At 45.7% G+C, this 144,179-nt stretch overlaps 2 protein-coding genes across 2 annotated transcripts; one reads left to right on the top strand and one right to left on the bottom strand.

Moving 5' to 3' along the window:
* Positions 1-59,603: 59,603 nt before the first annotated feature.
* Positions 59,604-109,930, bottom strand: LOC144100041 (alpha-L-fucosidase-like). Its single transcript, XM_077633090.1, has 9 exons — positions 109,864-109,930; positions 107,580-107,826; positions 105,858-106,075; positions 102,385-102,491; positions 99,401-99,531; positions 74,787-74,920; positions 72,620-72,717; positions 62,479-62,782; positions 59,604-60,072 (listed from the first exon to the last, which is right to left on the bottom strand). Exons 2-9 carry the CDS (start codon positions 107,748-107,750, stop codon positions 59,682-59,684), a joined length of 1,554 nt encoding a protein of 517 aa, XP_077489216.1. The 5' UTR covers positions 107,751-107,826; positions 109,864-109,930; the 3' UTR covers positions 59,604-59,681.
* Positions 109,931-113,565: 3,635 nt separating this feature from the next.
* On the top strand, positions 113,566-121,561 carry LOC144100040 (chitinase-3-like protein 1). Its single transcript, XM_077633089.1, has 3 exons — positions 113,566-113,709; positions 117,909-118,159; positions 120,441-121,561. Exons 1-3 carry the CDS (start codon positions 113,617-113,619, stop codon positions 121,423-121,425), a joined length of 1,329 nt encoding a protein of 442 aa, XP_077489215.1. The 5' UTR covers positions 113,566-113,616; the 3' UTR covers positions 121,426-121,561.
* The last annotated feature ends 22,618 nt before the right edge of the window (positions 121,562-144,179 follow it).

Here is a 144,179-nt window from a genome sequence, read left to right as displayed (position 1 = left end):
CATGTGCCCTAGGCTCAGAGATCCGCACAAAAAAAAATTCTTGACGTCATTGCAGTTTGCTTGTGAAAACCGCCAGCGGCGGTGATACATGTATTTCATATTTGTTGCTTTTCTGGTTTATAACACCTCAGTTTTCAGTGTAAGTAGACTCTTTTTGATTATAACGTGGTCATCGATCTGTGTAAGCCATCATCATTGGTCCTTGATGCCTCCAGTTCCAGTGCTGCGCATCCACAATACTTCGATTTCCTGCCTTAAGGTTTTTATGGAACGGATCTCCGAGAGTGGGGCAGAAGCTTTGCTTCGCCTAACGCGCCATCTGACAAACTGTTCCACTTGCCGAGAGGCAAGGTTTCTAGAAAAATGATCCGTGTTGTGGAAACGCAGTTGCGACCCCTGACAAATTTAAGCGTACAATTCTAAGCCCAATTGCTCAAATTCCTGACAACATAGCTAAACACACGTTCAAGTAACAACATAAAATTAATTGGAGATCAACTGCACCTTTATGCCATGTCATTATTCTACGTCATCCTTCTCGCCATCTTTTTCATTCTTTGAACACCGTAGCAATTGCCACGTAATTACATGCATCTTCCTCTTCTTTCACCGCCTCTCCCTCCTTCCCCCTTTCCTCAAGAGTTTTCTCTCAAAGTAACCCGTCGCGGTGGCTCAGTCTTTAGGGCGCTCGGCTGCTGAGCCGGATTACCCGGGTTCGAACCCGACTGCGGCTGCCGCGTCTCGATGGAGGCGAAGCGCGAGAACTGGTAGGGTTTTAACGTAGTTAAATCGAGGAGACATGCGAAAGGAGGCATTCCTTCTTCATTGCAGGGGACACCTGAGGTCCGCCTTAAAGGTGCCACGCAATATCTTTAGTGGGTCAATGACCATTTATGCAAAATCGGTAATTCTGAATTTAATATTCACAGACGGCGGTGGCTCCTCATTCCAGCAGCAGCGCAGTGGCGCAGCAGTTAAGCGATGTGTCACTGTACTGGCAGGTGGATGTTACTATCACAGCCACTTGTAGAGATTGTGAGACCGTGTTGCTATTCCCGAGAAACCTCTCGCGCAGCTGCCGCGACGCTCCTCCGAATTTACCTAAGTTTGCCCGATTAACTCAGGTTGCTAGGCAACAGCCCATGATCGAAAGAACATACGTAGATACGGTGACAATATTCTTGGTCGGTGTTGGTGAACGTAGAGGTGCACCAAAAAACGCCCGTGTGCTGTGCGATATCAGTGCATGTTAAAATTCCCTTGTGATAGAAAATATTAAACAGCCCTCCCCTATGCAGCACCTCTTCCTATCTTTCTTCTTTAACTCCCACCTTCCTCCCATCCCATACGGTGCGGTTTAGGTGTCCACCGAGTAGAGAAATAGTTACTGTGCCATTTCTTTTCCTCAAGAAACTAATCTTTATTGTGTGAGCAGCTGGCGTTGCGCCGCACCGCACATGTCCTTGCTACGATAACCGCCGTACTAGCGTTCGCGGAGGCTTTATACGGCTCCAAACACCAGCCTGTGTTCGCGAGGGACAGACAGACAGACAAACAAACAGATTAACAGACAGACAATCAGACAATCAGACGGACAAAAAGACAGGCAGACAAACAGACATACAGGCAAACAGCCAAACAGTCAACAGCGTAATGCGGGGAATGGGTACTGTAAGTGCAAGCACAGTAAATGTCGTGTCTGCTGCAACTTCTTTCTCCAAAGCCGAGCCACTATGCCCTTTTAGTTATTGGGGCCTCATATCGAGTGAAGCGCCTTGCGCGAGAGGGCTGGTGGTGCTTCGGACATCAACAAAAAAAAAATCTGAAGCTGATTTAGATTTCGCCAGTGCTGCTATGCTGTGCCAGCTAACATTGTAGCGTGAATAGTGATTGTAAAGGAAAAACAAAATGGAACAGAACGGCAGATACTTCGCGGGCGCGCTCGAATCACAGTGAATCAGGTGTTTCGTCGGCACGTCTATGAGTCTGCAGGCGTACAGAGCTTGAATGAATGAAGGCGTAAGGTACGATTAGCGGACCATATGGCCGTTGTGCTGAAAATAGTAAGAGGCATTTCGCGATCACGTTGCAGGGTGTGTATGGGTTTCTTGGGACTGCTAACCAGCATGCTTCCAGCATGTTGGTTAGCGTTAGCAACCATCTGGAAGCAAAATAAGAACGGCGCGGATTGTCTGTTGCTATTTGTGGAGCTGTGGACACGTGACCAGTGGCAGTCATGCCTAACCATTGTTACGAACCTCCCCGGGAGCCCGTAAGAGGACGTTACGCAAGCAGCGAGACGCGTTAAAGAGACGACTTCCTGTACACCATTTAAGGATAGAAGCGCACACGGGCAGACATCCCGTTGTCCACGTCACTAATTTTGAAGTGAAGCAGTGTAATGCCCAATTAAAATATTCTTCTTTATGAAATGAAATTTTTTGGCTTTTTGTAGCTCCTTTCGTGTTCGTTTCCCAGCAAAATACGTATTCATTCCTGAGACATCTACAGTACCAAATGAAGTGGCTTTATTGCGATTCGTTCAATCTTTTTACGTTGATACTGACGTCAATAAAATTACGGATTCCGTGATTGCTGACAGGAGGCAGGTGACAGCTGCAGCCTAGCCTGTGAGATCACCGCCAGAAAAAGATTGTCGTTATCGCAGTTTGCATCAGTAACAGCGGCAATACTTGCATTCTTTTTTCCTTTTGTGCTTTCTAGCTTGCAAAAGCTCATTTTTTAGTGCAAGTATCCTCTTTCTCATTGTATGGCGGAAACCAATAGATATTCGCCAACTTCAATTTTTTCTCAATGTCCCCCTGATCATAATGAGGCCACAAGTAGTGGCTCAAAATAGGTATAGTTTAAAGAATGGAAGCATCAGACGAAAGTAACATAAAACAGTGAGAATTAGTACTAGTTACCGTTTCCCTTTCCCACGTGCAACCTTGAAGTAGCGATGCGCTTCGTAATGTAATGTTTGTTCCATTCTCCTCGTTATTTTAGTAATAATATTAATTTGTTTTTTGGGGAAAAGAAATGGCGCAGTATCTGTCTCATATATCGTTGGACACCTGAACCGCACCGTAAGGGAAGGGATAAAGGAGGGAGTGAAAGAAGAGAGGAAGAATGAGGCCCCGTAGTGGAGGGCTCCGGAATAATTTCGACCACCTGGGGATCTTTAACGTGCACTGACATCGCACAGCACACGGGCGCCTTAGCGTTTTTCCTCCATAAAAACGCAGCCGCCGCGGTCGGGTTCGAACCCGGAAACTCCGGATCAGTAGTCGAGCGCCCTAACCACTGAGCCACCGCGGCGGGGCTCGTTATTTTAGGAGAAAGGGCTTTAGCGAAAGGGCCCAGAATAATGTCTCTAGAATTCATGTACTTAATTTTTCCAGCGTACGACGGCTTTTATTTTTTGGTAGTGGTGTGCACCGGGCCCTGGTTCACGTTTCCATAGGCAGACACGTGGCTACCAGCAAAGAGATTTCAACACAGAAGCAAGGGGTAATAATGGTGACCAAGCATCTACTCCATTTGGCGCACTTATTGCTCGATGGTGAGCGAGACTGTAGGCGAGGCTTAAGCCGTGATCGGGGCAGTCGCTGGCCTGGGATGCAGGAAAAAGTCACTGCTATGCATGTCGCGAGAAGGCAATATCTTTTATATACAGGTTAAAGTATATTCCAACAAAAGGCAAGTGTAGCAGGGGGCGGCAGAAGGTTAGGTGGGCGGATGAGGTTAAGAAGTTTGCAGGCGTAGGGTGGGCACAGCTGGCAAAGGACAGGGTTAATTGGAGAAAAAGGAACGCCGACCGAAAGGTTGTTGTTTAAAACGAGACGTTTCGGGATTAGATGGTGATCAAGGCTTCCGTATGGAAGCCGAAACGTCTCGTTTTAAACAACAACCTTTTGGTCGGCGTTCCTTTTTCTTCATACATGAATCTTCTACCCGACCAGTCGAGTTTTCGCCAGACTTTAGATTTCAGGGTTAATTGGAGAGACATGGGAGAGGAATTTGCCCTGCAGTTGGCGTAGTCTCACTGATGATGATGACGATAGACGAGTATATACACCTAATTTTTCCTTGCGTGTTTTCTTCTTAGTTATAATTCGTAAGTCAATAGTATACATGGATCATCACGTGTTATTCGCATACGACCAACTAATAACTTATAATCAAATTTCTTCTCGCGCCTATCCTATAGATGGCTGTGATGTGGAAGGGTCCGTAAAGGTGACTTGGAGTATGCGAAAAATGCAATATAATCGCTGCCTGCTTATTCCTTCCTTGTGTCTTGCACAAGGCATGCACATCCTGTCCAAGCAAATTTTCTCATCTTATATATTATATTGCAACGTGTCTTTCTGCCGCTTCTCGGTACGTTTTTCCTTTCTTCTAATCTAGTGTGTGATATTAAGGGAGGATCAGTTATCTGTAATCTGTTTTACAGTTGAATTAGGCGTGACATGTTTCTCCCATCTAATCCCATATTCTCCCGCACATTTTCCTTGCAATATTACAAGCTCGAATTTAGCTGCCCTGCTCTCGTGCCGTGCCTTTACGTCAGCCTATCCTTCTGCTTTCGGCAGCTCACTCCGCTATCTGTACTTTATCATCCTCGCCCAAGCCGATGTAATCCTATTCATGAACTCAAAAACTTATTTTAATATGAAATCACGACTTCAGTAAATCTAACTTGATCACCGAGCTCGTGTGAAGCTTGGCCTGAAAGGTCACCCTGGTAAAACAGCGTAGCAACAGCCCATGCAGAAATAAAGTGTATATTGCAGCGACTAGATTTCGAACCCGTGGCGGTGCGAACAGATCAGCTTCGCTGGCCACTGCAAGAGGGCACTATGCTGTCGCCGCCGCCGTCGATCACAGCTTGTGTTAAACTGCCGCACTCTGACGCTGTGCATTCCACACTATCGTCGTCATCAACTTCCATCTGCAGAGCGAACAGATCAGATCAGCTTAACCTCAATCAGAGCTTAACATGACTCTAATAACGTTGCCAGACGTGCCGACGACCCATAAAAGCAAAACAATGCACCAACCAAGTCAAACAAATGATTTCGAACGTCTACTCAGTTTAGGTGCGTTAAAACGTTACCACTTCTTTATTCAAGATTTTCGGTAATACTTCTTGTAGTGCTACACAGGAGCTGCGCCGCTCACATTGTGAAGTTTCGCAATCAACAGGCGTAGGCGGCAGAAAGCACGAACGCGACCGATTGATTAAACGGATCGTAACTCGATACCAGCAACGCGCACGCGAATTGCGCCCACAAGTTTTATACAACGTCTCTGGCTAACCGCATGCGTTGCTCGCCCACACGAGATCTCGCTATACGCCTCTGGCGCGTACTCGGTTATATGATCCCCTGGCAGCCTATATGACTACGCGCTCTCCGCGGATAGTGCCCATAGACCGAGGCGCAAGCTTCTGATTACACGCATAACTCGGCTGCATAGTTCACGCCTCTCGTAAACAGCGGCACGATCAGTCCAGCCAAGTTCAGTGTGGTGCTAAGCCTCCGAACTGTTTTCCAGTTAACCATATTCTTTGACAGGTGAGGCCACCGTAACCGCTATGCGATCAGTAAACAAGAAAGGGAACTCCGTTCGATATGACAAAAAAAAAACAGATTGTGCTGCTTTCTTCGGATCTGTTGACTTCCGCTGAGCAGCAAAAGTCGTATCTATTGCTTAAAAATTCGAACATTAAAATCGAGCAATTTTCTCGCTACTCTATTCAAACTTGTTACGCTGATGATGAGGTAGAATAAATTAGAACTCTATGATGGTCGACAGTGAAGTGTATTGCCATGCAGTCTGGGCTCAGAGGCCCGCACACAATAAAGGGCTTCACGTCATTGCGGTTGCTTCTAAAAAGATTCGGCGGCGGCAATGGTAGTATTTAATTTTTACTACGTCAGTGACCATTTCCGCCTTTAACCTTGGCGCGTTTGTCTGAAGGCGGCTGCTGGCAGGTTGCCTTGCCTACCGGGTTGTGGGCAACCTGCCCAGGTGTATGTACACACACCTGGCGGGTTATGATGGCGATCCGAAAGCCGAACAAAATGCTTAGAAGAGTGCCGAATAAACGTGTGTGACTATGAAATATGCTTGTTTAGCCTCTGCGTGAAAGAAGGCACACCATGACAAAAACCGCAGCGTAATAATGTTTAACGATACAAACATTGCTAAACACACTGTGTTAGAGCACATATTGGCATTCTTCCTAACCTCGCAAATTGTCTGTGCATTTTTTGCTCCTTTTCTGGATTATAAGAGCTCCATTTTCAGTGTAAGCTGCTTTTCTTTGATTAGAACATGGTAATTAAGCTACATAGGCATTTCTGATTGGTCCTTCCAATTCCTGTGCTGCGCATCCAATAGACTTCAATTTCCTGCCTGAAAGTTTTTTTGTGGAATGGATCTCTGAGAGAGACAGAGGCTTTACTTCGCCTAATGCGCCATTTAACAACAGGTTCCATTTAACGTGAGCCAAGCCTTGAAGACAAATGATCCGTGTTGTGGATATTGAATTTGGGAGGGATTCTGGCAAGTTTAGGCAACAAGTTCGAAACCCCGTAGCTCAAATTCATGACAAAATTGGTTAAGCGCACGTTTAAGTTGCAGCATAACAGTGAATTGCACAGTCGTCTCACGTTTTAGATTAAGTGTATTTTTAATACAATAGCGAGAAAACCTTGGCATATTAGCCATAAGCGAGAAATTAAGATCGGAGGCAGGCTTCATTTTTGCGATCTTACATGCTTCCAAGTCAAATGGGGAACCAAATCCCGGTAGAGTCAGATAGGACAATTTGTCCAATCGAACAAACATACCTAAAAAAATCGAGTGAACACTCTTTGAAAGTAATGAGAACACAGGGAATAATGAGGGTGTTTCGTACTGTTGTTTGCTCCGACCGCCCCTGTGGTGCGTTCTGTATGTTGATTCCAATATTTCGGCATGTCTCCTCCATCGGTGACAAAGTTTCTGTTGGACTCCGTATTACTCATACGGAGCACTAACAATCTATACAGAAAATGAGCACATAGCACGAACCTAAAGGCCGGAAGACATTGATGTATGACGTAGGACGTTATAAACGTCTTGATAATAGTCATGCGAAAAAGGAATGAAAATGATGTGGATAAGTCTTGGAAAGCTGCAGATTTTGTACAGTTTTCATGCCTTGCGGATGCCATATTTTACTTATCCTTTATGCGCAGATGGTATAGAAACACTTTAGTAAGGAAGGCCCTCATTTTTGCGTTTTCAGTAATTTCCTACATGATTTAGGTTGTTTCCGAAGGTCCGCATCAACGGTATTTTTGTAGACACAAAGCAGAAACAAAACCAGAAGTAAATATTACAAAGTCTGTGTTTTTGTAGATTATAGTGAATTTTGTATCCTTCGTATATTATTTGCCAGTGATCATGTTACACTTTTCGTGCTCCGTCTCAACACTGAAATGCCCCTACGGTCAGCAGTATTTGTAAATAAAATAAATACCAATTACCTCCGTAAGCTTTTTAATAGCCAAAACCATCAGCAACAACCTTCTACAACTCGTACAAAATTCTGTGTCATCTGGCTTTCGGGGGACCCCTGTGTGCACTCAAAAATTTTTTGGGTTCAGAAATCGATGTTAGAGCTCCTTCTTGAGCTTTGCTTAAATTCACTCTGCGTACGATCTGTAATGCTTTTCGCTCACTGTAAGGCCTGCGTAGATATCAGTCTCAATGGTCAGTAAGTGCACATGAAATCTTTCTATTATGTTTAACTGTGGCGGCGGCGGCGTTATTAATATGGGGCCACGTTACATAAGCTCTATGTCCTGTGGCTGCGTCATTTACAAAAATTCTTGTCTTCCACCCAATCTAATCTACCGCCTTTTCTAAACCTAATGCCGTCTAGGTCGTCGTGCTCTTCATCATCTCTAGAAGCTGGGTCAATATATGCATCATTACAGTAGAAAGAGTTTTAGCAGTATCATTAGGAGTAGTAATAGCAACATGAGCAGAATGAGTCATATAAGCAAAGGTAGCCGCAGCAGCGGTGGTATAAAGGTGCACATAGCTGTCCTACTGAGCAAGCACACTATTTGTTGTTTCATCCAAAATTTTAAAGTCGTCGTTCTTCATTTTTATTTTCGACTCTCTCTACGTCCGCGACGTCATCCTTGTTATTCGATCTTTTTGAAAACTGTATTATTATACGCACCTGTTGTCTAAACCACACTAGTATCCTTAATAGGAACCTGGCGGAATAATGCAGTACTTTTCGGCAGTTCATGTTCTACCGCAGTTAACTGCAAAATGTTCATGCCCTACTACTATTATTTTTTTCCGAAGGTGGCCATTATTGTCTTTTTTTTAATAAATTGTCATGAACCGTTCAGCGCTCTGCACAAGAGGCTAGTGGTGGTCGTTTCAGTATCAACAACAAAAAAAATCTGAGGCGGATGTTGATTCCACCAGTCATGCGAAACTACGCCGACTTGCGCTGTAACTAGAGTCGTGATCGCAAAGAAAAAAAATAAGAAAAGAATGACAGTTAGGTTGCGGACATGCTCGAATCACAGCGAATCACGTGTTTCGTCGAGATGTCTATGAGTCTTCAGGCTTACAGGGCCTGAATAAGAGAAGACGTAAGGTACGATTGACCGACCCAATGGCAGTAGCGCTGGAAATAGTAAGGGCCAATTGGGGATCGCGTTACAGAGCCCCCGTGCGGGGTTCCTTGCGATTGCTAATTAGCCTGCTACGTTGGAAAGAAACGTAGAACGGAGCGGACTGTCTGTTGCTATTTCCGGAGCTGTGAACACGTGACCGGTGGTAGCGATGCCTAACGCTTGTTACGAGCCTCCCAGGAGCCCGTAACAAGACCTTGCGCAAGCAGCGAAGCGTGTAAAAGAGACGACGAAGCGAAAAAACATGCTGCTCAATGTCCTGAATCATAACAGCTCACAAAAGTTGACTATCAATTGGAGAAGAGGTGACGGCTCAAAGTCGGCAATGGTTGAATCTGAAACATCGTACCGAAGTCGAAATACAAACTCATTTCTCTTAAAAAGCATCTCTGCGATGTTTATTCCCGACAAAGTCATAATGTAAAAGCTTCGGAGAAATTACTCCCTGTATGATATTTAAGGGTTGGAGGACACACTGGTAGCCATTATGTTGTCAACGCCACTAATACTAATAATTAAGAGACTCTGAGGCAACCTTCATTCACATGTTGTTGTTTATGAAATCCAATCGTCAGGCTTTTTTTGTGATTCCGTTGGCGTTTTTTCGCCAGCTAAAGCCGCATTTATTCATGAGACGTTTACATTCGCAAATGAAATATATTTTCTCACGCTTTGTTCCCACTATTGACGTTTATAAGGAGGTCAAAAGAATTACGCCCTCCGTGATCACTGACATGAGATGACAGTGTGGCTTAACCTCAGAGATCAGCATGTGAAACTATTGTGATCGCAGTTTGTCTGTGAAAATTTTGCGGTGATATCTGTGTTCTTTTTTTTTGCGCTTTTAAAGCTTAGAACAGCTGTTTCGAGTGCAAGTAGCCTCTCTCATTGAATGGTTGTAACAAATATATAACGGTCACCTATAGTTTGTCCTGAATGCCCCCGTGAGTGTTATGAGGCCACTCGTTGCAGCTGAAAGAACGGATGTTTAAAAGAACAGAAACTTGAGGCGAGTAAAGTAACAGAAAACCAGAACTACTTTCTTCTTTCACTTCCTCCTTTACCCTTCCCTTACGGCGCGGTTCAGGTGTCCAACGATATGAGACAGATACTGCGCCATTTCCTTTCCTCCCAAAAAACCAATTATTATTATTACCGATTGCCACTCGCGTTTCTTCCCAGCAATATTGAAGCAATTTGTAATGTAATATGTTCATTCTATTCTTCTGGATTTGTTAGGATCAGTGCTTAAAGTCTGGCTGCATTCACGGTAGGGGTCTCTAGTTATTCAAGCACAGGTGGAGAGCATAATAAAGAGAGGGAGAAAGCGGCTGGCAGCCTTCTTTACGCGTAGTTTTTATACGAAGGGAAGAAATAAATTTAAGGGTGGTTTTTTTTTTGCTCAGTTTATAACACAGTTTTACATAAAGTGCATGGAGAAAGAAAAAGGCTCCGTTCTAAGGCGGTGAAGCTATCTGAACAGTGTACAGTGGACTGAGATTCGTGCGTGCACGGATTTGCAGGGCGGGTCTGTGTAGCTCGCTTGGAGAAAAAAAAAGAGACCGCTGTGTGTAGATTCCGATTCGCCAATACCCAAAGGCAATGAAGGTGAAGGGGGTGTCAGACCCATCGTCAATACTGGAGGGGGGTCTGAGACCCCCCCCCCCCCCCCCTAGACCCCCTGACTATAAACCCTAGATAGGACACAGCGCTTTACGACGGGACCCAGATTACTGTGCCTACTATTGACCTATTTAATTTCTTCTGTGCCGACGGCGTTCACTTCCTGACTGTGGTGCGCATTGGGCAGTGGTTCACATTTCGCAAGGAAGACACGTGGTGGCTCCAACAAAGATGTTGCAACACAGAAGCAAATGCGAAAAATGACCTTGTATTGACATTAATCGAGAATCTATTCCATTTGGCAAACCAGTTATTGTTCGGTGCCGAGCAATGCGGTAGGCGAGGCTGTAGCCGTGATCGGCGCAGGCGCTGACAAATTGACCACACGACTTATAGCTATACCTGCCAAATAAGCTTGTTTACAGTGCACTTCTTTTTCTCTCATACAGTATATATTCTCGAACACTCATTACTCTTTAACCTTATTGTTTCAACGCTGTGATTTTTTATTCGGTTCCATGCACCAGCAGCGGAGTTAAAATATCTGCGTTGTTTATCCGTCTCAACAGGCATAACGAAAGCATGCGCTCTAGATCCCCCCTCCCACACAAACACGCTATAATCGCGTATTAAAACACCTTCCGGGACACCCCCGCTCATAAGCACGTTTATTTTTAAAACTCCTAAACAAGAAACTGGGTCTGAGTTTAGAGTGCATTCCCAAAATCATCATCGTTGTACAGAAGTGCAAGAAACATCGTAAACAGCACAGCCCACGTCGGAGGGGTTAAAAATGACCCGCACGCGCGTTGCATTTTTTTCTTTCGGCCTGTTTTAATGTTTTCAAATCCGGCAGACAGCACGTGGAGATTTAGGCTTAGTGGGGCGGAGGATAGGGAGGAACCGAAATAGCGAGTCTCCCCTTTTCCCACAGAGGCACTAGCACGCGTTCCCACGCTTGTGGCCTTCGTCTCTCGTTGAAATACTCTCTTCCTTCTTCCTTCTTTCCCGTCCTCCTTTCCCTTACATCTTTCCCTTCCTTGTTTCCCGCCAGCACGAGGCACTCACTCCCGGGGATTGCGCGCTCGTGACATTACGTAAAGCCACTTCGGCTGCCCTTCGCTTTGGATGCTAAAGGGCGCTTGGCCCTTAAGGGGCTCTGTATTTTGTAAGCCCGCTAAGCCAAAGTTCCTAACCGTGCGAGTTGTTTTCTGTCGGTCACGTTCCTCTTATCCTGTTTCCTCATCGTCTCGCCTCTTGAACTACTTCTGCCGTCTCGTTTTTCCACGAACAGCAAAGTACCACCTGCATCTAGTAATTCGTCCGCACCACCTCTCACACAGCTGAAAATAAAGCTCATTATGTGGGCCGTTTGTGTCGGTCCACGGCCTGTTTTCAAATCACAGTGAACTTTCCCAGTTCTTTCGCATGATCGTGTTCATTTTTCCCGTTCTCTTTCGCTTTCCTTAATAACCTTAAATTTCGTGCAACAACTGATCAAAGCCTGTCTCTAAAAGTACGTGCTTCGCTGAAAGCATTTCTACTGAGCGCGCTCAATGTTAAAATGCTAGTACAGAACAAACATCCTTGTCTTATGTTACGAAGAGCAACGCGTGTGATGGAGAACCAATACTTCGCAACACTTCCATGCGATCTTTTGAATTATACGCCCTTTGAACGCGTTCTCTCCTAGTGCGGGAAAGGTCGACCAGTGGGGGTATATCATTTTCGTAAGCACGCAGGAGCGACAAATGAACACCACAAAGGACGGCAAGAGTTTCACAAAAGCTTAGGCAACCACCATAAAAAAAAGATCCCCCAGAGCTGTCTTCAAGGATTCGTGTTAAACTCGCTATCTCGGATGTGTAACCGAGCGCTGCTGTCGTTGTAGCAACATTCGGCCCTTCCAAGATCCACGTTCCAACGACGCTCGTGCTGCGTGCAAGGACGCAGTAACACTGGTTGCGGCGATGTTTGACAGAAAGATCACGGTGCCCGAGCGCGCGTGACTTTAGCACGCGGCGCATACCACGTGTCTCCCAGCTTCCCTCCGAAGTCCGCCCGCATCGATCGGCGTACGTGAGGGAGCTCGCGTGTTGTTGTTACTGTTAGTGAACACTTCTTTTTTTAGGGAGCGGGAGGGGGCAGTGCGGGGATGAAGCCTTCACTCTTCCCAGAGACTCGTCTAGGAGCCTTATAGGACACCTCAAAGACTGTTTTAAACGTTTTTCGAAAGAACTCCCCATGGATTCCCGCTTAATTTGAGAGAGTTCCCTAAACTAGGCAAAAGTCCTTGGGGAGTAGTATTGTAAGTGGGACCGAGATAGTGGAAACTTTGGTTGAAGATGTGCTGTTTTAGTAGAGGGTGGGTCATTAGTCAAGGGATCCGGAGGTTGCGCACCTCTCTAAGCTTGCCGAGTCAGTTCAGATCGGGCTGCGAGCACTCAGTCGGTCAGGAGCACATCCAACAGGGCAAGTGTAGAGTACGGGCTCAGGACAATGCCTAATGCGGATCATCAGAACGTTATTCTTTTCAGGGAGGTGTCCTCCAAGCTTGGGGAGTTTTGAGTCCTGCAAAGGAGTTTTTGGGGAGTCCGTAGGCGCTCCGTTCTCCCAGGCACAGAGAGTCCTTGGTGCTTACTTTGAGGCAGTTCTTGCGCGCATCACACCGGTTTCTAAGCGTCCGTTTTCTCTCTTCACAGGGTGCACGCTGGCGTCCGGAAGCTGAAAACTGGAATTTCTGACGGTTATTCGCGTATTTGTGTCCCGTCAGCAGCAAAATATCATTACGCCATGCGCTTTTGAACTTACCGCCGCCTCAACCTCCCGGACAGCGTCACTATACCGAGCTACCACTGACCACCAGCACTTTGATACTGGGCAGGTGGCATTTCACATTCAAGCAGTAGGGCGGAGCTCGTAGTGTAGCTGTTTCTAAACGTTGATCTTCTGTTTTCACAAGTTTCCTATTTCATTTTTCTTTTTAAATAATGTCTTCAGCTCTGGCACTGCGGCAATGTATTGCCTTGTATCTACGCGTTGCATACGCCTCATTGCAAACTGCGCATAGCGATTTTAATTCGCATTTTGACTTGTATACAAACATGTTTCAAAATGACACGTTGTTTCGTTTGCAGAAATGCTCTACGAGATGAAGATAGTTCATTTACCATGAGCGATAATTTCTATTTCATGTCGCTGAATCTTCCAGAATCAATGCGACTGCTGTTAAAACCAAACGGGGATGAATCCGGAAGTCTTGACAATATGAGCTATGTAAATCCTCAAGCGATAAATATACAGCTCGTCCTCAGGAGAAGAGAATGGTTTATCGAGGAGTTGGCGAATATGGGCGGGAAACTCACATCGTTCCTTGGCTTGCCATCTTAGGTTGGTGACATCGAACAAACTATTTAACTGCTTCTGGATCAGTCCGGGAGCTTTAAAAACCGCCTAAATAGCCAAAGGAAAGACATCAAGGAGGTCAAGCGAAGTATGGCACTCACTGAGAGTAATAACGTTACACAGAGAATGTCAAAGCTACAGCGCGATGTTGTTGCTCGTGAATGGTTAGAATGAAAACCTAATCAGTAAAGTCAACGAGCATGAAAGCAGGAAGTAGACGCTCTAGATAAGAAGGTTGTGACTTTTCACAGACTATCAGCCGAGCCCGGAACTCGGTGTACGTGGTTGTCTGTGAAAACATGACCACACACTCCAGATAGCTAATTTCAGGGCACTGCTTTGTTGCTTTTTTTTTTCTGGCACCTCGGTGCAATTCGATTGCAGTGGACAGCGGCGTATATGTGAGCGGCGCAAGTAGGACTTTCACCCCGTATGCTGCGATCGCTGCAACAGTTTTGTAGACACGTGGACAGACAGAAAAACTTTATTGAGCAAGTGAGTTTTAGACCCAGCTGGGCCCCTGGGCCACTGCGCGGTCCCGCACTGCATCAAGTAGGTCATGTCGGGACATGACGTCGGCAGCCCGAGTCACCGCAGCAAGCTGCGATGTCGGGTCTGCAGACATAAGCAGGACCATGTGGACGTCTTACGTGCGAGTGGTTCGGCTCTGAAAGCATCAAACCAATTGAAGTCTCCAACCACGTTATTCACGCTACTCGTTAGCCGCAAGCTGTCGCGTTCGACAAAGCATGGATTACGGGATCGTCGCCGCTGCGCTGGTGGAGGAAACAATGTAGTCCGGGCATGGGAAACAAGAGCAGGAATTAAGAGGCAACCTGCACATACTTGCACTTCGTACGACAGTGTAAATGGTTTGGAGACGAGGGGGTCGCGGAACGACCTGAGTAGCGGACTCTCTCGCCGAGGCTCCTTCGGCTGGTAATTTATGACAGTTGATAGTCAGCCGTGTCACATACTCCTTGCCCTACAAAGTGACAACGAAGACAGACAGGGAGCAGATAGATGTAATCCTGAGGAAGGCATACAAGATCGCTCTCAATCTACCCAGGAATACATTAAACGAAAAATTGCTCCCACTAGGAATCAGCAACACCTTTTACGAACTGGGAGAAGCCCTGCTCAGAGCGCAAACTATGAGACTTCGAGGCACGCCAACAGGCCGGGCGCTACTGAAAAGGATAAGGGTGGATACACAAGGTCGCATGGACAGGTACCAAGACGTCCCAGACGGAATCAGGGGAATACTTAGGGTAGCCCTCCTGCCTAGGAATATGGATCCGAACCTGCACGAGGGCAGACGGAAAGCGAGAGCCGAGTATGTGGAACGGGGACTGGCCAAACTGGAAAGCACAGTCTATACGGATGCGTCACTGTACCTAACCGGGAGGAAACGCACGGCCGCAGTGGTGGTGGTCAATCACAAGGGAGACCTGGTTACATGCGCAGATGCCGGGGTTGCGGACGCAACAGAGGCTGAGGAGATCGCCATAGCCTTGGCGGTAGCTAATGGGTCCAGGGAAAACAAATCCCTAAATATACTCACTGACTCGAAGGAGGCATGCAGAAACTACATTAGAGGGAGAATAGGTAGCGTGGCCCTAAACATACTCAGAAAATTAAGGTAAAATGCTCGGATAGAAAACACATACACAACCTGATAAAAGGGTACCCGGGCACGCAGGCATTAAGGGGAATGAGAAGGCGGACGGCCTCGCTCGCGAGTTGAGTTTCCGAGCGGGGCAACCGGACGACTTCTACACCCAGGCCTGCAACGGGGGGTACGCGGAGCACCTGGGCCTATACAGGGGCATGAGATATAGGTACCCACCGCCACACAGGGCGCTAACAAAGAAGGAGGCGACCGGGTGGCGCAGGCTGCAGACGGGTGTTTTTCCCAACCTACACTTACTGAACAAGATGTTTCCAACACAGTACAGAGCCACATGCCCTTGGTGCGGGGCGGTGCTTACACTCTACCACATCACGTGGGAGTGTGAGCGAAACAGAACATTCCACCAACACGAACACCCGAGTGCGGAGCAATGGGAGAGCCGGCTCGTCAGCAGCGAGCTCACAGTCCGAAGGACCCTGGTGCAGCACGCTTGTGAGGCAGCGCGGCTCAGCGGAGCCCTGGAATACGGGCCCGACCTTGCGACGACAGGACCCGGGACCGCCTGAGACGAGGACGACGCGGGTCCTGCAGCCGCGAATTCCTTAAAAGATCCAATAAAGTTTGCTTACCTTACCTTCCTGCTTTCCGCGTGCTCTCGGATGTCGGGTGCGCTTTGCTTACGGGACGAGTGGAATGCAGCTATAACAAAACCCACCACCCTTCCAACCTTACGACCTTCACTGCCCGCACTGCGCTTAGCAGAGCTGGACAGCGTAACGCTAATTGCCAATCGAAGTCCGCACGACCGATAGAGGAAGCAAAAACCCGGAACTAAGCTAGTGACGTCAACGCGTGAACACCTTTGAAATGTCAAGACTGAAGACCCGTCTACTAATAGATATCCTGTTCCGTAGCTTCTACCGGCGTCAGTAGAATTGGGCTTTCATGACGGCTGAGTAGTTATTTTAGTCTGCAGGTACCTTTTTCTTCTTCTCCTTGCAAAGCAAGATACACACCCGGACAAAAATAGAACCGAGAATATCCCTAACCGTTCTCTAACTGTGAACGTGAGTCGACGAAGTGCTCAAAGCGCAGGTTTTCTTTTTGGGACCAAGAGGGCCGTAAAAAATATTATTCGGAAAAAAATGGCGCCGGCCGACGATGTGCTATGTTCTAACAAAAAAGTTGCACGTGAAACGCTAGACGCACCTGCCGCATGGGTGCATTTCCATCTATTCAATCAAATCAGAATTTATTTTGCAACCTGGTACGTTACAAATGAACGGGAGCTGCAAGGAAAAGCTGCCCAGAACTTGATGCACTCGATGCACCCGATTTAGAACATGGGCAGGATTAGTTACGGGGAATAAAGAAGAAATAACTAATTGCATTGCACCTGAAAATTAGGATAAAATGGGGCTATTAAGTTAGAATAATTGCTGCTCGACGCTTACGAAAACTTTAAAGATAAAAAGAAAGTCAATATTGATTTAAATATTTTGTGATAGCTCGAAACGCACATCTCATGTTCGTAATCAGTCAACCTCTTTGAGGCACAACTCCTCAAACGACAATTTAGGCACGATAATCAAGTCAACACAGTTCATTACGTTCGAAGCCAAACAAAATAAAAAAGCTATCCGAGCGAGTTGAAAATATTATTGTTGTACGTTAAACGGAACACTCCACTGCGAGAGCCTGGTAACAAATTTTCGACGACGTCGCACAGCAGTGTAGAAGCAGTGACAATTCCCAGGGATGAACGCACCGCGTGCGTAGTTGCGTCTCACAGATTTGTACCTCGCGTGAAGTCCCTAACCCATGCATGAAAATCAATCAAAGCCATTGCATTCATAGGTCCTTAATAAAGGCGGAAGTGAGAGTCCGTCTTTCTTCTGAACTGTTTCTAGGAGTAGACTTAGCCAGATCTAAGGTCTTGTATAAGCGAATTCTACTTCTTTATTTGGGCAAGTCTACGTAAGTTGGTACTACTTTTTCGTTTTCTGTTTTAAATGTCATTCCAGTCTTCCTTTCTTAAGAAGTACTTTGATTTGGGCTAGTTGGTTCATATCTTGAAAGAAGTTAGGACGGCGCTAAAACGACAAAGACAAAGAGGCACGAACACAACAGGACGGGCGCCAACTTGCAACTGAAGTTTATTGCACCAAACCCCTACATTTTATGCATCAACTGAGCCGTATCACAACAAGCTTATCACACAACAAAACGCAATTTCTTCAATAGTCAGAACATCGGAAGTAGGCGCTACTTTTACAGACCAGAGACGCCTTCTGCACTATCCTCTTGATAACAGCATTATTCTTACTTTATAAGTCCCCAGATTAAATGAGTGCGCAACCCACATGAAAGCAATTGATCATCCAAATGATACACACACGCTTGGGCAAGGCAACCAGCGCGCAAACTCAACAATCGTGATTTAACACAAAGAGTGAACGATGAAAGAATGACCAACAACAAACGCGGAAAATTTGGTGGACATGAAAACTTAAACCTTCGGGGGAACCTCCCAGCGTCAATGTACTATAATTACCGTCAAAAATTTTAAAACCTTTGAGAAAACCTCCCAGCGTCAAAGTGCTACAATATTGGTTTCTACACAATCGTCTTTTCCGCCGATAAAACACATCGATGAAAAACAATGTAGGCAGAAAACTTGCAAACGTTGAAACCTAAAGACAGCCTTCGAGAAGCGCCACCTCAGCGTCACTAATTGAAATGGACGGCCTACTAACGCATGCGCTTCCCGCTTTCTTAATAAAAAATGCCTCCACTACTTCTCGCTCAAATCTGTCTTTACCGCTCTTCAAAAAAATTGTTTTGCTCAGATCCGGACTACACCCCTGGCACGTCTTGCAGTGATCTGCAAGGAAACTTCCATGATGTTGGCGCACATTCCGCAAGTGTTCACTGGCACGTTTATTAAAACATCGACCGGTTTGCCCTATGTAAACTAAACCGCAGCTTAGAGGAATCTGATATACAACTTGTGATCTGCATTTCGTGAACAGTTTTTGATGTTTAATAGGGCAAACCGGTCGTTTCTTTTCCGGTTTTGACATTGTGCAAATCTTTGACAACTTTGATGGGGCCGAGAACACAACCTGCACCTGATGTTTGCTTGCGACTTTTTTTATACCATGGGACACCTTATGCATGTACGGAATCACAGGGACCAATTTTTTTGCTTCCGGAAGTTTCTCATCACAAGGCCGCTTGAATTTCTGGATTAACATTTCAGAAACAGCCAAAATCAAATGGGGCGGGTAACCCGCTTCGTGCAACCTCTGAATTTGGGCGCTAAAGCTCATAGACATCGTGTGATGGCACGACTTTCTTAAGGCACTCTGAAGGCAATTAGCGATTATTGCTCTTTTTACGAGTTTAGAGTGAGCACTATCAAACGGTAACATCCCTTTCTTAGATCTGGGATTGTACGCCCAGCATAGGTGATCCTCCATAAAAACCAATCTAACGTCTAAAAACTGCAGTACTCGATTCACTGGTAACTCCCACGTGAACTTGAGGCCCTGGCTGTTACTGGTGAAGACTGATAACACAGTTCCTGCCGCCGAAGCTACATCGGACTCATGAACATTCTTCATGATAACCAAAAAATCGTCCACGTATCTAAAAATAGATACTACACGTGGATCTCTAAGTTGACTTTTGATTTGATTCCCAACAGCTGACGAGAAAATATCACAGAGTACCGGTGCCACTGAAGACCCTATGCATACGCCTTTTTTCTGGACAAAGAAGCTACCTTCAAATGAAATGGCTGTCGAGCCTAAGTAGAATTCTAACAAGGCTACAAAACTATCACTGCTAATGCCAGCTGCATTTTGAAACTGAACTTCACCTGTTGTGATGATCTTTTCTCTGACCGCGCTTAGAAGTCCATGATGAGGAACAGAGTAATATAAATCTTCAATATCGATGGAGAAACCCATGTACTCGAGGGAGGGCAAAACGTCCAGTTGCTGCACGACATACGAGGAACTACGAACCACGAAAGGATCATCTTCCACCAAAGAACCGAGGTGCTTCTGAAGGTAACTACTGACAACGCACTGCCATGTCCTTTTTCCGACACGATGGATCTTAGTGGCATTCCAGGCTTGTGGGTTTTGACCGTGAAGAATATTTCAAGGAAGCCCCTCTCTTCACCTTTTGCTCGCTTCTTGATGGCATCCAGGTGCAAGTCATCCAAGATTTTTAGTACTTGTCGTTTTCTGGTTCGTGCGTTGAACTTGACCGATTTGAAGTTTTTGTTGATGGCTGCAATCGCCTTTTCTTGAAACAAACCCACGGGTAGGACAGCAAAACCACAATCCTTATCTGCTTGGAGCGCCAGGAGACCTTTTTCTTTGAGGGCATTGGACACCTTTTCAAGAGGCGGGTTTTTCGGGGGGTTAGCCCCGACGCACCTCATCAGGCAGGCGACACCGTCATCTATAATCCTCTCTTTTCCACGCTCCGTCGCATGGCCGGCCACCCTTCTAACCATGGCAAGCATCTCCTGCCGCTTGGCATGCACCGGGAAGCAGAACTTTGGGCCTTTCTCCAGCACTTCTTTCACTTTTTCTGGAAGAACCGCATCTCCAAGGACGACAAGCTTGCTGGGGCGAACACAAGAAGGTTCCTTAGGTCGGTGAAGCAGGCTCGTCACCGCACGTTGCCAGAGAAACTCTGTAGTCCTTGCTGACAGCCTTTTCACTTCTTCTAACAGCCTGCGCTCTTTCGTCGGGTCTCTTCCAAGCAATACAAGGACACGTGCCCAATCATGGAACATGCGGACCTGCCTCCAGTACTCAGACTTGAGTATCTTGCAAATGCGCCTGATGTGGCCCCAAGATGGCTGCACAACACCGATGAGAGCTTGAACCTCCAATGGAACGATCTTTCGCTTCAAGCAGAAGGAAAGCACCCGAGACTGGCAAGTAGATACGGCAATCAGGTTGGTACAAGTAATGACGGGGTCGGTACAGAAACTTGAATATAGGAAAGGGCCCAGTGCAGAAGAAATATGCTCAAGAAGTACTTTGATTTGGGCTAGTTGGTTCATATTTTGAAAGAAGTTAGGACGGCGCTAAAACGACAAAGACAAAGAGGCACGAACACAACAGGACGGGCGCCAACTTGCAACTGAAGTTTATTGCACCAAACCCCTACATTTATGCATCAACTGAGCCGTATCACAACAAGCTTATCACACAACAAAACGCAATTTCTTCAATAGTCAGAACATCGGAAGTAGGCGCTACTTTTACAGACCAGAGACGCCTTCTGCACTATCCTCTTGATAAAAGCATTATTCTTACTTTATAAGTCCCCAGATTAAATGAGTGCGCAACCCACATGAAAGCAATTGATCATCCAAATGATACACACACGCTTGGGCAAGGCAACCAGCGCGCAAACTCGAGTGAGCACAAACTTCAGGAAAGCTTCACAAACCAGATAAGCAGGCTCACGCACTCTGGGTACCCTCCACAACTGCTTAGTTCTGTTGCAGAAAAAGTTCTGAAAATTATCAAGCGCGAGAATAGGAGGGCTCTGGCTGAAGCGCGCAAGCAATATAAAAAGGTTGCTGTTATCCCCTACATGCACCAAATTTCACACAACCTTAAAAAAATTGGAAGCAAAGCAGGAGTGGACGTCCTTTTTTTCCGCCCCTCAGCGCCTTTCGCAGCTCTGTAGGATTGTAAATGAAAAAGAGAAAAGAAAAAAGGTTGCACCATTCGGCACAGAGATCCCTCTACGGCATGCGCGGAAGGCGTCGTTTACTCAATTCCTTTGTCCTGTCGCAAGGTATACATCGGTCAAACATGTATCAATGATAGGCTGAGGGAACACAAGAACGATTTATCTGGTACTTCACTCAGGAATCTGCCCGTCCACTGCCGAAACTGTGACCCACAGAATCCATGCCATCCTTTGTTCGAAGAAGCCACTGTGATAAAAAAGCACAGGAACAAGTTGACACGTGAAATAGTGGAAGCAACCGAGATTGCTGGGCACGAGGGTGAATGTGTAAGTGCACCCTCGGTTTCGTTGTCGAAAAAAGAGTTATTCTTTCTATCGGGGCCTGTTTGAAGTAGTAATGCTTTTACAAAGGAGTTAAACAAAAATTTTTTCCCACTATTCTCTCCTTTTCGCTTTTATTGTTTTTATACACCTCATCTTTTAGCTTTAGCCGTGTTTTTTGTTGGCTTCATCTTTCATGCTCCCCCAGTTTTTTATCGTTTTATCTTTCCAGTGCATTTTATTTTCTCTGTTTAGCCGCGTTAATTGTAGGCTTCACCTGTATCGTTAAATTTTCGTTTGCCTATCCAATCACCACTGTGCTTTTTCATTGTTCGTTTTTGCTTGCCACTATGCTTTTCTTTTTTCGCCACGTTTGATTTTTGTTTTACGCGTATATTTTGGTTCAATGTTTTCGGGAACCGTCTTCAAAATTCTGTCTGTCATCTGCGCCACTATCTTCACGTGTCGGAGTGTTTCTTTCAACTGACTTGGTTATGTTTTTTGCATCTTCTTGCTCTGCTTTTTCCTGCTCTGTTCAAAATCTTTCGGTTTTTTTAGCCGTTGTCATTTTGCCCCACCTGCCTTATCTTCTCTGTTTCCACGAGCGCATAAAACTTTCGCCGCTTGGTGGCGTCTCTGTCATGGGTATATATGCAGTGTTTCGATGATTCTTGAATAAAGTTGAAGTTCAGCGCCTGTGACGTCGTCCTCTGTGTTTATTCTGTCCCTGTGCTCTTTAGCGTGCTGTCAACAAGAATAAAGAGTGCAACAAGAATAAAGAGTGCGTATTCGAATTATTTTTGTAGTGCAGAGCAAGCTCGCACTTGGAGCTGCATTGGGTGCGTCGTAATCATGTCGGGTCCGTTTCTTTTGCTCCACTCCGTCTCCTTCGGTTTGCTTCCCCGCGATGCTCCTCTCCAGTTACCTTAGCAAACAAGAGAGGGCGGCGGCGTCGCAGCGACACCAGTGCCGCCAACTGTGGGGCGCACTCTCCTCGTCGGCTCGCGAACTCGACACGCGCTGACGTTCGGCGCGGCGCTCCGCTCTCCGCCAGCGGGGTGAAGCCTAGGAGGGGGAGGGGAGGGACATATTTTCGTCGAACTCGTCCCGTGTCTAAAACTTGGTGCTCGGCTAGTTGGCTAGACACTCTTTGAACTATGTTAGCGCCAAAAAAAAAAAAAAAACGAACACAAGGCGAGAGAATGACGACACGACACAGAACAGCGCTACCAACAACTCGTTTTATTTTTTGCTCCAGGGCGCATATTTAGAGGCTTGTCACATCACATGCGCACAACCACGGGGCGTCAAGATTTTTTCATGTCAAAAGTTTCGATGTATCACTCGCTAATCTTGAGTTTATGGCATAGCGAGCAAAAATTAAGGTATGAAAAAACGCCAATAATGAACCCGATGTATTAGTGAAAAGGATAAGGAAGTGGAAACAAACAGGGCGAATAAAAACGTGCTCAGTGCATTCTTAAACGCATCTCTGGAAATGCCCCCTGCGCAGAGCACCACGTTATCGAAGCATCGCTTACACACTGTTCTCGTTTTTTATTTATATGGAAGGCCTCCAGCAAAATTCTCGATTTTCTACTCGCATTTCGGCATAGAATCTTAGCTTCTTTAAACCGTGGCACCAATTTTCACTCTAAAACATGTGAAAATCGTCCCGTCTGGCCTCGGAGCTTCTCTCCTGCTCCAGTGTCGGAGAACATCCGCTCGTAACCTTGCTGGTGAGTCGGAAGACCTCGATTCCTTAGCGTATTTTGTTCCCAGCTGGCGTTATTCTTGTTGTAGCAATCAATGTATTTTTGTGACCGCAAAAGTGTCGTTCCTTTGTTCCTCCTAAGAGCAAGGCCCGCCGTGGTCGGCGTGCGCTCGGTAGCGCGCGCGATCACAGGTTGAGGTCTGCAGTTTTGAACTGTGTCAGCCGTGGTTAAGACGGGAAAGCGTTTTTATCCCCTCATTACAACCCCACCAACTAAATGACATTACCTCAAAATAAAGCAAAGCAGTGTGTTGTAATATAAGAGCTTGACCTGTACAGGAGGACTAGATCCCATGCGACCAATAACTTCTCTAACTCTGACGCCTGTATCGTCGTCCTGTCTCGTCTCGTGTGTTTTGTAGCGTCCAATTTCTTCAAGAATAACATGCATATCCAACTAGTCTAGCAAAAAACGTTACTGAAGGATAATCTGAGTGAGGCATTTTCAATTTCAGTGTATAAGTAGCAACATAATTTGTTATCGTGTGCAGATTGGCTGTTGCCTTGCGTATAGGAGCTGCCTGTAAATGGCACTCACGATCATGAGTATGTATGGTAGGGTCCAAACCGCCTGTGCTCAGAACCATGCTCTCTCAACTTATTTTTTATATTTGTCTGTTTAGAGAATGTCCACCGTGCCAACTTAGCATTAGAGTGGAGGTTAATACCGGGGAGATTACATGCGATCCTCCATAGCTTATTCCCACGGTCCAATTTACGAGCATTTATCCGGATGATGCCTGCTGTTGAAACGAATCCTTTGCGGCGTCTTTGAAAGCGCTAGAAACGCTACAGTGCGCCCCACAAAACTCACTGCCACAAGTTCCTCGTCTGTGCCCTGCGAACATCACCTGACACTGTGTGTTAGCTGCAGTGGACATTGTATTTCGATTCCTTAGTCTTCAAAGTCAAAGCATTATTTATTTTGCAAGTGCAAGGCATTACATAAAAAATATTTGGACCGATAGCCGTGCGGCTAGTGAAACGGTCCAGTACAAAAATAAAATAAAATACACCAGACAGCCGTAATGAGCAAATATTTTAAAAAATAATACTAAAATAAAATAAAAGGAACACAAACCGTAATAAAGAAAGGCTTGGAACAAAATGCGCACTTGCACATTTAAAAAAAAAACACACAGAGCGATAAGGAACAGGAAAGAAAAGTTCATCAAGGTGAACAAACCATTACAGAAAACCAGGTGGAGGTCATTGCCCTTCCTGGTTCTTAATCAAGAAAAACCAACAAATTTCCTTGCTTTGACAACAGCAAGCATCAAACAAGGAACTCTTTTGAGTGCCAGACACTAGTCTCGGCATTGCTTTCGTAGACAGTCTCCTCTATCGCGTGGCCTTCCTTTCCTTTACCCCTCCTCAGAAAAGTGTGGTAGAGTGGAAGCCAAGAGCTGCGCGAGGCGAGTGCTTCCAGGCCCGTGCGGCTGACTCGGGGAAGACGACACGGTCGTGTACCTTTCATATACACAACATTTCTTGACAAAAGCACTTTTGAGCGGGTAAATGTTTATAAGCACCGTTTTTCATATAATGTAATATTTCACTATATCGATCAATATATCCGTAGATCAAACCGATGGCAGCTTTGTATTTTTTTTTCTATTCACGTTTTTGCTATCGTCAAAAGCGTTCCTCATTGGTTTGCTATGGTAGTCTTAACTGTTCGATGTGATCGATGGAAACAGTTTAAAAGAAAGATTTTGCTACATGTCAGAGGAATGAACCATTACGTTCAATATTTCCCTGAAGATATATTACAATCTTGAAATTTAAAAAGAAATTTCGTTCGGAATAGCTAGACATTAGCCGCTGCGAACAAGCTGTGCGCTGAAGCAAGGCATACTCCCCGCGGGAATGACCCGAAGATGAGGGGAGGGGGTGCGAAGACCTGGACGGTATTGGCGAGAAGACAGGTCAAGTTTCGCAACGTCCATAGAGGGGGGCCTCTTCACGCGGCGTTGGATGAAGGGCGCGTTGTCGGAGGCACGCGCATTCGCACCGAGACCCACGAGAGGCGGGGGTAGAAAAACAACGCTCTCCTGCCGCCAAGATCACGTAAGCACCACGTGCTTCGGCACGCCTTCCGTTTTCATAGAGGCCCAGCCATGTTTTTGTTCCGGACTCTATTGCGTAAGGAGTTGATTTGCTGCCGCCACTCTCTTGTGGGTGGAGAAAACAGTGAGAGGACAAACAGAATAAACTGATTCTTCGTGCGAATCAAATTGATTTCTTGTTTTGTACAAATGAGTACTGTTCCCTGGAATGTTTTCGCTCTTGCCAAGGGCCGCAAACGATGGAACGCAGAAGACAGGCGGGAAAATCACCGTTAGACCTGCTGTGTTTTAATCAGTCATGTCCTCTATCTGGCTAATTGTTTCTTTAATCCCAAACCGTATATGTTTAGGGACGTATACCTTTGCACAGCGTACTTTCTACTTTCTTTCGTCTCACGTCCTTCAGATAGCAGACACGAGAAGGGGCTCAAACTTTGTGCCTGTAGTTGCCTTGCAGATAAACAGTACATCACCACCATTGTATATATTGTTGTGACTTTAACAGCGGTTTCATAAGGAACATATCAATGCGCCGCCACATAAAAACCTGCGTATGTCCTTAGCGCGAGGGTACAAGGCAAGATACCTGCTAGCAGTACCATCAGTGCAAACTTGCTGGTGACCCTTGTAAACGCTGTTTAGATGTTCAATAACTAAGGAGCTTCCGCTATAGGCAGCGATCGTTTTGTGTGTAAGCCTGGATGTCGAGGCGGCAATGAATGTCCACATATAACCATGGCGGGTTCTGCTTACACCTGAGGCCCTAAGTTTGTGTCATAATAAAAAGCGTCATGATCTGCCGCAGCTGCCACACCTGGTTAGTCAAAAAACCTGAAGCGGATGTCGGTTCGGTTGCGACTGTGAGCGGCGGCATTGATGTCACTGCGTTGCGGTTTCCGTAGCAAAACGTCCAGTGGCGCGTTTGTTCTTTGCTGTTGTGATCGCGCTTCCTTCGTGCTGTGGAATTCGGCGAAGAGACGTGACTGCAGGACTGCCAGAGGGAACGACAACAATAGCGTCCCCACGTGTTCGAACAGGAATGCCGGAAGCAGCGACGATAGCGTCCCCATAGCAACGATAGTGTTCAACAGGAATGCCAGCGACGACCATAAGCGTATTCGTTCTGGTCACCAGTGCAGGATCTTTCGACACCTGCGGGGAGACAGCCTGCATTCCTGTGTCATGCCGCTGCCCTCCGGACGCACGTGCGCGGCCACCTGGAAGCCGCGGGGACGACAACGTGACCGGGTCCCGTTCTCTTTCCCTCGACCGAGCGTCGAAGAAGCATCAGGACAGCCCTGCCGTGGGTGGTACCATCAGGCCGTCGTGTGATTGGACATCATTCTTCGAACTGTATTCCCCAGCTAGGGATCTGGGGAATACGAAGAGTATTTAAGGAGCTGCTGGTTTGATGCCAAGGGAGCCCCCTTCTTGAGAGGTATCAGAGACTCCCGACTCCTAAGAATCTCTCTTTACTGAGAAGCCCTCTCAGTTGCCCGTACTTGTACATACTGTAAGTAGTCCTTGTTTAATGTTTTCCCAGTTTTCTTCCTCCGATCGTCCTCGGCTCTTCTCCTGCCCAGTCACGCTACCTGAATCCCAACAACTGGTGGCAGCGGTGGGATGCTGCTACCTGGATTCCAACATTGCCGAGAAAAAGAACGCGACAAATGCGACAGAAGAAACATTCAGCCACAAGTTTGGTTGCGCATCAGATTCCACTGTAAAGGAGTAATATCAAAGCTGCTTTATTTACTCAATTGACTTCAGAAAATACAAACAATATAGTTCAGGCACTCTTGTCTGCACCGTAAAGGCCGGAGATGTACTTCAAGAAGAAAATATTGCACGTAACCATGCTTGGCTTTTCAGTGACAGAAAGCGGCCTCTACAGCCGTCGATCGACGATGGTAAATAAAGGTCAGCTAGCTTGTTCGCACAACTTGGCGTTTTGCATTTATCTTGAGGAAAAGGTAACTGGGAATAAAATTTGTAGCATGCACTCACTCGCTGCACAATCCGCGCTTCGTGCCGGTCTGGACCTAGACGCCGTAACGACTTGCCGTCTGCAACATCGCTGAACGTAAGTTGGCACTGTTATCGGTCGGTTGTGCAGACGGTAATTTACGTTTTTATTCATTTTATGCAGGCACTGCATATAAATAAAAGGAATGAGCTAAAAAATCTTCTTACTGTGTTTCTCTTGACATATGCGTTGGGAGACTTCGCAGACGAAGTTTTCATAGGATCGCCATGGTACGATGCGCACGCATGCCCACTGACGCCTTAAAACTAGCTTGCAAGCTAACTAGCGAGCTCAATGATGCAGAGCTACACCACCGCGGCTATCGAGAACCGTAGGGGTTTTCCTGCGAAGGCATTACACACGATCATGATGCAGGACTCTTAAACAGCTAATACAGAGCTCTAGAATAAGAAATGCACGTTTGCGCGCAGTAAGCACAATTATTTTGAGGGGCATTCTGTTTATGTTACATCATTCAACATACGCAAACGAGATAACTCGGTGATGGTGGCGCCATCAAGTTTGAATGAAGAGAACAATTTCTGCAACAAATCGGTGCTCGTTAGGCCTAGGAGCTACCGAATCGTCCAACGAAATAAAAACAGGGCGAATTTATCGTCCATCCAATTTGTTATAAGCAAGGCAAAACGAAGCGAAAGTCTCGTACCAAGTTTATAGCCAGTTCACGGGCCGAAAAACGCAGTAACATCGACGAGTTCACTTCGAAGCGAGCGGCTCCACTTCAGAGCGCGCCGCCATGTTGGCTGTCGAGCATCTGCTAGGCATTTGCTGCGTACGCTATGTGTTTGACGTCACCGTCTGGATTCTTCGGCCCTTTTCGCTGCATCCGAACCACCACATCCTCTTCCGGCGTTTCGACCAATCAGGTGGGCCCATTGCGACAGATTATGACGTTTTTTATTATGACACAAACTCGGAACACGGACCCTGTGTCCCTTGCGGGACCAACCCATTGTGCTTAGGGTGTGAAGGGCTGCAAAGAAGTGACTTTGCGCCCTAGTTCATGATCAGTGAAGAAGGACTTGACGTGGCAGGGTCTCTTCAAGGCAAACTAATAATAGAAGAAGCAGTATTTTGGAAGGCCTTCAGACGTAATGGAAGGCAACGAGTTTTTTCTAAGATCTTGCTAGATGGAGCCTGGGCTGAAACACAAAGCGCAGTCTTCAGGCATTTCCTGTTGGTTACCTCAAGCCACTTATGCTGGCTGTCTAGTGGTGAATGAAAAGCCACTGGTTAAAAAAATTTTGCTGGTCATAACAGCTGGGGGGCAGCTTTAACATGGCTGAACGTCCACTGACCCAATTCGCACCAGCCAAACGTTTCCACACGTTTAGCCTTTGCAGCGAGGAGGAAACAATGTTGCCCACCGCTCGTCAAGGATGACGCTCAGAGACCTCGCGTGGCACGCCTGACGAATCTAGGTTCCTTGCATTAGCAGGTCTAAGCGCGTGCAGCGAGTTCTCTCTCCCGATAACAGCACAAAGCAGGTCTTCTCTGCTCACATCGATAGACTTAACGTCACCAACTGGGTCCCTATTGCACAAAGAGCCCGCTCTGCTGTCACCATGCTATCGCTGCATGGTAACCGCATATTCACACGCAGATGTCATCAACGCAAATCGACATTAGCAGCGGTTTACGGCCATGTGGTAGGGGGCCCGGTAGAGCTTCCAGCATTTGACCACAATAAAAACTCAGTTCAATTTAACTAATTGTCTAACTGCAATTCATCATCCAGACTTTCCTCATTTAAAAAGCTACTCACGCACAACCTAACATAATCAAACTTTTGGACATTTATCTCTACAGAACGACCTAATGGTGCGAACAAAATTATATAATTAGTTTTTTGGGAAGAGGAAATGGCACAGCATCCGTCTCACATTTCGGCGGACACTTGAACCGCGCCGTAAGGGAAGGGATAAAGGAGGGAGTCAGAAAATAAAGGAACAAAGTGGTACCGTTGTAGAGTAATCCGGAATAATTTCTGACAACCCGGAGATCTTTAACGTGCACTGACATCACACAGCACACGGGCGCCTTAGCGTTTCGCCTCAATTCACGGACAATTTCTGCTGACGCGACGTAACCATATAATGCTCTCACACTAATAGCGCAACTCTTTGATTTTGAGCGCAAATTGCCTGTTCCTTTCAACTTCACATCGGTACAGTTGGTCCATTCAAGCTTCGCCTCACAGAAATGTGACGCGAAAAAAAAATCTGAAAGCACCGGAACGTCGGCAGTCTCCTTATGCCGTGCGGCCGGATTACGCATCACTCAGTATACGACGAAATGTTTGCGCTCTGCTCGTTGGCGCAACAGCTAGGTTACAAAAGGAGAGCGCCTTCCGCTGTTTTTCGCAGTGGGGTGCTTCCTCAAGCACTTTTCAATGCAAATTGGATAAGAAGCGCTGAACCCGACGACTCGTGTGCTCCCCGTTGGGTACGGCGCTAACACAGGACAGAGCGAGAACACAACACAGCGCCTGTGTTGTGTTGTGTTCTCGCTCCGTCCTGTGTCAGCGCTGTTCCCAACATGATCGTAAACCAACAAGCCCAACTCTCCACTCTTCTCGTTTGCTCCCGCCGAGAACTACCAGCGTGTTTTTGACACTGTCTTATAAAACACGTTCAAAACATGCTTGCCGTAATGCTGTTGTCACGAATTGGTAACGCCTACCCGACTTTCCGAAGGGGAACGCTGTCGCGAGCAGGTTCGAAGAAGAGAACAAACAGATCAAACAAAACAAAGCCGCATTTATAATTTAAAGGAAAAGGGCCAATAAGAAGCGGTAACGAAAAAAACACTTAACACGCGTACACTACAGAAAAATAATAATAATAATAATAATAATAATTATTATTATTATTACTATTATTATCATTATTATTATTATTATTATTATTATTATTATTATTATTATTATTATTATTATTATTATTATATTAATAATAAACCAATTTTTATTATTACACTACAGAATAAAAGGTAAGAGTTCACTAGGTACCGAGCGTCCCAGGTGAGGCGGAGATGTCTTGCAGACAGGGCGGACCCGGGTGGTTGTAGTGCGACGCGTCGCTGTCGCTGCGTCGAAGGAAGCGACTGAAGGCAGCCAGGTGGTATTAGGAGTGGACACGAACACAGGGAGACGCCGCTCGTCTCCCGTCATGAGCACGAAGAACTTGGCAGCAGCAGAAAGAACAAGCGTAGCCAGGACTTGTCGACGGCGCCCCGAAATGCCGGAGGCTTAACGCAGGCTATCCAAGAGTGCCTTTCGGCAGCACGGACCCTCAGTCCGACGGCTGCCACCTCCACGCTTGAAAAGAACGCAGTAGGCTTGCGTCGGTGATCCAAGGGAGGTCCACGGCAGCACGGACCCAACGTCTGACGTCTGCCCTCTCCACGCTTGAATGATACGGCCTCCGCTGCGCTGTCTCACTTCACACCTCGGTTTTCTCATACGTCAGTACTCCGCTTCTCGTGCTGGCCCCGCTCTTTGTCGTGGTCGCCTCGCATACACCATTCTCACGCGCACACGCGCAGCGCTCCGCTGTCGACGCACCGCGTTCGAAAATCCCCCAACGATTTCGTGTGCACATCACCGCTGTACTTTATGCAAGTGTACGAGAACTGCTCAAATGTTGCTTATAGAGCACTGCAAAATCCAAGAAATACATCACCTTGCGGACAGAAAGTAGTCTCTTGTTACAGAGACGAACCTGGCAAATTGGATTTAGGTAATTCCTTATGCAATGCGGGGCACTGAGAAACGCGGATATTACAATAAATGATGGCAGTTATAAGAGAAATCTTTTTCCCAACTGAATAACAAGGCTCGATGACTTTGCCTACAGTTGTGAAAGATGCATATGATCACAAAATAAAACTATATATCACAGCGTGTTTGCATCGCAACTCGCGAACAGTCCGGAACCGGCAAAGACTAAGTCGCCTCATGTCGGCTGAGCTTGTCCGTGAAAATGACGCCGTCTGAATACGGCCCTGTTGGTACCGGTTCCCTTCAATGGTCCGGACTGACATCGTGGCAACTGACGCAGTCTCGTGACCCGTTGACAATATTTTTCAAAATGGTTCAGAAGACCTCTGTGATGATTTGTGTTTGTGAGCGCGCAATTGTTGCCCTGATCAGCCTATCAGCGCTTTGTTTAAACGACGCACTGACCAACCTAAATACACTTCCCGCACGTGCATCTGCAGTTGCACTTGCAGAAAGCTACTGAATTTATTTCCTGAAAAAGAACGACGGCAGGTCGCTCATATATATTTCGTGCCGTTGTACTTCGTACTTTTTGTTACGAAAGAACAAACCAGCCAGAGTGTGATATCATACCTTCCGTTCCACCCCGTCAGCCCAGTAACTCAAAAAGCTGCGAAGCCATGAGATCCACAGCTCGTTTTAGCGATTTATCATTCGTTGGATCGTAGAAAGCGGTTTTACAATTGAAATAAGGTTTATCTATCGTCATCCATAAATCTTCCTATGCATCCTATACCGTCCATTCTAATGATATTGAAAATCTTATCAGCCAATCACCTGAATTCACGAATAGCTGCTACATGCTATCAACGTTGTGAATTCTGCTAGTGGGACCCAAGTTTCGTCCTGTTGTTTGCGCCGTTCTTTGTGTCAAGTTGCTGTTTGGAGAGACAGCAGGTTTAGTCTAAGCCTCTTCGACTGTCGTCAAGAAACGAAGCGAGAGTCTCTCTGTTACAAGGTTTAGGGTTTGTAGATGGGGACACAGGGGTCCGCGTCGTTTGCAAATAAAGTCCCCTAGTTCCTCTATACGCGCATCGATATGACACGTTGCTATAAGCTGTCCATTTGCACACGTCCTTTGAACCTGCTACATGAATACGAACCGGTGCCTTGGTCACAAAGCAGTAACCTTCGCCTCACGTTTTGTAGTGCATTAATTTGTTCCTAGGATAGCAGGCTCGTTCGTTTTTCGGCAACCCTTCTGTGCGCCGCTGCACGCCTAGTCTAATGCCCCCTCCTTTAACCCCCTAGCAGATTTGGACGAGGCAGGCTCATCATAAGCCAACTGTCATTTCTGACTCATGACGAGTGCAGCTCGTCGTGTGCTTTCTGGCATTCCGAGTATGGTTTAAGACGAGTGGGCCTCGTCCAAAGGATTTTTTTTGTTGCCGAGAGATGGAAGCACGGGTACTGAAGGGCTGATTGCTTTTTTCTTGGCCTGAACGGAGAAACTTGGCAGTGCGGAAATAAACATTGCGGAGCGCGAGAGCAACGATGTGACCGACTCGAGTAATACTGAAGATAACAATTTTTTTTGTGCCTCAAGTGAGGACGACGATAACGAGGACCTTCTTTGCACTGAAACAGAAGATGAAGAGTACAGAGTTGCGAGCAGCCGTGGGTGGACCAAAATTGATTTGAAAAACTCTCCTACCGCACCTCCTCTTGCGGGAGAGATCTTTCTGGAGCTCGTGCAAGAAAACACTGTGTGCGATTCCGTGCTTTGAGCGTTAACACACTTGTGAAAGATTGGAATAGGAATATCTGAGTGGATTTGTGAGTGTGACGAGCATTTCGTGACTTTTATAGTTATTGTTTTGGAAGCTTTTCCTGCATGCTTTGTTTCCCTTAGAAGGCCGGTTTACACAGCCCATATATGCGTAATAAAGATTGATACATGGAATAAAAACAGTTTTTGCGCTGTTTTTCGCGCTTTACACCAACGAACCAACTAATTCCCTGAATAAAGAACATATGACCATTTTGGTATCGTTTACTGAAAAATGTGTCCGCAACGGATTTAAAAAAATTATCTCACGCTGAACGGTGGTCGGCTGGCCAATAAACACTCGCAGCACAGTAGCATCTGGTTTCTATGGCAACGGAATAGTTCAAGCAGGTTTTTGTTTCTGCCAACGAAGATTCAAAGCCTGACCGATACAAGACGCTGCGATCACAGGCACAGAAAGAAAGAGCACTAAATGACAGGTTAAAAACGCGGAAAGTAAAAATCAGATAAATTCAATGAAAAAGAAGCATAGTGTAGAACTATATCGATGCTGGAAAAGGCAGATCAGAAAGAAAGCGTTTTATGGTAGCTCAAGAGGCAGTGCCCTTCTCTTTGAAGCTAGGTTAGGGTGTCTTAGAACGCGCAGCTACAAAAAGAAATTTAACGAAGAAGATGACACGTGTGCTGTGTGTGATAAATCTGTGGAAACAATAGAACACCTCATACTAAAATGTGATGGTATCCATCCCGATGTCGATGCAGGCATAGTCACTCTTCCTGAGGCCCTAGGGTTTAGAGGTAACAATGGTCATGGAAATAAATCTTCAGTGCAAATTTACAGAAAGCGATTGTAAGATTGGTGGCTCAAAAGTGGTGACGTTACATAATGTTAGAAGTGTAGCAAGACTTATTTAAAGAAAATGGCTACTTTTAATAACTAGCAACCGAGGTAAACAAAAATAAAGGGAAAAAAGCTGAGCGTGGAGGCAACTGCCATCCTCCCGTTTCAAAGGAGATGCTCCTTACTTCCACCCATCCTGCTTGGAGGGGCGTTTGGTGTACTTTACCTGAACGCTTGCGTCAAGTGGGTACCGCAGGTTGTGTTCCCGCCTACATATCTTGCACCGAGCTTTGGACCAATCACCAGTGAAATCTTATAGGCTCGAAAAGGCGTTTGTTTGCGAATCTGGACGCGGAGGCGATAACGCCTACGCTACACCTTTCATAACTCTGCATTTTTTCCTCTCTGACTACGAATCTGACACACAAGCCTGGAGCAACAACAGCGAAATATTACCTGTGTATTAGTAACGGCTTTCAAAACTTGCATGGGCGTGGGGCTGACAGGGGAATCTTCTTCAAACCATTCAGAATGCTCACATGCATCTTACAAAAGCCTCCGCGTGCACGGGTCAGCTGACTTGCGCAACGGCAGACAATGTAGGCCTGTCATAACACGGAGCATCCTAGGCCCCGTCTAGAAAAAGTGGTGCATTTTTTTTAGGTACTCTTGATAAAACCGTTTTATAACTATGTTCCGCAGACATACATGCGGGTGGATCTCTTCCTCAAGTTTTCGATGAAAGCTGTAGGTCTCGCTTTTTGTATCTTCCTGACTTCAGATTTTAAAATCTATTTTCCTGCCCGCAAATGTGTCGGCACCACTTGTACTCCGCACGTTCCATAAGCTTCTTCCAAGACACCTCTTTGCTTTACAAAGCAGTAAAGTAAAGGAAGTAAAAGAAAATTATATTTGTTATTCCATGTCTTCGGGAATGCGGGGTGGAAGGCTTACGCAAGGCACACGCTCCCGCATCGTGTTTGTCGAGCATCCAATTCTGACACGTTTTTCTGTCAGTTGCCTGCGTCCGCTATCCCTGTCTCGCCTGTGGACTATACACTATAGCACGGAGCCTACGTGTTGCAGGAGGCCCGCTATTCCTTAGTGCGTAACGCTTGCAAATCAACAGCCAAGTATTCACATTAGTGTAGTTCATTATTTGTCAACGATGGTATGCGAGATTGCATGCATTCCGAGTGTGCGGTCAGAGAAGACAAGAATCATAAAATGATTGACGCCTTCATCGTCACCGTCATCAGCCCAGATCCGTTTACTTTAGGACAAATGCATCTCGAATTTACCTCCGATGACCAATTTGTTGCGTCTGCTGCAGCTGCCTTATCACCGCAATCTTCGTAATCTCATCAGCCCACCTGGCTCGCTCTGCCTCCCCTTGATCATAGCGCAGTAAAACAGCTCTACGACAAGGGACCAGGACATAGAGAGAGCCGGCACTATTCCTGGACCCTTGTAGCAGGGCTGCTTTCTATCTTCCGAATACTGTGCCAACTATTTCAACTCCCTGTTTTACTGCGACACATTAACGTCTTCGTCGACGCTTCCAACCCGACATATATGTGTTCAAAACGGCGCGCTTAGTCGAAAGACTAAAGTACACTATTACGTGATGACAGACACCTGTGCCTCACAGGTCTTTATGTCGTTTCCCCAAGCTTGACCTCATGGCTGTGAAACTGTGGACACTCCAATATTAGCACATATTCGCTTACTCGCGCTAAACAAGCTTTTTTTGCAGAAATTCTGATAGGTTTCTAAGAGCTTATACCGATCTGGAATCAACATGGTGACGGCTAACAAGACAGGTACTGGTCTCAGACCGATGTAGTTCGTTACAAGCATGCGATGGCTTTATGAAGTGCTGACAGTGGTAAGCAAGTGCAACTACAAGTAATGTTTACTGTATCTGGCTCCAGAACAAAGCTTTGTTCTGTATGCGCTCGTCCCGAAAACGATCTGTCGAGGCAAAGGACAATGCGCCCTACTTGGCAAGTAGTTTTTGTCGAAATAACCACTTTACTATATATATATTAAAAAATTGACATCTTATCTGCTACGTCACCACCTTTTTGTTAATCTGCAATTAAGTGCCAGCTCTTGCATATCATATTTTAAATCCGTTTAGTCTACGCATTTCGTAGCACAGCTAACCTGGGAAAGTCTCCTCCTAACCTGGCCAGTAGATCAATGAAGACTATTCTTGTCGTTAAAAGAGTACAGTGTATAATGTCCCGGGTATTTTACTCGTCATACATGCGGCGTAGGCAGGATGGCCGACTCTTCATTATCCTGGTGAAGAACTTATAATATGAAAATGATGAAGTAGTAAAAGAAGAACGTAGCCTCTAATAAAAGCAGGACGAACGTTAGGTATGCATTTTTCCAGTAGTTGCGCCCGTTGTTTCGCGCGTCTGTCTAAATTTGTTGTGTTACTAAATGTTACCCCGTAAGTAATGCCGTTTACACTAGAAAAATTAGCAGAGAGAACTGCTGCTGTAATAAGAGAGCCTGTGCTTCGAACTTTTTAGCAGATACCGTTTCCGTTCACAGAACACAGACAGGCTTTTCTCAGCTGACTTCTTTTATTTTGTTTCTCGAACTTTGCGAAGCAGAAAATGAAGAGTGCAGCTGTAGCTCGACTTATGCACCCGAGCTTCCTGATTAGGCCGCTTCGTTGGCACGTGTCGAAGCCATGGTGCCGGATACCTAATTGTAGACGTGCTATGACGCACCGAAGGTGTACTCGCGCTGACGTCAAGCACCCAGTTCCGCGTCGTCCGAAACAAGCAGGAGCAAAATGCGATGTCAATTTTATTTTATTTTCCTACAGCGTGGAATTTGAGAACCAATTAGCTTTACGCTGTAGGGCTCCCTTAGCGTGGGTTGTGTCTTGGAAAGGTCTCAAGGAATGAAGTTTCCAGAGCTTCCTGCCAAGCAGGTAACAAAGAGCAAGACGCCTGAAGGGAATTCAATTGAAATTTCATTCAGCAAAAAGAGAATCTTGCGAGAAAGCCAGGTAAAAAGTTGTGAAAACAAATTGAGAGGCATTGCGCACCCCCCCCCCCCCCCTCACACAGGTATCTTAAGAGCGTGCGGTTAAGGACGCACAAAAACTTGTACACACGCCTACATCAGTCAGTTTGTATTGCACGAGAAGGCAAGCTACGTAAACAAATAAAGCGTAACGTAAAATTACGACGCTTAGAAAATTAATATAGAAACCAAACACGCAGCCCTTTTGATGAAACCGTGGATATATAAGTGCTTGGTGTACCTTAAACGTCTTACTTAACAGCCTATACAGTTAAAATTCTAATATTTTGGCACCGCACTTCGTTCTGCCTTTGGCGATATTAAAGGGTGCTAGACAGTGAACGCGATAAACGAGGAAGTTTTTCTGTAAACATGCTGGAATAGTTATGACGTCATATTTCTTCATAAATTCATGTTTATATTAGAATCATTGCCTGCAATTATAGATGGCTATAATCTGACTAATGTGCCTTTTTAAATATTTATGTAGTGTGGGAACGGTAGGGTACTTTACAGGCCAGGCATTTAAGTCTCTTTTTGCAAGACAATATGTTTGCTTCCCCTTACAGCTGCTTTTTTGAACTATACTAGAAACTCATGGGACATTTAAAAAAATAGAAAATTGTACGAGAGTATGTTATTGGAGGGGGGGAATAGCAGTAGAGAGGCGCAAGATGCCGAGTGTCCTAAATGGTATATTAATAATTTAGTTCACGGGATCATTCCATGTCATATTTTGTGAGAAGTGTACACCTAGTGATTTAATGGTCATTACTATTTCAGTTTCGGTATTACTTAACACAAATCGGGTAGCTGCACATATTTGTCACAGGGTGAAGTAGGGCAGCCTTGGTCTTATCTTCGTAAAGTTTTAGGCACTTAAATATTTGAGCGCATGCATTCACTTTGACAATGTGATTGACTCGACTAGCAAAATTGACATATGCGCTGCTTGAAAACAATGATCTGGTATCATCTGCACAGGTCATGTAATAGGCCGTTTGATCAATGCGGACAATATCTTTCATATAAAGTCTAAAAAGAAAGGGGCTTAGGATGCTTTCCTTCGTGACTCTTGTTTTCGAGGCTTTTACTCAGGAATTTTGTCTTTCAACCACTACAAACCGACTAATACGTTGCAAATAGATTGGAAGCTAAATATTTTGACAGATTTGCCGGTCTGGTTGGGTTTGAAGACTTAAAACAAACTGCACAACTCCAACCAAAAACTTTGATTGTAATTTTAATTTTAACCCAATTAAAGACGCTAGCTACTGCCCTCAGTCACCCCTGATGAAGGAGCCGAGTCGGCTTCGAAACGTTGGGTTAAAATTAAAATAAAAGTTTTTGGTTGCAGATGTGCAGTTTATTATACGTTGCAAATAGGACCTAATTCATGTGGCTTGCCTCTAACGCCTTTCAAGAATAATTTTAGGATTAATAAAATAAAAAGCTTTTGAAAATATAAAAAAAATCTAAGTATCATCTTTGTGCATTCAGGCGTTTTCTAAAACGAATTCCTTTTGAGCTCGAAGCTCGAGCTCTGTCGATTTGTTCTGGCGGAAGCCATCCTGACCTGAACTTATCAGGTTGAGATTATCGGTAAATCAAGACAGGCATTTTATAGTTATTGTCTTCTTACCTTCGGAAATAACGAGTAAAGCCGGTATATTACTGTAATTCTAAACACATTTCTATTCTATTTCTTTAATATAACTCTCATTTTTGCCATCTGCATACCGCGAGGACAAATTTCAATCGACATGCCCATATTGAAAATGTATGTAATGCAAAGCTCTACTATGTCAATAATAAGTTTAACAAACTTTATCTCTACTTCCTTCGTATCTTCCACTTCAGTGGTTTTAGTTCGAAGTTTTTCCGGGGCTTTCAACAAGCACGTTTATATTAAGTCGCGGCAAAGAATTAAATCATATTTCATTTCATCGACAAATTCTAAAAGAGATCAAAAAGCGAAAAAACAATCGGACATTGTTGAAAGAAGGGCGGCAATGTACAATGTAGGCTGTAGTTCCAGATCTATCCACAAGCTTTTGATAAAATGAAGCTGTGCCGCAAGCTTCAAAGAACAGTTCTTAATCCTTTAAATTTGAGACTGACATTGCCGCACTACGACTCCTTTTGTCACTGTGGCTCATGTAATAGTTTTTATGTTGGAAGTGCACACACATTCTCTTTCAAGGCAAACCACGTTTTAGAAAACGTCACATCATCAAAGCATTTTTGCGCTTCGCTCAGCAAAATAGGGAAATAGCGTCCTATTTATTTCATGCGGACCTAAGTTAAAATGAACACAACCAATGCACCGCCATTAGTATTAAGAAAGATCTTGAGGTTTTATCAACTCTTTCTGGGCAGTATAAATGGGAAGCATGCTAAAACTAATACCAGCGAAATATCGGGAGGCACCTCTAACCGATGCGTATCACAATAAATGTTTCAAGGTCTGCTGCTGAACGCATGACAATAGAGCTTTCGACTTCTATTTTTTTTACAACGACCTTGCCGTTGGCATGCCATTAAAAACCGACAGACATTATTGGCTGTCCAGTCTTTAGCACGGAGTAGTAGTTCTCTGTTCTGGGGGTTCGGCTCTCTGTGACTTCAGCAGCGCATGAAGTGTGAATGTATTTCCTCGTGTATTTCCTACTCGGCGAATTGAATAACAACGCCAGGCGTCCAGTTTTGCTCTGACTTTTATATTAAGAGTCTTAGCCACCTTATTCTGTTTACCCAACGAATCCTCACTAGGCGTTACTGAAATGCCACTCAAGATCGTTTACAGTGCTTTTCAGCTCTTCAATGCGCTGAAATCCGGATCGGGTGTGTGACGTATTAACCGAAAGGAAATTCGAACTCCGTTTTTCAGTTAAACTAGGCAACATTTATTTTTTTTTAAATCCAGATAACTCAATGATCGGCCTTCCTCGCGTCGTAGTCGAATCCCTAGTGTTTCTTCCCTCTCCGCTGGAAGCCGCGTCCCGGTCCGCTACTCTTCTACAGGGGCGCTTTCCTTTTGTTCCCCTATTGGGGCTCCTCCTGTCGCGTTGTTCGTCGTTTCCTCCTCTCCCTCTGTTCGTTCTCAGTTTTTCTTTCGAGTGGCGCCTCGCTTTCGGGAGAGGGACATCCTCTCTTGCAGCAGAGGAGGCGAGGGCTGCATACTTCTTAGTAGGGCCGGGGGATAGAGGTGGGTTTTACAAATGCCACCTGCACTTGAGTTCGCCTCAAGTTTGTTCATACGCTTGCTCACGCTATCCGTAACATTTTACTGTTGACCTCGCTAGTTGAGGATGCCAACATACTTGTGTGAAATAACCTCCTTTGAGGCCTTAATTTCTGCAACTCGAGCAGAAAACTCAGAGTTATGTCTGCCACGCAGGTAGCATGTTCAGGGTCCATAGCCACTCAGGTGCCACTTCTGGCTTTTGACGAGCGAGAGGCTTTACATCACCAAGTCTGGTAGTGGCTCCCACCTGTGTCTTTGAACTTAAACTCCGATGAGACAGAATTACCAACATCATATATTGTTGATGTAGAGAGGTTTATAGCGCAAACAAAGACAAGGACAAGAGATACGATACAAAGACACAAGCGTTAGTTTGTGTGTATCATCTCGCTTGTCTTTGTCTTTGTCTGCGCTATAAACCTGTCTAAATAAAGATTAACTACCAACTCGCCCAATAGGAATTTTTAATGAACATGATATAAGTACTCACATTCACTTCACTCTAAGACGCGTCATTCACCCGTCAGAGGCGCACTGCAGACTAACACGTAGTTGCCATCCCCAGTGGGTCAACGAAGCAAAAAGAGACGTCCACAACCCCACGGTCGCACGCTGAGCTAGATACCAAATCAAAGCACAGAGCACGGTAGCCAAGTTGGCAACACGCGGGCAACGGCGGCAACAGAAATGCGCCGCACTATAGGAACGGTGCATGGAAAAGTTCTGCCCAGTGCCTCTAATAATGGACAGTGTTTTAGGTCTTTTAACCTGCCGTAGGCAACAGAGACATGCAATGAACTTTTTGCTTATGTATTTAAAGGACATTGAACATCTTCACAAGCTCTAATTTCACTTTTCATGTTGCCCTCATCCAATCCCGCAGTGAACTTTATTATCCCATTTATCAGACTATGCACTTCATCATTTCATTTGCTACATCATTTTAAATGCCAGTAGGCATTTATTGGCAGCATTTGATGTTCTCCCCCTTTTTTTCCTTTATTTAATTTAACCTTTCCCGCACTGCTCTCCTGCCGTATTTACCTCCCAAATTGCCTTCCCCACGCAGAGCAACATGCCAGCGATTTTTAAACGCTGCCTAAATTCTGTGCTTTTCCATTAAAGGGTATCTCTCTCTCGCCGTCTAACAGGGAAAACTAAACGAGCTTAACCATCTAGGAAGACGGAAACCTGGACAGGGCTTGATTTAGAAACAAACTTCGAACGCCTAGACCCTCGTGTTATGCACACACCTGTACGCAAAAAATAGGCAATGGCTTAGCTCTGGTTAAGCCTGTATATCAAGCGAAAAGCTTGTAATGGCGAGTCTTGGGATTTTCCTCTTCTGACTCTCTTGTTTCCTCTTCCTCACTCGCTTGGCTGCTGCTGGCTGCAGATGCGGCCAAGACACGCTTTTCGGCTTCTTTCCGACGTCGTTTAGCAAGGCGTATTTCCCGTTGTTCAGGCGTTTCGGCTCCACGTTTAGCTTTGGCTTTATCTTTTTTTTTTTCGCTGTTGTGCAGCCAACTCCCAAGCGAGTACTTCTGGATCGGACGAATTTAGTTCCTCAGCTTTTCTGCGTAGTCTAGCAGCAGCCGCACTCTCCTTCCCTTTCATGCCGAGTGCGCACGCCTATTCCCTGGCAAGCGCATTATATAGCCTCCTTGCGCATGCACATGACGCACATGTGCAGTAGCGCGCGGCTGCGCCGAAAGGTCAGGCGACGGAGACGGCGGCGGCGACGGCTGCGGCGAGGAGCGACCACCTGCGCGGCGCGTGACGTCACTCGTTTTCGCGCATGCGCATAACTCACCAGTTCGGCTCACGCGAAGCTCGGCTCTGACCCGCGTAGTGAAGCTTTTCTCTTCAAAACTCTTGCAGCGATCAAAGCTTATAACTCGTTGGATTCTGTCTTGGTAAACAAGGCATTACTATCGTCGAGTATCATAACCAAGGAGTGCACAGGCTCTTCAGAAGTGAAACGGAGCACGCGATCGCAGAAAAACTTTCATCACGGCGCGCTGTCGCAACCCATGCTCATGCATGCAACCGGGGCTGCCGGGGTAAATCCGGCTGACCAGCGCACTTGAAGTACACTTTATCAGCAGCCCAAGCGAAGCAGAACGGTTTCTGCGCAGACGAGTGCTTTTTTTTTACTTTTGGGCCACGTGTACGTTCCCTGGCGGGGTAAAGAGCCTGTTATTTGTGGCAATACTTGTTGCTGGGCTAGTTGGTTTGATTCCATACTAACAGAACCCGGCGCACTAAGGACGAGGCACAAGAGACAATAAATACGACGGGACGAAGCGCTTCGTACCGTCGTACTTCTTAATTGTCTCTTGTGCCTCGTCCTTAGGGCGCTGAGTTCTGCTAGCATGTTATTTTGGGAACGAGCGCAAAAACGGAGAGACAATTAAGCAGAATAAAACCGTCCAGATAAAAAATTTCTCGGAGGATTCCTCAAGATATTCATTTTTTTTTTTCATTTTCAAGCATCCTACTGGATTAAATTCGTGCTGATGTTTTCAAAGCGCAGCCTTGGCATAGCAACTTCATTCCTTCATTTACCAATACTTAAATACGTAGCGCATAAATGTCGCATTTCCCACTTAATGTACTTTGTTCTTAAGTTTGCTGTATGAAAATTGTTTTTGCATTCTCGGCTGCAACCTTTTTCCTGCTTGGACCAATATATAGTATGCGTGAATAACTCTTAAAAATGGGCCGGTACAACTTCACACTGTTACTTTAGTGAGATGTCATATGATTGCTGCACTAGCGCTATAGCATGCCGATAGCATTTTTAAAAAAAGGTGTAAAGACAAACCTGGTATGCCGGACTGGACCTAGGAAATTAATTCCTCTATTTCTCTCTTTCTCTCTAACGTGCGCCGTTTATGGCCACGCGGTCTCAGGCAGGCTTGACGTACCAATGCTAACGGGGCCAATGTGCCTTGTTGCACAACTATTGTCTCCTCTTCTTCAACATGACTAAAAAAAGAGGCTAGCGCTTTCTACGCGATAGCAGTTAACAGTAAGTTAGACGAGAATCTTGTGGTCCCGAGTATGCAAAAGATGCACTCTGGCACAGCGGAATTATTAAAAACTGTCTTTTTTTATTGCGAAAACAGTACTAGGCGCATTTTCTGATTACGGACATACGTCCCGGAAGCCTGCTTTGTGGAAGGCGGCCCACCTGCCCACCGGGTTGTGGGCAGCCTGCCATGTGTATACACCTGGCAAGCCTTCACGTGGGTAAAGGCTTGTGTGTACACACCTGGGTGAAGGCCTTCGAATTATTATTGGTATTTATTCAATACCGCAGGCCTCGGCCCAAGCAGGAGGGCCATAAAGGTTATGCAAATAGAATTGACAAATACAAATGGCAAAAATAAATAGCAAATACAAATGGCAAATACAATTGTTCCGGGGACAGAATATAAAGAGAAAACAGTAACATTATTCTGGTCGTATCTGAGCAAAGGACGCGAAAAATCTTTAAAAAATGAATTGCAAACATACGCAACAGCTACACAAAGAGTATTACCACCAGAAAAAAAAAAGCATAGAAAATGAGAAGTAATGTAAAATGCAAAGGTTGTGTGATGTTATGTGTTTAAACCTTCAATGTCATAAATGCTGCTTAGTAATGATTGTGGTAGCTTGCTCGATTCGGTTATTGTGCACGGGAAAAAAGATTATTGAAAAACGTTTGTTCTGGTGCTATATGGAATGAGAGAGCCATGGTGGCGATGGCACGCTTTGCGTGCAGTAAGTGGTGTTATATATACAGCTGCGGAGTTAGAGCTAGAAGGTTAGTTTTAACAAGGAGGATAATTTTTTATCTTATCGAGGTAAATGCGTTCAGGATAAAGGCCTTAAGGTTAAAGACCTCTAGGGTAAAGGCTTTTGTGTTAAAGTCCTTTAGGATGAAGGACTTCATCGTAAATGCCTTCCGGGTAAAGGCTTTTCTGTAGAAGACCTTTATGACCAAAGACCTTTAGGTCAAATTTTGTTAGCACGTAAGTACCCTAAGTGCCCACCGTAATTACTGCTACTGCACGATATTTCGCGCATATCCATGCGTAGCCGTCAGCTATTTTTAATTTATTTATTGAAGCTGTGCACTATTCAAGGTAACCAATAATTTTGTGCATCGTCTTGAATAAGGCGTTGGTCGGTCATTTGGTCTGTCATCGACCGGCCGACATATCTGTCTATTTTGATCATAGCAAAGCGGTCAATTAATTGGTTGGTTTATCAATCCATTCTATTGTTAGTAGACCTCTTGATCGCTAAGGGAAAACTTCATTTCTTTCAGCAAATTTTCTGTCGATGCTATTTATTACGCAACCACCTTAGCAGCAATCATCTGTTCAAGAAAAAAAATAACCTCCCGCATACGCTTGCAGACACTCTATCTTTTCCAAAGCCGCTAAGGCGCCTTTCATAACTGCTCCCGTCAGTACAGTTTAAAACGATCAGTGTCGAACCACAACCCAAAAAAATTTATAAGCAAAGACGAGACAGTGTGCGTCCTGAAAAGATTGGAGGTACCGTCGGAGATCGTTAAGTCAGAGGACCAATTAGTTTTCCTTTTCGTTCGCGCATCACAGCGCTTCAACGCAAGCGTAAAGGCAAACCCCAACGCTTTCGTAAGGTGCGCTGCCGTTATTGATGACGTTTTGTAACGGCGAGACTTTTCTTCTACTAAGATAACTACAGAGGAGAAAGATAAGTAGATGTGGCAAGGCGCATTTGGACAGTGAGCTGAACAGCTTGCGTGATGAAGTTCGATGGCCGAAATATTGAGCGGCGTCTCCAGTTTCGGAACTCGCTCAGCTGTTACGGCTGCATGTGCTAACGACCTTGCCTTCAACGCGTGATCAAGAAAAGTAGGCACAGACCGTCTTTACCGGGGATCGCCGGATTTCAGGCGGTTTGAGGAAAGAAACTGGAGAGGCGCATAGCAACCCATGCAACAGGCGGCGACGCCTTGGCAACAAAGCAGCAAACCGACACACCACAGAGACGCAGCTACAGCGAATAAATGTTGCTGCGGGCCAGTTCCTGTGCAGCCTGTCGGGCAGAGGCAGCGTAACATACACAGCTAACTCCAGAAAACATAGTTCAGCGCTCATCTTGGACGTCTTGTAGTAGCTTAAAAAGCGAAGAGAAAAGAAGTAGGCTGATAATTTTCTCACTTCAGTACGCATCAGTCTTTGCGTACTGAGTATTTTGCGTCTTTGCCGAGTGATATCGCAAACTCTTTTTCTAAACCTGCTGTTTGCAATTCGTGGAGACTTACTTGGACAGTTTCTTTTTTTCTTTTGTGCTTTCATTCATCGATATGCGAGGTCGACATTTTTTTTTCAAGAAAATTTCGCACTACTAGTTTTCAAGAAGGCTGCGCACAAAGAGTTTAAGTTTCGAATAGTAGTAATTCTGAGACAGTTATTTAAAGAAATCTGAACGTTAATGCAGTACGTGAAGCCCTCAAATACAGCGGTACTCAAAACACAAAACGAAGCCCCTTGTTCCAATACAAAATCATCTACTGGAGAAGTATTGCCTTTTAAAATGCTGTAGCATATATGTTGACCACATATTCGAGTAAAACGCACTATTTTTACGTTTCGAAGGGACTATAATGCCACCACGAGTCATGTCCCAAAATATCCTGAAATAAATATGTCCTCGTGTTCATAATGGGCTCTCAGTGAAGCGACTAAGGACACGATGCCAATCTGGTACCGCCAAAGTTATTTTTAGACAGCTAGCGTTTACACTGCTTTAGGAAGTAACAGCAGTTATGGAAACTGCGGAATATACGACCTACAGTAACCCTTCGAGGCGCTGAGTGAGCAGTTTCGTACATAACGAACACAACTTTTTCTCATTTTGCAATACATACCAGCGCACCGGTAAATGCAGCATATTACATATCGAAAACAGGGTGCTTTTTAGGCCAAATATCGAATGCAGTAAATGCTGATTATGTATAATTTTGTTTGTAAATTTGATTTCAAGCACACTGTGCTCTGCATGTACTCAATGAAATATACGTCACATGATGATGTTGCATGCTTCTGCACGCCTGGAGGCCTATAGCAGAAAGCATGAAGAAAACTCTAAATGAATAGCCTACGATTGCATAATTTTTAGCGCACACTTAAGGGAACACTCAGGCTTCAGAAATGTTTTTGTATTTATTGCTGACAAGCAGAACAATTTCCTGGGTCTCTGGCTCAAATAAATGCCCTGGCGCAAATAAATGAAACTTTCGGAGTTAATAACATGCAGATGATGTGATGTCATATCTGGAATTGTGTCCTTGTACTGTCTTCGAGAGAAATAATGAAGTAAATTGGTCTTTGTTATCATTAGCGAGAGTGATTCTATGTACGTACATGTTTTCCTAACAACATTCACTTCGAAGATAGCGCCTGTACCTGTCTCCTCCCTTAGACCATTGTTTTTGTTGTACGGCCCTTAATTGACTTCGTTGTACTTATTGACTTACTGATATGTCGGTCGACAGCGCCGTCGGTTGAGTGATTAATTGATTGATTGATTGATTGATTGATTGATTGATTGAACAATATTGCAATTGGTGACGCCCAATTTATTTACCTATTTATTTTTAACGATTGACTGAACAATTATGCGACTGGTGAACACATTCCATGGTTAATGTTACGGCTAAACACAAACCGCTAACATTAAGCCGGAGCAACCTTACTTCTCTCAGTGCTTGTGGCCGGGATCAAGAAAATACCGGCCACTGACCCTTCCGTTTCACGAATGTTGCGCGGCCATACCTGTTAAAAATGCCTCTTTCACGAAATCTTGCGCAAGCACCTCAGCCTTGTGAACACTTTAATTTTTATTACCTTCAGGTGAAGCGAACGACAGCGAGAAGAAAGCAAAGCTCAAGTGGCGTTCCGATTAGCAGCCGAAGGTGTCTCACATGACTGTGTTCAATTACCGCTGTCACCATTCACTCTAGCGCTTGCTGCAGTGTCTGAAAGAATATGACGCAATTATAACTCGTTTTTCGCGGATGAAGTATGGCAATATTAAAGTCCCAGTAAAACTGCAATCGTAAGCACTCTGAAAAAAATATAATAAATGACAAACGAACACCTGCGGCAGGCAGCACGGTTCGACGGCGCCGCCGGACTGGGGCATTCACCTGCTGCAAGTCCACTGACCGACATGAGCGTCAGGTTGCATCCGCCAAGAGGTGTTACGGTAACTGGGTGCTAACGCCCGCTCGTGTCAACATGCCAGCATGCTCCGAGGCCAAAGCACCCGCGTAAAGGTGTGGCTGTGACAGCCATTGACGGTGCTTGCTTGTCGGGGGCATTGGTCGTTCCAAGGAAGTGATCGGCACGGAGGATAGTTCACTAAGGTCGAGGCGGAGATGCGTTCAACGCCGGAGTGGAGCTGGGTTTTGATTTCAAACGGGTGGGGATGCCTAGGCCGGCGTGTCGCTGTGCAGAAGACGTGTCAGCTGTCGTGGTAACACAGCTGTGGAAAGTACACAAGACAAAATGAAAATTGCATAGCAATATAACATATCACCACATTAACAAGAATTTATTGCAAAATAAATGTGAGAAAAATACTGAAAATAGTAAAAACATAAGGCAAAGCAGTAGAATACGTTCTGGGGCATGTTGGTGCATAGCTTGAGCAGAGGAAGCGCCTGTCTCCTGTTATTCTTTTTTCTCTGTGCTGTCTTTTGTGCGCTTCCTCTACTCATACATGTGGCAATATGTTCACTTTTTCTAAACAAAATTAATTGTTGGAGCAAATGCTGCAAACAATGATTTATTGTACCCCTCTCTAGGTAAGCAAACAAACTTATTATTTCATTTCGCTTTCGCAATTTTTGCAGTATGACGTAACCAAAACCGCACAATGACGTAAACACCTGGTAGCTAATGGGAATGTCATCCAACAGGGGCAAGGAGGGGAGGGGGGGCATTTTTTTCGCGGCGTTAGCAGAGTGACCGACATTGCTCCGAAACGGTGGCGGGTGAAGGATTGGCGAGTGAAGGCTCCACCCTACAGAAGCGGCACCCACAGCCCACCTTCTAATTCTACCCCACAGGCTAAGAGGCTGCCCATCCACCCACCTCGAATCTTCTGAAGACCCCGGAAGAGCGGAACGAAGAAATGACGGCGAAATCAAATTCCAGGTCACGGTAGGGGACTGATCAACGAAAGAGAGGTATGCACTGCTACTGGAAACACAGATTTGTCGCTTCACATAATAAGATCTCCCGCCAGTTTTCTTTAATGCAAAAGCGCTGTATGGCTAATTCGCAACGAAACCCGGTGCTGTAGTTGACCAGCCGCAGTGGTCTGAAAACCCCAGAGTGACGTCACCACGCTCTCGCATGACTTCAGCAGTATCCCATATGATAGTGGAATCTACAGTAAAGTAAAACAAAATTTCTTTCCACAGATTTATCCGCCAGCGGACAGAACGCTCAATACGGAAGAGGAGGTTATGTGGAGAAAATTACAGACGGGGGCTTTTCCCAACTCTACAGCAAGTGGAATCCTGAAGTGTTCAGGTCACAGTGAAAATTTTGCGACGAGGCAGCAGCTTTCGCCCACGTGGTGTGGACATGTAAGTACGATAAGTACGATAGCTCGCGCACTCTAGAATCCTAAGAGGCTTTGTTCTGCAGCCCAGACCCTAACGTAGTCCAGCAGGACATCATCAGTCAAGCCACTGCTGATGCTCTGTCCCAAGAGATTCCGGCCGACGCCTAAGGGCGATGGGGGAGATGGACTTCTCTCCTGGCGTTCTTTGACGCACGTTTCATTAAAGTCGTTTCTCTCTTTTCGAAGGTGCGAGGAACTGGACCCTTCAGATTATGAGGCGAGCATGCAACTCTTGGACCACATAACCGCGTTACTTCTTGACTGATAAAGGTGAACCTAGTGCGTGCATTTCCTTACGACTCTATGCTAATGAATAGGTGTGTCATTTGAAAGGAAGAAATCTTTAATGAACGTCTCAATTGAGCTCACGATGAGACAACGCTTTCGCATTCAAAGCAAGTAAGTAATATTAAGTGCCCTTCGTAATTTTACTGCAGGAGTATAGGCGCCAGAACCAGCGAAATACTGTAACATGGGGACTGGAATCCCGAATCATTGCTTTCTGGACACACTGCCCTAAATAAACTCAAAGAACAAATTGATGTTAGTCTCATTCGTTTGATTACTGAGTTATGATGACAAAGATATTACTTTCATCAAAAATTAGAGCTCTGATAAGTTAGCAAACAAAAATAAATGAAACCCACATAACGTCACCAACGGCTAATTTCGCAAGCTAAATGTGATGACGCAGAGAAAAAATTTTGCGCGCGAATCCCAGAGACTACGGACTACATCCCTGTTCATGCGAGGCGGTGGTTAAGATGTCCCTCCTAGCCGTTACGTTAAGCGTTCATATAGAATGAAAAAAAATTTCAAATCCGATTTCCGCACATGCCACCGAACATGAGCATAGCCAGAAAGCGGCATATTATTGATTTTATTCCGAGAAAAATTTGTGCGAAGTTCTGTTCAGTGACCCTTTGAGATAAAACTCGAGAAAAATTTTGGTTAGAACAGAAAGCAGTTGCTGTGTGTTTCGCTCCTCGGTTGGGTGCGGAGTAGATACTCGGAACCGAAGCCACTTTAAACATTTTAAATTGTACTTTATTCCGTAACGAACGGCCGGAATGCCATGCTTGCAACCATTCATTTTGCTTCAATGGCTGACATCATAATTAGCACGTCTTACATGTTGCAGTGACGTCCTCCGGTATTAATAATACCGTTCGCATGCAATGCCTTTACTTTCAATGCTTTGTCGTCTCAAAACCTTAGTCAGCCGTTCATAAAAAAAAATTCATTTAATTATAACACCACCAGTATGTGCAATCTTCAAGTCGAATCTAGATTAATAATTGCGAGAAGTACGCAAGAACATCGCTAACATAATGTGAATTGCCATTTGTTCCTATCCGGTCATTCATTGCCAGTTCAAGTGCGTTAGGAATGAATCAAAACATCGGCGAGAAAGGACTCATTTCCTCTGCAGTACAGAAATTTGGTTATTCCCCGTTTTGCACGCTCTAAAGATCCTTCAGAAAAAGCACTCATAAGAACGCCAAAATAATTATTAGATGCGATAATTACACATTTTTTATATTTTCAAGTTTATCACCCTAGGTGCCGTGTCTTGTTTTCTTTAATCACAATGTGCGAGTGGCTACTCCTCCTACTTACCGCGTTTCTGGAAGGCTTTAATTTTTTCCCAGAAAGGGAAAGTGAAACAGACTATACTTAAGAGCACCGCATCAAACACTTTCTTCCTTCGAAAGAACAACTAAGATTCTTTTTTTTTATCAGGCGAAAGGGATATTGCATCACATCACTCTCAGTTCATGAGCTTGTCGCATAGGTACACAATGCAGTTGATTCTTTATTTGTGAAGTGTACCCAGCATTGCAGTATTGATTAAGACTCTTCGGTGAAGAGCAGCGGCTCCAGCGAAAGCGCTCTCAGGAGCCGTCGGTGCGTACAGAGTCGATCACACTTGTCTAGACCGCTCGAGAGATGCCGTCCGCGGGAAATAAGGCGACATTCTAAAGCAGATATTGACTTTCATTGATAACTCTTTCGCTGGAGGAGAGCAGCCGAATACACAAGTTAACAGCACAGGCATAAGCGCCTTAACGCTAACAAAGCAGTTGCGAAAAGATTTCACGTCATTTGCTCCTCAGCACACCGCCCGAGCGCTCTAGACAAGTGTGATCGACTCTGTACCTTAAACCCGGGTCTTTAGTCTATTGAACATTACCTGCTTTTTCTAGCGTCGCTGTAGCAAGCGCGCTCGTCCTGCGATGTCGACACCGGGCGCAGTCTTACGCTAAGGCTTGTGTAGAAGTGTGCTTGTGAAGGCCTTTGACTGCGCATTCAATTCACGTTCACTTTGGAGCGCGTCCGTATAGCTGACTACATAGAGCTCATGAGAGATGCTTCGCAGTGGTTACTCAAACGATATATAGATGCAAATGCTTTTTGACGCAACTGTTTACATGGCAAGAGGGGGACGTAGAACAAGGAAGGGCACTGTTGGGCCTTGTGTGGCTGGGGGAAAAGCGGCGCGCATTATTGACAGTTGCTCTTGCTCTCATGTAGCTGCTACTGCATACAAGTTTTTTTTTTAATCTCTGTATAAGCGGGAGTGCGGGGGGGGGGGGGGGGCGGGGGGGGGAGCTATGTTAGGGCTACAAGACACAAGTACAAGAAAGGAACGTACCGCCGTGTACTGTGTCTGTTCTGTGCACGTTAGTCTTATCAGGGTGGCTAACTGGCATGTTGGTTGTTCATTATGAAGACTGCAGCGCTCAAGGGACAACACGAAGGAGACACCACATAGCGCATGTGATGCATAGCGCATGTTGTGTCTCCTTCGTGTTGTCCGTGTTTCCGAGCGCTGCAGTCTTCATAATAGTCTTGTGAAATGCTTACATATACTGAATACACCTGCTAGACAAGTACCGAGTTCTATACAAAACAGAAGTCTTCGAGACACCGATGGTATTACGATAAAGAGTAAAGAAACTATGATCAACTTAGACATGAACTGATATGATGCAATAGAGAGCGCTAACTTGAAACCATGTCAGTTGCAGTATTCCACTCAAGGATGCGGAGAAGATTCAAGGGACGTGCGAATGTCCGGACATCGTTCCAGGACAATTCTATCATGACAAGACGCTAGAATTTGTAAGAAAAAGTTGTAAGAAAAGAAAAGATTATAAGAGAAGAAAACGTGACTGACGAACTAAAACGGAAGGGAAAATTACTAAATATAAATGTTCACGACCGATTTCATGAACGCACTGCCGAGTGGCCAGGGGAACGGCTAGCCGTGCCGTTCGCGGTGCGATGACCGAGTCGCGTCTTGTGTCGTAACAGCGACCGACAACTTCCATCGGTCGGTGTCAGCGTCCGAGAGCGTCAACACGTTACTCCTGGCCGAGCGAAATCCGAGTTCAAAGCACGCGGCGGCGCCGGCGGTCATTGGTGGTTGTGACCGAGTCGAAACCGTCAATGGCCATTGCTGTTTTACCGTTCAAAACCCGAGCTTTTTCGGCTGGTTTTCAACAGGGGTGAGAGACCGCCTTAGGTATACCTGCAACGGCTCGCTAATCGTCCGACGTTGCGTTGAACGCGGCTAGCTGCGCTAATGAGAGGGCGAATGATGCTCGAAGCGTGGCGCTAGTCGCAACATTACCGCCGGAAGGAGGTAAAAAAAATAAAAGATCATTCAGGCCCTAAGCACAACATCGAGTAGCGCTAATGAGGGGGGGGGGGGGGGGTTATTGGCGGACATCGCATTTGTGCTGTGATTTCACGGAAATTACCCGTGTGGAAATTCTTTCCATTGCGGTTCATGTCGCAGTGACGTCAAGCAGAACTTTGATGCCAGTACGTTTAGACGAAGCGGTTTCGAGAATTCTTTTATTTAACGCCCACAATGCAGGCAATGAACACGGGTGTTCGCTGACGACACTCTGTGGTCACGGGGTCATGGTCCTCTGTTGAAGTCGGTCAAATCCCTGGTAACCCCCTGCATGACCTTCAATTTCATGCTCTTGAAAGCTTGATATTTTTTCCTCGATGCTAATTTAAGCGGAGAGGAACCACTGCTTGCATGTCACTTTATTTGCGTAGTTTGTATTACTATTATAAGCCAGGAGGCTCGTATGAATAATTCACTTTATGTCTATGCCTCTGTCTATGCCTCTGTCTATGCCTCTGTCTGTACCTCTGTCTATGCCATGTCTATGCCGCAAAACTTGAGGTGAGGAATGACACGTAGCAAATATTGTCTCTTCCATCAGCCCAAGGGGAATTAGAGACATTTAGTGCAGCTGAGAAGGCGTACAGCAACTAGCAGTCGTTGCGAACAAAAGCGAATTCGGGCTGAGCATACCGCACTGCGCATGCACTACGCACACCCGGCTGTCACGTGATACAGACACGCCCATGGGAGCATATGTTCGCCTAAAGGCTATACAAAACGTCATCAAGTTTGTTTTCGAGGCCACTGTGGATTATTGTATGGTGCTGTTATAGAAATATTCTATCTTCTCGTTAATGCAATAAAGTCCACGATTCCTGGTCATCAAATTTGTTTTCGAGGCCACTGTGAAACATTGCATGCTGCTGTTATAGAAATATTGAATCTAAGATTCATTCTTTCAGTCCGCATTAAAATTTTCTTTTGTAGATTCATCATCGCTCGGATCGAGTAGATTATATTGCCATAGGAAACCAATGGGAAACGTTTTTGACGATAGCAGAAACTTTAACAGGAAAAAAAATGCAAGCCTGCCGAGGGAAGATCTGCGGATACATTGATTGTTGTAGTGGACTTTACGATATATGAGTAAATTGCTTTCGTAAACAGCTTCCCTTTGCAAAATTGCGCTTTCCAGTATTTCTGGTATCTGGATTTAAACCGGGGGAAACTAACAATAATGCGAAATAACGGCGAACAACGGCGCTCTGCGTGGATGTATAGACCATCTACATGAGCAAATATGTAAAAGCAGACTTGATGGAAGATGTCACAACCGTGTTTATTACCGCAGTTCTGTACAGCGTTCGAAAAATAACTCAACCTGTCATAATCATAACCTGTCTTAGTCATAGTAATAACCTGGGAGGTTATGAGTGGGTGGCATCACAGAATGACTCTGGATATACAGAACAATGTGTGTTTGCCACATTGAATGACTTTCTTCAGAAGTCGCTCAAATAAAAATCCCCCGTCTTTGTGGTTAGTCCACCATATTTTATTTTCATTTAATTTTACTCTCACTCGTGAACTTTGGGCATCGTGCAGTTTATCAAAAATAAGGTTATTTTTCTTGACGCTCATAATCGCGATTAGTTACTACTTAATAAATTCTCATTCAATAATCATTAGTTGGTTCATTTATTTATTGATTGAATAAGTCATTTACTGATTTATTCATCGTCACTCGAACTCGTCGGTTCAGGCGTGCGGTCAACGACCTCATGTTTAGCGCTCAAATGCACATTTGGCCTTCTGACCGGTTAAGGTACAAGAGAAAAATTAAAAAAAAATAGCTAATGCTCTCTTCGCAGCAGAGTTTCGTCGGTCGCCCACGTAATGATGCCGCAGTGTCTGCTTTTACGCAACGACCACTCAAAACCCATCTTATATGTCTCAACTCTCTGAATAGGCTCCTGAAGCGAATGGTCCAAAGGCAGTCCTACGCAACATTTCTTTTCACCATCTCAAAGAAGTGCTCTTTCGCGTGATTACATCAAAGACGCGCTTGCGTAAACTGTTCACTTCGTGATAATTTCGTTCTTTTGGTTCACTCGCTCTCGACACTTAATTCCTGCTCAAACTTTTCCAATCAAATTTTAGAACAAAATGAGAAGAAAGGAAGGAAATATAAAGTTTTTCGGAAAGATGTTCTTAGCACATCGCTCCACCGGACAAGCGTTCTCGAGTTTCTACGTGCAATGGCCGGCGGCTATTTTACTTTGCGATTACGAAGTTTTGGCAATGAAAAGAGCGTACGCGCTTTTCATACGGCCAAACTCGCGAAGTGAACGAGTTGTTGCTCTGGACAAGACTCCTGTTCAGCTCCAGAGAACACGAAGCGACCGGCAAAGCTCACTCGAAGAGCTAAACCCCGGTAGTATTATTTTTGCTTCGAGTTTTAGCATAGAGGTGCTGTGAAACAAACGTACGCAGAAAAGTCATATGCATGGCGTAAGTCAGTAGCTCTGATTCTTTGCTTTAATTCTTCCTGACGCAGCTCGCCATTTCTGTAGAAGAGAAAACAACACTTCGGTCTAAATAGTCTATGCAGACGTCACGAGAGACACTTACTGAGTTTTTCAACGCGAAGCGTCAAATGTGAATTTTTTTAATGAAAACGCACAAATTTTTTTTTTACAAAGCGCCATAAATGTGGGAAATTCCTACATCAAAGCACTACTAGGCTTTGCTGAATTTGGAGTCGAAGGATTGTGATGCGATATACTTTTATGTATATATTCACATGACATCAGAAACTCGGAGTAAAATGACATCAATGGGGATAAAAATCTGTCTGTCCAACCATATCGAAAGGCATGCTACTATAAGCTCTCTGTTTTCATAAATGTTTTTTGCCACGTTGCTTGTCATTCCTGAAGAGTGGTCCAGTTGCGATATGACCATAACAAAATTCGTCCCAGACATAGAACAGCCTGTTATGTGTAAACTTATTTTAAGAAAAATGCTGCGAGTCTGGCATGTGGGCAGCTGTGCAGATAGCGTCACAAAATCTCTAGGCCAACACTTCCGGGGTGACCGGAAATGTATAATCTTCCCTTTCCACCTCAGAACGGGCTTCACAGATGGTCATATTAACTACTAAATACATGATTATTGGAGAAAGTGTCTTCGCAATTAACTATTGCTATCAATACAAAACAGTTTGCTTATTCGATTTTTTTGTGTGTGACAGGCTGCTGGTTGTTCATCTCGGTCCTATACCGGAAATACGAGCGCAGTGTTTTCCCTTCCGCCTGGTAGGATGTCAAGCTTTCAGTTCACTACTTTCAATTTCTGGAGGGCAAACCTCAATCTCTTACGTTCTATCATTGCTTTTTTTCTATTATCCGTGAATTGTTCAGCACTGTTCATACAGCGTAAGCTGCTAAGAACAAGCTTCCCAGCTTATGTGTATAGTAGTGATGGCTGTTAACATGAAGCGTTCACCCATATGCCGCAGGCGAAGCGTAGGTGGAGTTTAGAGGATGTATACGCTCTAAACAAAAATACGTCTATATGAGAGTATAAAGAGAATAAGCTGTCCTCTAGAACACCCCCTTTTATAAAATGGAGTACGCTAGAGGACGGATTACTCTCTTTTTTACTCCTTCCTGTTTTGAGTGAGTGAGAAGAGCAGCAGAGCCAAGGGTGTGCCGCCTATGCAGGCGATTAGTCCCCCGTGCGTGCCGAGAAGCAGTGAGTCGGTGGCTTCGGGGCGGCGGCTATTGCTGGCACTCCATGGAGTAGTAGTTGTAAGTGGTTTTGTTAAAAATAATAACAAAAATAAAGGAAAAGGTTTTTGTAGCTCCCACATCTGCCATCGATACTGAAGCACCTGAGCTGGGACAGCGGAAATAAAGAATAGCAGTCAGAATGGAGAAATGAAATGGAAGTGGTGAGGGGACAGGGAAAAAGGGTAGGGGTAGAGGTAACATAAACAAAAACTATTTACACAAGAAGAAATATATACAGGTTGCACGCGTGATACGTTCATGAAAAAGGGATAAAAACACACACGCACAACACAATATCCATAGAGGGCGCCAGCAGGGATCGCTGTGTACCACAGACTGTCCCGGAGTTGCATGTGCAGATTAGCCTTCTCGTCAGTCATAGAACCAATGTCCTGCCCAAGCTTGGGCGAAGGACATGGCTCATATAGGCGTGTACATGCGGCCGACGTTCGCAAGCGGGAACAGGCGTAATGGGAGCAGGGTCCGTCGCGTCTACGTGAGCCGCCCCGCAAGTAGCAATGGCAGCGCCTTCTAGAAAGCTCTGGCCGAGGTCATATCTAATACGCGTGCGAACCCCAAAAAGGGCGGGGTGGAGCACGAGACCTCCCGTCGGACCTGACAGAATCACCATGTCATGTTCTATGTGACAGATTAGCCACCGCTGAAAGACGCATAAATCCAATTTGCGATTTACGCAAAACCCCGCCGCGGTGGCTCAGTGGTTAGGGCGCTCGGCTACTGATCCGGAGTTCCCGGGTTCGAACTCCACCACGGCGGCTGCGTTTTTTGGAGACAAAACGCTAAGGCGCCCGTGTGCTGTGCGATGTCAGTGCACGTTAAAGATCCCCAGGTGGTCTAAATTATTCCGGAGCCCTCCACTACGGCACCTCTCTCTTCCTTTCTTCTTTCACTCCCTCCTTTATCCCTTTCCTCACGGCGCGGTTCAGGTGTCCAACGATATATGAAACAGATACTGCTCCATCTCCTTTCCCCCAAAACCAATTATTATTATTATTACGCAAAACAATAGATCGCAAAAAAAAAACCTTTGACTAATAAGCTGCAATGATTGTTTTGCGCACTCCGTTCAAGCCCGTCGCGGTGACTCAGTGGTTAGGGCACTCGGCAACTGAGCCGGAGTTCCCGGGTTCGAAACCGACGGCGGCAGTCGCGTTTCGACGAAGGCGAAACGCTAAGGCGGCCGTGTGCTGTGCTATCTCAGTGCACGTTAAATATCCCCAGGTGGTCGAAATTACTCCGCAGCCCCCCACTACGGCACCTCTTTCTTCTTTTACTCCCTTCTATCATTTCCCTTACGGCGCGGTTCAAGTGTCCAAAGATATATGAGACAGATACTGCGCCATTTCCTTTCCCCCAAAACCAATTATTATTATTATCTGGGTACTTGCAAAAACCCTCCACTCATGTCTTGGTAAGACACCGCATATATGATACTGCATGTTTTTCTTTTGCAGAATTATCACTTGAGCAGCGCAATATCTATCAGGAGTCATGGAGTTCTCACTTCTCTCGCATACAGTCAGCTTTTCAAAGATTGTACAACAACATGGGCGCTCTGAGCAGCCTTCCTTCAAGATGGTTGCCTTGTCTGAATCATATTTCTGAGCCCAGCGACCAAATAGTGCCCAAATTTTTTCGCTTTGTCAGAAGACTAACTTTGATTGAAATACTCATTCTGTTATGCCTATTTTTGACTAAATACAAGTCACAAAACATTGTTGCATGCATTTTTTTTAGGCACTGATACCTCGAAAAGAAAACATCGCGAAGATATGCAGGAAGAGCTGTTCGACAAACTGCCGTGAAATTTTCACTACATTCCAGGGACCACCCTGACGTGCGAATATTTGCATAAACGCGGGTGAGCCGAGCTTTTGCTCGGATCTCACGAGAATGTGCAATTTTTTTTTGACTGAGATATGGCTAACTTCTTTTTCAAGGGCCGAGACTAAAATACGCTCGAGTGCGATAAAAATTCTGAAACAGGCCACAGTCATTCTAGTCTGAACTACGTTAAGCTGTTGCCTCTTTCTGGCCCTAGAAGAAATCCTATCTTGTAGCCACGGCCTCTGCGTCCGGCCACGATGGTTGAAATATAGACATATCTAAGCGAGCATGTCAGTTAGTACATTGTTTTTGCGACAGTGGCGCTTGTATTCACTGCATTTGTGTCCGTGCCGGGATTGAGGATTACTGAGGAACTTAAAATGGCTTAAGCTTGTCGATTCCTTCCTTCACGAAGTTCTTAACATGCGAAAACGGACTCACGTGAATAAAATACATTAAGATATAGAAAGGAGCACGTCTGCGCACTGTTACCATTTGCAATTCATTATTTTTCTCTGTGCAGATAAAGGCGCAAGTCTGTGTGGATTTATTCGCAATTATAACTTGATGAGCGCTTTAACCAGCCTGAAAATTTACCCATCAAACCTAATGAATGTGCATTTCTGTCGGAAAAGTGTGGGAAGTGTTCCTGACGTAGCTGAATCCACTGACAGTAATGACCCGGTCTCTGTCCACACATGGTAGCGGTCATACGACGACTAATGATTGTTCTTCCGATAACCGACACTCTCTATAATCTGCAAGTCTGAGAGCAATTTTCGGTGACGACCTCAGATTTTTCTCAAACGTGCCATTAAAGCTATTTCGAGAATCAATGAATTTCATTGAAGTTTTCTTAAAAGACCGCTGGGAGCACGGTTACCTGATGACGCCAGTTTTTTGTCACAAGCGCAGATTTCATATCAAGGTGCCATGTAACCGTGCGTATAGCTTACGACATGACCATAATTTCACTCACCTCCCAGTGCCACGCTGCTGTTCATGCTCGCCTAAACATTAATAGGTGGCGTGCAAGGTGAAAAATGGTGAATATTGCCGTTGTAGCCCCTATTGTAGGCGGTGCAGCCATACTATTCTTCTTGGACCCGGTACGTATATTGTGACAACGATTTTTTTTTCAAACGTTTAGGATACAACAGTCTGGCCAGTAAAGAACATATGCAGTATTTATTGCGGCATTTCCAACTTTCGACTATGTGCTGTGCTCTGTTCAGTTTACATGAGATTGCCACATTTCAAAGCACATGAAAAAATCAAGAACCCACATCACTCCCAATGTATGTCTCTGCGTAGAAAACTGTTTCTTCTGCTCAGTGATATATATTTGTACCAAGCATTGAAATGCACGAGTTTGTTGAGCATTTGTCAGGATCCTCCTTGGAATGTGCATGTGCTGACTCCCACTTTATAAAAACAATTCCCAAGAAAGGAAAAATGATGCGAGTGAAGCGGTACTTAGATGCGAACCGCTCAGATTCAAAAAGCAGACGAGAAACAGGTTTTTACGGGGCAAGACCTCGATCGATGGCTGCCGCGTCCGCGATTTCGTTGTCCAGGGTACTCCACAAATCATCCAGTACCGGGACCCAGTGAGATAATGCAGCATGGAAGAAACATTCAAATGAACCATTTTCACTCGAAAAATACACTGTATTACGGGCTTTTACACGGGCGAAACACTGGCAAGAACGGTGCGTAGACAATGCGGGGACCAGGGCGCTAGTAACTTCCGGGAAGCGGCGCGGCCTCAACATTCGTAACCCTCAGCACCCAGACTCCGACTCGAGTCGCAATGTTGATTGGCGGAGGGGGCAGGTCCACAAGCACCAGCTGGCCAACCGGCTTCCAGGTGAGGCGGGGGGCGTGGCCAATGAGCGAGAAGTGCGTGTTCTTGTTGACCAACAGCGAGCCAAGGCGCAAGAACCCGCTGGTTGGCCACTGCACCAGGAAGGCGTACACCACGGGCCCCTTGTCCGGAGGTGGCGGTGGTGGGACCGTGGGCGCTGGACCCGATTTGGGCCGGAAGAGGCTGTCCCGCTGCTCTAGTCCCGGCGTGGGTTCGGCGGACGGTGGCGGAGGTGGCGGTGGAGGGAAGTCCGAGGTTGTGTACCTAAACATATTGAAATAAACCGAGAGAGAGAGAGAGAGAGAGAGAAGGAACAACAGGGGATTAACAAGGCAAAATGTACGGTTGCAATAATTATTTCGCAGTGATGTTGGAAGGCCGCCGCCATTGTTCAATAAAAGTTTAGTACGACCGCATTGTATTTAAGGGCGGGGCGTGCGGCTTTTAAATATCCAAACAACAATTTTATGGCCTTTCAGGATTATGAAAAGGGAGGCCCTGATCGCCGAATGTTACTTTAGGGAGGGGTTGTAAGGAGTAACAACAATTGGACGCTCTTGATGTAAGATGGTTACTTGCGCCTTCCTTTTTTAAAAAGTAAGCGCTTCAAAGCTACGGTTTTAGTCTTATTTCGTTCCTATTTATTCCTTATGCCATTCGTCATTTGTTCTGACGGTGTCCCGGCTAGGATCTGGGAGCAGGTGCAGTGTTCCCCGAATATGCGAGAAGGAGCAGCGGGCACTGCAAATGCTTTTGTTTTAAAAACATTCAGCCCAGCTTCATAAACCTTTTCAAGACAGTCGGACCAATCGGTTTTTTGTGCTACGGGGAGTCCACAGGGCAGCTTCGTACTCAGCTTTTGGCTTTTAGAAGAGCAGGAGTTCTGAGCTGCCTCGCACAGCCCAAATTCCAATACGACGGCGCCCTTCGGCCTGTTTTTGGAAACGCTTATACCAAGGATACAAAGTAAGGAATTGACATGTCATCCTTAGCGTTGAATTGCGCAGAATATTTTTAAAATAAAAATATACAAGCCAGTTCAACTGTCACTCCTGGTGCGGTATTTTCACTTTGAGTTCCAGGCACGGAAGGGCAATCGTCAGAAGTTTCTGGACAGACTTGCTGCGTGCTTTAACATACATGCTTTTACAGCGATAGCTGTTAGGCGCCCGTCCCTTGCTTTCTCGTCGCCGTCGGCGTAACCAGAGGGTGTGCTAGCACCCACCTATTGCGCCGGTCAACCTGTGTCGCATAAGGCTATGGGTGGCTCTGTTTGGAACAGCCGCCTGCAAGTGCAGGGGTGCATCACGTGACCACTGCACGAGTGGCCGCGTGATAAACACATAAACGACTAAACCAAACCAAACGCCTAAACAGCTATCGCTGTTACACAGTCGTAACCATCCTGTCAGCTTTTTACTTCAGCACACATCACCAAGGGGAGTGTGGCATGTGAAAAGGCAAACAATTCAAAGCAGAGGAGAAAGCGCGGGAGAAATTGAGACAAATTGACGACGCGGATGAAAGAGGGAGGGGTAGGGAGCAGAATTAGACTTGTCGCCCTGTGCTGTAAGAAAATCAGTCCACTGAAGGCTAATAGAGTGGAGTAAGGTTTCGTATGTTATTTCATGGCCCTGAATCATGAAAACTATGGTGTTTCAGAAAATGCTTACAGGCCCGAAAAAAAAACAAGACAGCAGCAGAAATTGGCTTAGATGCAAAGGAACATGTATTCTGCTGTGCTGCTATTCACTGAACAGCACTTCATCTTTGATTGCTGTGGCCAATATTATCGCGACTTGGTTTCTAACCCGCGGCAGCGCCAACAGATCAGCTTCGCTGGCCACTGCACGAGAGCACTATGCTATCGCTGTAGCCAATCACGCCTCGTGTTGAACTGCAACACCCTCGCGCTGTGCATTGCACACCGTCATCTTCATCAATTTCCATCTGCGTCGTGAACAGATCAGATCAGCTTAACCTCGATCAGAGCTTACCCTGAGTCTCATATCATAGCCAGACGTGCCGACGACCCAGCACTGCAATACCATGGCCCAATCGGGCTAAGCACATGCTTTCGCACATCTACTCGGTTTAACTACATTAAAACAACCCCGTTTTTTCCCTGCGGTATTGGTTTCACTTAGGAAATAAAAATTCTGAGAGCACTTAAGTCTGCTTACGTGGAGGAATGCGAAAAACATCTACTTTGAGAAAAGGAAAGGGCGCAGTAGCTCTTAAATCTCGACGTCTCGGCGGACACTACAACCACGCCTTAAAGCATGCAACTGAAGGTGCATATGTGGAACCCGACCGCGGCGGCTGCGTTTCGATGGAGGCGAAACGCTAAGGCGCCCGTGTGCTGTGCGATGTCAGTGCACGTTAAAGGTCCCCAGGTGGTCGAAATTATTCCGGAATCCTCCACTACAGCACCTCTTTTTTCCTTTCTTCTCTCCTTTATCTCTTCCCTTACGGCGTGGTTCAGGTGTCCGCCGAGATGCGAGACAGACACTGCGCCATTTTCTTTCCCCAAAAACCAAATACCAAATTCCAATCGTTCCGAACCCCTGTCGGATCGTCAACATGGCCATCTAATGTTTTCGCATTAAAAAAAATTATCAAATTAACAGGACTTCGCCCGCAACCTCTTTCCGGGAGAGACCAACGTACCAGACGTCGCTGGACGCAGAGTCGTTCTGGGCGACCCACGGCTTGCTGTTGTAGACGGCTTCACCGTGCAGCGCCAGCCAGCTGCCCAGCATGGTGAGACGCTCCTCGAACACCATCGGGATGCGCCCGTCGTGGGTGGGGCCCAGCGTGATGAGCAGGTTGCCGCCGCAGCTGACCGTCTCCACCAGGGTGACCACCAGCTCGTGCTCCGTGACGAAGTCCTTGAGCTGCGCGTTGCGCCGGTATCCCCACGACGGCTTGTCCAGGGTCATCACGTTCTCGAACTTGTACTTCTGTAGCGTCTCTGTGATGCGCGGGAGAGAGAGAAACAACTTTATTGAAACACCAGTCAGTAAACGCCAGGAGAGAAGTCCATCTCCCCCGTAGCCCCTAGCCGTAAGCCGGAATTGCTTGGGACAGAGCATCAGCAGTGGCTTGACTGATGTACTGCTGGACGTTAGGGTCTGGGCTGTAGAGCAAAGCTTCCCAAGACTATAGTGTGCGCGAGGTATCGTACCTAGCCGGACATGTCTACACCATGTGGACGAAAATTTTGCACTTTGACCTGAAGACTTCAGGATGCCGTAACGTCCCGCTACATGGCTCGAAAGAAGACCTCGCGGCCAGGGAGCTTTTGGCGTGTCCTCTACGTCTCAGCTGCCATATTATATCGGGTCGCGTTGAAGAAAGGCAAACTCGGCCAGGGCTCTTGCATAGCGACCTGAGCACATTCGAGAATAGAAAAGGATCGGCTACAGTCTTTGAAGAAAATTTTCTCTCATAGAAAAGAAGCAAACAAAACATCAAGCAAAATGTAAAATATGGCCCAATGTAATTTTGCAAAGAATATCGATTGAAAACTTTTCATTTTAGATGAACATTTACTCATATCGGTCATATATCATACCAAGAGAAGCTAGGCCGTAAAATCGTCTTTTTTTATATCCGGTTTAGCTTCTTTTAACCAGTCTTTAAGCTTTGATTAATTTTAACATTCCAGGTGTTATGGCGCAGAGGCGTTGTTCGCAATTTATTGGGAATGAAGAGGTTAGAGTGCACTTCATAGGATAGTATTAGGGGGGACATAATGGTCAGGAAACTTAATACCTTTCTGCTTCTTAAACAATTTCTACAGAGCGACATCCAATTTTTATGGCGAGAAAACTAAATAACTTAAAATCTTAAAGATACACTTAAGTTTGAAAGGATCTCGACCTGCGAACGAATATTGGTTTTCCTATGTGCAGGCGCTAGAAGAATTTTTTTTTCTGTTCAGCAAAGCATGCTCAGCGTGCAAAAGCAAAGCTGCACCCATTACGACAGAAGAAGATCCTGGTGCACTCATGTTGCCTAGTGTCCTTTACATAAGGTGATAGTTCTGTAAAAAAAAAAAAAACTCCTTATAAATGGAAGTAATTCGCACTCTAACGACAGCTGCGTCTGTCGCGACATTCGCAACGCTACCGAGTTAGTGACGCAACGACAAGGCCGTCCCTCGTGAAGATGCAATCGGTCGACGTAATCGCCGCCGCGCTACATGGCGTGTTGAGTGAAATAGGATACCTATACAAGCTATGATGACAATGAAAGCTCTGTGAGAGGCTCTTTCTTCGTTTCTTCCTTTCGGTAAAGAACAGAGAAGTGACTTGTGGCCGCAAAAAAGAAAATAAATCGCCTCCTTGAAACTTCCGACACATGTTCTGAATCCCTCCGATTTGGTGCCAGGCCTTCTCGGAGTGAACGCAACGCCATGCCTGGACGTTCGATTTCGGCAGAGGTTCAGTACAGTACCATAGTTCGCACCACTAGCCGCCCACAGATATGAACGCGAGATGTTGAAGGCGACGAGCTTTTTGAAGATTCCCCCAAAGTGCTGTTCAGTGAACTTGCATGGCAAGACAACTTCGCCAGTGGTTGCTGTGGCCGATCGGCCAAGTGTGCCTCCCTCTAAACGGCAGGTGAAGCGCAAACAAAACTCGTGATGTCACGTCAGTATTCCATACACTGGACTCCTGACGTCCATCATGGAAGTGATAACCATGATTCCTGAACAATTTCAGGGTACAGTTCAGCTTCGCCTCAAGGCCGTAACGCGATAGCGTTAATGGGACCCTTTAGCACCCTGGGGTCCTCCTTGAATATCACTTTGCAGACAGGGTTATTCTGCACTGTACATTCATAGACTGCGGAGAATCTTCATACCAATCTTGGCGCAGTGATTCAGCGGTTAAGCGATGCGCCACTGTCCGGACGGGTGGCTGTTTCAAACAGAGCCACAGGTGGCGCTTGTGGGATGCAGGATGCTTTCTCCGACGAAACCTCTAGCGACCGGTCATTAATTTAACTTACACCTGCCATGGTGGGCAGTTTGCTCACAATCCTGTGGGGGGGTTTCTACCTGTCACGACGGGCACAATCTGGATTTTTCGCTCAAAACGCTGATGACGACGACACCGACTACGTATGATTTTCTGCAGAACAGGATCCTTCACGCTATAGCTTTAACCTTTCGCAGAAACAGGCAGAGCGAGACACCAGCCGCGATTAGGCTTGCGACTGCGGGGCTGGAGAGTCTGCTATGTGGAGACAGACGGCCGTGGTGGAGGCGTATTGCAAAATGATTACGAATGGAAATTTGATGTAACGACATGGCATGGCATGACACGGCAATGGCATGGCATGGCATGGCATGGCATGGCACGGCACGGCACGGCATGGCATGGTATGGCATGGTATGGCGTTGTATGGTATGGTATGGTACAGTTTGGTATAGTATGGTATGGTATGGTATAGTATGGTATGGTTTATGGTTTATGGTGCTTAACGTCTCAAAGCGACTCAGGCTATGAGGGACGCCGTAGTGAAGGGCTCCGGAAATTTCGACCACCTGGGATTCTTTAACGTGCACTGACATCGCACATTACACGGGCCTCTAGAATTTCGCCTTCATCGAAATTCAACTGCCGCGGCCGGGATCGAACCCGCGTATTTCGGGTTAGCAGCCGAGCGCCATAACCACTGAGCCACCGCGGCGGCTGGTACGGTATGGTATGGTATGGTATGGTATGGTATGGTATGGTATGGCAGCGTATAGTGTGATATGGTGCAAATGGAATGGTTTGGTATGGCATGGTATATTGTGCTACGATGGTTGGCATGGTCTGACATGGAATGTTATATGGCATGCAAGGTATGGTATCATGTATGGTATGTGGAGTTTGACGTCCCAGAGCGGGAGATATAGGTTTTGCGAGACCGCCGCAGTGAAGGACTCCGGATTGATTTCCATCACCGGAGCTCTTTAATGTGTTCACTCATATCACACAGCGCACGGGCATGTTCTGCATTTCGCCTCCATCCGGAGGCGCGAGCCACGGGTGAGATTACTCACCGTGTACTCATGCTCAGCAGCCGAACGCAGTAGCCACTGAGTCAAGGGGAGGATGATTCTCTAAGCTAAGTGTGCTGCGTGCTTGCACTTCATCCCGTTAATTTTGCACTGTATTCTTTCCCTTACTACGTGCATTACATGTCCGCTCATAGTTAGTTACTTCGCCTTTCCTTACTACCTATAATCAATTCTCATTGAGCAGCTGCTGCAAATGGGCTCGAGATCACGTGATTGAATCCCGGCAGCGGAGGCCGCGTATCGATGGCGGCAAAATAGAAAAATAAATGCGCTGGTGTTGTGCGACGACAGCGCTAGTAACAAAACTCGAAGAGGCTTGCATCAGTCCGAAGCCCTCCACTGCGGCGAATCCTACTCTATCATTCGTTTTGACTTCCTAAATCAACCTTTCTCTGGTGGTGCGGTTCAAGTTCCGGTTCCGCTCTCTTTTTCTCGTAGAAAACTAGCATTCTTAGTTTTTTTGCTGTACAGATGCTCGCAGAAATCACAGGCGCTGTATTCAGAACTCCTGAGTTCTGCTGCATAATCTTTGAGATACTGATGCAAAAAAATATTTCTTGCTCTAAGCTAGTCGTATACAGCCTGCAGTACTGGCGCTATACAACCAGGGCTCTAGGGGGACGGTTTATAGCGCTCTGTATATTTCAGACACACCACTCAACCTGGCTATACTTTGGGGCTACTAGACGAAGAGGGCTGTTGGTACAAAGATGAGTAGTTACAGTTAGGAATTTATGCGCAGTTAAGGGCGAATGTACAGAAGGTCAAAAAGAAGGCTGTGGTGTCAGTTCTCAGCCCAGTTTACTGGCGACCAGTATTCCAGAAGGTGAAAAACGAGATCACTGCTAATTATGCGAGTTAAAAAGCGAACGATTTGAAAACGCTTTTTTACATCGATAACCTGGCTCTAAGGAATATTTTAGTTTACTAGAAAATGAACTCTTTTTTTTGTTCAACTAGCTAATTTTGCTGGATACTAATATTTGCGAAGTCCCAGTGGGGAAGAACTTTTTGCTGAAATGTTATTTTCTTACTCATAGTGTTTGTTTCTGTTCTTGAAGATGTTTACCTGGGCGCGGTTCAGGTGTCCAACGATATATGAGGCAGATACTGCGCCATTTCCTTTCCCCAAAAACCAATTATTATTATTATTATTTACCTGATATATATATATATATATATATATATATATATATATATATATATATATATATATATATATATATATAATTTGTTATTATTTTAAAATCTCACAGTTACATGCGTCTTTATAAGAGGCCCTCCTTACTAGCCATTGCCGATGCCACCATACTTGTGTGCGCTGCTGAATAAAGCTAAATCAAAGTAAATCAGTTTCAAGACCTGAAGGGTATTTCTTCCCTTCGCCTTATTTTTACTACTGCATTGCGTAGCTAAAGCGGATATCCAAGTCCATTCTTGTTTGGTTTTGTTGCCTGTCCTGTCCTGTTTGTTTCTTTCTTTCACGTATATGCCAACCAATCATTGCGGACGCCAACGTTACCTTCACCGCTACAGCAACTGGACGCACAACCCACGTGCAGTGCCACGCGGCGGGATACTCCTCGAGTGGTTTACGTGCGCCAAGAGTCATTGAGCCCGCTCTCTGTGAGCCCGGATGTCACGTTGACGCGGCGAATGACACCTCTACAGAGGACACCGATCAGGTGACACGCGCGCTGCTCAGCTAGACCAACGCACTCGTGCTGATCCTCCTTTCCTGCTCGCTATTCGCAGTGGAGGCACTGGCTTCCTGGTCGTTGAGCGATACTCGTCATCCCCCATCGAGCATCTTTTGACAAATTAGGCAGCGAGATCGAAACAACCAATGGACAACAGTCATCAAGACCTGTGCGCCATCCTCACCGCGACAAATATCTACTGACCGCCACGAGCGGCTAGCAAGCGTGGGAGGAAAACATCAGTCTTTTCATGTCTGCCCGTCCGTCCGTCCGTCCGTCCGTCCGTCCGCCCGCCTGCCTGCCTGCCTGCCTGCCTGCCTGCCTGCCTGTCTGTCTGTCTGTCTGTCTGTCTGTCTGTCTGTCTGTCTGTCTGTCTGTCTGTCTGTCTGTCTGTCTGTCTGTCTGTCTGTCCGTCTGTCCGTCTGTCCGTCCGTCCGTCCGTCCGTCCGTCCGTCCGTCCGTCCGTCCGTCCGTCCGTCCGTCCGTCCGTCCGTCCGTCTGTCTGTCTGTCTGTCTGTCTGTCTGTCTGTCTGTCTGTCTGTCTGTCTGTCTGTCTGTCTGTCTGTCTGTCTGTCTGTCTGTCTGTCCGTCCGTCCGTCCGTCCGTCCGTCCGTCCGTCCGTCCGTCCGTCCGTCCGTCCGTCCGTCTGTCTGTCTGTCTGTCCGTCTGTCCGTCTGTCCGTCTGTCCGTCTGTCCGTCTGTCCGTCCGTCCGTCCGTCCGTCTGTCTGTCTGTCTGTCTGTCTGTCTGTCTGTCTGTCTGTCTCTCTCTCTCTCTCTCTGTATCTTCGTGGCACGAGATGGTACATTTTATTTAAATTTATTCTTTTTGTCGCCGTGGTTTTTATCTGTACGACTGTCTGCATGTCTGTCTATCTCTGTCATTTTACATGGCACGAGCTGGGACATTTTATTTAATTTTTTTCAAGCGAAGGCTTCACTACGCTAGGTTTACAAGAGGGCAGTGTCAGTGCAGTCACGTGACAGGTTTCACGTGGTGCCACGTGGCTGGTCATGTGGTCTACTGACGTCATCACTGACGTCATCACAATCTGCCCACCGGGGCAGGTCGCACTATCCGATGCTATCGATCGAGGTGGCACCCTCTGATGCACCAACCGATGTCATCGGGCATTTCATCGACGCTTGACAGGCAATTCGCTCGGCAGTGTGTGTGGCGTTTGTGAACGTCGCCATGTAAAGGAACCTTTCGCTTCCCACCAGGGTTAACCAAAGTTTAAACCACAGCTAATTTTTTGCATCGACCGAAGTTTCGTTCTATATCAGTGTAAATTATTATTATTATTTTTTTGTTTTTTCTTTGCCCACACTAATATATGTCTATATATGGAGCTCCCACGAGCAACTATACCTCATAATCATCACCAGCCTGATTACGCCCACTGGAAGGCAAAGGCCTCTCCCATACCTCTAAATTAATCCGGTCCTGTGCCAGCAGCAGCTACGTTACCGCAGCGAGCATCTTAGTCCCATGCGCCCACCTGACTTTCGGCCGCCCCCTGCTACGCTTGCCTTCTCTTGGAATCCAGGTCAACTATATTTAGCGGGGCAAAACATGCGCACAACGGACCTAGGAAAGAGAAGACGACAAGGGCGCTTTCTAGCAAGTGAATTTTATTGAAAAACCACGTGAAATATATAAGGTTAAAAACGCATTAAACCAAAAGAACAAACAAGAAAAACACATCGACGATCACACATCGGATGGAAGACTCTTATCGAGGAAAGCTATCTCATTTCTCTGTAATGACACGGATGGTTTCGACACACACGCGCCTTTCTTCATCTTTTTTTTTCTCCGCTTTCTAATACCGAGCAGCACTTCCGAATAAATCGCCAGCAGTCTTTCTTGCATCAAAAGCCCTCCACTTGCTCTCAAACGGCGCGCACTTCACTCTCCGGAATGCTGTCACGTTTTCAGACGCGTGAACAAACACTCCTGCCATCTTCCAGCGAGAAAAAGAAAAAGAGATGACTGACTTTCCTCGTCTGCACTGGCAGAAACACCGCTACCTAGCGCCACCTGTCTTCTGGAAAGCAATCTTGCATTTCCGCGAAGAGTTCGAGATTTCTTTCCTGGGTTTATTCGTTCTATTTTGCTCCTCTCTTATTCGCAATGCATCTCACCAAGCTTCGTGCTACATTCCCCACTTTGAATACATGCAATGCCCGAGAGCACGTTTATCGCAGGAGCCTCAAAATTCCGCATTAAAGCACTAACGCATCAAGCGACCAACCTTTTGAAGCTTGCAATAGGGGGGGCGCCACCTATGAGCGATGAAGTGAACTATTGGTGCCGCTCTGAAAATCCTTTCCTGACGCATGTCTTCGGGGTTAAGTTTGTTTCTATCTTGCGAGTAGCGCTGCAACCCTAAAACTCTAAAGTTTACATCAGGTTTTGTTGCTCCTTTAGCAGAAGGCAGCCGATAGCGAATCTTCAGAAGTAGTATGGCTTAAAGAGTTCTACGCAGAACGCAGAGCAACAGGTTGAGGCACAGTTCGCATTACTACGGACAGATGACGCGACCAGTCTTACCAAAGCGTTGGAAGTTTAAATGGAAAGCTAATATTGGGCCGTCCAGATTTCTGTGGCTCAGAAGTTTTGGCTTGCAAGACCGCAACGCTACACTCGAGTACAGTGCATTTAATTGAAAAATACAAGCTTTTTTTTTAAAGGTCAAGGAGCAATTATGTAGTGGGGAGAAGAAGAGACTTTGGTTAAATGTTAAGGGGAATCCCCCAAGGTGATGTAAATTTGTAATAAGAGAATAATTACTCATTAGCATCCACTCAAGCGCAGCCAATCTGCTACAAAGGAAATCCATACACTTTCCACAGAAACTTTGTAGTTCAAGTAAAATTCGTCCTAATGGGTAATTTGCTCCCTTATTACAACTTTGCTCCACCTTGGAGGATTCCCCAAAACGTTTGACCAACACTGTTCCCACTTCGAGTTATTGATCAATTCGATCTCGCCCTACATATGCTAGTCGTTCCGGTTATCTCAGTTGGTAGAGCGACTGCTTCGATGAAGCGGTGGTCCCGGATTCGAACCCCGAACATGGACGATTTTTTTTTTACAAAGTTTCTATAAAAGCTGTATAGCTTTCCTCCGTAGCCGTATGGCTGCACTTGGGTGGATGCTAATGAGTAATGTGCTCCCTTATTGTAGAGAAGAGACTTTCAGCTTGAACATGCATACTAAGCCTCGCATGCCGCGAGGTGAAAAAAGGTGAGAAACGAGGCACGAAATTAGTTCGGTGCGTCCGAAAATAATTATTTTGGAACACTGAATATTGTTTGTTCTACAGCTACAAGGTTTCCGTAATATCTTAAATTAATTTGGTTGGCCTGAGCGGCTTGAGGGCATGCATCCAGGAATTTAACCGGCCACTCCCACTCTGTCGCCGATAGCCTCATGTATCATCGGCGTAGTTGCAAGTGTTTGCTTCGAGAGCTGTGCAGCGGTGACCAGCCGAGGGCTCTACCATCATTTCAATAAAATGCACGAGAATAAAAGTACGACAAATTCTCCTTTACACAGTGATATCTATTGATGCTCAGTAATTGTGAGACACGAAGCTGTTGTAGCAGCGTAGCGAAAACGCTCGCAAAACTGCAAGAGCAAGGCAGTCCGTAGGGAAGATATGTTCAGCTGCTAGAGTGAAATTGACTACTCACACTTTACGTGCACAACTCAACACCACACGGTGCATGGCTCCTTGTTCATCCAACCACCAGCATGTAAATTTTCCATTGAGCAACCCTTTTGCCTATATACTTCATGGAATTGCTCCCCCCCCCCAAAACAGAGAAAGCAGTTATGTTAAAAAAATTCTCCTTTCTTTATAAAAATTACAACCGCACGAAGGCTTTAAATCGGTTCTTGGGGAAAGGAAATGGCGCAGTATCTGTCTCATATATCGTTGGACACCTGAACCGCGCCGTAAGGGAAATGATAAAGGAGGCATTGAAAGAAGAAAGGAAGAAAGAGGTGCCGTAGTGGAGGGCTCCGGAATAATTTACACCACCTGGGGATCTTTAACGTGCACTGACATCGCATAGCACACGGGCGCCTTGGCGTTTTTCCTCCATCGAAACGCAGCCGCCGCGGTCGGGTTCGAACCCGGGAACTCCGGATCAGTAGCACGAAGGATAACAACAACAGTACATGTACGCTGTACAATGGATCTCGCATGGAGAGTTCTATTCACTGTGTCCTTATTTCAAACTTTTGGCCCATTTTAAACAACTTTTGTGCAGGCAACTTCATGAGTACTACAGTAAGCTCGATTGGACTACTCTTAATTCGAACTATATATAACCTGAACACATTTTCATGCAGATCTATTTGGAATTATCGACATTTCAATGCAGTATCAAAGATGCACATTGTCAGCTAGTACAAAGATAGGATCGGCCAGTGAAATTCGCGAAATTTGCTTCTCAGTAACGGGCAGGCAAGCGGCTCTTCAAAGCTTCCCTGCTGACGCAGTTTGTGCGCATAATATCGAAGTTGCGCAGATTGCTCTCGCGGGGACGTGAAAACTTGATTGCGTTGCGTTGGCAAAACCACTCTTCTTTTTTTTTACCTAGACCGTAGTTTCGGTGAAATGCGAACAAAATCTCCGAGTTGGAAAATGTAGCTAGTCTTTCAAATCTAAGCATACAAAGGTAGAACTTGTGTTGGAGGTCATGTGGATTAATAACGGTTATTAAAGGGATATTGAGGATATATTGAAGTCAACCTGTATCAACATATTACCGTAAAGAGGTTACCTCCACTGTGTGACGTTAGTGGACTTTCAAAAACACCAAGTGGTCAAAATTTCCGGAGCCCTTCACTTCGTAGCCTAAGTCGCTCAGGGACGTTAAACCCACATAAACCATAAACCATTCTCACAGGAACTAATCCTTATCGAAACACAGCTCCTAGGTGCTGCCGCCATAATTGCCGGCCTTTAGCGTTACCCTTGAAAATGATGCCTGTACCGTCGTCAGATCAGTACTCACTTGGATTGTGCCCGTCTTTGCAATTCCTGAAGTCACCGTGCTTGCACCAAAGGCCTTTGCCCCAGCGGTCATTGGCGACGACTGTATCTCGAACAGTGCTGCGCGGGCAAGAACAGTTAAAAGTGATTATTTTCACTTAGTTCATGCAAAACTCCCAAGTACGTTATCAAAGTGCCGATGCAAGCCTCAGACGATATAGTACTAAAAAACTGCTCGTTGATGAAGCAGTTTCTTTGTGGCTAACACTTCCCTTGAAAATATTTTTAGACAGTCTATAGACTGTTCATTGACTTCTCTCTATAAATCTCTAGACTTTCTAAGACAATCCCTAGAGAACAATCTATAGGCAATACAAACCTTATAGACAGTCTATAGGCAATCTATGGAATTATGGCCATACACTTTTAGTAGACTTTTGTCTATACACACTCTATAGACTATGAATAGACAAAAATGAATATTTATAGGAAGGCAAAATAGTCTAACAAGTCTATAGACTGCCTATAGACCATTTCTGTAAAGGTTACCTTGCCCTCCAAGCTATTCTAGACATTGTATAAAAGCTGGGGATGAGTCGGATGCTGCTGGGACAATCTAAATATTATGAAGCTGCTGCTACATGTTCTTATCGATTTTTATCTCCAACGGTGCATATAGATAATATTTTCTATAATGTAAAGGGTGCCGGTGTTTAATACCCCTGTCACATGGCCAGTTTCAATGCCGATCGAGTCGAGGGTCTTCGAAATTCTCAATCACCATCGAACTCGAAGGAGTTGTGTCGCTGCTACACGGCAAATCTCAATGGCCATTGAAATGGTTCTCGTGTCTCACGCTACGCTTGTGAGGCGCCACAATGGCTACTTTAGATTTTACAAAAATAGCAAAAATATTTGATAAATGTATACGAAATGCTTAAATACACGCATACGCGCATGTTGTTTAAAACCCTTTTAATTGCACGCACGCGACGACAGATGCAGACACTGCTGTAGCCACTCTAATACAAGACGAGCCAAAGCCAAGCCAGTCCAACTGCGTCGGAGCGCTGCTTCGTCAGGCTTAACACATGGGAAGTCTCCTTGATATCTGAAAAACAAAAGCTATTTGTCTCTTGAAACTTTATGCGAGGGTAAGAATGGGCAAATCGAAGGCGACTACAACAGCTTAGAACACGATATTGCTTTGAGGGATTAGCGACGAAGTTGTTATCGCTGCAAAGCGGGCGGGTAGGGCGCCGCCATGTTGTCAACGCAAAGTACGCAATGCCAAATTAATGCGCTTAATGCGGTTGAAACCAGTCTGATACAATTTTAGAATTATTGTACACACTGCTAGCATTAAAGTCTAGGCGAATAATGTTTGTTCATGCTTTTGTACCTTGAATGTGTCGTGTACGAAAGTGCGCTTGGCGCCGCTCGAAGCAACGCTAGCAACCTTGGGCAGCGCTCGAAGACCCTCGAAATCTCGATGGAGTTCCGCGCTGCTCCGTTGACTCGATAGGCTATTGACTCGATCGCCATTGAAACTGCCCGTGCAGCAGCGCTCGATCGCCTTTGAGTCGATAGACTATCGGTTCGAGGGCCCTCGAAATGCCCGTGTGACAGGGGTATAAGTCAGCATCCCCGTCGTATCCGTGAAAACTGTGGACAGGAAACGAACCCGCGAACGAGAACGCGTCTACGTTATCTCGGTCAAGTAGGGAAGCTTTCGGGCAAGCTATCGGACGTGTCAAGAATGCACCTTCCGATGGTATACACTGCGGAGTTTTGCCAATCCTACGCCGCTTTGGCGAGATATACACGTGATCAAGTGGAACAGCTCCTGTCTGTTCAGGAGTGATCGCACAGGACTGATCGCATTCGAGCTCCATGCGCCTGACCTGTGCACATCCCTTAAAACTAGCAGCATAGAAAAACCAGACACACTGAAGAAACAGACAGGTGTGGATAAGGCAGCAGACTTTACCAATGGGAGGAACTACACATTCTACATATGCTCGGTGTGTGTTTCTGTGTTTCTGTGTGTTTGTGTCTGTGTTTCTGTATCTGCGTTTCTTCCTTGTGTCTGGTTCTTCTCTGCGGCTAGTTTTAACTGATCATGCACCAGCTAGCTGAACAATCCACTTTATTAACGGTGCAGCACATGTCCTTCGTTGTGGTTTCACCTGTTCGAGTAGAGCCAGGCGAGGAACTTGGTGCTCTCCCAATACGAGTCGGGCGCCTCCCAGTCGCCGTCAGCCCAGACCACTTCCGGCTCGTACCTCTTCACCACGTCGTACAGTTCCGGCAGAATCTTGAACTGCAAGAAGGCGGAGAGCGCAGGTTTAAAGAGCATTCCTATGGGGCCCATTACGCTCCTTTCACAGTAATAGCGGTATGTGGCGCTTTATGAGGGGTACACAGTGCGTTGGCAATTGTGGTCGGTCGGAGCTGAAAATTTCCGTGTTGTCTATCGGCAAACTAAAATTTCATCCTTGTGAGCCGAGGAGGAGTGCCTGTTTTTTCTTCAAGACTAGAGGTGTGCGAATTTTAGAAAATAGCGAATCGAACATCCTCCTAATCGATTTGCTAAAAGAATTGCTGCATTTTCTCAATTATTCGACACAAATTGAATACGTTCTTAGTTTTCGAATACTGTTAAAATAATCGGTATGTAGTTCTATAAGACATGGCATAATTATCTTCGAGAGCTATTTAAAAAACAGGGCCCACTTTGACCCCGCACAACATGGTCGTTGCTGCCTTAACCCCTCCACACGCAATCCCCCCCCCCCCCCCCCCACCCTCCCCCGCGCCATTCGCATCCCCGGTTTCCTTCTTTCGACCTCCTGCTCCCCTCCTTGCATACTTAAGCACGCCAGCCATTGCCCCAGTCACCCCCGAAGAAGGAGCCGAGACGGCTCCGAAACGTTGAGTTTTCAATTAAAATAAAGTTTTTGGTTAAAGTTTACTATGAGTCATCAAACCCAATCGGACAGGTAAATCTGTCAAAATGTTTAGTTTTCAGTCCATAAATTGTGATCGCTATGTGGAGCAATTACGGGTAAGTGCCGTTACGCGGTTCATTCGTTTGGCGCGGCGTTCATAAGGCCAGAAGGACGACTTTGATAACGCTCATACATGAACCCAAAGATTCTGCAACGCTGCAGGATTAAGGCAGGTTTAGCAATCCCAAGCTGGATTCCCGTTCTCGGAGGCAAATACGGCTCAGAGCCCTGCTTCCTCTGGTCGATTGGGATGTGGAGCTGTTTATTAGCATTAGAATTTGTCATCAGTAGCAAAATGTAATTTTCCTGTGCGTATGCCATGAAAGTTATATAGTTTACATACTAAATGCCCTGCCGTCCCCCGTCCCCCCTTCGCCTAGTGGAGACCACTGTAGCATGTTTTGACAGCGAAAAGTATGACTTCACGCTTCATAGCGCACCGCTGCAGCACCGCCGCTAGCACTGCTATGTTTCGAAGGATTATTCGCACAAATTTGAATATTCGCGCTAATATTGGATTCGAATTCGATTCGGTTTTCAGCTACCATTTTTGAATGCTATTTGGTAGCAAAGCTACAGCTTACTTACTTGACGGCGTTTTTTTTCTTTTTGAAAAATACAATTCGGACACATCTACTCACACCTTACTTACCTGAAAAATACCGGCTGATGTATTTCGCAGTGCCCGTGAAGGCACAGCCCTTGTCAAAAGTACCCGCTCTATATGGTTCACTGCCGAGCCATGCACTGAGATCTTAGAGCACCGCGTAAAGTTACAGAGATCCGGCGAGGTATATACTAGAGGCGCCCTCTCAAAATCCAAGAATTTGAAGCTGCAGGAGTGGTGGAAGTGTGCTCCCCCATAGCTTCACAGCGACTCCTGTAGCCTAGGCAGTTTTGGAGGAGACTGCACATTTCCATGCTCCGTGTGTGTTTGTGTTTTCTTCGTATCCGTCGTCTTTCTCCGCTATCTCAAAGTGGCAGTGATTTACATGCTAGCAGGACACTAACTCTTACTAGATGCACGTTTCCAAGCAATTTGAATACATATGCTCGTATTTTACAAGGGGACATGAAAAAACGGCACGTCTCAGAATAGCACACAGAAAACAGCACAGCAACAATACAGCAAAGGGAAAAAGCCGGAGGCAAAACAGCGCGGCGACAGAAGAACGCGGGGAAAAAAACAGCATGACGACAAAGCAGCGCAGCTCCGTATGGTGCAGCGCCTGGGGAGGGGTGACTATTATAGACGTAACCACAAAGGGTAAAGCACAGCCCATGAGGCAGCGGTGATGTTAGGTTAGGTTATATTGTATTGCACAGTACTTACGAAAACGCCTTTTCTATGTCATGTACACGCTTTTCTTCAAATGACCTTTAGTTTTTCAAAAGCATTATGAGTTTAAGTGCGACAGTGGAACCTCACATTTAGGTACCGCCGGTGGCTCGAGTGGTATAGTTAAAAGCGTCAGCGCCAGCATCAAAGTTCACTACGATTCTCGGTACTGGATGATAACTAGACGAGCAGATGCATTCCAGTTTCAATGAGAATTCATTCACAAAAATTTACCCATCAAGGTGGGTTAGATATTAGCAAAACCGAAAAACTAAAAGCCGATGGATGTCCGGGCCGATTTCATTTTGCAGTTGCCCAGATTTCGTTTGAATCACCTAGAAAAAAAAACATCATTAAATCCAAGCAAGCGAGGACTTCATGACCTATAGATCTTCCAAAAGCGCTCTTCCACCAGCGCTGCACCTAACTGCACTGAGCAGTTTTACCATCGGTCTGTTTTATCTCCTGTGCTGTTTTGTCATAGTGCTGTTTTTTCTGTGTGCTCTTTTGCTCCGGTGCTTTCTCCGGTGTGCCGTTTTTCCCTGTGCAGTTTAGTCGCTTTGTTAGTTTTTGTGCGCCGTTTTGACGCATGCCGTTTTGTCATGTGCTGTTATTTCATGGCGCAAGTTTATAGATATACGCAAAAGAGCTTGTATTTCGAGGAAACGGCAGGCGCTGCGTCACTCAGGGTGGATACGTTAACCGTATCACGATGGAAAGAAGGAAGGGAACGAAGGAAGAAAAGAGCATGAAGTGCGGGCCCTACCATGCACGGCGTAAAGCATTCATGGGCGAGCCAAGCACACGTGTGTTCGGAACCGTGGTGTCATCGCGCACCTCACGCTTGAGGATTGAAAAAGCGCGCTGCCTTTCGTTTATTCTCCTCTAGGCATGCATTACGTGAAAAGAATGCACGCGCCCCTGTGCTCCCTGCCCAAGCTAATAAACAGACACGCACGTGTTCGGTTACTGCAGCCCAATTAGTTGGGTACGGGTTCTAAAATGGGCGGCTTTTTGCTGTGCTACTGCCAGCTACACGTGTGCAACCCAGTATGCGTTGCACGCCCAGGTAGCTGCTTAGTAATTCTATTTCACGGACTCGTCCCGTTCAACGAAACAGCTTCCGTGAAATGAGATTTCGTTCCATAAAAAGTTGCCCAAGAAAGTGGCTTCAGACTTTCTATTAATCTGCGGTGGCGTAAGTGAGTAGCGATTATTAAGGGAAGAAAGCAGAAGTATCGCTCTTGCTAAGGGGATATTTTCGTTGGTGAATTTGTAATGACCGTGAAATCAGAGAGCGAGCTTGCAGAATTCTCATATTTGGAAACTTAACCCGAAGAAATCGATCCTATGCGCAGCGCGGTTACGTCGTTGATAGTTTTAGCTTCGTTCGTCTTTGAAACCAGTTTGAATATAACGTTAATTTTGTATGCCTTACGCTTCAACGAAGATAAAAGTTGAGTAGCAGTGACCGGAATGAAACTACAGAAAGAAAGAGCATGAAATGAGATATTGCATTAGTTATGACAACAGCGATTCGCCAGCACGAACACCAAATAAATTACCGAACAACACAATTGTAATAACAAGCATGAAATTGCATTTCTGACTGAAATCTATATTCATATATTTTGAACTTTTTAATGTCGGTGTTCAGCGTTCACGCCAAATTGAATCTGCATCACGCAAGTTAAAATCGTGAACTTTCACGTTTATTTCTTTAGGGCAGCTTGCAAAATGAAATGCTTTAATTCGCCTTTGGGGCAAGGAGTCTACTCGCTCATTGTTTTAAATACCTGTGCTCCAGATTAACCTAGTTCAGAGAGCAAATGGGCATGTCTGAGAAGTCTGGAAAACAAGTCTTTGCATGGAGCAAGATATCTTGTGATTTGAATGAGAAAAATATGGTTAAACGGACATGAAAGTGTGCTCATATGGTTGTGCGTTCTATGTATCACATACGCTCATAAAACCCGATGGACGTATACTAAGGGTCGCGCACATGAATTTACGCAACGTCTCAGTGCGAAACCACGATGTACGTGTCCTAACGAAAGTCAGACGAACAGTCGGAGAGATAATCTCACTATCGGACTCGATAGGTCCCTGCAGCCAAGATTTTTTTCTCAGAAGTACCATAAGAAGACTGAACCCTGTCGATATTGCATCCACACTTAGACGTTGTTGTCCCGCGATAAGAATACTGGTCAACTGCATTCAGCCTTTCCGTGGCGTTCATTACAGTCGTGGGTGTGACCGCACCGTCACCAGCACAGTATTTTTTACTGCAGTATAAACAGCTGCAACACAGCCTTTTAGCTATCTTTAGAACATATTTAAAGTGCTGCGTGAAAACCACGTGGTGACGTGCCGAGCAAACTCAAAGAGGCGATCAGTCCGACTCGGCAGACAATAGATCCTTTCAGCATAGGTAGCACCGCTACCGATTACCGCGCCCTGCCGTAGCGCATGTGCAGATCAACCCGATCGAGGACGCCAGATGGCGCCACGTTCTCGTCAGCAGCGCGCCTGCCTGCCGCGTTCGGATAAATCGGGGCGTGCGCAGTGGCGGGTCACGGTATGCGCTGTGATAAAAGTATCTGCCTTTGTCCGTAAAGTTTGGAGGCTGATTCATTTTCTTCTCTAGAAATGATTCCCCAAAACAAATGTTGGTGCATATGTGTAGCACCATCTTTTCTGGATAACCCGAGCTATTTATGTTAGTTGCTGTAGCGGCCGCTAGATGGCACTACATGTAGAAAAATACGTTGTCACTAGTCGTCTGCTCATTCTACTGTGAGTGAATGTGGCGAGTTGGAAGTCCACCTAGAACAGCGTTTAAACATAAAATTCTGTGTGAAACTTGACAAGACAGCAACACAGACGTGTGAGCTCCTCCGTGGCGCTTACGGCAACGAGAGATTATTGCGGGCGCGAGTTTTCGAGTGGCACAAGAGGTTCGTTTCGGGGAGAAGGTCGGTGGAAGACGACGCAAGGCAGGGGCGCCCTTCTACCTCACGGAATGAAAACAACGTGGCTCGGATCAGGAAAATCGTACAACAAGACCGCACCATTACAGTCCGCATGCTGTCAGATGCTCTCGACATTAGTAAGATTAAATTTGGCGAGAGAACTTGAGGAAACGAAAGCTGAATGCCAGACTTGTGCCGCACTCCCTCACACAGTACCAGAAGGACACGCGGGCATTAGTGAGCGTTGATTTGCTTTCCAAGGCAGACAAGGATGCTGCATTCGTCGACAGCATTGTTGCTGAAGACGAAACAATGTGTTTTCAATTCGATCCTCATAGAGGCAGAGCGCCGAATGGCGGTCCAGAAGCTCTCCGGCGTTGAGGAAAGGGCGGAGACAGAAGACCAAAACAAAGACGATGCTGATAGTTTTTTTTTTCGATGCCAGAGGTGTCATACACCACGAGTTCGTCCCACAGGGGCAGACGGTAAATCAGGAGTTTTATATCCGCGTGCTCCAACACATGCGTGATGCACTGCGACGCCGTCGCCCTGACTTACGGGCATCTGGACAATGGAGCCTTCTCCACGATAACGCAAGGCCGCACACTGCTTTCAGCGTGACAAAATTTCTCGCCAAGCAGAGAATTACTGTACTTCCCCATCCGCCATACTCGCCTGACCTCTCCCCGTGCAATTTTTTTCCTGTTCCCTCGTGTGAAGAGAGCCCTAAAAGATCACTGGATACGAAGCGTGGAGGCCATTCAAGAAGCCACGACAAAGGAGCTGACAGTCCTGCCAAAAAGAAGCGTTTTTCAACTGTTTCCAATACCTCAAGAAGCGTTGGAAGCTGTGTATCGACTGCAAGGGAGACTATTTCGAAGGGGTGCTGCACAAATTATTTCAATTTTAACGCATTTTTTTAATGTACTCAATCTCGGAAGTTTACGGACAAAGGTTGTATACCGTGAACGCGTATTTTCATAGGCCATTTTTTTTCTTCTGCCCTTCGTCCTTCGATTCAGTTGCTAGGCGCGGCCCCTACGCCTGCCAACACTGCGTCTTACAAAACTCCTACGGGCACACTTCAGTTTTCAGAAGATATATGCTTGCTCATCACTTGCTCACTTTCAACAGACCTCTCCGAATCCCGCGACGTCGCCTTTTTCTTTCAAGCTGCACAGTTGTAACTGCGGCTGGATTGTTTCATCCACGGAATTTCACGGCGAAGGCTTTTTCTCGTTGTCACAATGGGGGACACGCTATGAAGTTTGGAACGCGCTCGGAGCAGTGCATATTGCATCATTTGCTGTGTTGCGTGAGCACACTGGAAAAGGTGAACTGAGCACGAGCCGTAAACCCGGGACAAGTTGAACGCATTAAATTGCGTAAGAATGCATGACTGCCACATTAACGGACGAAACGCAGGGATCAGCTTCTTGGTTGCTGCATCATGTAAGAACTGGTCAATATAAGAGAGAGCGAATGTAACAAACGCCGTGCCAGTGAATTTAACGTCCAGTGACAAGCTAGGACTTTATATAATCACTATGCAGGTTGGGCATGAATAGTACGGTATGCTTTTATGTAAGTATAAAGACAGAAGAAAAAATAAAGGAAGGCAGGAACTGGGTCGGGAACTTTTAATGGTAATTCATATTTATATCTCCTATTTCAAAATCAAACACGTGAATCCTTATTATGAACTTTCCGTGTGGAGCCATGTATTTTATTTTTTAAAATAAGCACACCCAGTCGAACATTATGGTATAGTGGGGTCCAAAATACCGCAATATACTCTGTCGTCCTGCTGTAAGAAGAGATTTTTCTGTCTTTTTGCAACGTCACCTGTTATCACAACAGATTAATATAGGAGTGCGATAACTTAGGCACAGCTCATACCGCATGGAAGCACAGAGAACACAAAACGAGACATCAAGCTGCGGCTTTCAGCTGAATTTATTTTCAGGGGTGCGCATTCTTATACACTCTCCTCATCAACGGATACGAAAGCACGAAAAGTAACATAGCAAAAAATCACAGCAAGCAAATAACAGACGTGAATCGTTCAAACCTCTGCGCGCAAGTCATTTTCGATTACCATCTGAAAAGCTAAAAGCATTTTTTTTTTTTTGCAGTCAAAGCTACCAACTGGTCGCTCACATAGGCCCCGCCATCTATGGACGAAGCCATCGACATGGCTCCCAAGGCTCCCTTGCGACTTTGTGGTTGCATCTGAGTACAAGCACCACCCTATGTAACCAGAGATTATACTATTGCGTTTTTGTTTTATAGGGCGTTCGTAGTCCTGTCTCTAAGCGTGCAAAGCTTCCGAGCAGAATAAACAACCTGCTATCAACGTCGCCATAAGAAGCTTCAAAAGTTGAAATAATCACCAAGCATCAGCGGTCTTGTGAAGGCAGGAATATTGAGTCGTAAAATTTTTTACAAGGTTGTGTCATTTTGCTCTGTGTGAGATTATAAAATATCGCGTAGCCAATCGTCGCATTACCCTATCATACAAGCCCAGATTAGGCTGGATTAAATATGTCACTTAATTCTGATTATGGTGGTGAATGAATGAAAGCGACTCCACTCCTGTGCATGATTGCATATGTTTTGTTTGGGCACGTTGTGTCAGTAATTCGTGGCTAATATTTTTTTTTGCCCCAAAACTAGTGCCATAATTTCACAGGCAGTACTTTTGTTAATGCAGCTCTCGTAACCTACAGAAAAACTTCGCCTGCTTCGTACTTAAAATGTGAATTTATTTGTGCTTAAACACCTTCACTGGTGCTGTTGCAAGTTTATTGGCACCTTCGTTGATAGAAGTGTCATACTCTGTTAAACAACGTTCGAATTTGGTTCTCTTGTGACTTGGAACAATTTGAAGCTGGGACGAATTTGTTCTCTCAGCAGTGACTATATGGTAGTATTGTCAAAACGCGAACAACAAACCACACTAAGCTCGGTGTAAGTGTCATATAATGAAAGCAGTTTTGAGAACACATGAGTTCCGGTATTATAATCGGAGTGATATCCTAGTTACTGCAACATCCTTTTCAGAGGGAATCACCGAAGAAATTAGAACAAGAAATAAGAAACAAATGCAATCTGGGAAAAAGCCTCACCTTTTTCTTTTCTGCCTGACTTGACTTAGGCAAATATTCAAGTAGCCTTGATTTTGAGAAAAATATTGCCGCGAATCTTTCTTAACGATGGGCCTTTTGACCGATAGACCTCATCGATGGACCTCATCGATGGACTTTAATATCTTCCCATGTTGTGTGCGACAGCGGGCTTTTTTTCCCATTCGTGCTAGAAAACAAATGTTCCGGTTCTTATGAACCTCGGCGCTATAAAAAGGCTTCTTTTAACTTCATTACTCGGGTTCTTTTTAAATTCGCTTTCCGGACCTACAAGTTAGGTGAAATGAATAAATCATTCGGTTTCCCGGCGTTTTGCTCGTTCTTCATGCTAAAAAGTGTTTTTTTATCTTCAAGCAATGCAATGATAATGTAACATATCTTCCTACACGTGTACCATCTTTTTTATTTCGTCCTGAATCATGCACCACGAGCTCTATTCCCATTTTTCACCCCTTGTTGCCTCATGCATTCTATAGAGGATTTTAATTTCACCCAAACGTGTTGTTTTCATCACTTTGGTGCGTAATCAGCTTCCTTCCGTACCAAAATCCTCGTGTTCCGCTTCCGCCTCCTGCTTTCAATGTCATTTCTCGCACGTGTGGTCTGGCCACGTGTGCGAGAAAAAGACAACATTTAAAATAGGCGCAAGGACATCCCGGGCAAAGAAGAAGATCAAGTGGGCAAGAACTGCCTGTCATGGAGAATATAATAACGCACGCGCACAAAACAAAAATGATGTAAGGCAGAAAAGTTTGCCCTAAGGGCCTTCGATGCTCAAACGCTCCAGCTTGCTTGCCAAGCGAGACAAGGGGAGAGATGCGGGGGGGGGGGGGGGGGGGGGGGGGGGTTCAGGGCCTTCCGCTTCGACCTCGGGCATCGCTGTCAATTTGCATCGCTAATGCGAGCTGGAGACGTCACGTGAGAAACTGGACGTGCTCGGAAGATAGGGAGTGGCGGGTGAACACTGGCATCGCACCGGAAGTTGGATGCATCACATCAGAGGGCTCTCGCTTTTTGTGCTGACATCCTGTTTAATTGCTTACGTGCAGTGCAGTACCCTTTGCCCCCGAGGCATTGTGCACAGGAGGAGGGTTTAAACAGAGTGTCGGTCAGGAAGAAACACGCGGCGAGGCGTAGGCACCGGAAAAAAAAGGACGCATTCAATGAGCAATTCCAGGAAATCGAATTAGTGACTCGAGTGCAAGACTGATGAGCTCTGTAGTAAACGCACAAAAAGACTGACTAGAGGAGAAACAACAAAGAAACAAGAAAATAAATAGAAATAACATAACGGAACAGGTTGACAGCCAATAAGATGGGCACTACAATATCCTTTAGCTCCGCAATGAAAAGTACACCCTTATAAAAATGGTCTGCAGAATTTCCATAGTCTTCTTATAGCCTACATTGCCTTCTTATAGATATTTCCTTTTGTCTATTCATAGGCAATAGACTGTCTATAGAAAAAGTTTACTAGATGTGTATGGCCATAAATCTATAGATTGCCTATAGACTGCCTATAGCGTTTCATTGTCTATAGACTAGTCTATAAAATTTATCTCAAGAGAGTCTATAGACTTAATAGATAAAATCTATGAAGAGTCTATAGACTCTCTAAAGTAATTTTTGTAAGGGATATACGCTTCTAATGCGGCAGGTGCGGGGATAAAATCTTGGAAAATGGGTCTCGTCATTTTGTGCTGGCAAAAATACCTTGCGCAATGGCGCTATTTGGTGAATTCTGCATTTGTGCCATAAAAAAATCATCATCAAGGGGACGAAATATGCAAGTCTCGATAGAAGAAAAAATTCCTTGAACCTCATAATAAAATTCACCTTTAGTTGCGACACGCATGGAACGGTCAGTGAGGAACGGAAACTAAAAAAAGGGGTGTACTCGGTAACAGTAAAAAAATGTAAAAAATACAAGCACAGGCTATTAAATGGTACAAAGACAAAATATGAGCACGCATCACTATTTCTCCTTCTTCAACGACTGGTTTGTATCGAAATGTTGCGTACGACCTTACGACCTGCGCAAATGAAATTATCAGAGGAGGAAGACCGTTAAGTATGAAAATAAACAAAGATCCGCATACTTTCGGCATGGTTACCGCATGATGTCCGTGCTATGGGCATGATTTGGCTTGATTTATCGCGTTTAGCCACTAAAAGCAACTCAGGCTACTAAACCACTAAAGGCAGCTCAGTGGAGGGCTGCCGAAAATTTTGACCACTTGAGGTTCTTTAATGCGCACTGACATATCGCACAGTGCACAGGTCTCTAGCGTTTTGCCCCCATCGGAATGAGACCGTCGTGGCCGAGATCGAAACCGCGTCCTTCAGGTCAGCCACCGACTACCATAACCTCTCGAGTTGCCTATGTTAGCTCTAGAACGGTTGTGTTAACCAGCGATAAAGAACCGTCATTTCGACATGCCTTACTCATTTATATGTTTCCCTTACCTATTGATTTGCTTTAAAACGATCGATTTAAAAATTCTAGGGAACACCGGTAGCGTAATGCGTCAATTCCCATTTATGCAGACAGTCATTTACTACTTCACATTCATACGTGCCTTGGAGTACTCATACCCCGCCTGTCGCTGTGGCGCAGCGTTTAAGCGATGTGCCACTGTCCTGCAATGGCACGTGCTTCAAGAGGTGGGCCTTCTGCACCACAGGTTGCTCTTCCCGAGCGACCAATCAATAACTTAACTGCCACCTGCCAAGGCGGGCAGGTTGTGATGACGCCGCATGGTCACGTGACATAGGTGGCCCACCTGCCTTCTAGGTTGCTCTCTGTTGACCACCTGCCACAGACACGCCGGTGATTTTTCACTCACAACGTCGACGCGAGATTTTCAGGTGAACGGGCCCTTTAGCGCTATCGCCTTAATACAGCCGTTGGGTTTCTCGCCGAAATATCTGTACATTGCCAAATTGAAAGAAAGCCCACATATTTTTCTAGCTTTGGCACGGCCTATACCTGACAGCTATACCTGCACTGGCGACGCCTTCATATGTCGTTGGTGGCGCTCAGTCAAAGGTCTACATGGATCTGACATGCATGGAATCACGTGACGCAAAATAGCACATTCTCGTAAGCGCCTGGCCCCTGGCATACCTGAGTAATATTCCTACCGTACAGCAGGTGTATTCGGGGCTTTTGGAAGAGAGGTGGTGTGACGGCGAAGCCGAAGCTATTTCCCTCTAAACAAAATCCTAATATCCAGTGATTACTGTGAAATATTTGTGCTGTTTTTCTGCCACACCTGTTGTCATTTGAGGAAGAAATTTCATCTTGTCGTTGTTGATGACTGCAGCTCACTGACGGTTACTATATAGCACGTTACGGAAACGTATTCTAAGACATCTCTAGCACTCCCAGCTTCTACAGCGCTGCGTGCAATTAGCGGGAGGGAAGAGGTGAAGCCGTCATTCTGAGAGCCTTTCGATCGGGAACAGGGTGGCGCGATCAGAATGGCACTCATGATTGAAGGGAAGACGAAACGGGGGTGACTGAGGCAGACGTATTCTCATCGATTAGTTAAGGGCACGGTAAAAAAGCAAATATCAGCGCCGCGAGGATCACACGACATGGTGCCAAAGAATGTTTGACGGTACGGATGACCTTATATTTAACATTGGCAAAACAGGGCAGCCGTGGTGATCACAAGGAAAGGCAAACGGTGTTATGACAGAAGCTAAGATCGGCCTTGTTTACTCTCTTTCTTGAGACTCCTTTAGAGCTGGTTCGTCTTGCCGTTGAATATATGGGCCCTTTTCACCCAAATAAATGTGGAGAAGGCTCGTGGCACGGAAGAACTAGGTCTGCTAAATAGTGACCATATAAAAGGATAACACTTTGAAGTAAAGGGTGAACTTTAGTTTAGTTTATGGGGGTTTAACGTCTCAAAGCGACTCAGGCTATGAGAGACGCCGGTGTGAAGGGCTCCGGAAATTTCGACCACCTGGGGTTCTTTAAATTGCACTGACATCGCACAGTACACGGGCCTCTATAATTTTGCCTCCATCGAAATTCGACCGCCGCGGCTGGGATCGAACCCGCGGCTTTCGGGCCAGCAGCCGAGCGCCATAACCACTCGGCCACCGCGGCGGCTGAAGGGTGAAGTGTATAACTGTCAAGAATAAAGTGTCTGAAGCAGTGTTATTAAAAGATGTCGCCTAATACACAGAATAAAAAATGCTGCGTGAAAAATTAAGAGTAAAAGGAAGATAGGAATTGAAGAGTGTTCACAGGTGTGCACCGATGCGTGCACAAATCTCGAATACGCGCCCACATCATTTCGTATTCGTCAGCCTATTTTTGTTTCGTTTTTTTTTCAAATTTTTTTTACATTACGAAGAACTACGCATGATCACCCGTTTCGTGGCGCGATGTATCGTTTAATTAAAGAAGGCCGCCTTGCAAGCTAAGCGTTACCAATTGAAATGCTCATCGACTCAAGTTTCTCTTTCCAATATTGCGCGCTGCTGCGACCGAGATAATAGCTTCGAAACGCCGCCACGACGCTAGGTTCTCATCGACAACGACGGCAGAGAAATGTATGCCTTCTGGGAGCAGCGACTGGGAAAGCGCGAGTTACGTCAACTCTTGAAGCACCACACTTGAGACAAACAACCACTGACCGCCAGAATGGCACGGGCATGCCAAGGGCGTGTTACGCAATGACGACATTAGATGGCAATCACATCGGACGACTCGGACTCTCGTGGATGCACAAAGAACGATGACTGCTTTCGAAGGTATCTCTGGCGGGATTACCTCCCACACTAAGTGCCCTACTTGCAACACAGCAGCTAAACCAACTCTCAAGCGCCTCCACTGAGGGATTCTTAAAGGGCCTCAGAAAGGGGCTCTCAGTTATGTGGCGGTATGTCTGGATGTTAAAGGACGCTGCTTCACAAATATTCTTCAGCAAGAATTACTTTAATCCGTTTTGCGGAAAATGAGTTATATGCAGTCAAAATTTGAACTTCACCGCCTTTCCGCCTTTCTCTCTCCTCTCAATTTTCGCACGCTAAAATGTCGGCGCTCCTCCGCCGGCCCCACCCCTCGGCGCCTTCCCTCTATCCGCCTCCAGCAGCCGCGTGACGTCAGGAAGAATTTGACGCGGTGAACCAATGATAACCCCCGGCTGCTGACGACGCTTGCGTGGCGTGACGTCATATTCCAGGTTTCGCGTGAAAGCCCGGCACCGCGCGTTGCCGCGAGGTGCGGAAGCGGGAATTTTTAAAAAATGTACTACAAATTTCCCACTTGCTTTTGAGGCCTCGTACGCGGCATAAACGCTCGGTGGACTGTACTCTACAGAGTGTAAGCATTTTAAAACCATGTTCGAACACACTTCTTTATAGCCCTTTAATTTCGCGGACCAGCGCCGGAAGTACTGGGGCCAACTAGCAAACATCGAGGAGCGAATTTGTCCCTCGTCCGGGAGCAACCGCGTTGAAAGGGAACTGTTCGTCCTCGTTTCCTCATAGGCTAGCCGGCTTCGTCATCGGCCGTCAGATCTCCTACTCACCATCCCTAACCTTTATGTCAACGCGGCAACCTTTTACAAAAAACAAAAATTGTAATTTTTCTCCACGTTTGTTATGATTTTCAATCGTTGCATTCTCTCAACTATTTAAACGCGCCACTAAACGCCTGTACGTAAACTGCGAGAGTACCCCTTCCACGTCAAAGCTGCTATGCTAAAAACTAACGGCCTGAAAACAGTGTTAGAGCGCCTGAGAAATAGGTGTCAACCTGTCTCTGCTGGTTCGCTCTTAAAGGGCAGTGTTCCGCTTCGTCCGCAAGGATAACCTCGCTTTCAGTACGAAAGATTAAACCACACGAAAGTGGGCGACGATTTCCAATTCCTGATAATATTAATAATGAGTTTATTTTTCTCTCGGTACAAGGAAAAGGAGCAGCTGCAAAAAGCTGCTTGCTGCGAAGAGCAGCTTGACGGGGCGACGGCCCCCATATTTGACAACAGCTGGCAGCATGACACGAGTCAGCACACAGTGAAACAACAACATTGATTGAATGAAGAGACCCTTTTTATCTCCAAGTAGGTATTTTTGCAGCAGGCAAAATACATTTTGAGTAAACAATATCTGGGTTGTACGTGCCATTCGTGCTTTTCCCGGTTTTCAGTAAACTTACGGCATTGACATCAAATATGGATAATCAGGCTTCACCTAAACACGAATGACTCTAAATGTAGTCGGGTAGTGTGACACGGGTGGACAGTTGCAGCGATGGCGACTTTCTCACGACGGATGCCGCTTAAAACCGCTTAGCTGTCCTAACTATGACAATAAATCTAACTTCCAAAGCGCGAAAAACAATATCTGGCAGGGAGTTGGGAGGTGCGACTAAGCTGAAAACCGCGCCCGACTGCGTGTCTCGAAGCTGTGCCTACAACATTGGATAGAAACTAAACCTACTAGTAAACTTCTGGGCCAAGGAAATAGGTCTAGCTTGAGTTTTGAGCATTAGGCACTCAAGCTGGGACAAAAAGCTGGGACCACCTGGCTTTTTTTTACATGCACTGATGTAGCAGCGCTGACTAGCCCCTTTTGCATTTCGACTCCGAGGGGTGCATGGCTCTACGGTGTAAATATAATACTGAAGTAATCATTATCATCCACCCAAGCTTCATTTATATTTTGCAATATATTTTATATAAATATCTAATATGCGCCCTCTTTAAACTTTTGGTTTCCTGCGCGTAATCACGACTATTCATGTGATTTGAAAATTGGGGTCCAATGTTCGGAATTTCTTATGTAAAAGAAAATTCCACCGTTAATTTTTGTGTTCTTTATTGTACTTCCTTGAACTGAACAATAAAAATATGTCGAAGATGTAAAAGTCAGTTGCACGTGGACCAGTTTTTGGTGCTCTCTGTTCTGGCCTTTGTAGGCGAATCGCCAGCATAATGTCACGTTATAATACAAAAAAAAAAATTCGCAACGTCGAATTCTTTTGTCTTTCCCAAGAAGCAGCCATTACCTTTCACTAATTTTTTCCTCAGTCACGATGATGTTAAGATGTTCATCACAAGATAGAAATGTGACTCAATACAAGCGTTGATTGCTCTTTTTGATCATCATTGGTGGTCGAAAGCTAATATCTTTTCGCACCAAAAAAATCCATGCGGCCTTTTATTCGACAGAAATCTTCAAATTTCTGTTTCGTGCTTCCAGGCTGTGCTTTGCAGATCAGCCAGCTTTCGAAATTTAATTATAGCCGGCTGTGTTGATGCTGAAATCAAGTACATTGCATAAAGAGAGTGCGGATTTTCACCTCAACGCACACTTTCAATGAAGCAGTATGTATTGCGATAGCCCTGAGGCGATTCTGTGAAATGATACCATGGCGATCATTCGGACGCCTTGCAAATCCTCGGCGGACCGCAGGTGTAATAAGAAGTGGCGCTTGTGCATGTTGGTTTTCAACAATAAACGGTCATCCAGAAGAGCGGCAAACAAAAATGATTGGATTTCGAGCGAAAGGCGACCTCGAATTGATTGGATTTCAGAAGAAAAGCGGATCGCCAGTTTGTCCCAGGAAAAAAAAAAAAAAAACTTCGCGAAACACGCGTAGCCCACTCCTTAAATGCATCAGTTGTGAATGACTGGAATACAGCAGACGCTCGATTTTTCATGCTCGCTTTATTCGAACACCCAGACTTTCCGAACTTTGGCTGCCTCCCATCGTATCAGTTATTAGAAAATACTTTAATAAGAACTCTGCATGATTTGAACACATTGACTGTCTGATTCGATTTCTAATTATAGGACTCAATGACTTATTGTGGACTTCCTTGCGCCTTTAATTGCGACTCCAGAAGAGAGATAAAACGTGTTTCACAAAGAAAAGCGGAGACAGTAGTGCTCTACTCGAATTCATACGGAGGCCCACATACGAATCACCCGCTCCTTTTACGAAAAAGACTCTGGCAGCTGCTGCGCCACCCGTCTTTACCAGACCGTAATGAGGTTCAAAGACGCATAATTTCGCAGATCGATTACCTAATTGCTCAAACGGCGCCGCCTCTTTCCTAATTACAGGGCTTCGAGCACTGATGATATCCAAAGTCGGTCACTGGTCTGAGTCACATCTCTATTAGGGAAAGGCTGTAACTAGTACGTATAACGCTTAATTGGCGACACGTACTCTCAATTAGGTCACCCAAATTGGCGCCATAACAACCACATGCCTCGCCTTTACAACGACGAGCGGAAATTGGTAAAAAAAAAAAACAAAATGTTAAGGCCGATTCTGCATTACAACGTGTCTTTCAAATGCAGTGATAAACATGTGGCTTATGCGTAAGGGGCAAATTTTCATCCGCTAAAAAGGTGATAGCTTGAAGTTGTAGGAGAGTGACGCCTAACGCGGACTTATGGGTGCAATAAGTGCGCTCATATATAAGACTAATTAAAATATACTGCACAATGGTACTGCAGGACGTTTAATCTTTAATACTCTCCAAGGCTGAGGACGGTATTCTGTTTTTTTTTTCTCTCTTTTTTTGCTGTGCACTGCATGCACTGATGGAATTTAGGCACATAGAGCTGAAGCAGCACGGAAGGCTTCGAGGATTATAGGAGAATGAAGAAAGGACAGGGGAGGCAATTAAAAAATATACAAACATTCAATAAAGTATCAGATGACTACAGGATAAACCCTTCACTCTAAAAATGCACGAGACGAGCGCAATTACGCTCTGAGAGCGGCTAATGACGACACAATAAAAATGAACGACAGAAAACGTAACAGTGAGGGATCACATCATAAAGTGAAGTGCACTTTAAAACGAATTGAAAAAAAAAGCTGCTCAGGAAGAGATCTCAACATCAATTAACGTTGGATAAGAAGGGACCCTGATATATGCGAACGTCGCAGGAAAGAACTGGGCAGAGCGGCTCCCACAAACGTTCTAGAAATAATAACTGTACCGCTGGAGTTTTATGGCCGGACATAGAATAAGGAGCATGGCTCGACATAGAATAGGGAGCATGGCTCAGCATAGAATAAGAGGCGGTGAGCTTTAAAACACAGTCCCAATGAAACGGACGCGTAGCTTCGCATATCTAAGACCGGCCTATATCATTAGGCAGCCGCTTACGTAATACACGCAGAAGCGCAAGAGAGATTGAAGGCGAAAAAAAAAGAGATCAGAGCAAGACATCACGCAAGCTTAAAACTGTTCAGATGAACAGTGTGTGGGAAGAAAAAGGTAAGTGGGATAGAAAGGTCGCTCCATCCTTTCATTTTTTCATGGAGGTTGCAGCGCAAACTGCAAAAACAGTCGCAAAAAGAGGTCATAACAGAGGCGCTGTTTTAAATGAGGATAATGGATTCCAAAAGAAAGCCGGAAACAAATGGGAACGTTGGGAGTTTTTTATTCGCGGGATTAGGGAGACACAAGAGCCAGTGTGGCCATTACGAAACCGAGATTCATGAGAGCGAAGGCGCGAAGCGCGACTCTGAAGTTGACTGTTACGATCCGAGATTGAATAAAAAAAGACAACAGTGCACTGTGGTGGAAAAAAAACTCGGAAGAAAGTATGACAGTGAGATTTGCGGGCTTAGTTCAGCGGTATTTTTCTTTTTTTAGTTTTTATCTTCTTTCGCTCGTTGAGCGCGGTTGCCGAGCGCCACTTCAGCGAGTCGTGACTGCCGAGGGTCGTTTGTGAAAAGCGACGTTTGTGCAAAGCTTATTCGAGGTTGTCGCGTTTGTACGATAAACGCTTCATCCTAGGCGCGCACATTTATTTTCTTGCTTCACGAAAGAACTGAGTGCTTACAAAACGAGGGAGGTGGTACTGAAACTTTCACCCTCAGCAGGAACCAGGGACACCTCTCAGGGCCTTGAGCAATTTACTTCTTAGAAAAAGAATGGAAAGTAATGAATAAAGACGATAGTTAGGAAAGTTTCTCTACTGCTGGGCACTTTTAAAGCGAGAGTGAAATACACTTCCTTTTTGTTGTTGTCTTACATTGGTTATGCACTCGGCCCACTTTTCGAAATACAATGCTTTTGATTTTAATTTTGTACCCTCAAAAGACGAAAGCTTGGCAGACAATATTTGAGAGGCCAGGAGAATATCTATTGCGGTGGCCTTCTACAGCTTCCTTGAAAGTGGCAGGAATCAGAGGAAGCAGTGAATGGGAAGTGGTTCTTTAGAACGTTGTAGCGCTGCCGCACGCAACAATAGTTGATTAGCTTCCTCAAATACACCCTATTATTGTTCAGAGGATTGTTATATTGTGTTTGCAGAATAATGCTTCAAGCGTACAAGAAACTGTATTAACCTCTGCGTATGTGTGGTATTAGGTTCAAGCAGAAGCGCCTATTCGCTATCTGATTTGTTATAAATTCATCTTCTGACCAATAGCATGCAACATCTTGTTTGTCCGACTTATTGTCTCTGGTTGGTTTCTTTAAAGGTACATTTTCATATTTGATAAGAAACCTCTTTAATGCTCGCTTCTGTGTAATTGTTTTGAAGTATTTACGCCAGAACAAAATAGATATTGAAAATTTTAATAAGAAACTAATACGTTCATTTTTTTCTCCTTTATATATAGCCCTCTTATTTTTGTTTTGGGAGACTGTTTCTGCTCCATTTCGCGAATCAGATACTACGTTCGGTTGGCGTTAATCCGCGTTCAAATTTCTCCATCTTTTGTGTTGTCTCGTAATCTCTAAGTTTTCATGGGACTGAACTATGTATTTTACAAATGCAAAGTTCATTGTTGTGCTATGTATTAATTACTGTCCGTATTGAAGGTGCACCAAATGTCTTGTTCTTGAGAACTTGCTTACTTTGTCATGTTATGGTACTCGAGTCCCTTCAATCGAATTAACGTTCACTTTTCTTCTCGAGTCCCCCATTTCTTACAGAATCAACTTTGAAGTTAAATACTAACCGCATGTTTTTTCTCAATAAAACCCACCTCGCAGTACGGCTGGCATTTTAATTAGGGCCTACGAGCTTTCGGCTACATTGCAGATGCTCTTAAAACATTTCGAACTATGTGAAGGGCGTTGCGCCCTTGAATCAAACTGCAAGCAAATTCAGGAAGAACGCCTGTCAAGCACAGCACAAGGAAGCCGATTTGACGTTTATTTGGCCCCGTTTCTTCCGCTCCCTACGGCTTCCGGCACTTCTTACAGCCCGTCGAAATACCTCATAAGGCGCAGCGTGGTGTGTCCCGTTACGTAACTCACGAATTCGTTGAACGGTGTTAACCGTGCCACATAGCTTGCCGCTGAATTTTATATATATGAATGCATCAGAATAGTAACTGATTAAAACACAAAATTACAAAATGTAAAAAACATCCGCGCTTGAAGGCGTCATATCTTTTCGGATGCGTGACATGGCATCAATTATGGTATTTCATATGTAAATGATAATTGGTTGGTACATATAGTTCCAGCATACATAAAGTTCCGCTTCATCTAATTTACATAACGAAACGACGTGTTTTTAGAGGCACATGGCGCGTGCGGGTGTCGCAACCTGCTCTGGCTTTATTACGCAATGAGAGAACTTCCAGCACGCAGATTGTCTACGTATCTTCATCCATGCTAGACATACCGTGTTTACTTGAACATAATAAACCGGTTTCAATTGTTAGGCAGCCCTGAAAATTTGTGAAGCCATTAAGAGAAGAAAAATAGCGAATGTTGGTCAAAAAGAACACATCAAATCAACAAAACAAAGAACAATATGATGCTCATCCTGAACTCGCTGAATATTCGTTCATCGTCATCACGACGTAACTCTACCTCAGCTCCTGTATCTTCAAAAGACGAAACCCGCCGCGGTGTCTCAGTGGCTCAATGGCTCTGGCGTTCAGCTGCTGATCTCAAGGTAGCAGGTTCGATCCCGTCTGCGGCTGTATTTTGATGAAGGCGAAATGCAAAAACGCCCGTATGCTGTGCGATGTCAACGCCCTGTCTGAGAATCATAGAGGGTCTAAATTAAATCCGGAGCTCTCCACTGCGGCGTGCCTCACAGCCCATGAGTCGCTTCGAGACGTTAAGCTGCGCACACACGTACCGATGCCAATATCAAAGACACTGTTCTAAATGCCGTTAGAATTCGCTACCTCTGCTTGTACATCATGATGAGGGCCTCTTCACAGTCCTTAACCCTAGATTCTAGTTGCAGCGCAGCCGAACAAGAGCGCTCGTTGTCTACCCAGCGACGTATAAATAATAATAATAATAATAATAATAATAATAATAATAATAATAATAATAATAATAATAATAATAATAATAATAATAATAATAATAATAATAATAATAATAATTGGTTTCTGGGGAAAGGAAATGGCGCAGTATCTCTCTCATATATCGTTGGACACCCGAACCGCGCCGTAAGGAAAAGGATAAAGGAGGGAGTGAAAGTTGAAAGGAAGAGGTGCCGTAGTGGAGGGCTCCGGAATAATTTCGACCACCTGGGGATCTTTAACGTGCACTGACATTGCACAGCACACGGGCGCCTTAGCGTTTTTCCTCCATAAAAACGCAGCCGCCGCGGTCGGGTTTGAACCCGGGAACTCCGGATCAGTAGTCGAGCGCCCTAACCACTGAGCCACCGCGGCGGGGCTTGTGTTCATTGGCGGAAAATTTTTTAAAAGCAACATTCTCAAAAGAAATTGTGTCGTTTTGCTGAAGAAAAAAAATCGACATATATTCGGAAAGAACCAGATCTATATTCAGCCCGAACGAAAACTGGCAAGAGTTTGATTTAGTTTGGTTTGGTTTGGTTTATGAGGTGTAACATCCCAAAGCGGCTCAGGCTATAAGGGACGTCGTAGTGCGGCGCTCCGGAAATGTAGACCACCTGGCGTTCTTTAACGTGCACTGACGTGGCATAGTCCACCGGTTTCTAGAATTCTGCCTCCATCGAAATTGGTTGGTTTGGTTTATATAGGGTTGAGCGTCCTGAAGCGACTCAGACTATAAGGAACGCCGTAGTGAAGCAATCTAAATTCCACCACCGCGGCCGGAGTTACTCTCATTGTCGCCTTAATAAAACGCATCGGCTTATATTCGAGCAAATACGGTAAATGCCAAGGGGTGCGCCTCGAACGCGGCAACGTTTAGCGACGTAGCTGTTTCCAGGCTTCCCGGATTGAGCAATAGCGGCAACGCGACATTTGCGCTATCCTCAAACGAGAACTTGATTGCGCTGCGCCGTGATAACGGTGGGCGCGTTAATGTCACTTCCTCGCCCGACAGTTGAGCGAACGACAATGTTTGATTAGTTTTCCGCGTTCCCTACAGTTGCGTAAGCTAACACGCCATCTGCCGTTAGCGCGATTAAAAGTTGAGATTTTTCTCTTTTTAATTTGGTCCGATGCGTGGAACGAAACTCCAGAAAAAAGTTGGAAGGCCTCGGAAAGTGTTAAATGTTCGAAACGGAAGAGGAAGCTTTCAATGCATAGCAGAACAGGCTGAAACCAGAAGAAAGTAAAAACTGAAATTGCATTGCGTATGCGCAGAACTCCATTGGAAGCACTGAAACTGTTTCACATCTATTTAAAGTTCCGTGTGCATCGCTCTATTCATAGTATTAGGACTAGAGAGAAGAGCTCTCCGCATGCTCAAATATAGTATTCGCGACAGGTTCTAGAGAATACCAGCATTGCTCTTAGATAAAACTATTATTTATTACTATTATGAAAATAATTTATTGTTATTGGGGAAGACAGTTAGAGAAATATATTTATTTGTTATGCATTACACGGCCGCCAGGCGTTTTTGAACGAGGCGCTGCATTTTATTTAGCAACACATTGAGCAAGAATAACGAAACCAATATTTTTGAGAGTTAAAAAGAAGACCGAGGCCAAAATAATTTTGGTTAAACATATCGATCGACAATCAGCGTTTAACAATTACCGTGTGTACTTCCACTAAAATCAGAATTTTTGTAATCTGGAAAATGCCAGTTAAATGAGACTGCTATCGCTGGAAAGATTGTTTTCTCGAGCAAACTGCAGTGACGTCAAAAGCAATTTAAACGCGGAACTCAATGGCTTCAATAAACTGCTCGTCTCTTTCTGACTGGCGGCATTGAATCTCGGCGCGGTTGGCGTCGTCACGACCGTCACGAAAGACAAAAACATCGAAAACTCTGAGTCCAAATTTGTTACAAATAAATACAACTTTGGGTGCCATATGAACGCCAAGAAAACCAAAAAACATGCTTTACTACTAAGAAAGAAAATTTTGATGCAGTTCTCTGCAGTGACCCCTTCATAAAAGTATTCTCAGCTCAAAGACATGTCATCGTATCGTTTTCCTTTATTTTAAATATGGGTGCACGGGACAGTGATCCCTTGGGTGAAGTGGAAGACGTAGTATCCCTTACAAAAATGATCTATAGACAATCTATAGACTTTTTTATACTCTATTGCCTTCCTAAAGATATTTATTTTTGTCCATTCATAGTTTGTAGACTGTCTATAGAAAGAAGTCTACTAAAAGTGTATAGCCATAAATCTATAGATTGTCTATAGGATTTGTATTGCCTATAGACTGTTCTCTAGGGTTCGTCTATAGAGAGAAGTCTTTGGGCAATCTATAGATTGCCTAATGAAGCTTTTGTAAGGGTAAAGCTATATATCTCTTATTCCTTCATCCCGGTATTGAGGAAAAATTCCGCGAAGTTTATTTCTTTTTGCAATTTAGCCTTTACGAGCACACAATAGAGATTAGGGGAGTGGCTCCAAGCAACATCAGAGATGAATGTGCAGCAGATAAAGCTAATTGATCGGTGGATTGCATGCCTTGCGGCGTTGACGGGAAAAACACCCTGGACCGCACGTGGTGGAATGTATAAAAAAAAACATGCATACGCAAAGGTGAGCCCATCACCGCAAAAATTATAACCATCATGTCTTAAGAAACACAAATTTCGCTCAGAAAAGCGGTGGAATCAGGTACGCAACAATAAATTCTCGCAAATTTGATAACACAGCGCGTATTTTTCGCTTTCAATCCCCGAAGAATAAATCACCTCACGTGTAGCACGTTTCAGTGGGAGTATAAAAAACACGTGGCTAAAATATATGTAACATAATGCCACGAAGAATGAATTTTTCTTTCATTTACTTCCTCCCATTTTAATAATACGCGCGGGCCACTGAAGATTACAGGGAGAAATAAGCAATATATCAAAAAAGCAGCCTTCCACCTGCTGTGATTACGGCGTTTGCTTAAGAAGCGGAATTGTATGCTGTAACCGTCACTGAAAAATTATGCCTCGTGCCTCCCATCAGAAGCAATTTACGAAAGTCATTCAAAAGTGGGCACCACCGTGGCCTATTTCGGTTTCTCTTCGTCAGACTTGCGGAGTTTATTTCGAAGCAATGTCGTATTACAACGGCTCTTTTAAAGCTGCGTCCTCTCCTTCGACCTGATCCTCAAAGATTGGGCACATGCCGCATTTGAGTTTCGTAAGACTGCACGTTCTCAAGACACCAATGAAATTTATGCATGCGGCACAATGAACTGGGAGGCTAAAAACCTAATCTCAATAAAACCACGTGTTTGCTAGCCGTAGCTAGTGCAGCCAATTTATTTCATACCTTGTATACTGTGCTTACTATGCTTAGACGTCAATAGAGCGCTTAGACGTCAATATATCATTACGGAGAGTTATGGCAAAAAAAGTCTATTTTAGTCTAGGAGTTTTTTCTGTTCTTTTTTTGTATTAACTTTCTCGTGTTAACTTAAGTGAAGCGGTGGTGTTTCATTAGAGAATTCTCTATGATCTGACAACGAGTCAGAATGTGTAGCTGTGTGTCCGTGTCGAGACGCGTGCATCTTAGCGACTTTTTTATGACAACCATTTTCCAGAGTAACCAATATATCACAAATGAGAACGATCTATCTTCTTCGATGGCACATCATAACACTGATGATGATGAAGAGTGAAAGGGTATGGCGAGATGTAGCGCCATGCACACAATCATATACGAGTACAACACTGTTTATCAAACGTGGCCAATGATAGTACATCTGGTTAGTCTTCTTCGCATCCACCACGTTCACTGCACGTGGCGTAAATTAATGCAGATGTCATGCTCATCATGCAGCATGACTCTGTTCTACCTCAAGAAGTGTTCAGAAGTGTTCTCAAGCTCTGAGGAAGGTGTGAAAATAAAGCCTGCTGCTGAATTTTTCGTGTCCCCTGATAGAAAACATGCTGCACCAGATAACTCAGCATATGCAGAACACGTGGCAGGATCATCCCTTTTATCTCCGCCAACAGCGCTCACCTGTATGAAGTCGTTCGTCCTGAAGTTGTTCTCCCGGTCGTCCAGGAACAGCGGGTTGAACCACTCGTACAGTGAGTAGTATACACCCAGGCGAATGTTCGTCGTGGTCTTGAGAAGCTTGGCGAACTCGCCTGCAGGAAGTGTGTGGAGAGTTATCAGGCTCAAGAGCCTTGAGAACCCGACTTCAATAAGTGCAGAAGGTGTGTAGACACTTATCAGGCTCATGAGCTTTGCGAACCCGCCTTCAATAAGTGCAGAAGATGTGTAGACACTTATCAGGCTCATGAGCCTTGCGAACCCGCCTTCAATAAGTGCAGAAGGCGTGTAGACACTTATCAGGCTCATGAGCCTTGCGAACCCGCCTTCAATAAGTGAAGAAGGTGTGTAGACACTTATCAGGCTCATGAGCCTTGCGAACCCGCCTTCAATAAGTGCAGAAGGTGTGTAGACACTTATCAGCGTCATGAGCCTTGCGAACCCGCCTTCAATAAGTGCAGGTGTGTAGACACTTATCAGGCTCATGAGCCTTGCGAACCCGCCTTCAATAAGTGCAGAATCACACTTAGGTACGACAACCGTGGCGAACTCTGCGTCTTTAGAAAGTGTGCGGGCACTGACTTGGGACAAAAAAGCTTAGCTGCGCTCTTTATTAGGTCGTTTAAGATCGCAAAGGGGACAGATGAAGGAGATGAACAAGGCTGAATTGAAACACAAGAACGGATCTGCGTCAGTCTTCTAGTCTGAAATTGTGTACCAACCAATTTATGAAAAAAAGTGACGCTGAGATGGTGTCACACATCACTGTCGTGCCACTCTTGCCATGGAAGCAATATCTTTGCACGTAATTTAAACCGCTTAAGTTTGTCGTATGATCAATTACCTGGTCACATTTTCTGGCGACATTTGTGGCTGCTGGAAAACAGACGGTCGACGTAAAAACACTGAAGTTCCTTTTCTCTACTTTTGGCCATATACACGATTCCGTCATGCCCAGGCAGCCTTCGCAAAACATGAGCTAGGTTTAGACAAGATTCAAGGGTTCCAGTGCATGAAGCTACTGCCAAGAACGGCGTCCTGGTATCCGATTAAAGCCGTGACAACGTGCACGCTTCTTCCCAAAGCTTTCTGTTGTGCGGGGAAGCTCCGTGATGACATCATATTGATTAAGCTTCCACACTACCGGCGTCTTCACACACACATTTCAATGCCTCGTCGAATGCCGCCAAACAACCGTCCACGGGCTTTACCTTCCATGGCGTTTGATTTTTTCTTCTATCGCGCAATCGCCCCCTCTTTCTAAATTTACTGCCCTCTCAAGAAGAGATCTTAATGTAGCCCCTAACAGGCACTTCGTAACGCAGAAAAGCCTGGACAACATGACTACATTAATCCGTGATTACCTACTGTTTCAAATGCTAGTAGAAAAATACTTCACATGTTTTTGCCTCTGCAAGTTTCACACATTCGACGGCTCTAACCCCGTCGAGCCCTAAAGCCTCTTCACTTTCCCTTTAAGAAAAGCTTGGTTTTCTAGCCCGTATACAGTGACGCAAGAACAATGATCCTTGGCATCACTCCTCCGCTTATGTGCGCCCTAAGGGATTTTGTTTTCCCCTACCACGCATTTATGGCGTGCGCTTCAGTAATGGAAGGGGGAAGGACGATTTCAATCCTTCAGGCCTTGAGCGATGCGGCCTTGCACTGGCCGGCATTAAGAGTCCGTCCTCGCCACCCGCGGCTATTTCCCAAAAAGGGAAAAAAGCAGAGAAAAGCTTACAGCCCCACAGTGATAAATCTGGCTCTAAGAGAATAGAGCGAGCTCGGGGTGAGTTAGCGCGGCATGAATGTTTTACCACAAGGCTTCATTGACCTTGCAACACGTGCGCATCGTCGATTTTTATCGCCTTAAAAATGGCGACACAAAAAGGAATATCAAAGGGTGCCCTCCGGCTCTGCTGTCGAATGTTTTATGCAGTGCGCTCTCTGCTGCACGTTTTTACGGTAATATTGTGTAATAGATTTCTTCTAGATTTTTGCAAAAAAAAATGACAGAGCATGTTTAGAACACTCGATTTAGAACGATAGCATGGGTTTTGTTTCGGCAAAGACTGTTTCTACGGATTTTACTTGCATGAATAACTGAACTGAGGCACACACATGAGGAGTAATTGATTTTTATGTGATTTTTTACTGGACATACACGAGGCGATTTTGATCGGGTAAGAACCACCGGGTTAACTGCTGCGTAGAAAACGACGATGAGGAGCAATCGCCCTATAGCTTTCGTAATGCCCCTTTTACCCTTTATTTTTATATTTTCTTTTTGCAATTCCAACACGTTCCTCTTTTTCTCCTTTGTTTCTTTTACTCACTCTCTCGCATAAATCTAAGCTTCTTAGGCCCTCTTACCACCCATGTCACGGAAACTGAGTTGTCTGAAATTTTTGAAATCATCCCGGGTTGGCCGCATGCAATTTGGAATACAGGTAGTCACCGCCTGGTTATGGTCAGTCCCCCTTGTGGGTATGTGCTATTTTATGGGGCCTACAACATCAACAACCACACGCACACGCAAGAGACGATTTTGCCAGGCTATAAATGTCCGGATTACAGGTTCCGCTCTAAAGTGGGGCAAATGTGGCTATTCCATGAAAAGCTTCTCGCTCGGCCAGAGAGGCATCTCCCCTTTGCTCAGGCGCCGTTAAATTAGGCCCTATGAGCATTCCGGGCCGCTAGAGGGCGCTTGTGGAGTGGTTCTGAACAGCTGTTGCGCCACAGAAATCCACATCATTCCCTCGTCCCAGCGTACGGTGAAACTGCTGAAAGTTTTTTTTTTCGTTTCGTTTTTTGAACCCATTTACAGAAGTTGCGTTAACAAAGAAAGCAGCATCGGCGACGTAATGTCGTCACTACGATGAGCTCCATTACACATTACGCGTGGGACAAAGCTGAGAGTTTCGAGGGGAAAAAAAAGTTTCGCTTACCGAGCAGATCCCGTTTCGAGCCTATGTCAACCGAGTTCCAGTTCCACGAGCGTCTGGACGGCCATAGCGTGTAGCCTTCGAAGTGCTTCGCTGTGAACACTGCGTACCTGTGGGCGGAAGTTGGGAACGACCGTTCCATATCAGTTTCATGCCGTGCTTTCTGTATGAGGCAGAAAGCTCCCACTGTGCCAAAAAGTAATAAAGCAATCGCAAGAGTGACCTTTACGTAACTTTCAGTACGAAATACGAGACCAGTTTCCGGCTTTAAGGACTAAAGTTCGCTATAACTTTCATTCTGTTATTTTTTTTTCTACTCCAACGCCGACTTGACGTGGTGTTTTATTTCAGGTGAGCGCGTTTTAAACAGTACTACTGATAAGCGTTCCCTGTCTTGTCTTCTCCCTTTGTCCGGCGTCTGTTGCGGTTTTTGGTCATAAGGTCCCTATAATAAACGCTTAAAGAGAATTTTCTTTTTTGTTGCTTTACACGTGGTCCTTTCGTCACCCTGTCTGGTGTGGTATTCCGCAGGCCTGTCGTTAGCTGTGTCCTCCAATTTTATGATTAAATATAATTTTACATCAGCCTGAATTGAGAGAATATGTTGAACGTTTCTCTTGTGATAGATTTCTAACACAAAGTGACCTTAGCCGAGCTTTGTCGCATCACTAGCACCCGAGGCTGTTGTTTGAAATAGATACATTCAAGTGGTGCGAAATACTGCCTTAGTACACTTTCGGCTCATATAGGAAGGAGAATCCGTGAAATTTTGGCTATTACTGTCTGTGAAACTGTCATCACAAGCATTATTTACTCTATTTTAGTAGCGCACTCTAATGTTTTACATTACACGGTTCAACGCCATTTAGTTATGTTTAGATATTATAAACTATAAAGGTCACCCTCCAAGGTATGCGCGCGAGAATAAGTAACAGCGTTTGTTAGTTCCCACGTGCTGCAGGGAATTAGCGGCTAGTTCCACAAAACGACTTCAGTAATACTTCATATCTTTTGAGTTTTCATTGACATGCATACTTTTCAATAGGTAAGTAGTTCCGCCAAATTCTCTCGATCACAAGAGGTGCGAAAATTTAAATGCGTTAATATACTTTCCGTCTCAAGATTGTCACATGATTTTTATGTTCACAAAAAACCCCTGACAAAAACCGCTGCTTGAGTTTTCAGCTACCGTGTTTATACTAAAGCCTTTAAATACACATCTGACGAAATTATCGACTTTGATTCGGGTTGTCTTTTTTTCGCATTGTGTAAGACATCGCACAGCACACGGACGCAAAAGGCGCCCGTGTGCTGTGCGATGTCGGTGCGCGTTAAAGATCCCCAGGTGGTCGAAATTATTCCGGAGCCCTTCATTACGGCACGTCTTTCTTCATTTCCTCTTTCAGTCGCTCCTTTATCTCTTCCCTTACGGCGCGATTCATGTGTACAACGAGATAATTGAGAAAGATACTGTGCCATTTCCTTTCCTCAAAACCAATTTTCAATGTTTAAGTCAATTTCATGAGCTCTACATTAACATTAGAGAAGCAGAGGGTCATCACTTTCAAACGTCAGAAATGCAAATTAGAACGCTTTGGTGTAACTGTCTGGACTACACCATCACAAAGAACTTAACCATGATAAAAACAAAACGCAGTTCAAGGTTTCCGCAGTCCACAATCTCTCAAATGCAGTAGCGCACCAGCTGGCTGCTCGATCACACGTGAATAATTAGGTACGGATCGACGGCTGCAAGTGGACGCGCTTAGCTTGACAAGCGAGGCTGTAACTACTTTAGCGGCGCAAGCCGAACTTTTCACCTGAAGCTCAAGGAAAGCCTCGACCAGCTCGTCGCAGGTTCTTGAGAAGTACGTTAATTACTTCGCAGTACTTCGCAGGCCAGACGGCGTAGAATAAAAACTTGGTTATAGCCGCAGCAAATTGTTGCAGTAAAGAAAAAGCATGCCCTGTTCTGCGGCTCACGGAAATAAAGTTCCGAAGCACGAACTGAGTCGTCGTGAGAAATCTACCGAACCCAGGAGCCCGGCTCCGGTGATTCGGAGCCCGAATAATTATAAGAGATCTCGGGCCTCAGACGGTTTGTTCTTCGTGGTCTCAGGTGTTGGGAAATCCCGTTCGGGTCTCTTGAGGTGTAATCACAGCGCACGTGGAGATGCTAATTACTTCCCCCGGGTTTATGTTCCCATGCATCTTACTAGACAAAGCTCATATGCGTTGCACAATAGTTAGATTAGCTCTGGAGTGACGAAGGTAATATGCTGCTTCAAAATGTAGAGCACATTAGCACTGATATCAGGAATACGCGTAATTTATTCCAAAACAACATTACACCCTTCAAGTAGTCCAAGGAAATTTACCGTGCTAAATATCACGGCTTTCCACGTACGAGAAGTGGCTCTATTGAACTATGACATTTCCCGTGCGTTTAAGTTCTCTAACTTTTCTGAACAATTATACATCGTGCCCCTTCTCTTAGGTACAACCTGCACTACGAGTATTAAAGCATAAATAGGCATATCCGACCGTAAACTTGTAGTGTGTTTTAGAAAGCCTAAATAAGTGTTCACAATACGGTCATTATGCGCACAAATTATTATACCAGTGTTACAGAGGAATCTTTGCTACGATGCAACATCTCGTCACCTCCTGTGTTCAGATGAGAAACGGCCTTAGCACAATACAATTGTTAGTGGTCGCGTTTAAGTTCCGAAGCTCTGAGGGCGACCATATTAGAGGGCTCTAGCTAGATTAATTTAGACCACCTGGGATTCCTTATAATGGGCTGACATCGCACAGCCTACGGAAGTTCTTGTATTTCCTTCTCCGCAATACGGCCGCCGAGGTCGCGATCAAGCCGCAACCTTGAGGTGCGCTGCTGAACGCTAAAACCGCTGAGCCACCATGGAAGCTCATATACCGCTTCTGAGGTTCCGCGAAATCTTAATTCATTACTGCGATAGACAACTCCTCCAAGGGGCTGAGTAAGACGGAGGAGCGAACTCTGCGGCGGCTGCAGACAGGAACTCTTCTGTGTCCTGCCGTTATCAAACACTTTGATGCAAACATATATATGAACGGTGCCCACACTGTGGAGAGATCTGCGATATATTTTACATGGTGCGGGCATGTACTCAGGATCCCCACAATACCCCTTCCCCTACGCGCACCCGAGAGGCATGGGAGACTGCCCTCCTCAACTGCTCCACACTGGAGTCCCAAAGGGCTCTGGTAAAGCGGGCGCGAGACGGGGCCTCGTCGTGCGGTGTCCTGGACTACGAATACCGACCATGCAGCGTGGTCTTCTGATCCCAAACTCTCTTCTGAGCATTAAATGTTTTTCACCATCACCACCACAGAGGCTGACACATTAAAATCAATGAATGTTTAGCCCATTAATATCGGCTTACTGTATATTAATGTTTAGAGTCTCTTTTGGTCAAGCGTGCTCAAGATACCTGACACCGGACTTGACGAGAAGGTCGATCCATCGCTCGGGGTTGTAGAACTCGCACGTGAAACCAGAGGCGAACTCCTGGTAGGTGACGTTTGGCCGGAAGTTTAGTCGCATGAAGTCCGAGAAGAGGCTGTTCTGGCGTCCCTTCCAGTGGTACCAGAGCCACTCGGAGCCGAAGCTGGGCACCGAGAACACGCCCCAGTAGAGGAGCACCCCGACCTGGGAGGGGCGTGAGAACGCGGAAGTTACGTCACTGGCACCACATGTTTCTCCGTTCCTTCACCCGCTTATACGCGTGACCTCACGGCTCATCTAACACGCCCACCCAGAATAACACAGCTACCTCGCCTCTCCTTTCCTCATAACCCTCTTCTCCTCTACCTCACCAGGCACAGAACGCTGGAGTTCCCGGATTAAACACACATCTTTCGCAATCTTCAAACTAAGACTTTCCTCGCATCAGTAATGCTCTGTGACATTCTGATGGCGTGATATAGCTCACTGTTCCAACTGCCCGCACGTAAGGGCCGATACTAAGCATCCTGTACTCGTGTAATGCGTTCACTGCCTTTTCTTTTTGTCGTTACATCCCCCCCCCCCTCTTCGGGAGTACTCGATCGGCTTCACTCGGTCTCGGCAGATGAATTAAAGGGCGCTAGCGGAGCAAGTGCTGCTTCTTCCTGGGCTTTAGTTCTTGCCTCGAAATAAGCTTTTTTCGTCCTAATCCTCTGGGCCGGAAGGGCTAGGGGTGGGCCCCTAAGTCAACGAGGATTTAAAGCCAAGAAAAATTTTCAAATGCGAGGCTGCCTAATACGTTCAGATGCCCACAAAAGTTTTCGGGACACGGAAAAGACGAAAAAAGCAATTTTTTTTTCTAAATCTCCTCATGAAGAGTTCAAATGATGAGCGCGCTTTTGTAGCTCCAAGCTCTACCGGCACCAGGCCACCTTTCCAGACAGCGAAGAATATCGGGCCTTTCTTAATTTCTGCGTCCCGAAAACTTCTGTTTGTACCTATACGTCGGGTGCAGGCAGTCGAATTACCGTGAGGTGCAGTGAGAGACCATATCTTTTCCGGTGCATATGTAATGTACTGTGCTGTGAATAAACCTCCCCTTAGCATTTACTGTCTAAAATTAATACTAGCAAACTCGCAGATCAGTACCTATTGTTCAGTACTTGCTGCCCATTAATGTAAATTTCATTAGTAAATGCTGGACAGACTGTTAACAGTGCTTTAGTAAAATGGTTGCAAGAATGACGGGTACCTTTTACTCCCGCAAAATTATTTAATTAGCTAACTTATGCGGTAATATGTCGTGTTTTTTTATATAATCAAAGAAATCACGTTTCCCGAGATACCTGCCTCAAATCCCAATACCACTACAAACCCACAGGTTTCTCCCATCGATAAAAGCGTCCCTCGTCCAGTAGGAGGGATTTTGCAGTCATGGAACGTATGGAAGATGTTCTCTATCACGGTTACCGCACGAGGCGGATTTAAAATGCTCGACAGCGCAGCAAGTCACTGACCTCCTTACGAAACACTTTGGTCACATGAGAGAAGACAAGTGAATACTTGTCTCAGCTGAGCTCTGCCTAAAATGGAAATTTAAATGACTCTTCAAGAAGCATTACTACCTTCCTGGCCCATATAGCCCACATATCTTAGTTTATAATGTTGTATAAACTGTCGTGCTTATCGCGGTTCCCTGGTGACGCACCTTGGCCTGGTCGTACCACGGAGGCAGCGGCCGGCTGTCGAGGTGGTCCCAGCGGGCGTAGTAATCGTTGGCCGAGCTCACTAGCGCCACGTGCAGGAGCGTCAGCAGCGCCAGCGGAAGCAGCAGCGGCAGCTTCGGGCAGACGCGGGCATTTGTCGCACGAGCCGTCATTTTCTTCGGCTTCTCGCTACGATCTCCCACTGCATGCACGAAGCTTCCGGGACACTGTGGCTGCTTCCGCGGCCGACTGAAAAGGGATGTGCAGCGGAATGCGTTTTTTTGCACGGAAGTGTCATTGTCAGGGCGACCAGTATTCGTAAAGTGTTATTGCTGTTGCTTAAGAAACTAAGCATACTCATCCCTGAATATCATATTCAAATATATTCAAATGCATAGCAATGACAATAATACCGCACTCTCTGTCCGGTCTGTTCAATCCTTCTGGCCTTCGTATACCGTATACCAGCTATGATGGGGAAATGTGAGCATTAAATAAAAGGCACTTGTCCTGCTTTTTGTATTTTCGTCCTCGTTCGTCCTCGTTCACCAGTTCTAATTTCTGCGTGCATGTCTCATTGCAGCAACCAGCTCTAACCAAACTCTTGCTGGCACTAAACGGGCGTACTCAAAGTTAAAATGAGCAAGGTAAATTACACAAATTTAAAATAAGCATTAAACAAGCTTACTCAAAGTTTGAACTCACTCACTTTTGCGCCGCTGCGCACCTATCGGCCGAACTGTGAACTGGCACATGAGCGGCAGCGACGGTGGTCAAAGGACGCTAACCTTGTCTGTTTCATTTTCGTGTTTCAAGTTAGTAAATCGTTTAAGCTTTTCAATGTTTTTTCTCTTTCCTCCACCGCCGCAGCCGTATTGCTTGCTTCTATTGGAGTATCATAACGACGTTGCTCAGTGGAGCGCCGAGTCGAATGCGTTCGCAGGTTATCGAAAAACACCCAATACACTATCGCCTGGGAGTCAGCCACAAGCAATGCCATTGAGAAATTATTACCATCGTGCCTACTATTATACAGTCATCTTACATCCGATCAACTGTGTTGACACTTAATCGGACCCGTGGGCCCACGTCCAATGCGGTGATCATTATACGTATAAATACGGCCGACTAGTTTTTTGTTTCACATGAAAAAAAGGCACCCCTACGTGTCCTGAAACGTCATTTGTTTTTAGCCCTGCTTTTTTCCTTTTGGCGCGTGTTAGTTTTACAATCATGTTTTTTTTTTTCTCACTGAGGCGATGGCTTGGTTTCTGAGGTTTGACACCCCAGATCGACTCAGACTTTGAGGGACGCTGTAGTGCTGGGCTCCGAATAATTTCGATCACACGGGGTTCTTTAACGTGCACTGCACAGTACAAGGTTTGGTTTGGTTTATGTGAGTTTAACGTCCCAAAGCGACTCAGGCTATGAGAGACGCCGTAGTGAAGGGCTCCGGAAATTTGGACCACCTGGGGTTCTTTATCGTGCACTGACATCGTACAGCACACGGGCCTCTAGAATTTCGCCTCCATCGAAATTCGACCACCGCGGCCGGGATCGAACCCACGTCTTTCGGGCCAGCAGCCGAGCGCCATAACCACTCAGCCACTGCGGCGGCGCAGTACAAGGTGTTATAGCATCTTGCCTCCATCGAATCGAAATTCGCCGATGAATATCTGTTGAAATTTGGGAGACTAAATAAGCTACTGTCAAGGACCAAGGAGGCCAAGATGCAAAGTGATGTGGTTCTTGAGCCTTGATGCTGTATTTTTTTCCTAACGTGTAAAAAATGCATCTTTGGCCTCCATCAGCAATAACTTTTCGTTTCGTTAATGACTTCTAAGCGCATGCATCAAGTAATATACTGCGGCGAATCTTTGTTGTGCTTGTTTTTGTATCCTCATTCTTTATCCCCACCGCATGTGGCCGGATCACTCCAAGTCATCGCGACGACCCCGCGCTATGATTTTTTCAATGGTCTGGATGGTTCACAACGTTATAGGCACACTAACACGAAAGTTCACGGTCACCATTAAACGGTGGTGGTTTGTGGTTTGTGGGGTTTAACGTCCCAAAGCAACCCAGGCTATGAGAGACGCCGTAGTGGACTCCAGATAATTTCATCTAACTGGGGTTCCTTAACGTGCACTGACATCGCATGGAGCGCGCCTGATACAGAGAGGCGTTACGGTTTCCAATGATTGACTAGTGCCTTTGTTATTATCGCCGCCACCCCTGAGGAGCTTTCTCGGGGCACAACTTCTAAACAGTAAACAATTCGCTCACCGCCTGGGCCCAGCGTTTCTTCGCCAACGGACCTCCGTGTGACCCCTGGCACCGACAGCCACTTCGTCCTCTTCATCCCGAAGCTACAAGACGCACAAATAGAACAGAGGCAGTTGATCGGGATTTATGAAATTTAGTTTTCTGTAAAAAGAAAAAAAGACAACGCCAGTTCAGAAACGGAGTTATAATTTTTTATATTAATAAAAGACGCCCGCATTTCCTCGTTAAAGATATAGAAACGAGGAGACGAAGATAACGGATGCAACGCAAATATAGGGAGAAAATCAGTTCCGCGTTTACAAAACATGGCTCCCTATGCCTCCCGTATCTTGGCCTATCCACTAGTGTGGCTATGTGCCATCTGTTACTAGGTCCACAACAACAAGATGGCTGCTGTAGCAAAGTCTCATGAGATTATAGACCACGTAATGTTACTCCTCTCAGCAACTGGTTACTCAAGCGCAAGGATACTAAAAACATCATAAAATACAGGCAAATCCGGCATTCCGAATTTTACTCATAAGGCCCAACAAACAAAAGATCTGATTTTTCTTCCCCTCTCACACTTTCTAAAGAGATAAGAAAGATTACAGAGGTTGCTTGAGACTACTTACATGCTGCGAATTTGAATGCGTGCACGCGGGGTGCGTGGCTGTGGTGATGGCGTACAACTCTAGTGAAGTGGGCAGCGAAGCTGATCTGTTCGCGCCGAGCTGGGTCCAAAACCCACCTCGGGAGAAATATTTTTATTTATTTCCTGATGAAGTCACGTTAACATCCGGACCGTGTGACATGGATAACGACAAGGCCAGATTTTCCGCCTCATGAGCCATATGCTCTCGCATTAATGCAGAATTGGACGTGCGTATCTAACAGCACTAGCTTCGTGATGTAATCCTGTTCGTGCTGACGTGTGACCTATGCGTCGTTGTGCACAACGTCAGCACTGCTGACGGTGGCGCTACCGTCGTGCGTAATTTCTATGTACCTTTCTGCACCGGTCTCCTGATTCACTCATACAGCCTAAATATATACGACTGCCTCTCCTTTCCTTTTAAAAAAATTCATTAGGCACATTCCTGGAAAAAACATTGCCTAAAGTACAAAAGGTAGGGAGAATGCGGAATGGTCTCCCTCTGTTCCTATTTAATATTCCTCGCCCATCAAACCCACGCGGAAATAGAGTAGAGTGTTGTAGTCTAAGTGGTGGAACAGTCGGTGCACGGTGATCGCGCTTATTAGAGATAGCTGAAAATTAAGTTTCCGTACCCATTAACCTATTCGTTGCATGTCCCTAATCGAATCGTTTCTAAACGTGGCTTAAAATAGGGGCGCTTGCGTTTGGTGCATTCAGAATTCGGGGCGTAAAATACGTCCGCCGAAAAATTCCACGCTGAAACGGGCGCGTAGGCACAGCTGGGTTGTTGAATTCCGCAAGGCCGCGCATTCCTACACTTTGATCTACGACTCGTGTTCCGCCTACCTTTGACAATACTTGAACATAGCAGTAGACTACCCAATATGCTTGCAAATGAGAGTGTTATCCCATGTCCTTTGCCAGTGTTTACTTAGAAGGCAAAAAAAGGCTGACTAAAATGTTCGAAACGAGGCTAGGAGTAGCGCAGAAAGCGGTGTAACCGAAAATGATGGGTGTACCTCAATATACGAAGGAAGCCATTTATACTAGAGGCCGAACGCAAGCTGAGGATATTTTACATAACATTAAAGAAAGAAAAACAAGGCAGGTAATTCGCAGGAGTGAAAAACCGCTCGTCTATTACTGGGCAGTAATGAGCACAAAGAAAAGAAAAACAGAGTCTGGGGTGACCGCTGAAATGACGATCTTTGGCAATTTGCTGATATAACTTGGTTGCGGCTACACGCCAAAACCGAAAAAATTGGAGGCTTTAGAGTGAGGCATGTTGCCTTTGGGGAACTTCAGTATATTCATTTGACAAAATCAGTTGACTCCATTCGGTAAACTTATTCCTTTATTTAACTGATTCAGTAATTCCTGAAGAGCCGTGTACGAATACAATATAAAACGTGTGCGAATTAGGGAAACTGTGATGTCCATGCCAATATAGGCGTCGAGAACACATGCATTTGCGGCACGTACATGTATCTGCTCGACTTCACCTTTCATCTTTTCTTCGCTTTTATTTCTTAAATTTCTTTCACTTCATGGAACATGCCGTAGTTAGCATTAGTCCTTAATGGCAGCCTGTCATCTGTCTTCTTGACCGAATAAACTTTTGTAAGAACTCTTCTTCAGTTAAAGAAAGTAAAATTTCCATCTTGCTGCTTTCCGAGGACGCAGGGACAGCAGTGTCGGTCACATCTGGACTTCACTGCTTCAGCAAACCTCTCCCCTTTTATGCAAGTCATGCCTCCCATGTTTCCATGTAATATTCAGCGCTTAGAAGAGGAAGAAGTGAACGTGGACTTTAACAGGACCCCTTTCCTTCCCTCTTCCAATCTATTAGACTACATACTATTACCACTCCTTTTCCCGTCAAAACTTTCCTGTATCCAGTAATTAACCGCCTGTGTCTTGGCCACACCACCGTAGTGGGAACGTGCGAGCAACGTCTGAGGCCTTCCTTCCTTCCTTCCTTCCTTCCTTCCTTCCTTCCTTCCTTCCTTCCTTCCTTCCTTCCTTCCTTCCTTCCTTCCTTCCTTCCTTCCTTCCTTCCTTCCTTCCTTCCTTCCTTCCTTCCTTCCTTCCTTCCTTCCTTCCTTCCTTCCTTCCTTCCTTCCTTCCACAAGTGCCCTTTGATTCCCTGCAATATCTCCCAGGTGAGTATACTTTCACACAGCCTTTCCGTTTTACCAGCGCTCGAAAAATCAAAGGATTCTCCTCTGAGCCTACCCCTTCAATTTTTATTCCACTGCATATTGCAGAAGTACCCTTTAACTGGGTCCTCGGGTACTGTGTCATTGCTTCTAATGAGAGGGCTGATTTTTTAGCAGAGTCCGCCCTCGGTGGACCTATTCTCACGTTCGTTCCAAATACTATCTGCTAGACTATAGTACGCTTTCAATGGTCCGAGCGTCTCCACTACTTCAGCCATGAGCCTCTCCTTGCTGCAGCGGATTTTCGACACCCGGCATTTCCTTGGAGTGTGCGGATGTGCAGTTCAAGGCAATGTGAGGTGTCCATGACTCTCTTGCAATGCAATATACCGCAACAAATCTCTAATTACGTCGACCAGGGTTATCTCTGACCCACGTCTGCGAGTATTGGGGCGAAATTGCGTCCATAGATCACGTTTTCCTCTTCTTCCGGCGGTTCGCTTCTCTCAGTAGAATTTACTTGGAGACCCCCCCCCCCCCCCTCGTTTAGGGCTTCCTCTATCTATTCCGATCCTCCTCTCTTTCGGGGCAAGCGCCAAGGGATATACCCTGAAACCAGTGTGCGATTATATTCACGACTTTATAATTGCATCAGGTACATTGTTCTGCTAGAATCAAAATTCTCTGCGTTTATATTTCCGTTTTTCCTCCGTTTTTTATCAAAATTCCAGTCTAGGACACAAAGTTATCCAATTACACCACTCCTTGACCATGAGTGCGTTTGTATCCGCAATGCACCCTGCCCAATCCCACGTTATGGGTATGTGCCATTAAGCCTAAGGTCATCGTCATCATCACAAGTGCCAACGAATCAACGCAATCAGCAGAAGAAGAGGAAGACGCAGAAGAAGCCACTGGTTGGTCCGGGGCTGCTGCGTCTCCGGCGAAGCGGCAGCCATGCGCGACCCGATGTACTTCGAGAACTACGGCGAGCCGCTGGACTTCGAGGTGGCCGACAAGGGCGAGAAAGTGCTCGTGCCCAACTACATGGTGAGCTATATGGCTAGGCTCCCGTTTATACCTTCGAGTGGGACTGGGAAACGCCCTCCCTGTGACCGAGTGATGGTGGACTGGTAGAGGGGAATAAACTGCCGAACAGCCGGCTTGCTGACCACTCCAGGAAAAGAAAACCAGGGACAGTCGATTAACGTTGGTCTTAATTCAAACAGTAGAGCTAAAGGACGAAAGCCAGTAGAGAGCAGACCAAGCCGTGCTCTTGTGTGTTCCGTTATTCCCTTCGACGTTTTCACGATGTTTAAATTACTCGTGGAACGTGGACTTTTCAGAAAGCTAACATGTTGTCCATTATGCAGTTTAAGACCATTAAGATGGAGAATCGAAAAGCTGATAACCTATTGTACGTGAGCATTAATCGAGTGGATCCCTAGGGAAGGCAAAAGCAGCAGAGGGCGGCTGAGGTCAGGTGGGCGCATGATCAATTACGAGACTTCGTATGAAATTTTGCTTACCCCTGTGAAAAATGTACCGCCAGTATTTTGCGCTAGAAAATTAATAATTGGTTGGTTTTTGGGGAAAGGAAATGACGCAGTATCTGTCTCATATATCGTTGGACACTTGAACCGCGCCGTAAGGGAAGGGATAAGGGAGGGAGTGAAAGAAGAAAGGAAGAAATAGGTGCCGTAGTGGAGGGCTCCGGAATAATTTCGACCACCTGGGGATCTTTAACGTGCACTGACATCGCACAGCACACGGGCGCCATAGCGTTTTTCCTCCATTAAAAATAATAATATTAATAATAATTGGTATTTGGTGGAATGGAAATGGCGCAGTATCTGTCTCATATATCGTTGGACACCTGAACCGCGCCGTCAAGGAAGGGATAAAGGAGGGAGTGAAAGAAGATAGGAACGAATAGGTCCGTAGTGGAGGGCTCCGGAATAATTTCGACCACCTGGGTATCTTTAACGTGCACTGACATCGCACAGCACACGGGCGCCTTGGCGTTTTTCCTCCATAAAAACGCAGCCGCCGCGGTCGGGTTCGAACCCGGGAACTCCGGATCAGTAGTCGAGCGCCCTAACCACTGAGCCACCGCGGCGGGGCACCATTAAAAACGCAGCCGCTGGAAAACTAACGAATTATTTTTCTGAAGACCAGATTATACAGTTTAGCCGGAGAAATAGTTCGCTCCGATGGAAACTAAAATGGCGTGCCAAAAAGTTGAGTAGATTGCCTTTCATGCGAACTCGACAATCCTGTGCCGTTGTTCTTACATGAACCTATAAGGACCGTTGGTGTCTAATAGTGGCGCCGGCTGGTACAAGTAGCAGAGGTGAAGTAAAACACCAAGAGGATGATAAAAAAAAACACGAGGTATAGCAGCAGCACGAAACGCACGAGAGAATTCACAACAAACTCGTCCCTAATGCAACAAAATATTAGGCAGTGGGCCCTTAACAGCTAGTGAACGCAGAAGCAGGGCCAAAAATGAAAATGAAACGAAAACACCTTGGCTAATCTTACTTTTCCGCTATTCTCACCGTGTATTTCTCTGCTCGGTTCGTTTGCGCACGTGTCATCTTGCTTCGCGGCCGCGTCGCCCCTCTGCTTGTTTAAAGAGCACTCGGAGCTCGCACTCATACGATGCCTCCGGGGGCTGTTCGTTCCGCCGCTTCATTTGTGTGTGTGGACTACTGCGATATTCGCCGGCATCTCCTCTCACGCCTGACGAGCATTATACGTGGTGCAACTGCTTTCGCCTAGCTAGGATTGTGCCGTTGTCGGGCAGTATATGTGCTGCATTTTTTCTAAGTGTGTCCATGCTCTTATCACGAGCGTGAGATATCACTGCGCTGCCTCATGAGCTTCAATGCGCCTCGAGACAGCGTCGTTCGCACTGTGCTGTCTTAGGGTCCACAAACAGTTTTTTTTTTGCATATATCGTGTACTCTTGCAGTTTTTAGGGGACACAGACCTTCAGGGACATTTTTTGGAGTTTTATTTCTTATTTATTATGAGATACAGACAGAACTGTCGCCGACGTTCCGAATGTAAGGCTAATCTTGCCTGCCCATTAACGCCTTCACCCACCGCTAGCTGTCTTGTGTCTCCTCGTATTTTGCACGTGTACTTATCTTCCGCCTCCTGCCTCCGGCGAACCTTGGGCGGCACATATACTGCTTCCGTCATGATTAAGCCAAAAGAGCCTCAAGAGCCATTTTATTGCTATTGTTCGAATAGCCTGAGATTAATGATGGCCCTGCCTTGCACATAGAAGCTTGAGTCATCTTCCATAGCAGTCGATGTTCGGTTTTTAGAGACAAAAAAGCGTCTTGTATGACAGAGGAAACACATCCTTTTATACTCGCTGCGGATACTTAGTCGCTATGGATTTCGGCCGCTGAACCAAAGGCCGCGAAATGAGATGCCGGCCGCGGCAGCAGTGTTTCCGTGGAGGCCAAAATGCAGGGCACGCCCGTGTTGCAGGTTTAAAGTGCACTGGCATCTTGGCACTGGCACTGCTGAAGTGCACTAGAACTGGCATCCTGCGATCGAACTGGCACCTCAATTGGCCAAAATTAAACCGGATCCCTTAGCTTTTGCCTGCCTCGGAGATCAGAGTTCAACTGTGGCTTGTAAAAACTAATTTAAAAAATACGACTTGTTCTTTCTGGTCGTAACCCTTATAAAATTGGTCAACAGACAGTCTATAGACTTCATAAAAACTTTAATACCTTTCTATAAATATTTATTTTTGTCTGTCCACAGTCTGTAGACGGTCTATAGACAAAAGTCTACTAAAATTGTATGGCCATAAATCTATAAATTGTATATAGACTGACTGTAAGATTTGTATTGCCTATAAACTGTTCGCTAGGGTTTTTCTATAGAGAGTCTATAAACTTTATAGACTGAAGTCTATGGACAGTCTATAGACTGTCTAAAGAAGTTTTTGTAAGGGAAGGAAAGCGTAATTTTGGGAAGGCGAAAGTAGGATGGCCAGAGGAGCTTCAAAAATTTGCAAAAATGGCACTTCCGTGACTCGGGCATGATTTAAGGTCTATGAGAGAATTCTCTGTGGTAGTGTAGAGTGCGCCGGAATAGTCACAATGCTGATGGTTCCGATGGCAACGATAACGACGCATCGACTTCGAAGATGCCGCTGCGGATGATGATGAGGATAGGTGGTTAAAGGGGCTCTGAAAGATAAAGGTACGGATTTTTTCCAATGTTAATAGACCGCGCTCCACGAATATCTTTCAGCAAGAATTTCTTTGAAAATACGTTTTGTAGAAGCTGAGTTATAATGCCATAAACTGAATTTCAACGTATTCGCGTCTTTCTGCCTCCTTTCTTCACCTTTTTGCACACTCAAATTCAGGCGTTTCTCCGCCGGCCCCACTGCTATGCGCTCGGTAATTCCTCGTGGGCGGAGCTTGTTGACCAGCCGGAGCGACGCTGCTTACTGGCCGCGGCCATTTTGGCTGCCTGGAAGACAAAGCGCTGTTTTCTGAAAGGATAGTTCGTTTGTCTAAATGTCAACCTGTGACCCAAAATGATGCCGAGGCCATCACCGTGGCACGGCGGCACTGCCATCTGCCAACTTGCGCATAAATATGGAATGCTAATTCATTATTATCAACGATTCACTGTCTTCAGCATTACTAAAGAAAAAGAAAAGAGGAACATGTAGGTCTTTTCACTTTAGCGATGAATTATTTTTTAACCGTAGTTCGCGCTCACTGTGTGTGCACAATGAATGCACAGTATTTACCTTCACGGTGTACAGTTACTTGCATTGTGGGCTTTTGTGTCGTTTGTGCTAGAGACCGGTTTGGGCAAGGGAACTCTTTTTTTTTTGTCAGGTTCCTAGACAGAGCTTCTTTCTCAGCGGTGGATTAGTCGACTGAGCATCCGCCTCGCATGTAGGAGGTGCGGGGTTCGAGCCCTAGTGCCACCGGGTACCCCCCGGGTTCCACCGGGTGAAGCAATGGGTGCAAGGTTCCTGTGGCCTGGTGCTCGGCTTATTCAGGGTGAAATGCTTAGGAAATCGGTCCTTGACCCACCTTGAATAGAACAGAAAACCTTGTGGCATGGCGCTCTTTGGCCACAGATGCCCTTGCGCCATAAATGTTCATCATCATCATCGCTTTTGTTCCTCTATTAACTAAACGGTTGTTCATTCAACTGTTATTGACGTCTATGCAACGCCATCTGTTGCCTGACAGGTCAACTTGCTCAGCGTCATCACAGTACTGACCACGATAGCCGTTGTGGTTCGAGTGGGCGTGGCCTCGTTCCGCGACTCGCACAGCGCCAAGGGCCACGTGGGCCCGTACATCGCTGCACCGCCGCCACCGCTCTCGCTGCTTCCTGAGGCCCAGGAGCCGCTCGAAGGATGGTCAAACGAGGAGTGGCGCGCCCTCATGCCCAGCCCGAGACCCATCGTGTGCTTCCTCAACCGCGACGGTTTCCTCAGGTGAGGCGCCCGTGTACTGTGCGATGTCAGTGCACGTTAAAGATCTCCAGGTGGTCGAAATTATTCCGGATCCCTCCACTACGGCACCTCTTCCTTCCTTTCTTTTTACGCTCCCTCCTTTATCCCTTCCCTTACGGCGCGGTTCAGGTGTCCAACGATATATGAGGCAGATACTGCGCCATTTCCTTTCCCCCCAAAAAACCAATTATTATTATTGCGCGCCCTCCCTCAGCGCTGTCTGCGGCAAAATATATTAAATGCAGAAAGCTCAGACCATACAATTTGGAGGAGGAAGACAAAATGTTAATTGAAACACTAATTACTTGGGAAAGAGAAAATGGGGATGGTTGATGTGCAAATTCTACGGGCAATATGCTGACTTACGCCACATAGTGTGGGCCGCCTGCCAGTATAATACAAATATAGACATTATAAGCTGGGAGGCGGCCCTGTCTAACCCGGACCTGGAGGTCCAGCGGGCCCTGGTGCAGAGGTCCGGGGCAACGGCGGCGGCCAACGGCGTCCCGTAATAGAAACTGCCACCCAGCGCGAAAATCGCATCAGTTGACAAAGTCCGCCTAAAAAAAAAGTACCTGTGGCTCAACTCACCTGAGCCAGGATATACAGAGCGAAAGCTCTGTTGAACATGGTTAGACAGGGTTTAGCTTTGGTTCATCTTTGTTTATTTTGTCAAGACTTCAGCGAGAGCAAATTGCTTGAGCGAGAGCAAATAACGTGATGCGTCACGTGCCACAAGTGGAAGAGCGAGCGTCCAGAGAGGCGTACGTGACTGCCAAGAGCAAGAGCGAATCACGGGACACACCACATGCCACAGCGAGCGAGGAGGAGCGGCCGAGCAGCAGACAGCGCAGCGGCGGACGTGACAGCAAAGTGCCCAGCTATGGCCTCGATGAAGAAAATAGTGGCACCTGCCACACGCAACTTTGCACATGCGGCGCGCCTCCCGTTAGAGGTCAAATCCGAGAGCCAGATGACCTTCAGGCTCAGCATGGGAGGGGTAGAGCTTTTGTCTCTAAAACTTACTAGTCCAAAAGCCCACTTTTCATGGGCTTACAGACGGCGGTGTCATCTGAAAGCGACTAATAAAAGCTGTCGTCATACGCCGCCATTACCTATTTTAACACGTTTTTTCTTTTACCTCTTATTTTATCTCTCGCGCTTTTGTACGCATGTAGTTTTTTTACTGCACCAGTTTCACTGATTTTTTTTGCTACGCGTTTGAGTGTTTATTGTCAGTCTTGAAGTTTCCAGATTGCATACAGTTTACGTTCTTGACCACGGGCGTCGCAGCAAATCCGTTAGGGAAGACACATGTGGTGTGCGTGGAAAATTTGTAGGAACACCTAAACACCTCATACACGAATGTTATGGTATTCATCCGGATGTCGATGCAGGCACCGTCACTATCCTTGGGGCCCCATGGTTTAGGCACCATGGTCGTGTAAATAAAACTGCGGAGGAAGTTAGCAAAAAACATTTTGAAGATTGGTGGCTCAAAAGCAGAGCAGTCGCATAGGAATAAACGTGTAGGACTGAAAACGTATTTAAAGAAAATGGCGAATTTTAAGACCAATTTATAACACAAATAAGTATAAAGAAACAAAGCCAAGCATGGTGGGAACTGCCACCACCAAGTTTCAAAGGGGACGCTGCCATCTTCCATCTATCGATCCAGGTAAAAACTGGATTAGTTCAGTGGGAAAAAAGCTATCCCGAAATTCGAAAAGGCAATGAGGAAGAAATCGTTCTGTGATAAATGAGCGCAAAAAATGTTTGATTTCAAACACAATTCTCACAGGAATAACTTCTTCTTTTGCTGCCTCACAAACATCAACGCACCCAACACAAAAGCATAGAATTTATTTGTACTAACAACAAGAATTGGGTGGCGGTGCCGTCGGGGTCACTTTAGGAAAAAGAAATTAATATGCGAGAATGCTTACATGCAGTGAGGAAGAGTGCAGCATTATTTACTACTTGATTCTTCGTCCTCTGTGCCCCGCCCATCATGCGGTCTGTGATAACACCTGACTAGCAGATAACGACGGCGTACGATTCGATTCCTGATCGCAGATGCAGTATTTGCCAATTAGCTACAAGTGTCCACATGGAGTTCTCTTACGCCTTTCGTGCTCAAATAGTTACTGGGGATAAGGGCTAACCTGAACTGGCACCACAGCCATTACACTTGGTCCCACAGTTTTGATCTGGTGAGTAAAATAGCGCTCTTAACGCTCTATTTACTTTTTGCTATCAAAAGGCCTCCACCCGACACGCTCGTCCTGCGGAGTTTCCCGGGCTTCTACTGCAACGAGATCGTGTACAACGGCCTGGCATTCGAAAACAGCACCTTGAATCTTCTGGCTGACGAAACAGATGATGCCATCATCCTCCAACTGAACCGCGTCCGTGATGCCCTGTTCCCCCACTGGAAGGTCATCCTCAACATCTTCGTGGACGCTGCCACAGCCAAGCGAATGCAGGAGAGCGACCTGTTCCTCGAGTCGATCTTCGGCTGGCTGGAGGAGCGCCGTGTGGATGGTCTCAGTTTCGAGTTTGATGACGACACCTTCCTGGGTGACCCGGACGGCGCCACCAAAGTGGTGGCCTTCTTCACTGCTGCAAAGGCGGATCACCGCTGGACCAACCTCACCCTCTCCGCCATGCTGCCGTACGGGCCCACTGTACTTTTCCGCGAGGAACTGTCCGCTGTCCTGGACCGCATCTTCATTAAGACTCACGGTCTCCTGGACGAACAGTCCGGAACCACGCAGCTGGCCGCGCCCCTCGACAACGCGGGCTTGATCCATCGCCATTCCAATCACCACACCGTCATGAGTCTTCTGGAGGAAGTGGAGGACAACCTGAACAAGAAGACCTGCTTCACACTCTCCCTGTCTGGCACGGCCTTCACTCTGCTCTCTCCGTCGCAGAAGAACGTCGGCGACCCGGTGAAGCAAGTCCCGCTGGAGAAGACTTCTTTCTCGGATGTCTGCGGAGTGGGCGCTGGTCGCGTCAGGAAGATTGAGGATGACACGGCCTACTCCGTTGAGGGTAACATGTGGGTCACGCACGAGGACCAGTTCACCATCTTTGAGAAGACGGCCAAGGTGCTCAGGCACTGGCACTTTCTGTGCGTAGCGGTCGTGGACGTTGACCTGGATGACGTTCGTGGCGAGTGTGGACGTGTCTATCCGCTGCTGCGGCGCATCTACGAGACTTCCTACATCCTCAAGTACTCCTGACGTGCTTTTTTGTTTGTACAAAGTGTTTTTGTTTCCTTAGCCACCATTGCTGCCATAAAAGCCCTCTTCGCAAACTCATCGTTAAGTCCCTTCTGCTCAACCGTTTCAGTTCCTCTTTTGCAGCCATCTAGAAATCCTAATTAACTGCTGCCCTCTCGCCATCTTTCCTCTCCTGTTTTAGTTAAGTAACTTTTTTGTGGTTTTCTGCGCCCTACCATATTTTGCAGTTACATTATGTGCATTTATGAAAGAGTAAACAGAGGGGGAGGGAACGCAGGGAGGAGGTCTGTAAGCCACAACCAGAATTCTGCAGCTCTTATACCTCCAGCATTCCCTTGAGAAAATAGAACGGACGTTCTCTCTGTTAAAAAGCCTGTTATGGCTAATACCCGGGCTATGAGCTGATAATCAATATCGTGCATCGTATAGCAAAGCATTGAAGCTTGATAAGGCTAGGTTGTGGGGCAGAATCTGCCCCACCCCTCCCCGCCACCACTTACTTCCTTGCCCTGCAAAAAAAAAAAAATTCTGCAGCGAAGAGCATTTTGCGGTTTTTACTAAAAACAGAATCCATACCTTAGTGACAATCATAGCCTTGGTCAAGTCATGCTTCCAAGGCTATCTTCTTGTCAGGCAGTAAGATTGGTTAAGCATTTCTAATTAGTGTCTTAAAAAAGCGATTCACAATCCAAAAGATTGAAATTATCACGTCATAACCGTACGTTTCAATGCCAAGAAGTGCAGAGTGGTCCAATCGAAGCTCTTATGAGGCTAAAATCTCGTGGCCCCGCCTGTTTCGTGTAGCTATCAATCGCACTTTAAACACGTCGACAAATATAAAAGTGTGACCACAAAAATTTACGCGCCGGTCAGACATCTGAGGTGACAATTCTGCGGAAGGAGTTGGGTTGAGCCAAGGCTCACGTACTCGACAGAATTTTTCTGGAGGTTCGAGGTGGACGGAGGTGTGTGGTGCTTCTAGAGGGTGTTGGAGTGAGAAGGTGGGTCGATGGTGGGGGTGGGTCAGACGGCAGTCCCTTACCTAGGTTGATGGAAATGCAGGTCTCTGGTGGGTGATGCTTCGGGAGGGCAGCTGGCTTTCACACTACGTCCTCTAACTCGATTTCGCCGTCGCTTTTTGTACCGCTGCTGCACGAGCTTCTGTAGGGTTGATGTGAATGGCCGGTGATTGTTCTTTCGGACGCTGGAAGTTTTGGGGTGGACAGCCCCCTAGCTATAGGGGGGTGCGGTGGGAAGGTAAGCGGTGCGACTAACTCGACTAACTCAAGTTAGTCGAGTGGGGTGGATTCGTGGGTGGTGGGTGCGTTTCTAGAAGGTGGAGAGTTTACTCGGCGCGGTTTCGCACACTGCCATTTGGCGCTCATACTGGTAACGCGATAAAATTTCCAACAGTACTTGCTGGCTTCTCCCTCCCACCTCCCACGTTGCGAACAAGTTAGAACGAAGTTTTGCTACCATCCATTCCCTCCACAATGAGTGCACCCATTTCGTGGCTCACCTGTACATACGGTTTCTCAAGCCTCAACCATCGCAGGAAAGCTGCATAAAAGTTTGCGTTAATGGTTTCTTCGCGCTTCCGGAAATTAGTGAAATTCCGCCTCCTTCCTGCGTTTACATTTATACGCAGAATGCATGTGTACGTGGCCAAATTTCTCTTATTTCTTCGCGAAGCTGGTGAAGTTAAAATGTCGTGGCGACACCCTCACATATAATAGACGAAACGCGAATTCGTTCGCTCCAAGAGTTTTACCAGAAATACAAGATGCTTGGAAAAGAAAATCACGCTGATTTCGTAGAACTACATGCCGCAACACCTAAGGCATCTTAATTCTTTTATTTTAACTAAACATCATCAGTGTCAAGATTTAAACGAAGAGTAGCATCATTTATAGCGAGACAGTTTAGTTCTGGTCCTGGGGGCGTTTTCTCAGTCTATCAGCTTCTTCTGCTTCCTTAGTTTTCATTTTGTTTCTCGCGTATATTTCATTGCACTTCCCCTACGACTGATTTTTCAAGTGGCTATAGTGCATGAAATGATCAGGTGCAGTTCTCACAAGTGCCCATTCATTGCACTGTAGTGCTCATCATATAGCTCAGTAGACAAACTCAGGGACAATATTTATCTTTTCATCAGAATAAATAACCCAGAAGCCTTCGCGAAGGAAAAGAAAAATGCGCTCCTGGGATCGCCCGGTATCGATGGGAGAAAAATTAATGCGGGTGTACGTGTGGAACCACCAGCAGCTGTCCTCAGACAATGCGTAGAGCAGGAAAGAAGTGAAGGAGCCCAGGAGTGCCGTGAGATTGTCCCCACTCTTGTTTACCCCAGAGGGAGAGCCCACCTGAGGCCCCGTCAGAGACTGCATTGAGCTGTCATCGTTAATTATCCTAGATTCTTCATCCGAGGTGGCCTTCAAGCCATGCAAAACCCACGTATTTTCTGCGCCCCTCAGGCACCTCCGCATTCACGAATAATAGCAGCAGTTTTAGAGGCTTAAGGCATTGTTGGCTCATGAGTGGCGTGGACGGGAGTTGTCCGCAGGAACTGTCAATCAACAGTTGATAAGCAGCACAAATGTAAGTTAATAGAAAGTGAAGAAATAAAGTAAAACAAATAAAAATAAAAATATACAAAACAAAAAATGAAAAATAAAATAAAAATAAAAGTATGAAATTAGGAACTAAAAATAAAACCAGAAAATAAGAAACATAAATATGACAAATGAAGGGAGAAAGAGAGGAAAGGGGAAAGATTTAGCATTTGCGCTCTTAAGGTGACTGAAGTGCAATCCTGCAATTTTTAGATATGTAAGATGAAAACTTCCTTGGATATAAACTACCGACAAAACAGCCAGCTGTGAAAAGGAATGTAAAAGGGCTAACGTTAACAGACCAGAAGAGGGCAGAGTGGGTGAGGGAACAAACGCGTGCTAATGACATCCTATAGTCGAAATCAAGAGGAAGAAATGAGCTTGAGCAGGGCATGAAATGCGAAGCCTAGACAACCGACGCTCTTTAAGGGTTACGGAGTTGATTCCAAGAGAACGCAAGCGTAGCAGGGGGCGGAAGACGGTTAGGCGGGCAGGTGGGATTAAGAAGTTTCCGGGCATACGGTAGCCGCAGCTGGCAAAGGACAGGGTTAATTGGAGAGACATGGGAGAGTTTTCTGTCCAGCAGTGGACGTAAATTTGGTGATCATAATGATGATGAAGATGCTGACGATGATGGTAGGTATCGCTTTCAACAAACTATAAATTCGTTCATTGAAAATTGCTGTCAAATTGAAGCAATGCAATGTAGTTAGAATGCCCGGTCTATTCAGACAAGAAAGCTTGTTAATAGAAAAAATGAAAAGTAACTCAAACGCAACTAATAACGGAATTTTTAGTGGGCCCATTGCACCACTTTTCGCATTAGCGCTATGCACGCAACTGAAATTTTTGTGTGCCTATAAGCCAGAAATTGGCCGGCTTGGCAAGCGCTGCCTTTCTTTTTTCACCACGTGAAATATTGTTACGAAATACTAAGGCTGAAATTTTTATATTTCGCCCATGACGACTGTTATGGTATTGTAAGCAGGCGAGCCTAACGCAGAAACGGGTGGCCGAAATGCGCCGAGAAGGACACGGAAAGATGGGCCCCGTAAACCGACAGTACACGTTGCTGGCGGGGGACAGACTGGCTTCTCTCCTTGACAAACGGGGGGATGTTTATTGCCTTTTCCCTTTCCCGTTTCTTCCCTGCGCAGATGGGTGCCTCTGAGAAGGCGCTCGCGGTGTCTGTCGCGTCCGCTGCTTTCAACAATCCTCACAACAACTATCCGATGTGTCCTTTTGTAAGTCACATACTCTCAATAACTTGACATCATCATCATCATCCCGACTACGCCTACTGCAGGCCAAGGGCCCCTCCCATATCTCTTCGATTTTCCCTGACCTTTCCCAGCTTCGCCCACCCTATGCCTGCAAACTTCCTAATTTCATCCGCCCACCTAACCTTCTGCTGCCCTCTGCTACGCTTGCCTTCTCTTGGAATCCACTCCGTTACCCTTAAGGACCAGCGGCTATCTTGCCTTCGCAATAAAATAAAATGAATTAGCGGTTAAGGCAACCACAAAATGCAAGAACAGATATAAAATTTAATGACGAGCAGGTTCGTATAATAAGAAACAGAAAATAAATGAAAAGCTTCAGCAGCCAATTACTGATTATTCCATAATCATGCGCGGTCAACACAGTTATTCCTGCTTTCTATCTATTACTGGCGAATAATATACAGAGGTTAACTTCAACTTAAACAGATAAATTACCGGAAAAGTCATCTTTTCGTGCATATTGGTTGTTCCTTTCATATCGGCGGTTCTTGTACGTATAGATTTTGTGAACTCTGTGGACCCCACCTTGAGAATTCGAAAATACCTTGTGCCGTGGCGCTCTTTGGCCATAAATGCCCTTGCGCCATAAAAATCCATAATCATCATTATATTTTAAAACTGGTTTCGCTACTGTCATTTATCTGCCTCTCGTCTTTTATCGCATAAAGTAGGGATTGCAGGCAGTTATCTTGACGGTGTTGCTATTTACAGCTCATAATTTGAACTCGAGCATTTTTATTCTCAAGGAATAAGGCAAACTTTTGCATTATAGAGCTTTCATTAATAACCTGTCATATATGGTTAAACGATCGCTTGAAATCAGTACCTTTTTTTTTTCTTTGAAGCGAGCCCCGCCTCCGTGTGTGGCTGAGTGGTTAGGGCGCTCGACTGCTAAGCCTGAATACGCAGGTTCGATCCTGGCCGCGGTGTTCGCGTTTCCATGCTGGCGAAACGGAAGGCGCATCTCTACTGTGCGATGTCAGCGCACGTTTAAAAACCCCAGGTGGTAGAAATTAATCAGGAGCCCTCCACTGCGACGTGCCTGATAGCAAAGTCGTCTTGGGGAGTTAAACGCCATATACCGTTCGTACCTTACCTTACCGTACCGTACCGTACTATACCGTAATATACCGTACCTTACCTACCGGACCGGACCGCACAGGACCGTACCATACCATACCATGTCAAGCCGTGCCGTACCACTCCGTACCTTACCTTACCTTACCTTGTCTTAGCTTGCCTTACCTTGCCGTACCTTACTGTACCGTACCGTGCTTTACCGTTCAGTACCTTACCGGACCGAACCGTACCTTACCGTACCTTACCGTACCTTACCGTACCTTACCGTACCTTACCGTACCTTACCGTACCAAACCGCATCGCACCGCACTACATCATATTTTGGAGCAAAACTTTGGAACGCAAGCCGACCAGGTAGATGACCGAAGAGCTCAAATACTGCTCACTGTGAGAACTTTATTCCGAACCACTCGAAAGATATTTCTGCCTTGAGAGCAAGCCCTTCATGAAGATAGTCCCAACAGCCCACTCGGTCCTGTGCAGCCTTTGTAAGAAATAGGCATCCCAAGCTGTCTCCATCTCTGTCCTGCAGCGTTCACCTCTAAAACTTCCGGAAGAGCTCCTCTCGACTTCGAGAGACCAGGAACGTGGGCAATGCCGAAAGCCCCAAACTGCATGGTGCAGTAGCAAACCCTTCAGGCAGTATATTTTTGAGAAATAATGTGGGCTTTGAGTAGGAGCTCGAGACCTATACTTTTCCGCAAACGAGATGTCATTCGTGTTGCCAAAAATTTACTCGGCAACATTCGGGGCAGCGCCCGAGGCTACCACGTCGGCGTCCTTACAGAATAGTATCCAGGCACAATTTGACCAAACTCCGGCTGTGCTTTATGTTAGTGACAGCGGCTCACACAATAACCTCACGTGTCGCTCTGAACCATTATTGATGGCCACTCTTCGGTTTTGCAACGTGACCCTTTCGTGGATTTCAGTATCGGTTCAGAGTTACCCTTTGGCTCCAATCAAAGCTTCCCATCAAAAGCATTCTCGGAAGTGGAGAAACAGAATGGCAAAACAAGTACAACGGCTTCAAAACAAAGCTTCACTCTCAGACAAGGCCTGATGCTTTGCAGCATTGTCCACTTAGCAAGCGCAGATAAATAAATGAAAACTTAAAACCTTTCTCTAAGCCAAAAAACATCAACATCAAAAACTGACGGCGAAAGAAATCTGGTCCGCAGCAATAGTTGTACTAGAAAAGAAAGGCGAGCAACAAATGAAAACAGGACACTGCAGATGCAGGGCTCTGAGGGAACTTGAGCACGCTTCAGGTCTAACCTTTCAGGAGCGGATCTGTTCTCTCGGCACCAGAGTGAACACCGACTGACACGTGCCATTCTGTTCAGCCCGTGTGTCGGGTAACGAGCACGGTGGTGTCCTTTCTGTCACGCGAGACGGATTCTTTGCTGCTTTAGCACGGTCAGTGTTCACCACTCTTCCCATTAGATGCTCGATTGTGATTGGGTGCTTCAGATGTGCTTATTACGTCTAGACATCACTGTGCGCATTCAAACTGGCATTTTATTTTGCAATTATAAACTTTTTTCTTCTTTTAGTGTGAACAGTCTGAAAGTGCAAACGCAGGTTGCGGGCCCTTTCCTCGCCTTCAGTTCCCTGTCATGCCACTCTAGATCGATGTTCTCAGATGTATCAGGTCCCAACTCGCAGAAAAATAGGCAGCATTGCAATGGTGGCTGGAAGCCCTTATGGGACAGCTTTCTCTGTTTAGTACCGTCATGTTCCGCTAAAAGCAGGCGCATGTCGCTATGCCCGGCCGGTGCGGAAGAACAAAAAAAAAACACAAAGTGAACAGAATCTCGACTTCGAGAATTGCTGCAGGCCATTTGGTAGTGTGAAAGGAAACGTTTGTTTCCTGTGAACACTGTTCCTCTGTGAACTATTTTCTTCATAATTCTTATCTATTTGATTATTTCATGGTATAAGTTACCACGTTGTAACGATGGTCACGGTGCGGACACGCGGGTAAATATAAAATAATTGCACTCTCCTCGTCTGCTCCTTTGTACAGCGAACAGTTCTTGGCAGCCGAAAAAAAAAAGGGCCTGACCAGAGACCTGAGAACCGTCCCAGTTTCCCATATTGAAAACTCTCAGCAACTAAGTGAAACCCGGCAAGTACACTTGACATGCAGATTCAATAAGTGAACATGCCAATATTTCCACTTTCAGGAAAAAAAAAGAATGGATAACGAGCTGGTGCATCTATGGCGCTTTAGTGTATTATGTCTCTGCATTATTTCTTGTGAGTTTTCTTAGGGTAGCAATTGTCAGCCCCTTCGGTTTTAATTTCCTTCGCCGCTGTTCACGTTAATAAGCAAAATAATATGAATGACAAAAGTAAGAATAATAATCGCGTTTTTTCTCTGAGCTTAAATGCTTTAATTCCCTTGTCTCCGTTCAGTTGTTGCCCCTTCTCGCATATTTTCGATATAGTAGGACACAACTTAAAAAAAGAAAACAGCAGTCGTTAACACTGGGCCACCGTCCGCAGCGTACTTTATTACTCCGCTGGCCGGTCAGAAAAGTAAACGAAATAAGCTATTTAATGTTTGACTTTATTAAACAGGCCGGGTATCGAAATTCTAGAGCTTATAACTTTTTTCTCGTGATTAGCTTCTTGTTTAGGTAGCAAGAGAAGGTTTAACAACAGACCACTTTTTTGCCGTGGAGTTATTCTGTGCGGTGGTCCTGAATGCGGGCGGAGCTTCACTGCAGAATTAAGTTGTTGTTTTTTCTCACAGATGGCGCTCTTTGTTTTGGGCTGGGATCGAAACTCATCCGGATACTCAACGCATGGTAGCTCCTGCCATTCAATTGCCCCTTCTTAACGACGTTAATCCGGCTGGCTTAGGCCCTCGTCGCCCCCATTAGCGTTCCGTGCTCTGCGTTCTAAAGAAATACACGCACACACAGCCATTACCCTACCTCTGAGCACTCTTCCACCCTTCTCGAGAACGTTCTCTCCGAGCCTGACGACGCACCGAAAGTCGTTCCTGGGAACCTGGGCAACCCTTCCCACTTTTTGAGTGCCAAGTAAACACGCACGTAAGCTCGTCGGCGGTGAGAGTGAGCCGGCCAATTTGTTCGGGAAAAACACTCAAGCGCCAGACTTGGAGCAAACATCGATCGGGCTTCGCTTGTCTCGCTTTACTTTCATTTCGGTTTCAGAATCCAGGAAAAACTGCTCTTTCGTTCCCTTTTAGGGAGTGGATGATGTGCAAAAACACCCTCTTCGCGCACACATGCGCTTTCATTGGAACGCGATCACGTTGATTTTGTGATGATTTTGTGATGATTTTGGGATGATTTTGTGTTTCATGGCTGCAGACATGTTTTTCGGGGGCATACTTGAGAAGTAATCTTTTTTCCTGGGTTGAAGTTTTCACAACTTTCACGCAAAGGATATGGTGTGAGGAATTGCTGCACTTCGCGCAAAGGCATGGATCGAACCCTTCACTATAAGCGATTCCTATAAAAAAAATACAATGATCCTTGAGAATAAATATTATTGGTGGCATAATTTTATGTTTTTGTTGATTTCAAAGGCGAGAAACGGCCATTGAACACACGGCCAGTCATAACATTGCTGCTTGACTGAATGGCAAGTGGAAAAGGAAAAAAAAAGTCGCCTCTACTTGTGTAGTTTTTCTGTCATTGAAGAGGACTGGCGATATGCGTGTACTGACCCGCCGCGGTGGCTCAGTGGTTACTGCGCTCGGCTCTTGATCCGGAGTACCCAGGTTCGAACACGACCGCGGCAGCCGAGTTTCCATGAAGGCGAAACGCGAAAGGCACCCGTGTACTGTGCTGTGTCAGTGCACGTTAAAGATCCCCGGGTGGTGGAAATTCTTCCGGAGCCCTCCTCTACGGCACCTCATTCTTCTTTTCTTTTTTCACTCCCTCCTTTATCTCTTCCCTTATGACGCGGTTCGGGTGCCCATCGAAATATGTGAGACAGCTTCTGCGTCATTTCCTTTACTTAAAACCTGTTTCCAAAACCAATTTCTTTTTCATATGTGAAACAGTCACTGCGTAATTTCCTTTCCTCAAAACCTATTTTCAAAACCAGTTTCTTTCTTCATAACTAGACGCACTTTTTCCTTGATTAATAGGGCCCCAGTTCATGAAGAAAACGCCGCACATTATGTTTGCAAGAACTGTCTTGAAAAGATCCAGTAATATTTAAGCCTTTTTTTTTCAAGTGACCAGGCCTGCCGACGAGAAAAAACATCATTCTTAATTAGTGTCGTTAAATTATCCATCATTACTCAGCAATCGTCCAACAGCAGAAACCAATTTTCCTTACGGAAATTTTCTACTCCTCCGAAAGTGGTTTTATATATTGGCTTAGTGCCTCGCCCTCAGTGCTCGAATGGAAGTCATTTTGTGCCAAAGCATTCTAAATCACTGTCGTGAAACTATTTATCCTTGATGAGCAATCGTACAAGAGAAACCAATTTTCTGTAAGGACGTTTTTCTATTCCCCCGGAAGTGGTTTTATATATTTACTGACTGCCTCGCGCTGCGTGTTCGAATGACACTCATGTACCAAAGCATTCTAAATGACTGTCATGAAATTATTTATCCTTTCTCAGCAATCGTCCAACCAACCACAGAAATCAATTTTAAATTTTTCTGGTCCTCCGGAAAGCGTTTTATATATTGGCTCAGTGTCTGGCACTGCGTCTACGAATGACAGTCAGGCTGTACCAAAGCTGCCAAAAAATGACAAAAAATTGATTGAAGTCCAAATAAATACGTTTTTTTTTTGAAGCGCGGTTTTTCTCCTTCAGTGCATGCTTTTCCTCATCTATTATTACCTGTATTTTGTATTTTTTGTATTTGTATTTTTGTAGTTGTATTTGTATTGTATTTTTGTTATCCTCTCTACTTTGGGCCAAACGAGCAGAAGTCATTGTGTTTCCCCCTTGTAATAATGCCTCCGGGCGCTGCAGGTATCTGTAATAAATAAATAAATAAATAAATAAAATCACGCGGATCTTTAATTTCTGTGCAGGCAATTCTTGCGTATTATTTCTCCTTCCTGCATTCCTGTGCCGTGTGCGGCCTTCAGTGCCTAAAGCAGCTCCTCTGCTCAGACGCAAAAGGAAGAGCAGACCAAGTCTCGCGCTACAAAATGAGATAGATGTTATTTATTTACCCCCTTCCACCCCCCCCCCCCCCCCCCGCCTGAGTATGTGCCATGTTTTCTGAGGCGAACAACAACATTTCTGAGTACTCCTTAATGCCGGGTGCTTCAGTGCGAAATGATCTTACTTTACCGCCAAATGTGATGTTTATATTTATTGTATACGTCTGTATTTCCTTGGACTGCAGTATGGTCTGTCTTGAAGCTATTACTTTTAGACGGAATACATAATCAAGCAGGTATGAATAACATAAAGATGGTTGCATTTGTCTTTGCTTGAGCACGTAATAGTCTGCGTAGCAATGAAGTCATTTGTCTCATTCTGTGTCCGTGCTTGCCTGCCCTGTGCTCCCTGTGCAGTGCCCCGCCTTTACTACGAGTCTTCTGTACTTTTCTACGCCCGGGCACCCTCTACGGTTCCTCCCTTGAACGCCGTGTCTTGATATCTATATTTTGGCCGTAATTAATGGCCTCTTTCTTTAAGTCCACTGTGGTCGTTAAGACCAGATTTAAGTGGATCTTAGAGCATGCCTAGCAACTATGAATCTCAACACGCGGATCTGCGTAAGGACGTTCAAAATTTCCCCTTTCAATTTCAATTTTTACTTCTTGAGCGAACGCATATACATGAACAGCTAGCAAACAATAGAAATGGGACGAAAAACTTTGGTAAGCTGTTTTTGTCTTTACCTGGACTCGCAGAAGCTACCGACCTAAACTAGGCCTGCCATCCACCATTACACTCAACTCCCCCCTCCCACCCCACACACACACAACTCTGCGTTTGAGTCGTAGGGAATTAAATCCACCACGATTGATACGTTTAGGAAAGTCGCACTGGGTTCATTTTCCTCTTCTGCAGCACCGACTAGCAAACTGGAGTAGCCGTGTAACGCAGTGTACTTCCGTCTCACCCCTGCGTACTACCCAGAAACGAATCCGTCAACTCTGCGGGAAGGGACGTCCCTCTCACCCTCGCGCATGTTCACCCATCAAAATGTGGTGTGGTTTTAACGCAGTTATGCGGAGTAGACGTGCGAAAGCAAGGGAACTTAAGGGTGCCGAGGTCACCCTCATGGTCACCCTCCTATTGACTACAGCTCACACGCGACGATCCTCCGAACTTACCCAAGTTTCCTCCCAGAAGCTCCTTCGAACTAATCCGAGCTTGCCCGAGTTACTCCGAGGGTTCACACAAGATTATTGGTTGGAACTGTGTGAAGTAGTGTTTTCGCTCTAAAACGATGAAACGCTGGTTTCAAGTGCTGAGCTAATGCACTCTCACCGATAGTATGGCACTCCGTCCTGCATTCTATTTAAGCCATCTCCTTCATGCTATATTTGTTCCTCTTTTAAGGCGACAGCTGTTACTGAAACCGCAACCTCAGCGGTCATCTAAATGAAGCCAGTTGTAGCAGTCGAATTTGTCGTATAAATCCACTAGCCAAGTCAAATCGAGAGTAAAGGTGATAGAGCCGCGGTGGCTGAGTGGTTATGGCGTTCGGCTGCTGGCCCGAAAAACGCGGGTTCGATCCCGGCCGCGGCAGTCGTATTTCGATTGAGGCGAAATTCCAGAGGCCCGTGTGCTGTGCGATGTCAGTGCACGTTAAAGAACCCCAGGTGGTCGAAATTTCCGGAGCCTTTCACTACGGCGTGCCTCATAGCCTGAGTCGCTTTGGGACGTTAAACCCCCATCAACCGTCAACCAACCAGTAAAGGTGATAGAAGACGAAGACAACGAAGAGACAAAAACAAGAACAGAAATAAAAAGGAGGAGAAAGAAATATCGAGAAAGAAGAAAAAGCCAAGTCAGACAAAAGGAAAGGAGAATAGGACGAGAAATAAGACCAAAATAAGAAAAGAAAAACAAGCAGCTAGGAAGAAGGGTAGAAGAATGAAGCTGGCAGAAGCCTAGCCACGAAAGAGAAGAAAAGCAACAGAAGGAAGAAGAGAGAAATATGCGAAGAAAGAAGAGAAGGAAGAAAAAAAAGATGCAGATTAGGAGAAAAGGTGAAGAAGTAGGCGCGAAAAAGAAGCGACACCATGGTTTTCCTCGGAAGGTTTTAACTAAACCTCAGCCTAGTTTACCTTACATTTTTAAAATTCCTTTTCGTTCAAGGTAGCCTGCATAACACATATAAGCACTTCTCCCACCTACGCGCTCATCTATGCAGTGTAAGCTACACGTTACTCTGTATAAAGTGCGCGCATATGATCGGACAGGTATTTTATTAGTGCTGTCCAAGTGAGTTTTGAGCACGACTGTTATCCAGGTGAATTTTTCACTATGGACGCAAAGATGACCCTAAATCTGGAGTGCAAGCTTTACAAGCGTGTGTGCATATACAACAAACACCGCGCCCAGTCTCCCACGCCCTATCTTCGGCGCCCAGCCTAACGCTCGAGCGGTCACCTGTAATGGCGCAACGAACAACTGCAGGCAGCTGGCGTAAACAACACTCCTATAGAAACAGTTGAGCGGGCGCAGCCCACGGCCCGTGTTCGCGTGCGCGTCCGTACGCGATCTGCAACCAGGTTCCGTCGATGAACACAAAAGGCGCAGCAACGCATCGACAATAGGCCGCGGAACACGGCACGTGTCGTTCGGTTGAGCAGCGAATAGCGCGCTGCTCTGCGCTGAAGAGAAAAGAGTTCGCCAAGGAGCGGTGCGGCCAGTGGAACGGCAGTCGCCGGTTTTGCACAACGTTGTCGTTGTGCAAATGCAAATGCATAATATGCAAATGAAAAGAAGAACGAAATGTTTTATGGGAAAATGTAAGGCGCAGTTCCTGCCTCACTTCCGGTGGGCACGTGTACAGCGCCTCGGAGAAAAAGGTGATTGATGATGATTGGTGATTGTTGTTGACGTTGCAATCAGTTGCGGACGAAGCATTGTACACGTCTTGAGCCCGGACACATTGTACACGTACACGTACAATGTACACGTTTTGAGGCGGATGGCAGTACTGAACAAATAAATAAATAAAGAGTCGCTTTAGTGGAGGCATTCGGGTTAATAGAGGGTTTTAGCTTCATCTATACCGACTACCGTCACCACGTACCGTGGCCGCCAGCCCACTATGCTCATGCGCAGATAGCACTATCTAGTTGCATCTTTCCCGTCGACGCCTCCCGCGCATGCGCGATGAGGGCTGGCGGCCACGATAAGTGGTGACCGAAGTTTCAAAGATGCTTAACCAACTTGCCCAGCAACATGCCTTACTGAGCCGGTATACGTCTCGCTAAACCTTTCCAATTTCGTGCACATGGGGTTCTATAATGAGCACTGATAATAGATACTTTCAGAATAGGGCACTATCGGTTAGGGGAACAGCGGGGTGCTAGTGTGCAGGCGCAGGACTATAACGCCCCTATTGTTCTGCGCATGCGCACTAGCGCCCTGCCGTCCCCCTATCCCCGTAACCAGGTAGTGTCCCTCTATTCTAAAGGTCTCTAGTCAACCGCGCATTGGCTTCTATGCAGTTCGCCTCAATAGAAATGCACCCGCCGCAGCCGGGACTCGGTCCTGCTACCTTGTCCGGGACTCGGTCCTGCTAACTCTTACGTGTCACCCTGATTTGATGTATCCTGCCTTGGTTTTAAACTGTCTAATTGTCGTTTGACCGTGTGTTTCCATGTCATCTCATGATTTTTTTCTTTTTGTCTCACTGTTTGTTTCGCGTATATATACGCTTCTGGGACCTGCTTTATTGCCCATATATTTTCAATGTGACCTCTGATGAGAGTGGTTTTCTTTATTTCTTTGATAATCTGCGTCGACTGCTGTCTTGCAAGGTGGCCCCTGGGCCGTCGTCAAGTTGCTCAGTGAAACTTTTAGTCCAGGGGACCATTCAGAGTTTGTGTTTGTACCGCTATGGAAAATAAACGAATTGAATTGAATTGTACCCAACCGCTGACCTCCCTGACCACTGAAACACTGCTCGCGTGTGACGAACGCCGTTTCTAAATGCCGGAAAGCGGGCTACCACAGCGGAAGCAGTGACACGAGCTCTCTGCACGTGTTCGGAACCGCCTAATGATCAAGCGTTTAGAGTTCTTACAGTCTGCCCGGAAATCGTCTGGGAACGAAGCGGGTGCTTGCTGAGTGTCTAATTTAGTACAGCCTGTTTTTATCGTTTGTGTTTCATTTCTTCTGCTGCTGCTGCTTTCATGATTTATAATTATTCTTTCTGTCTTTCGGAAGCAAGATCGATGTATGGGTCTTTACCCTTCTTTACTCATTCCCTTATTTAATTTGTGGCTTCAGCTGATTCATCGAATTATTTTCGGGGTCTTCGTTTGCACAATATCTTTTTCGGAGCGCTTTTTCATATACCATATCTCGTTGCGTTTGCATGACATTTTCTGGTTCAATTATTTCGCATTATTTCTGTTTGCAGGCTTACATCTTGTAGATACATATTTTGCATGCTGCGACCTTCTTTTCTTTGTTTATTTGTTCAGCAACTATATCATTACAATACGTTGCTGCTTGCAGATTTACCAATTGCCCAATTACATATCACAGCAAGTCCTGGTATATTTGTTGTAGTGAGACCAACTTCTCTAAATTACTGTTTGTGGACGCCTTAATTATTTTAATAATAAAAATATTCTTACTGTTTTTTTTGTTCTTGCCGCGGCTGACGAGCGTCAAAGAATCGAGGTCTAAAGATTGATGCATGCTTTTTAGCTCCCCAATAGCAACTAGGCGTTCATCTCCCAAGTGCACTGCGATTGCAAGCGCACCGTTTGAGTCGTAATGACATAGTTTGCACTAATTTCCATCTTAATGCCAGTTTGGCGATGCTGTGAAACCCTTTTCGCTACCCATAATCTCAAAGACTAAGCTGCTAATGCCTTTTTCTTTATCGTCCTAAAAACACGTACCCTTTGAAAGAAAGTTTCATACATCTAAAATCGACACGAAAGAGACCGCACCATAGGCCGCGATTCGTCAGAAGTTGCTCTTGGCAATATAACCACAACTTGTTTTACAGAGACCCATGTTTTCACTGATGGCTACTCTTCCCATCAGACGTTTTTTTTTTTTTTGAGGTGGCTATTCACTCTCTACAGGTAAACTCTACCGTGCCTCATTGAGCTGGCGGTATCTTCTACAACGAGTAGAGCTGGAACTTGGCGATTTGGTATGTTTTTATACTGCCTCAACAGTGCAACAGAGATGGGACGAAATGGAAACAACAGACAGGCACAGACCATCAACCGATTTCTTGCGTAAACAACACAAAGTGTATATACAGTAAAGAAAAATGCATTTTTGTATACATGTATATTACTTTGGGTTGTTTCCGCAATAAATCAGTTGGTAGTCAGCGCCAGTCTGTTTCTTTGTTTTCGACCCGTCCATGTTACGCTGTTGAAGCAATATGTAATTGTAGAGTGAAGCAAATAGAGAAGGCTTTGGATAGGTCCTCTTTCACCCAGAAATAGCATCCGTTTAATTCGCTGATTCCAAACATGTGCTGCAGAACATCTTTAATACCTATGAGACAGTGACCTAGCAACTTTTCGCCGGGTAGTAAAGCAGATGAATCAAGCGCAGGACCTACATGAAAAATTCAAAATATGGTACAAATACCCTGCATTTGGAGTCCTTCATTATATCTATGCTACCAAATATTTTTTTCTTCATAATGTGCCATGAAAGTAAATTTGATGTTGCCGACAAAGGCATTCTCTGCTTTAAATGAACGTTTATTTATGGGAATTTGACGCACGATCACTGTTAAATAAGTACACACAAAAAAGGGGCGATCAATGCTGCAGTTTTCGTTCTAATCCTCACTACCCTTCCGAGAAACTACGCATGATCACTTTGCAACAGTGCAACTTGGAATGCCCAACTAGTAAGAACCTGTCGCTACCTCAAAATCCAGCTGTTCACTCAAAGGCACTTCCACTACCAAACATATTAAGCCATTTTTCCTGAACTTCTAAGCAACGCCAAGCTTCACACTTTCTTTATGCGATGTTTATTTCCTCATGGCATAAAGGGTATGAAATGAGGGATGATGAGGATGCTTAAATAAATAAAAAAGGTTGCCACATCTAATGAAATCAAGTAGTGAACGATGATGTGGTCCCTGTGTCCAAGCGACATATGAATCCGGATTGTTCGGTGAGAGACCCACTGCTGCCAGGTTCCGAATTCTCGTCGGCTTCAGCGCCGAGCAAGCACGCAGCAGTTGGTGAATATCCGCCTCACTATCTCTGATCTCGCAAACCCAACCTCTAAAACGCTAACAAACGACATGATTTGTTTAACCGGCGTAAATAATGTCTTCTAGGGAGTTTCAGTCGCAGGCGTTCTCTTACAAAAACTCCTTTAGGCAGTTTGTAGACTATCCATTGACTTCCGTCTATAAATTCTACAGACTCTCTATAGACAAACCCTTGATAACAGTCTATAGACAATACAAATCTTATAGACAGTCTATAGACAATCTATATATTTATGGCCATACACTTTAAGTAGACTTGTCTGCAGACTGCCTAAAGACTATGAGTAAACAAAAGGAAATATACTATAAAAAGGCAATAGAGTCAACAATGAGTCTATACAGTGTCTATAGACCATTTTGATAAGACTTGAGTGAGACATAACTAAGTATAATTTGAATGTTATTCGAGGAGCCGCTCGGCATATCCATACGCATCGAAGGACATCAAATTACGCTTGCCCCCATTATTATGACGTCACTCAGCGTGGTGGTTGTTCACGCGAACAACCACTGCTTGCCGGTGACGCTGACGTCAGCAAAAAGTGGGTATCCAGGTTAGCCAGTCGACCGTGACGTCACGGTTCAGTTCAGCGCTGGCGCCGACCGCAACCGAAACGGCCGGTGCAAAATCGTTCGTAATTAATTATTCACGCTGCGTACTGATGTTTTGAGCTTATTAGCATGACTACTAAGCCCTTATGCAGCCTTTTTTTTTCAATTTTCGGCACTCCTTTTATTGCGAGTACGCCTCCTTTAACCTCCACTTGCCAGCACATTACTATAACGACGTTTTCAATTACTCCGGCTATATTAATCGCATTCCAGTGTACAGCTTTCTTTGTTTCCACTTCTCGTTATTAAAGCTGTTCGTTTGAAAACGATACCATAGGCTCTCTTAAATACAGGATGGGCGCTTGAAAAAGATACTGCTTCCTGTTTCAAATAGGGACGTTTCAGGCAGTGTGAGCATGTTTTAAACGACACAAATAAGAGTTGAGAGTTCAGACATGGTAGTTCCGTGAAACAAATACACACACAAGACAGGGTACGGGACGAATTCTCCAGCGCTCGTCCCGTATTCAGCTGTCTTGTGTGTGTGTGTGTGTGTGTGTGTGTGTGTGTGTGTGTGTGTGTGTGTGTGTGTGTGTGTGTGTGTGTGTGTGTGTGTGTGTGTGTGTGTGTGTGTGTGTGTGTGTGTGTGTGTGTGTGTGTGTGTGTGTGTGTGTGTGTGTGTGTGTGTGTGTGTGTGTGTGTGTGTGTGTGTGTGTGTGTGTGTGTGTGTGTGTGTGTGTGTGTGTGTGTGTGTGTGTGTGTGTGTGTGTGTGTGTGTGTGTGTGTGTGTGTGTGTGTGTGTGTGTGTGTGTGTGTGTGTGTGTGTGTGTGTGTGTGTGTGTGTGTGTGTGTGTGTGTGTGTGTGTGTGTGTGTGTGTGCGTGCGTGCGTGCGTGCGTGCGTGCGTGCGTGCGTGCGTGCGTGCGTGCGTGCGTGTGTGTGTGTGTGTGTGTGTGTGTGTGTGCGTGCGTGCGTGCGTGCGCGCGCGCGCGTGCGTGCGTGCGTGCGTGCGTGCGTGTGTGTGTGTGTGTGTGTGTGTGTGTGTGTGTGTGTGTGTGTGTGTGTGTGTGTGTGTGTGTGTGTGTGTGTGTGTGTGTGTGTGTGTGTGTGTGTGTGTGTGTGTGTGTGTGTTTCGCGCGACTACCATGTTTCAAGTATTGAACCAACTAGCCCGACAACACGTTCTACGAAGAGTTGAGATATTGAGAGAGGTGTATCGGAACGGAGTTTTATAAGCAACCAGGCAATAGGTTCAGAAACTTTCGTTGCAGACGGGGAAGGGGGGGGGGGGCAGTATATTGTAGGATTCCATCACATCGAAACGGCAAAACTCATAGCCGGTCGGACCCTTCATAACTGTTACTTTTTCTTTGCAACACACCGTGCGCCAAATTTCATAAAGGACACGAGATTTGAATAGCACCAAATAGCACCAAAGACAGAATGATTCTCGGGTGCAACTCATAGGACAGCAAACCATGGTGGCCTGTATAAATAACTGTAGGCAACACCCAGCTGTGAGATGAAACTAGTAAAATATGTGACCACCTTGCTCAACGTTGGAAGGCGCTGAGAATGATTTAAAAGTCGCGTCTCTCCGCAAGCGTAGAGGAACTCCGGCCTTGAAAATAAAACCATGTAAAAGTTGCAGTATTCACTAAGTGCGTAAAGATAGAATGATGCTTGCGCGATTTTTCTCAAAGCTGAGACTTTGCTGCAAATCAAGAACGCGTCAACGTACTTCGCGATCGAAATGGCCGCCCCTCCGGTTCGTGCCGATTCTAAACAAGTTACACTTCTTTGCTTTCCTGTTCTCCCCTTTTCCCAGTCACGTTGCGCACAGTGGAGCCGTCGCCATGGCATTTTGCCCGGGCTGGCTGGGCCCGGCGATACTTCTTTCTCTTATTCTACCCTCCAGTCCCCGGGAAATATAACTGCGCAATGCGCATCACCGGTCCGGAATTCCCCTTCTTTTTTTTTTCCTTTTTATGGCTTCTCGGGGGATTCTGTGTTGACCAATCTCCGCCACCTTCTAGCTTAATCGCCTTATTTTTTTCGCCTTTGTTTTTTTTTTTTCATCCATCCTTCCTTTCTTCCATCTATCTTTTACTTCCTGTCTTCCGCTTTGAGGGATACAGTTCTGGTCGATTTATCAGTTTTCCTTGTTTAGTCCCGAGAAAGTGGATCAGTGTACTCGAGTTCTTATCTTTGTCACGTTGTCCGTTAAACCTAGGAAGGCTGTCATTGATTACGTTTCTATCTTTCATTTCCTTGTTTTTCTCTTCATTTTTAAGGACCGCCTTCCACCACTTCGGCACGTCTCGTTGGCCTGTCATCGTGTGTTCCTTTATTTTTGTTACAGGGGTACAGACGGAGAATTTAGAACGCAGACAAACGATATCATTTGTTCCATGGGCGTAAACTATGCATGCTTCCTAACGAGTTTCTTCACAGGCGTTGTGTGGAATATAATTTCTTATGATTGTGAACGTTGTCTGCACTCATAAAAATGGTATATGGACCGTTAACATACTTTTTGTACATTCTTTTGAATTCCTAGAGCTATTTCTTTTTGTCTATTCGTAGTCTATAGACAATCTACCTATATACATAAGCCTATTAATAATGTATGGCCATCAATTGTAGATTGTCTATAGGCAGTCTATAGGATTGTGTTCCCTATAGACTGTTTTCTAGGGTTTTTCTTTAGAGGGTCTATAGACCTTATAGACAGAAGCCTATGCACAGTCTATAGACTGCCTGACGAAATTTTCTTAAAGGGGAGGAGCCGCTCGGCGTTTCCACCAGAATCGTGTCATGTCAATGTGCACTTGCCCCTATCGTTGTGCCGTCTTCGCACTCAGTGGTTGCCCTCAGAAACTACCAGTCCTTGCCGGAGACGCCGACGTCATCAGTATTGTGATCTGGATTGGCCAGTCGACCGTAACGTCAAGGAACACTTCAGCGCTGGCACCAACCAAGGCCGAGACTGCCAGTACAAAAATGGTGGGGAGTTAACGTAGTTAAACCAACTAGACAAGCGAAAGCATGTGTTCATTCTTCAACTGGAGGGGGACATTTAAGCTCCGGGTATGACGCAAGAGCTTTAGTGGGTTAATGCCTACATATGGAGAATTGGTCATTCTCTACTTAATATTCATCGATCATGGCGAGTCCTCATGCCACTACTAGCGAGGTGGCGCTGCGGTCAACCACTGCACCACTGCACTGGCAGGTGGCTGTTTCTATCACAGCCACTGGTAAGAATTGGGCGACCCATGTCGCTTATCCCGAGCAACCTGTCGCGACCAATCATTAATTCAACTGCCACTTGCCTACCATTGGCTACAGCTTGCGCGATACTCCTCCGAACTTACCAGAATTAAGCTCTGGTTAGTTCGTAGCACGTGACAAGACAAGACGAGATCTTTGCTCGGGGTTGGTATATATTAAGTAGTGTTTTGGCACCAAAATTGTTTGTAATTAATTATTCACGCTTCGCACTGGTGTACTGAGCTCATTTTTTGGATTATTAGCCCATAGGCCTCTTTCAAGGCAAAAACACTCAAAACCTTTGCGTCTGTAGCGTTTTAAGAATTCCCAAGCGACGGCTTCGCAATAAGACCGAGGTGCAGTTCAAATGAGACCTCGATAGAATCGCTTTGACGCGAAGCGGCTTCACCGCTTAAGCCTTTTCGTTTCACTTTGCGTCACAAGCATTCAATCGCGTACCTTTTGGCTTGTGTTGTTTCTCTCCAAGAGCTTCGAGGAAATGGGGGCTCGGGTGAGGAAAAGGGAAAAATTGAATTTATGTGGTGCGCTTTTGATTTCTAAGATTATTTCCTTTCGTCGGTTGTCCAAGCTCTGCGGTCCTTTCGGTGCGCCAACCCAAATTCGAAGCAAAATGGCCCTGATTTATCGGCGCTTTGGCCGGCTTCCCTTTTTAATCCTGCTTTAATAGATTGCTGCCAGTTTTGGAGAGGTTTTCTGTTTAGTTCGATTTTCGATCGCTTATTTTCTCAAATAACCAGAGCAAGCGCTCCCCGCGCTTTTCCGCAATTTATTGGGGAAAAAATCACTTCCTTTTGCTGCTTTGTCATGGAAATTGCTTTTCCCGTTTTTCTTTATGAGATGTCACTCCCGTCCCAACCGGACACAGTCGACGGAAAAGAAAGGTTGCGACAGAAGTGTCTTACGTAAGGACCCGTATTTCGACCTTAACCAGCGGCACTTCTCCCCTTCTGACAGATGTCCTCGTTGCGAAGCTGTGGTTTCGCCCCTTTATTTGCCGTTGGACAGAGGGGTAGGATTTGACGACAAACTCCGCAGGGAAGTTGGAACAGCGGCCGACGCAGCTATACGTGGTTTGGTTGCGAAGACGGGATCTTTCGTAGTACACATGCGGTTGCTTTTGTACAAATTTAAAGTGGTTCTCTCCGAGAGGCTCTCCGTGGCTTGCACGATCCGTCATCAGTGTCCTCAAGGCCGACAATGTGCATAAGGTATGAAATTCTAAAAAAATAAAGAAACCAGGAACACTAAGGGCGAATAGAAAACAAATATCCCATACAAAAAATCCTATGGGCGTCTGTGGAAAAAGCTATGTTCGTCTATGGCCTTTTATGAACGTCTATAAGCACCCATAGAGGTGCTTATTGCCAGCTATTGAAAAATCTATGCCACTAAAGCTATAGCTTTGGAACCACGCAACTGTCTTAACCTCTCTATAGAAAAATATATAAACCTGTATAGACAGCTATAGACAGAAATAGCAAAGGTCTATAGCTATTTGGGCCAAAATTCTATAGCCGGCCATAGGACATTTTAGTATGGGATCTTTAAAAGAGTTTTGATATAGAAAGACTTTTCGCCACTTATCTCACAGTAGGCTTGCACGTTGTCTCTTCAGTAAGACGTTCCTAGAGCTCCTCCAAAGCGCTTAAGAAACTTATAGCTAATGTGTTTAATAAATGTGGCGATTGTATTTTATGATGGGCGGCAATATTAGTGCTGTTGATTTTCGTCTTGTTCTGGCCAGCACTGGCATGAAAACCGCGAGAAAACAAAAAATAAAGGCTCGATGTGCGCCTCAGTGTGTGTCTGGGTGTTCGCTTTTTTTTTTTACTGTAAGCCCAGTTTTCCTCCTACGTCCCCATTCGAGAGCGATTTCAGAGGTACAGAACCGCCGTTGAAAGCGTCTTGACAATAGCTGCAGCCCTGAGCTTTGTAGAACCGTATGGGAGACTTTTAAGCGAGGAAGGTGATACCCAACATGCGTCCAATCCCAGTTCAAGCTGGATAATGTCACACCAGGTGACACAATATCGAGATCGCATACTTCCTTATCTAGAAGCCCATAGGGGAGTGAAATCATAACTTCTAGCATCAGAAAGAACTTCCACAACTTCTACGTCTCTTAGTGTGCGGCCCAACTGAGCATCATTAGGCCCAATTGTCTTTAGCCAGCGAACAGAAGGGAATTTCCGAATTTGACAAGCCGCACTGACATCAACGCCGTTTTCCCTAAAGAAACTCTTACTTGTAGACATGTGGCTCTGAAAGGCTTCGATAATGCGATGAGAGTCACCAACTAAGAATTTCACAGACTGCCAACTTAACATATCAGTACAGTAGAGATTGCGTTTCTAAGGATAAGCCCACGTCGCGGTCAGTCTGTGCACTCTTAAGATAGAAGCAATGCGAAGCAATCAGTCCTGGTATAAAATAATGAAACATTGCCCTAACTAACGGATGTGCCAAACCCGCAGCGTCCAGTGCTTTCGCCACCCTTGTACATATCGACACTCCTATATT

Source organism: Amblyomma americanum, chromosome 8 (genome assembly GCF_052857255.1).
Source record: "Amblyomma americanum isolate KBUSLIRL-KWMA chromosome 8, ASM5285725v1, whole genome shotgun sequence".
Classification (NCBI taxonomy): domain Eukaryota; kingdom Metazoa; phylum Arthropoda; class Arachnida; order Ixodida; family Ixodidae; genus Amblyomma; species Amblyomma americanum.
Note: the sequence above shows the minus strand (reverse complement) of the source record. Positions and strands in the feature narration are given on the sequence as shown.

Bases quoted from the DNA above. Each gene is read 5' to 3' on its own strand.
- LOC144100041 (XM_077633090.1), bottom strand. From the start codon at position 107,750: ATGACGGCTCGTGCGACAAATGCCCGCGTCTGCCCGAAGCTGCCGCTG. The intron at 102,492-105,857 runs GTATCTTGAGCA...TTCCGCCCACAG, and splicing joins CTCGTCAAGTCCGGTGTCAG to GTACGCAGTGTTCACAGCGA. The intron at 62,783-72,619 runs GTGAGTACTGAT...CGCGCATCACAG, and splicing joins CAAAGACGGGCACAATCCAA to AGACGCTACAGAAGTACAAG.
- LOC144100040 (XM_077633089.1), top strand. From the start codon at position 113,617: ATGCGCGACCCGATGTACTTCGAGAACTACGGCGAGCCGCTGGACTTC. The intron at 113,710-117,908 runs GTGAGCTATATG...GTTGCCTGACAG, and splicing joins TGCTCGTGCCCAACTACATG to GTCAACTTGCTCAGCGTCAT. The intron at 118,160-120,440 runs GTGAGGCGCCCG...TGCTATCAAAAG, and splicing joins AACCGCGACGGTTTCCTCAG to GCCTCCACCCGACACGCTCG.